General features: G+C 40.3%; 2 protein-coding genes, 1 non-coding gene and 4 pseudogenes across 6 annotated transcripts; 3 read left to right on the top strand and 4 right to left on the bottom strand.

Annotated features, from left to right (window-relative positions):
* Positions 1-510: 510 nt before the first annotated feature.
* Positions 511-7,447, top strand: Srsf7 (serine and arginine rich splicing factor 7). 4 transcript variants are annotated; one of them, XM_026410142.2, is made up of 8 exons: positions 513-674; positions 1,791-1,971; positions 2,564-2,740; positions 3,622-3,696; positions 3,778-3,879; positions 4,650-4,703; positions 5,164-5,199; positions 5,774-7,443. In XM_026410142.2, exons 1-8 carry the CDS (start codon positions 647-649, stop codon positions 5,826-5,828), a joined length of 708 nt encoding a protein of 235 aa, XP_026265927.1. In that variant the 5' UTR covers positions 513-646; the 3' UTR covers positions 5,829-7,443. The 4 variants fall into 4 exon arrangements, with proteins under 4 accessions (XP_026265929.1, XP_026265928.1, XP_026265927.1 ...); XM_026410141.2 differs by having other exon boundaries at positions 514-674; positions 3,778-3,888; positions 5,774-7,441; XM_026410144.2 differs by lacking the exon at positions 5,164-5,199 and having other exon boundaries at positions 511-674; positions 5,774-7,447.
* A 5,369-nt stretch (positions 7,448-12,816) lies between these two features.
* Trnai-aau (transfer RNA isoleucine (anticodon AAU)) lies at positions 12,817-12,888 on the top strand. The gene has a single exon. It is a non-coding gene; the product is annotated as a tRNA-Ile (tRNA).
* Positions 12,889-15,263: 2,375 nt separating this feature from the next.
* On the bottom strand, positions 15,264-15,494 carry LOC144249573 (small nuclear ribonucleoprotein G pseudogene; annotated as a pseudogene).
* A 4,360-nt stretch (positions 15,495-19,854) lies between these two features.
* LOC144249742 (galactose mutarotase-like) lies at positions 19,855-62,226 on the bottom strand. Its single transcript, XM_077791912.1, has 7 exons — positions 61,990-62,226; positions 54,550-54,704; positions 50,007-50,213; positions 44,233-44,314; positions 23,903-24,044; positions 22,247-22,421; positions 19,855-20,850 (listed from the first exon to the last, which is right to left on the bottom strand). Exons 1-7 carry the CDS (start codon positions 62,177-62,179, stop codon positions 20,773-20,775), a joined length of 1,029 nt encoding a protein of 342 aa, XP_077648038.1. The 5' UTR covers positions 62,180-62,226; the 3' UTR covers positions 19,855-20,772.
* An 8,926-nt stretch (positions 62,227-71,152) lies between these two features.
* On the bottom strand, positions 71,153-72,223 carry LOC144249621 (Fanconi anemia core complex-associated protein 24 pseudogene; annotated as a pseudogene).
* Positions 72,224-87,238: 15,015 nt separating this feature from the next.
* Positions 87,239-88,119, top strand: LOC113178119 (nucleoporin NUP35 pseudogene; annotated as a pseudogene).
* Positions 88,120-112,377: 24,258 nt separating this feature from the next.
* LOC113178120 (ganglioside GM2 activator pseudogene) lies at positions 112,378-113,572 on the bottom strand (annotated as a pseudogene).
* Between the last annotated feature and the right edge of the window lie 8,324 nt (positions 113,573-121,896).

Below are 121,896 nucleotides of genomic sequence, written 5' to 3'. Positions count from 1 at the left end.
AGACCATTACGAAGAATGGCGGGGTTCGCGGAGTTCTCACCCTGGGCACTCTCTCGATTACCTCTGATGAGCCCCAAAGATCTCTGAGTAGCAGACTAGGTCAGGCTCCCCAAAAGAAAGGCGGCGATAACTGCAACCTCAGCGGTTAAAGTGTACAGCCTATAGGCGGGTCTAAAGCACCTGTGCTAAAGATTACTATCGCTGAGGATTCCTAGACTGGAAAATGAAAAGGGGTAGGGGGTAAAGGGTAGGGGGAAGGGAAGGAAGAGCCCGGGGGTTCAGAGAAAGGGGGAGGGGAAGGGAGGGGATGGAGCGGCAAGCCGCGGGGAAGACTACAGGTTTACAGGCGGGAATCGTGATGTTCCCATGGAAACGTATCCCTCCGCCCGTGACCAGCGCCTTGGCCTCTTCAGTTCCCTCCGCGCCGCTTGTCGGCTGTTTCCGCCCAGCTCCTTTGTGCCGCGCAGAACGTTGAGATGACGCATGCGCAAAACTCCCAGCCGCCGCATATATAAGCGCGAAGCCGGGCTCTTCTTCGTAGTGCCGCCGGGACCGTTGGCGAGTGTGTGTGTGTGTGTGGCAGCTTCCGTACTACTCGAGCCCCGGGCGCTGCGAGCTAAAGAGCAGAGCACGCGGGCCGGTCAACATGTCGCGCTACGGGCGGTATGGAGGAGGTAAGAGCTTAGGGCCTAGTAAAGAAGAGTGCTGTGCATATAGTGAATATTATGAGGCCGTGGGGTTGGTGCGGCGGTTGGGAGACGGTTATTCCGCGTGCGTAATGGCGGCTTCTGCGCACGCCAAACGAAGCCGGAGGCAGCGGGGGCGGGGTGTTGAATGGAAATGGGAAATAAGAGGGTGGGTGTCTGAGCCCGGTCCCCAGTTCTTGGGCATTTTTGTCGACCACGCGGGCCTGAAGTCGGGTCCGGGGTCACGATTTTCCCTTTGCCCTTCTTGGAGCTGCCCGTCCGCCCCCTCCCCCCCTCGGCGGCGGCTGCCATTTTGCGCACATTGACGACCGTGGTGGCGCATTTCCTTAGCGCTTTCCCGCCACTCGAGCCGACAGATCTGGTTGCTGTGGTAAAGTGAGGGATGGATTTGGGACTGAATGGAACTGGCAGCTACAAGCTGCGCATTCTTGTCCAACAATTGTTGAGTTGAGGGATGGTATTTGCAACCAACGGTGGTTTTTTTTTTTTGGGGGGGGGCGGCTTTTTGGAGAGCTGTTTATGACACTGGGGCAGGGAGTTGGAGACTTGGGCAAGCCAGCGCCTAGGCCGGTTGTTGTGAGGACGAGAGCGGGCGCAGCCCTACTCTAGAGGCCCGCCCGACGCCGCTGCCTCGGGCCCGCGCGCTCCTAACGCGCCCGCGGCTGCCGGGACTCGGGGGGCGGGGCCGGGCCGGGCCCGCCCCAATCAGGGTATCTTACTTCGCATCTTTGCTGTTTTGGAGGTTTTTTTCCTTATTATAATACTGAAAACTTTGTTATAAGTCTAGCTTCTTGGGTGTTTATGGACTTCAGTGATTTTAAGACTAAATTCGACCCTAGAAAAAGCATTAGATATGTTTTGTACAAGTCGGGTGCGATGGTGTCTAGTCTTGGCTACCTGGGAAGGAATGAGGCGGGAAGATTGCTTGAGCCCGGGAGTTGGGAGACCTGATTAGGCAAAGTAGCCAGAGTCTGTCTCAAAACAGTGTCTTAAGGATGTCCTGTTTAGGCAGAGAATTCAGTCACATTGAGCCAAACTTTGCTAATGTACGTTGTTATGTTGCATTTTTTTTTTTTTAAACAGAAACCAAGGTATACGTTGGTAACCTGGGAACTGGTGCTGGCAAAGGAGAGTTAGAAAGGGCTTTCAGTTATTATGGTCCCTTAAGAACAGTATGGATTGCAAGAAATCCCCCAGGATTTGCCTTTGTGGAATTTGAAGATCCTAGAGATGCAGAAGATGCTGTGCGAGGACTGGATGGGAAGTAAGTGAGATGTTCGTTATGAAACACTTATTAAAATGTTTTGTAGGTTAGAGATCTTGTGTGCTAAGTTTTGTGTTCTACAGTCTGGAGACCTACCTTAAATACCTGATCTTGATATTTATTCAAGACAATGAGGATTAAATCTGTTTTGCCCTATCATCTCAAATGTGGAACATCTATTATAAAAACAAGCAACAAATACACCATTTATGGTAATTTTGAAATAATATTTGAATAATGTTTGTAGAATTGAGAACTTCAGACTTAATAGGGGTAAAGAGGGTAGTAAGGGTGGAGTTGAAGAACTAGTAAAGAGCCAAAGCCTGTGAGGGGAAGGAGTGGTTAAAGAGAGTTATAAATTGGGGGTTAATTTGTAATCCCATCTACTTGAAAGGCTGAGACAGGAGGATCCCCAGTTCCAAATTGGCCTTGGCAATTTTAGTGAGACCTGATTATTCAAAAAATTAAAAGGTTTGGGATGTAACTGGGTGGTAGAGTGCTTGCCTAGGTTATGCGGGTTCCTGGGTTAAATCCCTAGTATTTGGGGGGGTGTCACTTTTTTTTAACTTTAGAATTTTGTTACTTTTAACAGGGTGATTTGTGGTTCCCGAGTGAGGGTTGAACTATCAACAGGCATGCCCCGGAGATCTCGTTTTGATAGACCACCTGCCAGACGTCCCTTTGATCCCAATGATAGATGTTATGAGTGTGGCGAAAAGGGACATTATGCTTATGATTGTCATCGCTATAGCCGTCGAAGAAGAAGCAGGTATTTAGTTAATAAAGGAATGGTTGGTATTCTAGTTAATTAATCAAAGTAATTCTTTTATTAGCAAGGCAGAAACTAGTGTTTTTCTATAAACTTGAATGTTAATTGTACAGGTGTATTTTACAATTTTTGTTTAATTAAAAATGTTAATATATTAATAATCAACCTGGTCAAAACCTTTCAGGTTTCTTCGTTTGAGTCAGTCGCCTTGATTCAGAATGTCACGAGCCTTATGATATCATGCTGAGGCGCCTTGCAAATCCGACAATTAAGATCCTCCTAGACCTTGAGGTGATCAGCATAAGAGGCCAGATCCCCTCGAGTCATCTACACCTAGCTTCACCTTATTCTTTAAAGGGCAGAAAATTTGAGACGGTGATCGCCGTAACAGTAAATTTGGCTTACAATTGGGGCCCCCCTCCGCTTTAGAAAGAGGAACACCAGATTGACCACATTCCCAACTAGAAAAATCTTCTTGCGTCAATCAAGCCTCACCTGGCTCTTTTGGCTGTCAGTTTGATCGTCGTTAGATTGAAGAAAACATCTAGATGCAGCGATCGGCTATAGATACTTCTAGATCGTCTAGATCTACTAGACCTACTAGACCATGGGCCAAAGAGGGTCGACCTGCAAACTTGCAAGGTTTATTTTAAATACACATTACAGTGTTTTATATTATGTAATTCTAAGTTGTAATTCAGCTTTTAACAGTCTTTTTTTAGGTAGTAAAAAAAAAAAAAAACCAACAACTAGGCCCAGAGTTTATTTCCAAATGAGACACTAAATTTAAATAGTTTTGAGATTTGATTTCAGCAGAGGCACAAAAACACTAAAAACGAGTTATCGTCTAATATTTTGTATTTTTCTAACTTGAAAAATAGGTCACGATCTAGATCACATTCTCGATCCAGAGGAAGGAGGTACTCTCGCTCACGTAGCAGGAGCAGGGGACGGAGGTGAGAAATCTTCAGTAATTCGTCTTCACAGGGGGGGCGGAGGCTTTTTTGAGATGGACTTTAGTTTCTTTTAATTTTTAGGTCAAGATCAGCATCTCCTCGACGATCAAGATCTGTATCTCTTCGTAGATCAAGATCAGCTTCACTCAGAAGATCTAGGTCTGGTTCTATAAAAGGATCGAGGTATTTCCAGTATGTAACACTTTTTTCCTCCTTATTTGTAGTTGGATTGTCACATCTTGACCACAGCAGCACAGTGGTGGAGTGTCTTAAGGACAAAATTCAAATGAATTGCTTCAGAATGTTTGAGATTTAAAAGTTGAATTTTTATGATTTCTAACGTGGACATTAGTTTTACAAGTAAAGATTTTAAGGCTTGTTAAGAGGCCATAGTGGACTAGGCATAGTGATTCATTCCTGTAATTCCAGTGACTTATGAATCTAAGGCTGGAGGATGACAAGTCTGAAGCTGACAGTTTTAACACATTTAAGAGAAGTGAAAAATCAAGTTGGGAACCATATATTTCCTTAGTAAGCAAGTCTTAAAAGATGGAACTTATACAACTCTAGAAAATGTTAACACTATAGATGATGAAGCAGTTGTTCAGAATGCCACTCAGTTACTTGCTGTTGAATAGAATAAACCCTTTAAAAGTAGAAATTACAAATCCTGTGGTCTATTTGAAAAAAATGGACTATTAATCTCTAGATAGTTTATCTAATTTATTGCAGGATCTCGATATTTGAGATGCATATATCAGCCCAGTGTAGTTGGTGTAACTTGCTTATGATTTAAGAAAAAAGCCTTACTCGTTTGTCCAACTTTAGATTGACACAAGGCAAGATTTTGCATTTTGATCAGTTTTAGGTCCTTTGTTCCTAACCTATCTAATTCAGTGCTCAAAAAAGGAATGCCTATGGACTAACGTATTTTCATTTTTCTTTTATTAAAGATCCCGGTCAAGATCAAGATCTAGATCTAGGTCTCTTTCACGACCAAGAAGCAGGTAAGGTACAAGTGTGATCAAATGCTCTTCCAGTTATATGGCACCAATATCCAAAGAGTTCAAAGTGTTTTTCATTGTTGAAAAATTTGAATGTCAACTCCTAAGTGGAAATACAAAACCTTTTTAAGCCAAATGAGAACTTCATTTATACATGGCCTATTGCAGGCTTCTTAGAGGAGGGAATGTGAAGTGCTAGAAATTTGTGATTTGTTGGGGTTGAGAGGCCTTTGCTAGAACTGTTAGGGGCATTGGAGAAGCATCCTGAAATAAGTGTTTTTTAAGATAGTATGTGGAAAAGATGAATTGTGACAATACAGCAGTTCACTTTAATTAAAAAAAAATTATAGTCTGACATTTTTTAAGCTCAGGACAGTGTGGGGGTTTGTTTTGTGGTATTGTGGTTAAAAAGGAAGGGATTGGTTAGTACTTTTTCTTAATAGAGTTTCTCGTGTTTTGACAGCCGATCAAAGTCCAGATCTCCATCTCCAAAAAGAAGGTAAGCTAAATAATCTTTTGTTGCGAAGTCTTAACCAATCAAGTGTGGCCTCTGCAGAATTTGTCTGCTTTGTCTAATTAGCAATCTTTGAGCTCTTTGGAGAATTGGTGCTATATAGATTAGGTATTATGTTTCTGAGATGATTGCTTTTCCTTTGTTTTTTTACTTTTAAGTCCTATGAATCCTTAGTTGTAGAAATTTCATGCTAAGCAGCTTGATTTTTTTCCCTACATTCTACCTGTGGACAATAGGTAGAAATGAAGTGAGGAAAACTGTAAATGGTTGAAATCTAGCAACTAAATTATTTTGTCTCTTGGTCCTTAAGGAGCCAGAGAACTACAAATGGTTGTTCTATTTAATGTAACCTTGGAATTTTGGCAAGGTTATTAAAAAAGCCTAATACTAATGGGTGGGGAGGATAAGTATATAAATTTAATGTAAGTTTAGATCTTTGCTTTAGTAGGAATACATTGTACCCTAGGATTTATTGAAGTATTTTCCCTGACTGTACATTAGAAAAAGTATAATTCAGTAGACACTAATTGATTCCCAAACCTAATGTGTTTCTTTTTAGTCGTTCCCCATCAGGAAGTCCACGCAGAAGTGCAAGTCCTGAAAGAATGGACTGAAGTTTTCAAGTTCACCCTTTAGGGAAAAGTTATTTTGTTTACATTATTATAAGGGATTTGTGATGTCTGTAAAATGTAACCTAGGAAGGATATTTCAACCATCTAATCAAAATGGATCTGGATTAATACTCTGTAAATTCACAGCAGTAAGATAATATAAGTTTTTGTTGAATGTATTAACATCTTATGGTCTGAACATGGGTTTTTATTTGGCACATTTAAATAAAATGTTTCTAAATAGATTTTTGATTCGTGTTCAATATTAACACTTCTCAATTTGGTAACCATCAGGAGTCAAACTTGATAACTATTAAATATTCATACAGAGTTACATTCAAAGTTTAATGGTGTTAAAAGTCTTGAACATCATTAACTGTTCTATACATAACACTTTGTCAGCATCTTAAGGGACTTTGAAAAATTCTATTTTACCCTTGTATCTGGGTAAGATGATCTTGAGTCCCCTGTAATAGTATGAGTTTATCATGACAGATCCCTCAATTTAACTTATTGAAGTTGGTGTTAAGAGACATCAAACTAATGATCTCAATCTGTCAATCTAGAGGGACCACTGATTGACCTATAAATGAGCATGACAGGAACTAAGCAAAGCTTTTTGAGTAAATGTGATATAAGATGTAAGGAGAAACTGATTTCTGGAGGCTGTTTTAGCTTATTGATGTTTCCAGGCAATTGGGTGGGATGGTTTCTATTCAGTGTTCTTTGTTTTCAAACATTAGTTAACTGATTTTATACCAAAAAAAAAAAAAATGCATGTATGAGAAATTGTCTGGATTTGGAATAAAATGTAAACCAGCTTTGCAAAATTTTCCAGCCTAGATACTCTTCTGTATTCCTTCAAATGGATCGCCTTATTTTGTTCAAAGACCTATTATGTCTAAGCTAGGTTTCACAATTCCCAACAATCAACATTATTTTGCCAAGCTGGTGCAAAGTAATTAATGATGTCAATCAGCAATGTTAATGAGACTTCAGCAGTTTTGTAAATCCCACGTATTTAGTAGCAACATTTCATGTAGCTTAAGTTTTTTTGGTAGTATATGGTAGACCTTAGAATGTTACAGCCAGTAGGTTCTTATTCAGACTTTAACTATATTAAGTATAATGGGACAATGGTTATTTTTGAGAGTTTTCTGGACAAACTTTTACCAGGTATTTTCTAACCTTGGTGTAAAAAAGGAAAAAGTGCTGGTGGCACAGGAATCTGTCCTTGTCTGTTTTCTTAAGGCTTTTCTACAAAGTCATTGGATGATAATGCAATTTGGGAATACTGATCTGCCTCAAATTTATTTGGTGGTCTGAGTGATCACTAGTATATTGGAAGTTTATTTGGGTTCTTTGTTTTGGAATTTTGACAACTGAGCATTATATGGTTGGCATAAAGCTGTGTAATTGGCAGGCTTATTTGTTGCACTGGTTAGCTTTAATTGTTCTGTATTATATAAAGATAAGTTTACTCAACAATAAATCTGCAGAGATTGAACAAATAATCCTGATACTCAGTTTTTGGAAGTGTGAGCCCTGAGCTAAAAGGTAGGAATCATTAAAATTATAGCTTTTTTGAATGGGAAAATAATGGCATCCCAGAAGTTAGTGTTGAAAGGATATGGGTATGAAGGAAGGGTAGAAGTCCTGCTACTCTCAGAAGTGAATACTGACCCTAGTCCAACAGCTTTACTCGTTGACAACTTTGTACCTACTGTTGAGTAGTGTATGATGTCATAATGATAAAGTTTCATGACAGTTTCATGGAGTTAATGTCCTGAATATTTCATATGTAGGAAAAAAGCTCCAGTAGACAGTTTGAAAGCCTATTATTGTGATGTCTAGAACAAATATTCATTAAAATATTTTCATTTCTAACTTATTTAAAAAGTTAAAGCTGATTAGAATTGTCATTTAGTCCCAGCAACAAAACTCTATTACTCCATCTCACTAAAGAAAAAGTGGGCTCAGATTTGTAATTTAGTTAGGTTTTTTTTTTTTCCTACCTAGGTAGGAAGTAGGAAAAGATTGAATCTTTACCTGTGAATTGAAAAGTTTTTTTCTTCAATATGTGAAACACTAAAGACAATCACATGGAAAAATCAGAAAAAATACAAGTAATCCTATAGTCCTACCCATTTTGGTACCATTGTTAATGGCCATATCTTGAAAAGATGTGGCCTTTTTTTTGTGTGTGCACTGGGGATTGAACCCAGGACTTCGTGCATGCAAAGCAAGCACTCTACCAATTGAGCTATATTCCCAGCCCCTCAACCTCTTTTGTTTCATGTCTGATGATTTTTGGTTTTCCAATTGCCAGACCTGTTTTTCATTTCCTGTCATTTTTGACTACGGGATACAAGGTTTTGTGAGCTACCTTAACCAGTTTCAGATACATAGACCGCTCAACAGTTGTATTCCTATGTAACAAGTAGACATTTTCATGACAGCATAGTGTACTTTGACTTTTTTCTCATTTAATATTTTGGAGATCTTGTAAAAATCACTTTCATTTTTTTTTATGTTGCATTTACTTGTTTAGTTGATGGTATTGTGTAGTAAACTTTTTAAATACCTCTTCAATGTGTCCTTGGGATGCAGAAGTGAACAAGTATATATATATTTTAGTTATCAGCGGACACAACATCTTTGTATGTGGTGCTGAGGATTGAACCTGGGCCGCACGCATGCCAGGCGAATGCACTACCGCTTGAGCCACATCCCCAGCCATGTGAACAAGTATATTAAAATGGAGCTTAAGTTCTGGAGAGTTATTTAATAAAAGAGGACTTTGTTGCTAATTTGTGAAGGATGGTCTAAGTGACATTTGAGCAAGTGAAGGGGGTGTGTGTAACAACTTTTAACTCTTGGAGAAACTCTTCTCCAGTCAGGGGAACACAGTAGGTGCAGAGGCCCTAAAGTAGTTTGAATTGTTAGAGAGCAAAGGTCCCAGAAGGAAAGGGGTAGGTGATGCAGGATATGGATCAATCTACAATCCATATCACCTCACACCTGTAAATTTCCCCCAGTATCAACTTTTGGATTGGTACAATTGTTAGAACTGGTGAACCTAAATTGATTTGACATTGTCACCTAAAGTCCATAGTTTTACCTTAGGGCTCTTGAGGGTTGAACTTTCCATGGGTTCAGAAAATACGTAATAACTTGTCTACCATGTGGCATCACACACAGTTTCACTGCTGGAGTACTCTTGTTTTTTGTTTGATTTTGTTTGTTTTTTCCCCTCCCACACTGCTGATTAAACTCAGGCACTCCACCACTGAACTATGTCCCCATCCCTCCATCCCTTTATATTTTTTGAGACAGGTTTCATGAAGTTGCCCTGACTGGCCTTGAACTTGCCATCCTGCCTGAGCTTCCCAAGTTACTGGGATTACAGGTGTCTGCTACTGTACCTGGCTTGTTTTGCCTTTTTATTCTTCCCTCCCCCATCAATTCCTGGCAACCACTTTTTTGACCATCTATTTTGCTTTTTCCAGATTGTCATAATAGTTGGAATCATATGTTACCTTTTCAGATTGACTGATTTAACCTTCTAATAGGCATGTTTCCTCCTTTTGGAGGTTGAATTACACTTTGGTAGTTCCGCAGTTCCACTTAACCTAATAAAAGAAAGTCTTGGTTGCTTCCAAGTTTGGGTAATTACGAATAAAGCTGTTGTGTGAGGTTTTTATGTGACCATAAGTTTAACTCCTTCCTTTGTGTAAATGCCAAGGAGCAAAATTATGTGAAATACATTTAGTTGTCTTTCAGGTAGGCTGCATGAATGAGTTTGGGTTGCTCCACATCCTTATGAGCATTATTAAACGTTTGTCAGTGTTAGGGAGTTTGGCCATTCTAATGTATGTATGGTGGTTTGGGTTTTATCTTGCATTTTTCTGGTCAGCAGCATGTGATGGTGGAGCATCTTTTTAAAAATTATTTATTGGTTGTAGTTGGACACAGTACCTTTATTTACTTACATGGGGCTGAGGATCAAACCCAGGGCCTCACATGTGCTAGGTGAGTGCTCTAATGCTGAGCCACAACCCCAGCCCTGGAGCATCTTTTCATGTACTTAGCTACCATCATCCTTGTCGAAGGATCTGTTAAGGGTCTTTAGCCCTAATTTTAATAGGGTTGTCTTTTTTTCCCATGGAGGGTATCTGAGAGGATTAACAGGAACTTAACTGTTGGTGAATATGAGGGTTGTTTCTAATTACTGTTACCACAGTGAACTGAATAACTTGCATAGTACACCACTGCACAGGTGAACATGTCTAGGATAATTCCTAGAAATGGCATTGCTGGGTCAAATTATATTTTGGATGGGTATTGTTAGTTTGCCCTGGTGGCAGGGTATAGAAATGCCCGTTTTCCTGTACTATTTTTGCCGATATGGTGGGCTATCAAGCCTTTTGGTTTTGGTTTGGAATGTGGTGTACACCTGTAATCCTAGTGATTTAGAAGCTGAGGCAGGGGGATTGCAGTTTTTAAGACCAGCCTTAGCAATTTTGCAAGACCTTGTCACAAAAAGTAAATAAAGTGCTGAGGATATAGCTCAGTTGGTAGACTGCTTGCCTTGCATGTGCAAAGTCATGGGTTTAATCCCCAGCACCACTAAATGAATGAATGAACGAATGAATGAACAAATAAACATTAAAAAGAAGTGGGGATGTAACTCAGTGATAAGAGTACTTGTGCTCAAACCTCAGTTCTGCAAAAAAAACAGGACAAAACAATCTTTTTTTTTTTTTGGTGCTGGGAGTTGAACCCAGAGCCTTGTGCATGTGACACAAGCCTTCAACCAACTGAGCTATATTCCCAGCCCCAACCATCTTGATTTTTTAAAAAAATCTTGTGTTAAAAAAATAGTATCTTGGGCCTGGTGTTGTGGCTCAGTGGTAGAGTGATCACCTAGCTCATGTGAGGCGCTGGGTTTGATCCTTAGCACCACATAAAATTAAGGTATTTTGTTCAACTACAACTAAAAAAAAAAAAAAAAAAAATGACGTCTTGATAGTTTTTTTTGTTTGTTTGTTTTGTTTGGTAAAATACGTGTTTTCCCCCTTCTGGAAAATTTCCATGTGTTTGCAAGTCTGATTTTTAGTTTCCTTGCTCTCAATATACTGGAACTTTACCTACAGTGGGACTCCTTTATTTGTAATTTAATTGTGTGTTCACTTCTGTATTTATACCATCACAAAACATTGTGACAGCAGGAACCAGAATGCTAAGAACTTAGAACCTTAAGTATTTGATGAATGAAAATGTTAATGGATGAATTAATTCTGACTTTATTAAGCCAAGTATATAAAACTGGAACCTCTTCTGTAAGACTGAGGCACATTTTCCTTTTTGGTGCCTATGTGACTCCTGTTTAAAGTGTCCAACTCTGCTACTTTATCACAGTTTTTCTCTCATTTGGATTAACTGAGTTCTGCTCAGAATGAGTGTGGAAAATTCCTCTGAAGAAAGTTATTTCTAGAAAGGGTACAGCCTCAGTTGGCACCAAGAGTTGGTGAACTGCCAAGTTCGGTGGCATATGCCTGTAATCCCAGAAGCTCAGGAGGCTGAGGCAGGAGGATCGAGTTCAAAGCCAGCCTCAGCAAAAGTGAGTGCTAAAGAACTCAGACCCTGTCTCCAAATAATACAAAATAGGGCTGGGGATGTGGCTCAGTGGTCGGAGTGCCCCTGAGTTCAATCCCTGGTACCAAAAAAAAAAAAAAAAAGTGGGTGAACTCAGGTGAGCTAGCTTGGTGTGAAGTCAGATTGTTGGACCAGCAGCTTCTATTTATTCATGACTACCAGTTACCTAAGACTATATCCTTTGTGCTTGTGTTTTTCTTTATCAACTAAGGTTTGAGGGTGTCTGGATTTTTATTTTTGGTTGTAAAATTGCTTTAAGGAATCCAGATTTACCAGGTGCAGTGGCCCATGACTTAAATCCTAGTGGTTTGGGAGGTTGAAGCAGGAGGATTGCAAATTTAAGGCCAGCCTCAGCCACATAGTGCAACCCTGTCTCAAAAAATAAAAAAGACTGGGAATATATAGCTCGGTACTGAAAGAAAGAAAAAAAAAATTCAGATTCTAGAAAAAATGATAAGGTTTCAGGACATTTTTTTTAAAAGAATTTTTTAATATTTATTTTTTAGTTTTCGGCAGACACAACATCTTTATTTGTATGTGGTGCTGAGGATTGAACCCAGGTGCGCATGGCATGCCAGGAGAGCTCGATACCGCTTGAGCCACGTCCCCAGCCCTCAGGATATATATATTTTTTAAATCTATAAAGAAAATATATACAGCAGAAGTAAAGGTAGATGGGCAGTTTATCTTAGCCTGTCAGGGGCACCATCACCAGAGTTCTTGGGAACCTATTTATAGAATGCACTGCTTCCTTTAATAATATGGATGTGTTGGGCTTTAATGTTTATAATTTTTTTTTTAGACCAGTGTGATTATCATGAGATTGACATTTAGTCTTCCATTTCCTGCTGAAGTCTCCTAATACCCTTCTGAAACCCTTGGAATCTGAGTGATGAGAATGTTTTTGGGTTTTTTTTTTTGAACCAGGGATTAAACCCAGGGTTGCTTAACCACTGAGCCACATCCCCAATACTTTTTATTTTTTATTTTGAGACAGTTTCTGATTTGCTTAGGACCTTGCTGAGTTGCTAAGGCTGGCTTTGAACTTGTGATCCTCTTGCCTCAGCCTCCCAAGCACAACACCTAGCTATAAGGGTGCTTTTTGTATGCCAATGAGATGACAGATGGCTGGTGACCTCTAGAAAGCTTTGGGATGGGTCTGGTCACTGGAAAGACCAACACTTGGAGTGGTGGAACTTTCAGCTCCACTTTCCAACCTCCAGGGAGGGGAGAAAGGGCAAAGGTTACATTGATCATCAGTAACCATTGGTTTTAATCAATCATGCCTATGTAATGAAGCCTCCATTAAAAAAAAAAAAATCCAAAGGGGACTGGAGGTGTAGCTCAGTGGTAGAGTGCTTGCCTAATATGTGCAAGGTCCTGGGTTCAATTCCCAGCATTGCCAAAAAAAAAAAAAAAAAATGTCCAACAGGATCAAACTTGTGGTTAGCTGAATGCATGGTGGTGCCTTAAGTGGTGAACCTAGAAAGGGTCCCTTCCCACATGCCTTGCCTTATGCATTTGTGTTCTTTGTTCATTTGTGTTCTTTGTGATATCTTTTGTAATAAATGGTGTTTTCCTGTTTTTTTTTTTTTTTCCTGAGTCATTCTAGCAATTTAATGGAACTAAGGAAGGGAGTTCTGCATACCCAAACTAGCAGACCCCAATAGCCAGTCTGCTAGTTTCAGTGGATGTCTGAAGTAGAGGGAGCATTTATGTGGGACTGAGCCCTCAATTTCTGGGATTTGACACTATCTCTAGGCAGATACTGTCAGAATTGAATTGAGTAAGGGGATACTGGGTGCCTGCTGCAGGATTACTTTGTTGATGGTGCATTAGAAGTGTTAAGTGATTTTTTTAAAAGTTTATTCTGATTTGTTATACATGACAGCAGAATGCATTTCAATTCAAAGTACACATATAGAGCACAATTTTTCATGTCTCTGGTTGTATACAAGATAGAGTCACACCATTCGTGTCTTCTGTTAAGTGGTGTTTTGAGTTGAGAGAAAAAATTTCCCCCGTCTTATAATCAGGGATAAGCAAATTATGGCCTGTAGGCGAGATTTGGCCTGCTACTGTTTACATTTAGCTAAGGAGAGATGGGTTTTACATTTTTAAATAGCCAATCAAAAGTATATTTCATGACATGAAGATTATGTGAAATTCATATTGTAGAATCATTAAAATTTTATTGGAACATAGATGTGATTGTTTACCTATGTCCAAGACTTTGTGCTTCAGTGGGCAGAGTTGAGTAATTATGACAGACAAGCAAGTCCAAATAGCCTAAAGAATTTACTCTCATTTTTATTTTACAGAAAATATTTGTCAATTCCTGGTTTCGATGTTAGGCTTCAGCCTTACAGTATTGAAAGTTATTATCACTGAAGATCTTGGGTGCCAAGATTATTGGTAGGCTTTCCTCTAGGGCCTTACCAAGACATACTAATGGTCTGGGAAGACTTGTTTTCTCCATAACTCATTCCTTGAGGAAGTGATTTGTAACAATTCTGTCTTAACACATTTATGCACTTAACATAATATTGACAAAAGAGGGAGTTTTCACTCTAGGGATTCTCATTCCTAGTGACTTTTTTTTGTGTGTGTGTGTGGTGCTGGGGATCAAACCCAGGACTTTGTGCATGTGAGGCAAGCACCCTATCAACTGAGCTATCTGCAGCCCCCCCTAGTGACATTCTGATGAAATCAAAATCATGGTGAAGCCTGGTATTAATCTTAAAAACTCCTCACGATTCTAATGTGCAACTAGGATTGAAAACCACTGCTGTACGATGCTAGTTCACTGTTGTGAACTGTCTGTTATTGGGCAGATTAGCCTAGTTTATCACTACTTATAAAAAGGAAGTTAGAACATGTGATTCAAGGGGAGAGTGTGTCCTTCTCTTAAGTTTCCCTGGTCTTTATGCTGGGTGAAAGGGGCATAAACTGCATTTTTATTAGTACCAGTAGAGGTCACTGTGCTCAAAGAAATACTGATCTAAAAAATAAATTCTATTCAAGAATTGTGAAGCAATATTTAACAGAACTACTAAGTTATGCCCAGTAGTAAAGTAATTCCAGGCATAGCCTGTGTGTACAATTGTTGCTTCAAAAGATCTGAAGGTTCTATTATTAGGACATACATAAGGTTATAACAGTCTTATCTTGCTAATATGTTGATCCTTTGATCATTATGAAGCATAATTTTAAAGCTACCTAATGTTATCAATACAGGAATGGATAAATGATAACCCATACAGTGAAAAAAAGGATGAGGTCAAATAATACATACAATATCCTGCTTTTGTAAAACCAAAACTATACATATAATACATATAAACAACAGTGAGCTCTGGGAAATAAAATATGTGGGAATGGAGAATATTTAACTTTTAATGATTGGTACAGTTTGAATTGCCAAAGACAAAACTCTTCCTTTTGCAATTGAAAAAATTTAAGGCACTAAAATGAGGATGGCTGGAAGTCACTATCTTCTTGAAAAAAAAAAAAAAGAATCAAATTTACAGAAAAGTTGCATGAATAGCTCCAAAATAGCACCAAATATTCCCATACACCGTTCAAAGGTCCCATTGAAATTTTGCCACTTGTCTCAGTAATGCACTTCCTAGCAAAAGGATCCAACCTGGGCTGGGAATGTAGATCAGTGATAGAGCATTTGCTTAACATGTACAAGGCCTTGGGTTTCATCCCCAGTGACCTGATTTTTACATCATATAAACAGGCCCTTTGAGAGAGGAGATGCATTTCTGAAAGTCATTATACTTGTTCCAAGGCTTCTAACATGCTGATAATGTTTATTTCCTCAAATTAGACTATTTAGGTATTATTTGGTTGCCCACTAGTTGCCATTTCCACACATTCATCTGTCATAAGATTCATAAAGGGATCAAAGCCCTGCAAAATTCCTTAGACATGTCTGCCACTGTTTAATTTCCATAACCTCTTGTCCACAAATGTTTTCAGCTCAGGAGGGAGACCTTTGCTCATGGCATCTTCATGGTAGGCTCAGATGCTTTGAAATGGAATTGTCCTGTAGTTTTTTATGTCGTACTTTTTGTAAACTACCAGTCTTTATTTTATTTGGCATATGCTACTGAGTTATTCTGCCAGCTATCCATTATTTTTTTTTAAATATTGATTTTTTTTTTAGTTGTAGTTGGACACAATACCTTCATTTTTATGTGGTGATGAGGATCTAACCCAGGGCCTCCCATGTGCTAGGTAAGCACTCTACCACTGAGCCACAACGTCAGCCCATTATCCAGTATTTATTGACACTAAACTTCATCTTTCAAGGTTGGATTGTCATTGGTCACTGAATGGTCACAGTAGCTCAACCTATATGGTATGGCATTTTAGTCTTTACAGTAATGTTTGTGGAATTACTTAAATATTCTTTTTCTTTTTTTCCCCTAATTGCCAATTAGGTTTCAATGAACAGCCTTGTCTGAATTTCTTTACACATTTATGCTAGTATTTTTACAAAACATTTCTAATGTGGAATAGTTAGATCATGAATTTTAAAGTTTGTCAGTACTGATGGATTCTGCTAAATTTCCTTCCAAAAAAGTTGTATTTATGTTTCTACCAATTGTGATGGAGAGGAATCTCCATTTATCAACACTGTATATTATGAATCTTAGATTTTTTTTCCTGTGTGATAGGAAAAATTGGGGAGTTTCTTTCTTTTTAAAATATTGTGCCAGTAGAACATGCACTGAGTTTCTTATTTATGTTTGGTGCTGGGGATTAAATGTAGGGCCTTGCACATGCTAGGTAAGCACTTTGCCACCAAGCCACATCCCCAATCCTTGCACTGGGTTTCTTATCAAAGGATTTGGAGATGTGTTTTAGATCTACTACTTTCTAGCAGTATGCCTTTCTCCAGCTAATAACTTCTTCACAAGGACTTTACCACCTATCTTACAGGGAAGTAAGGATCAGATGAAAGAATCCATTCAAACACTTCCACAGCCATTCCAATGAAGTGAGAATGAACAATTAGTAGAGGAGAATCCTGGCAAAGTGCTAACAGAATTTAATTGTCCAGAGGTTGTAGGAGTTCTAGAGTGATCTAATTAGGCCTCCATACCTGTTCAAATCCAGCCAGGAAGAGAAATAGAACAAAGCTCCAGGCTCCCAGCATTGGTTATTCAGTGCTCTGGCCAGTTTGAGCATTTGTTGTCCACCCTTTCAATACCCTTCATCATAGTCATAGGGAGGGCCTGGGCCTGAGGAGAAAAGAACTTGACAAGTGGCCCAGCTTGACATCCTGCCCTACAGATATATGTTCATCTCACAAAGTCTAATCCCTTTGTCTCATAGGTGACAAAACAGGCCAAGTAAAATTAGTAGTACCAAAGATAGTGCTCAGTGCTCCCAGCTCTGTCATGGTGCAATTTTTTAAAAAATTTAATTTGTTGTATATGACAGCAGAGTGCAATTCAATTCATATTACACAAAAAGCATGTTTTTTCATGTCTCTGATTGTACACAAAATAGAATCACACCATTCGTGTTTTCATACATGTACTTAGGGGGTAATGATGTCCATCTCATTCCACCATCTTTTCTATCCCCATGCCACTTCCATTCTTCTCCCTCCCCTTTGCCCTATCTAAAGTTCATCTATTCCTCCCATGCTCCCCATCCCGTGCCATCTCCATTATGAATCGGTATCCTTATATCAGAGAAGACATTTTGGCGTATGGTTTTTTGGGATTGGCTTACTTCACTTAGCATTCATTATATTCTCCAACTCCATCCTTTTACCTGCAAATGCCATGATTTTATTCTCTCTTAAGGCTGAGTAATATTCCATTGTGTATATTTACCACATTTTCCCTATCCATTCATCTACTGAAGGGCATCTAGGTTGGATCCACAATTTAGCTATTGTGAATTGTGCTGCTATAAACATTGATGTGGCTGTGTCCCTGTAATGTGCTGTCTTTTAAGTCCTTTAGGTATAAATCTAGGAGTGGGATAGCTGGGTCAAATGGTGGTTCCATTCCCAGTTTTCCAAGGAATCTCCATAATGTTTTTTAGACTGGTTGCACCAATTTGCAGTCCCACCAGCAATGTAAAAGTGTGCCCTTTCCCCCACATCCTTACCAACACTTATTGTTCTTTGTATTCTTAATAGCTGCCATTCTGACTGGAGTGAGTAGTTTTAATTTGCATTGCTCTAATTGCTAGAGATGTTGAACATTTTTTCATATATTTGTTGATTGATTGTATATCATCTTCTGAGAAGTGTCTGTCCAGTTCCTTGGCCCATTTATTGATTGGGTTATTTGGTTTTTTTGGTGTTAAAATTTAAAAAAAATATTTTTTAGTTATACATGGACAAAATGTATAACTAAGGCAAGCACTCTGCCCCTGAGCCCCAGTCCCAGCCGAAGATTTAAAAAATATATACATATATGTGTATATATATATATATTTAAATATATATCTATATTTTAAGTTGTTGATAGAAATTTATTTATTTATTTATTTATTCATTCTATGTGGTGCTGAGAATCGAACCTAGTGCCTCATGCATGTCAGGCAGTGCACTACCGCTGAGCCCCAACCCCAGCCCCATGGTGTTAACATTTTGGAGTTCTTTATATATCCTAAAGATTAGTGCTCTACCTGATGTGCATGTGGTAAAAACTTGCTCCCATTCTGTAGGCATTCTATTCACTACATTCATTGTTTCTTTTGCTGAGAAGAAAATTCTGAGTTCCATTTCATCCCATTTATTGATTCTTGGTTTTAATTCTTAAGCTATAGGAGTCTTATTAAGGAAGTCAGGGCCTAATCCAACATGATGGAGATTTGGGCCTATGTTTTCTTTTATTAGGTGTAGGGTCTTTGGTTTAATTCCTAGGTCGTTGTTCCCCTTGAGTTTTGTGCATGGTGAGAGATAGGGGCTTAATTTCATTTTGTTGCATATGGATTTTCAGTTTTCCCAGCACCATTTGTTGAAGAGGCTATCTTTTCTCCACTATATTTTTGGTGCTTTTGTTTAATATAAGATAATGTATTTACGTAGGTTTGTTTCTGTGTCCTCTATTCTGTACCATTGGTCTACACATTTATCTTGGTGCCAATACGATGCCATTTTTGCTACTTTAGCTCTATAGTATAGTTTAAGGTCTGGTATAGCGATACCACCTTCTTCACTCTTCTTGATAAGGATTGCTTTAGCTATTCTGGTCCTTTAAGTTTTCCAGATGAATTTCGTGACTGCATTTTCCATGAGGAATGTCATTGGGATTTTGATTGAAATTGCATTAAATTTGCATAGTGCTTTTGTTAGTATGGTCATTTTGACAATATTAATTCTGCCTATCCAAGAACAAGGGAGATCTTTCCATCTTCTAAGGTCTTCTTTAATTTCTTTCTTTAGCATCTGTACTTTTCATTGTACAAGTCTTTCATTAAGTTGATTCCCAAGTATTTTATTTTTCTTTGAGGCTATTATAAATGGGGTAGTTTTCCTCGTTTCTTTTTCAGAGGATTGGTCACTGATATACAGAAATGCCTTTGATTTATGGGTGTTGATTTTATATCCTGTTACTTTGCTGAATTCATTTATTAGTTCTAAAAGTTTTCTGGTGGAATTTTGGGTCTTCTATGTATGTATAGAATCATATTGTCGGCAAATAGTGCTAATTTGAGTTCTTTTCCTATCCATATCCCTTTAATTTCTGTCTTATTGCTCTGGCTAGAGTTTTAAGAACTATGTTAAATAGAAGTGGTGAAAGAGGGCATCCCTGTCTTGTTCCAGTTTTTAGAGGGAATGCTTTCAATTTTCATGGTGCAATTTTACATTACACATTTATTAGTCTCTCTCGTGAAAGAACACAGTGCCTCACACATTCAAGGCAAGCACTTTGCCCCTGAGCCCCAGCCCTAGCCCCAGCCCCAGCCCCAGCCAAAGTTTTCAAAAAAATATATACATGTATATGTATATATATATTTTAAGTATATATATATATATATTTGAGTTGTTGATAGACCTTTATTTATTTATGTATGTATTTATTTATTAATATGTGGTGCTGAGAATCGAATCTAGTGCCTCATGCATGTCAGGCATCATGAATGCTTTAAAAGACCTAGCATACAGAGTAGGTATTCAGAACATCCATGCTGAAATGAATTTAAAAATTGTATCTTTTATTTATTATTGGTTTCAGAGAAAGAGAAGGTATGGAAAGCTCAATAGTTTGCCAGCTTTCTCTGGGAAAATGCTGGGGCGCCTATTGGAGAACATAGAATCCAGAACACACACCATATACTTGTTCCATTCCCCAAAGTCCATGCCTGACAAAGAAGAATGAAACAACTGGAGTCTTCTGGGGATGACTTTATTTCAACTGATTGTAGTAAACAATAGTATAAAATATATTTCTTTAAAAAGCACCAGCCTACACCCGTCATTAATGATTGGATTATTCAGGAAAAGAATCTCCAGCCTCATCTACATAAACACAACACTGCTTCCAGTATAAATGTTAACTCCAAAGGCAGGGAGTCTAAATGATGGATTCTTTATGGGTATTTGAATGGCTTCTTACAAAAGGGAATCTCAGAAGAAAGGCTGGCTCCTAACAGAGCAGGGACCAGATCCCTTTTTAACCCTTCAGTGATTCCTGGAATGCTCTGGCAGACTGGGATAGGTAAAGAAGGGGACTTTAATTTGCATGACCTAAACTTAAGTCCTACTTAAACTTTTTACTAGCTTGCGGTGGGTCACTCAACCTCTGCGCCTCAGCTCCCTCACTTGTCAATTACCTGCTACAGAGGCTCCATCTGCTGGCATGGTGAACCAGCTCATATGACCTTGGAAAACTGTAGAGTGCTACCCAAGAGTAAAGCAATTTGATGTAAAGGAGGAGGAGGAGACAGAAAAGCAATGAGAGCAACATCACAGAAACAAAGATGAGAGATGGAACCTACAACAGTGTATAAGAGTCCCTGGACACCTCTTCTGGGCTAAGTTCAGGCCTTAGATGATGACATTGATGGTTGGGTTCACTTGCCCTTTGAACTGCACAGAGAATAAAGCTTGGCATTAGACATGGTCCAGAGCCAGTCACTGGAAAAAGAAATCAATATTCAGACCAATTATTGTGACAGCTACCATTTGTATGATTTAGGACGTGATCACTTTTAAATCCTCTAAATCTTCACCTTGTCTCTGGACAGGAGACAGGCTGCTGAGGGGGCCCAGGCCTGGGCATGGACTAGGATGTATCTTCACACTTCCTCAAGCCACAGAAAACTTGAACCAGGTGGTATGGTTGTACTCCTCCCCAGGACTCAGCAGCACAGGAGGGAAGTGGGGCTGTGAAGGGAAGACAACACAGTTACACCTCACTAGCCAGGGTCGTGCAATTTGCCATTCAGGGTGTGCTTCTAGACCAGGGCTCAGTGGGTCAGTGCCAGTGTGGAAACAGTAGTATTGGTTTGCGATGAGATAAAGAACCATTCTGAACCAGAATGAAAATCTAAATCACCAAGCACAATTTTTCAAAGCAAGACTTTCTTGCTGGAGGAAGTAGTTGGTTTATGTTATGGTTTGGATGTAACGTGTTCCCCAAAGCTCATGTGTGACAATGCAAGAAGGTTCAGAGGAGAAGTGATTGGGTTGTGAGAGTCTTAATCCAATCATTAAATTAATCCTCTGATAAGAATTAACTGAGTGGCAACTGAAGTGGTAGGGTGTGGCTGGAGGAGGTGGGAATTGGGGATATGGCTTTGGGGTGGTATATATTTGTATTTGGCAAGTGGAGCTCTTTCTCTCTGCTTCCTGATCTGCCAACACTCTTCCACCATGATATCCTACCTCACCTTGAGCCAAGGAATGGAGCCTGATGTCTATGGATTGAGGCCTCTGAAACCATGAGACCCTAAATAAACTTTTCCTCCTCTACAGTTGTTCTGGTCTGATTCTTTTAGTCACAGCAACAACAACAACAACAAAAAGCTGACTAAAACAGTTTATAGCCAGGCAGGGTGGCACATGCCTGTAATCCCAGTGGCACGGGAGGCTGAAACAGGAGATCATGAGTTCAAAGCCAGCCCCTGCAACTTAGCGAGGCCCTAAACTACTCAGTGAGATGCTATCTCTAAGTAAACTACAAAAAAGGGTTGGGATGTGGCTTAGTATTTAAGCGCCCCTAATATGGGATGTGGCTTAGTTTTTAAGCGCCCCTGAGCTCAATCCCTGATAACAACAACAAAAAAAGTTTATATTCTGATGCAAGGTGAGAGCTCCTTATTATAGGCTGGCACTTTGAGGAGAATTGCTTCAAATGATAAATAATAAAGTTATAAAGAATCTAATAGGATGAAAAGTAGGCTCTGCTTAAAAGTGTGGTTGCAGAACGTGTGGTTATTGACAAAGAAACATTATAGGGGCTGGGGTTGTGGCTCAGTGGCAGAGCACTCACCTTGCACATATGAGGCACTGGGTTCAATCCTCAGCACCACATAAAAATAAAGAGATCATGTCTACTACTAAAAAATATTTAATGAAAAAAGAAACATTATACTGAATAAAGGTAAAAAGTTTAAGCTTTTTAAAAACATGTAAATGCCACATCAGCAGCTTTGCTTTGGGTTTTCTGTTTGGAATGACAGAGAAGAAAACAAACATGGACTTTTGAATCATGCAGCTTGATTTGAGGGCTGTGACCTTGGACTCAATACCACTCTATCAAGGCAGCCTGGGGCTTTACCTGGTTGACTGCATCAGGCCAATTCTGGGTCTCAAGACAGAAGCCAGAGTGCTTAGGATAGATGGCTCCATTCTTGCCCTTCAGCGTGCCATTCAGGAAGTTGCCCGTGTAAAACTGGACACCAGGCTGGGTGGTGTATACTTCTAGTACCCTCCCGCTTCCAGCATGATACACCCTGGGGATAAAGACAAGCCACATGTGAGTCCAGAGCAGAAAAGCAGACAGGGAGGGGTAGAAATGGAATCCTCTTTGAGACAGGAATCAGACCCAGCCACAGAGAGGGGCAAGATGTATGGAGGAGAGAGAGGTAGGAAGGAAGAATATGATGGAAATTCTTACAGCCTCCTAGGTGGGGCATGAGAAGGTGGTTTCAAGGATCCTCCATGGCAACTTTTCACTCTGATCTTGGCTTCTTTGGGGAATGGCAAAACGGATTGACCCCAGCCAGCTGAGGTAGGGTGGAAAGAGAGGAACCAGGCTGGAAAGAAGCAGTAGGGGCTCCAGAAGGGGCCAAACCTAGGACCTCATGCATGTTGGACAAGTGCTCTCCCACTGAACCATATCCCCAGCACATAAGGCTGAGATTCTTTTTCACGCAATCAGGCTCTCTGCTTGGCCTGGAGAGACAACCAGCCATGTCTTTTATAAAAGAGAAGAGACGTTTTTATGAATTAAACTATTCCCTTCCCAGGGGCTGGAGCAGGCTGGTTTTAGGTCTCTTCTGTAACAGTTTTGTTAGGGGCTGTGGGTTTCTTCTGATAAACTGTGTCCTTTATAAACAACAACCAGGCCTCTATAGGGGTGAGCTCCTTTCTGGTTCTATACTTGCTGTTGATGGATTAGAGATAAAAGCTTGAGTCTTAAGGCACAATACATGCATGAAATAGTTAAGACATCCACACAACATGCTGTCAAACAAGAGGCTCAGGGAAACATGTTTGGGAAAAAGGGGGGCAAGATTTGAATCAAGAGGGAGAAGGCAGGGGGTTCTTTGGGTGGGGGCAGTGAGGAGAGACATACCCAGGAAGAAGGTGGTTCAAACAGAACACAGGGGGCCTTGGTGCTTGGGCTTGGAGGTGGAGAAGATTTGTATAGTTCTTTCTGTCTGTATTATAGAATTTGAATCATTTTCTCTGCTTTCTTTAAAATCCATTGATTCTACAAACTTGTATTGATTATTGCCAGTGAAATGGTACAAGGAACTGGGAATTCAGTGAGAAGGAAAGAGCATGCACACAGGCATCGTAGCAGATTGGAGACTGAGGTGGTAAGAGCTGTGAGAGAAGGGGAGCCTCCAAGTATACACAGGGGTGGGCAGGACATGAGTCACAGATGATCAAGTACAAAGGGCTCTGGAAGGTCAAGGAAGGTAATGGGGACTTCAATCGGGAAGCTTTAGGGCTTCTAACAGAAAATGGGCCTTAAAGAACAGGCAGAGAAGGGGAGAGATGAGATGCCCCCCAAGTAGGGGATACAGGGATGATGGCAGGCCAGGGAGGATGAATTCACCAAATTCATGGGAGCTTTGAAAAGATGGGGATGTGGTGTTTGGTCCTCTGTCATGTTGTAAATGCTATCAATATGGTCAGGCAAAAGGCTCCTCAAAGAATTGGTGTCTCTTCTTCCCTCAGAGACAGGAAGTGAAAAGGACCTGACCTTGCACAGAAATGCTTTTCTTTAGAGTTCTTCAGACAGAAATTATGGTCAAAACCACCGAGGCGGAACTCTTGCAGGTGTTTTCCAAGCTGCACTGGCTTTCTTAGGTCGAATGCAGTCCCTTGCACTGGAGCAACATCTCCTGGTAGAAAGAGAACAAAGGTGATTAATGCTCAGATCAAGCCTTATATACAGCACCCAAAAGACCCACTGGCTCTACCCTCTCAGGCTCCATTTCAATTCGTAAAGGAGACGAAAGCCCAGATCCCAAGGAGAATGAATTATTAGATTTCCTTGATTAGAATATGCTATTGATTATAAAACGCAATAGATACAATATTCAGAGTCATTCAAGTATGAAATATACAAGAAATAAGGAAACATGTTAATTTCCATGAAAGGTTAAGTTACGTAAAGGTGATGGCTGTGTTAACCTTTCACCTAATCACCTCATTGATTCTCTTTTTTCTTCCTTCTCTCTTTTCTCTTTCTTTCCTTTTTCTTTTCCCTTTCCTTCCTTTTTGTGTGGTACTAGAGATTGAATACAGGGCTAGCAAGCACTGTACCACTGAGTTACACCTCCAGATGATGTTTCTTTACTGCTAAAATATCTCCAGTCTCCTAACCAAGCATTAGCACCTGGCAGGGCAGACCAAACACTAAAAAAAATCCTGCAATAGTGATTTTCAAACCATTTGGGGCCATTATTGGTTAAAGGGACATTGGCAATTACCTTGTCCAAATCACCTCCCTGATCAGACTATAGACTGTTGTTCAGTAAGTGTTGAGGCTGGCTTTGAACTTAAGATTCTCCTGCCTCAGCCTCTGGAGCCACTGAGATTATGGGCATGCATCACTACGCCTGGTACTCTAGCCATTCTTGAAGAGGAGAAAAGAAAGGGGCTCCATTTCTGATCCTTAAACAATGATATAGTTTAGTCCTTTTTAAAATTTTATTGTCCCAGACTTGTATTATATACATTAAAGGTAAGTACAGACATTAGGTGATTGACATAATCTTTTGGGGTGAGGAATACTTTTTCCTTTCATGTGTTTAGATGGGGATACTTTAGGAACTTGGTGCCTACTATATTTAGGAGAAAGATTTAGCATGCAAAGTGAGGAAGGCCTAGAAAAATCAGGAGCTTGTACCTTAATCTTAGAAGGCCTAGAAAAATCAGGAGCTTGTACCTTACTCTTTACTTAATTATGTAAGTAAAATTAGACTTAGCTTTTGATTCTGTTTTTGAAGATTCCTAATTACTGTGAGGAAACACTAATCTTTGAGCAAAAGAAGACATACTTCAACTCAGAGATGCAACCTTTCTGGTGTGTGATGATTGGAGTCTTGCAGTTCACAGCTTTGGGAGTGCTCAGGGTACCAAGCACCTGAGTGAGACACTGAGGCTCAGATGATACACCGTAGCATATGGGTGTCCACTATTCAACCAAGGGAATTTGGGAAACATATAAAATAATCTTTTCTATCACAATCAGCTTCAGGAAAAAAATTAAGGAATATAGAATTATTGGGGAAACGTAAAAAGCATCTATTTCCTTGCCTAGATTCTTCTTTTACAAATATTTTTTTGAATAAGTAATATTTACATGTGTGATCAACTTAAATGGTGACAAATGTAAAAGATACAAACATAAAATATTATATAATGAAAGAATTCTCATCTTTATTTCCCACGTATCCCACAACTTCCACAGAAGCAATTACTGTTACTATTTTTTTATACACCCTTCCAGAAAACAAGATATACAAACAAGATATTCAAAACAAGGGGATGGGGTTGTAGTCAGTGGTAGAGTGCATGCCTAGCATGTGTGAAGCACTGGGTTAGATTCTCAGCACCACATATTAATAAATGAATAAAATAAAGGTCCATCAATGATTGAAAAAGAAAAAAAAAAAGATATCCAAAACAAGATATTTTAGTGTACACAGACACACACACACACACTCACACACCTGGTAGCCCATTTCCACCTTGATCTTTTAATTCAATATATTTTAGAGGTTGTTTCTAAAGTTATTATGATTATTTTATATCTATTTTATTAGATAACTATGCACCTATATTTTTCTCTATTTTTGCTATCATAATTTGTCTACTTAATATTTCTTTTCAGGGGCCATAACTGCAAATTTGATTTTCCTAGAAAAGTATCTATTTCATCTATATTACTCTGATACTTATTCATAAAGAGTTTAGCATAGTAATAATTTATGCTTCTTTTAATCTCATATGTAGTAATTTTCCTATATTCATTTCTTGTTTTGTGTATTGAATCGGTTAGCTAATACTTTATCAATTTTTTAAAAAATATTTTTTTTTCAGTTATACATGGGCACAATACCTTTATTTTGTTTATTTATTTTTATATGGTGCTGAGGATTGAACTCAGTGCCTCACATATGCGAGGCAAGCGCTCCGTCACTGAGCCACAACCCCAGCCCAATTTTCTTTTTGTTAGTGGTGCTGGGAATCAAAACCACAGCCTTTCCCATGCCCTGGATTTGATCCCCAGCACTGCAATACATACATACATACATGTATACATACACACTATTCTGACTTTCATTTGCCTGGTTTACTTTCATGTTTTATTTTCAGCCTTCACTTGGTTTGTATACAGCATTTTATTGGGTTTTGTTTGGGGATTCAATCCATGATCCTGTTTAATAGGGACATTTAGTGGAATTAACACAACATACATTTGTTCTAAGTGTTCTTAGTTTTGTCTTACTGTATAGTATGCTTCCTTATGTATAGTTTATGATTTCCAGTTGTTGCTTTAAAATCTTGTTATGTGGTCTGTGTTTACTTGTATCTGTGTTTCTGATAATTTAGAAGGTTTTTATTTTTGTTTTGTAGTTTCAACTGTACACTGTCTATCAGTGGCTTCAGTATAATGCACCTAATCTTTTTTGTTAGAATCTGCTCTGGCTTCTCCTTCCTCCCCTTTTCTCCTCTTTGCTACCTTGGCTAGGTGTCAGACACTGAACTGAAGGTATTCGAATGAAGGCCACTTGTTTCCCAGTAGATGGCGCTAGAGACACGAGAGAAAGACCCAACTGAGTTGTCTGTCCTCTGAACTCTGATCAGTTCTGGGAGATGGGGTTCTCTTTTTGGATCTCTAAGGCCAAAGGCCAAATCCTATATGGCAGTGATCCACATCGGTGCTTTTGTCCTATAAAGTGTTCGACTAGCCACCTTCCAGATTGACAAAAGGCAACAATGACTGTGAAACAATTAGATTTGGAGAAGGGAACAGCTATTCTCATGGGCTTAGGAGATTTGAATTTTACCTACCCATGTTTTGAGTAGTAACTTATGTTAGGCTTTATTCCCTAACCTTATATAGTGTTCATAACATCTGATTCTTCTTAAAGCCATACTCAGTCAAGATCTCACCCTTGAGACTGACCTAGTGTGGCTGCCCCAGGTCAGTTATATTGCTTATGAATATCTCCCTTTCAGGTATGACTATAAATAGAAGGCTGTAAGGAACAAAGAAAATCATGGAATTTTCATGAAGGAAGACACAGGGGATATTTGCCCATGTTAAATCTATCAATCACTGTTTGCCTCAGCTTCTCCCCCTTAAAACAAAGCTGCTATTACTGGCTACCTTTCACATTACAAGGAAATATTTGATAAATATTGTTCTTGCACATCTTCAGGAAAGTAGCATAAATAAATAAACGATACAGCTGACACTAGGATTCCTGTATGTATACACATGGATGTATAATCAATGTGATCCTGCAATCTGTACACGTGGAAAAATGAGAATTCATACCCTATTTGAATCAAATGTATGATATGTCAAGATCATTGTATTGTCTTGAGCAACTATTAATAAATAAATAAATAAATAAATAAATAAATAAATAAACGAGCCAGATGTCAGGTAACATATATATTATACAGCAGAGGCTAGAGAGGGCAAGACCTAAAACTTTAGAGAATGCGGCCAGGGTTGTGGCTCAGTGGTAGAGTGCTTGCTTAGCATGCATGAGACACTGGATTCAAATCCCAGATTCACCATGTCTTTGGGCCCTTTATCATAACTAGAGTGTCCTTTCTGTGTCCCTACCCATATTCTGGCAGAGTCCAATTGTTCACTTAGGGGTAGTCTATAACAGCATCTCCTCAGTGAAGGATTCTAACCTCCATGGTCAGAACTAATCCTTTTTTGTATTTTGTTCCCATCAGACTTACAATACACTTTCCCAAACATCTATCACATTGTGGTAAAATGATAGGATTAGAGCAAGCTCTGTCTATAAGGAGCCTGAATTCCTAAAGGGCAGGCATTCTGGGCTGTTTAACTTTGTCTCCTCTGGGCATGAAGCAGAGCCTTTCCTTGATTGAAAAACTGATAAATGAATGATTCAGAGGAAGAAAAAACAGGCAATTATGAAGTGGTAACATTCTGTGACAAAGTCAGAATGAAAGATCTAGAAAGGCCCTTGGGAATTGCCTCATCCTGAGTCTTCACTCTGCAGATGAAGAGGCTGAGACCCCAGGCAGCAAAAGGGACTTGCCAGAGGTCACACATCTCCAGCACAGGGAAGCCTCCAGGCCTTTCTACCCCACAGTATCTGCCTTGTGACACCCCCTTCTATCTCTAAGCCCCTAAGCACTCTTGATTTTTCTAAGATATTGGAAATGGATGTGCAGTTCTTCTAACTTTTTGGTTAATCTGCATATGTGAGTTTGTGCTTTGTGCTAAGAATAGAAAGAGATGTCAAAATAGCTCTCTGAGCAAGGCTGAGTGTACAGAAAAGGAGGCGGAAATGGAAAGGGTGCCCTCAGAGAGGATGTCACATCGTTAGACTCTAGTTTGGAAACCACTAGAAAGCCAGGATGTTGGCCAAGAGGCATTGTGTTCTCAGGAGGACTTCTTATCTTTCTGAAGGTGGCTGGTGTGGAAGGTCTGAGCAGCAAAGCCTGGCAGATAGTAGGCCCTGGCCCAAAGATGTCGGGGTACAGCGCGGCGGTGGGGAGGGCTGAAGGCAGCATTTCTGCTTCCTTGTTTTAGGGAGAGTCTGATTGCAGGCAGCAGTAAGGACCCACTGGAGGCTATTTTCATGGCAGGTGGGTGTTGGGGTTGGGTTTGTGAGGAGAACTCGAGGGATGGGGCAAGAACGCTGAGCATATGCAAAAGGGTGGTTCTGTGATGGATTCCTGATCCAGGCTGGGTGCGGGGAGGGAAGTGAGGTCACGAAGGGGTGAGGGACAGTGAAAGGGGTGGAAGGATCAAAGGACGATAGGGTCTTCTGGCATTGAAGAGTTACTGGAGTTGAAAGATACCTAACATAGTGACCATGGAGGGCTGCATGCAATGAGAGGTGATGACAAATCAAAGGTCTGGCCCTAGGACCACAGACGGGGTGAGTCGACGAGCAGGATGGAGGACAAGCTGGTTGGAAGACAGGATCTCAGGAGGCTGAGAAGTCAGGGTGTCACCTTATGGTTAATGAAGTGATTAAAATTATGACAAGAAATGAGAGGAAGTGATGGGGCAGGGGCATCTATAGGTCACTTCAATGAAGAGAGTTCACTTGAATGACACTCTGGTGACTACAGCTGCCTCATTTTTGCAAAAAAGAGGAAGTGGCTCTGATCAGGACTTTCTAAGGGTAACCATTTGTGGTTTTTTTTTTTTTTTTTTTAAGAGAGAGAGAGAAATTTTTAATATTTATTTTTTAGTTTTCGGCGGACACAACATCTTTGTTGGTATGTGGTGCTGAGGATCGAACCCGGGCCACACGCCTGCCAGGCGAGCGCGCTACCGCTTGAGCCACATCCCCAGGCCAACATTTGTGTTGTTGAGTTAAAATGACCTCTACTCAAAGCGAAAGAAAAACTCAGTGCTTTCCTGAAACCCATCTGCCTTGATTCTTATCTCTAATCCCATATAAGGGATTCAGACACACATTCTATTATGAGGAATTTGGCCCCTTTTTCCATGACTGCTTGTGGCAGATTGCATTTTTTTGAAAAGAGCCACACCAGTCTATATCCCATCCCATGTGCAGGCACTCCTTACAATTGCGATCCCAGCCCTCCTTCACTGAGAGATGGTCTTTCCTCTCTTGTAAAGTGATGGTTAGAAATTGCCTCAACAGAGGGGCTGGGGATGTGGCTCAAGTGGTAGTGTGCTCGCCTGGCATGAGTGCGGCCTGGGTTCCATCCTCAGCACCACATACAAACAAAGATGTTGTGTCCGCCTAAAACTAAAAAATAAATATTAAAAAAAGAGAGAGAATTCCTTTATTTAAAAAAAAAGAAAAGAAATTGCCTCAACAGAATGTGGCACAAGTGATTTCTGAAAAGAGATTTTAGAACACAAAGTGGTGTCAGCCCTCTTTCAAAGACATTCGCCCTTGGAGTCCAGACAACATGTGTGGCTGGCTGTTCTGGCTGAAAGTCCCAACTTGGCCCTCAACCAACAGCCAACGCCAGCTGCCAAACATGAGAGTGAAGGAGTGAGTCTTCTTAGGATTCCAGTCCCTGTTCTAAATGAAGTTTCTAAATGAAGTGTTAGAGTAGTTTCGTGATCACCTCTTATTACTGAAGTAACAATCCTGACGGGAAGCAAATCTCTCCCCTCCTCCCCTTTCACATGGTCAGAAAGGCCTTTAAGCAATTGTGCTTTAAAAACCCTACTCCTTGTGATTACTTTTGGATGGGAAAAAACAAAGACAAATTTGTTAATCCATCAGTTTTTTTAGTATCTTCTACGTCTAGGGTTCAGCTTAGGTCAGGAAGCCTGGAATCTGATTTAAAATAAAAACTTATAGGAGAATGTGACAAATGCAGTGAGAGAGGGACGTATAGCAGAACCAGAGGAAAATGTCTCGAGGTGTCAAACCATGGCATAAGAAGAATAGCCAATGCACCTGAGATGTTTTGCCTGAAGAAAAGATGCAGGAATGACGTGACAGCCGCCTCTAGGCTCTCAAGCCTCTTCTGCAGGGATCCAAGGACCAGTTCCCAGAATGAGGCCACTGGGATCTGCTCTAGGTAGATGGATTTCATCTTAATATTAGAAAAGCCTTCCTCCATGCTGACCCGTGATGGACCACGAACATCCTGTCCCAGAGGCACCCAAGTGTCTGTGGAACCCAGAGGTCTGCAGTTCAGATACTGGAAAGATGGGTGGTAGCTACCAACTACCACATTCCAGGAATGTAGTCTGTTGGCTCAGGTGACAAAAATAATAAAGCAGGCTGTTCCCTGTGGGGGACTCTGTGATATTTTGGCTATTTCTCTTCTCTCTCTTTTTAAAAATAAAAATTTCAGCTTCTCTTATTTAAGGAGACTACTGGCTGTCAGCAGCTCATTGCAGAATGACTTACTGAGCTACCACGGAGCTAACCCCCAACTCTTTTTGTATTTTATCTTGAGACATAGCCATGCTAAATTGCCCAGAATGGCCTTGAACTTGTGATTCTCCTACCTCAGCCTCTCCAGTATCGAGTAGCTGGGAGTCCACGGGGTGTGTCACCACACCTGATTTATAGATCAGCTTTTGAGAGAGCTTCTGAGAGAGCCCAGAGTGTGAAGTAGTGGAGGGAGGAGGGGAATTAATACCTTAATTTACTACTAATTCCCCTCCTCCCTCCAAGGAGGCAGGATAGAAGGCATGGTTGGGGAAAGGAGCAAAAGGGGAGAAACAGGTGCTAAAATGGGAATGCCAACAAAGGTCTCTTAAGGCTAGTTGGAGCTTTTTAGAGCCTATTTATAGCTACTCCGAGTGGGAACTGAAGTTCACCAGTACTTGCATCACCTGGGTGCTTGTCAGAAACAAGAACCCCAGGGCTCCACTAGAGAGCAAGGAGGCGAAATCTGCATTTTAACAAGTTCCCCAGGAGATTGGTGTGCACATCAAAACTGAAGAGCACCAATATGGAGGTCATCCAAGGGAGACCCAGGCTCAGATGGGCTGCTATGTTCCTCTCTGAAAAAGAAGAGTGGGCAGGAACACTGGGACAACAGGAAGAGCCAGGCGCTGGAGTCTGGTCTCCATGGGGACGGCCCAGCTGTGCTTCCAGCCCAGCTGCTCCAATTATGTCTGTCTCTTTATCTAGTCAGGTTCAGAACAGTCAGTCGGATTTGCATAAAGAAGCCCGCAGTAATGGGGCTCGTGGGCACAGGTACTCATCTGACATCTAATTAAGCCATCTTGGTAAATCATCTCTAGAATGCCAGTTATTATTTTAGGAAACAACATCAAGAGAATGATAATTAAAAGTAGCACTCTGGATGGGAATTTTTACTTCATTCCAGGGGTTGGCAAGTAAAGCACCTTGGGATTTTTTTTTTTGTAAAGATAACATTTCTATAAATTTTCATAGTCCACACAACCTCAAAGCTTGTCTGCAGTATTTCCCCCCTTTCCTCTGCCGCTCTTTGAGTTTTGTGGCTTTATTCTACTACTGTTTTTTTTTTCTTTCTTTCTTTCCACTGAGCACTTTCTGATTTTATTTTAACTTGCAGTGGGGGAAGGTATTGTTTCTGGATATGACACGATATCCAAAGCGTAAACTGCTAAACGGAACCACAGGTTATTCATTTTCAGGCAAAAAGGCCACTTTTACACTTCACAGTTAGACCCACGTAAGGCATTTTTGTGACAGTATTTTTTCCACCATATTTCCTCTTTAGATGGCATCGGAAATTTGCCATCCACTAAGAGGTTCACCCTTCTGTTGCCAACATCTGTGGCCTCCTGGCCTTCATGCTTCATTCCTCCCAGGTCTGCTCCTCTTGGAGACTGTCAGGTCCCTGGTGTCATTCCCCTGCCACATGTCCTTCTGTCTCTCACCCCCTTCACTACCTTCTAAGGGTGCACTGTCTATGACCTGAGCCACAGGTAGTGGCACTCACTGATCAGCCTTACACCCTGACTCTTGCCCTTCCTATTTCCCTGATTCGCCTTCTCAGTTCTGACTCCGTGCTGCTGAGAGACACTGCAGAAAACTCTCAGAATCACTAACAGAAGCCATCACAAATCCATGGTCTCAGTTTTTAAGTGGATTCTCGGCCCACTCAACCATTCTGCTTGCCCTCTGTCCTTAAAGGAAACCTCTTAACTTGCATCTGCATCCCCATACAGGGAAGCACTCTCTTTTCTTCCTGTCCTAGCTACCTGAGAGCAGGTTCAACACCAATCCCTCCCATTAACTCAGGTCCCGGGTTCAGGTACAAGCACATGAACCACAATACCTGGGCCCAGGCCTCGGTGTTGGAGGAAGTTGTCTGAGTTGGGAACCTCTCACTGGTCTGTATCCTCTCTCTCCTCACTTTCTGTCATTGCTCAAACTGTCCCCGTCCAGCTTCTGCCCTGACCACACTGTCACATGGGGTCAGACTACAATCACAAACTTCTCCCAGGCCTCCTGGGACTTGACCTTCCTAGAGTCTTGACAGTGTTGGCCACTCCAAGTCTCCTACACACCTTGCTCTTAGCTCGATGACCGGCAGCCCCTCACCATCTCCCTCAGCAGTACCTTTACTGGGGGCTCCCTTGCACCTTAAATATTGGAAGTGGTTTCCTAGGGTTCCCCTGGGCTTGGTCCTTAGATTGCTGCTTTCCTGGATCGACATTTCCTTTTGGGAAAGCCACGTGGCTCAATCTACAAAGTGCACTCTGCCCATTTGTATCTCCAGCTCTCTTTTCTCTCCTACCGTCATATTCACCTGTCCCGCCGCCGGCTGTATGTCACCACCTGGGTGCCCCATGGCTTCCTTAACCTTCCGTGTTCTTGAGGCCAAATCCACGGCTCTCCCAGCACCTCTCCCCAGCCTGCCCACCGACCTGATGCCACCTCCTCTTCTTCCTTCTCCATTTACCACTTGATTTCTTTATCTCTCTTGAGCAGGGGCTGCCCTAGAAACCAGCAGTGATCAGATAGCTTCCCTCCTTCCTCATCTACAACATTCAACTCAGATCTGATTTTTACCTCCTGAATTTTATAACAAGCCCCCCCCCTCCACTTACACCATGTTTCCGTCCTCCCCAGTTCATGCTTGAACTATGAACACAACCTCTTATCTGTCTGCAGTCCAGCACCCCCAACAGCTGCTGGAGTGGTATTTCTAAAAGGCCAGTCCTGCCAAGTCAGTCCCCTGGCTCAAACCCTTCAAAGACCTCCATGATCTAAAGACAAAGTCCAGGTTCCTTAGCAAGACACAGGCCAATGGAGACCACCCTCTGCAGGGCTGAGCAAGCGAGGCGCAGGGGCAAATGTTAAGGAGACAAATGCTCTCAGGTGCCGACCTTGAAAAGGGGTGCCGACCTTGAAAAGGGTTGCCACCTTAAATTCTGTACCCTAGTGCCTGCACTGCCCTACTGCCTCTCTAACATTCTGGCTTCACAGTCCACCCCCTTCCACATTCCAGGCTTTGGTGCTTTCAGTCTCCTTGCTGCAGTATCTTCACAGACACTAAGAAGCTTCTCACAACTCAGTGATCTTGAGAGAGCCTCCTCCTAACCTCACCTCTATGCCTCCCAAGCCCTGTGGGCATAGAGGTGTATCTCTACTACAGATCTGACCACCTAGATCCTGCTGCTCCCTGGAAGCTTCTCCAGGGCAGGGAGAGTGTTCCATTTTCTTTTTAGGTGTGTCCAGTGCTTCAGGCAGCATGTAAGAGTCAGCAGGTATCCTGTCAATGTTATCTGAACTGGAAAAGTCTGCTCCGGAACTCCCTTGAGGCAGATCCATCATCCAAGGCCCCCAGCTACCACTCGGCCCCTTCAGAACGGGGTGACCTCTGAGGATTGTGATGCACTAGGAGTGAACCAGAGCAAGCACTTGTCCAGAGCTGGGGTAAGGAAGGGGTAAATGTTAAATCAGTTCTCCAGGATGGTGGTCAGAACACTAGCAAATAATTCCCCTCCTGACAAATTCATTCGATGTGAGCCTGCAATTTTCACAGGAATTCTAACAGCCTGGACAAGTGCTAATTTCTGAGCTTTCCTTCTGCCAGATCGCCACCAGGCTGGTTCATGTTTGCCAATCTTGTAGCAGTGATATGTTCTCTAACAGGGGACATGAGTAGCTTTGGGAGTTATTCTAGGGGTTCATAAAACTGTTCTTGGGACCATTTTATGAGAAGAACTCAGTAATGTACCCCCTTGGAGAGTATCATCATTACCAGGAGAGAGATGTGGAGTTTCTACACCAAACCTCTTTGAATACTATTTAGGAGGGACCTGTCAGAGAATAAGCAGCTTTGAATAAAATCCAATGTCACAGTTTAATCTTTTTAGGGTGAATCAAGCACTCTTGTAGCCTAAAATTTGGATGAGGACAGGACCTGTACTATACATATGGCTGTATATTTTTTACTCAGGCAAAACTTACTCAGTTTTTTCAGTATTTCTTCCCCAGGGCTGGCACAGTACCGGCACACAGTAGGTACTGTGACATCCTGTAGGTACAGACTGGAAAATGAAGTAGTGGGGGGAAGATTGGAGCTGGAAGGGCTTGTCCCCAGAACTGCAGAGCTGAGGGTGACAACCAGAACATGTCACCTGCAGAGTGGCCCTGGTGTGCCTGCTTGCCCTACACCCCACATACTGATGTCCAAACCAATGGCTGGTGGACATGTGGAGGCCATTTCATGAACCGAATCAAGTAGAAACAGAAAAGCTGGCCTCTAACTCCAAACTGAGAACTGTCACTCCTCTTGGTGGGACTTGGGGAAGCTGCTTTTCTTGGTGTGCCGTTCTCCTCTAGCTAGCCTTCTAGTTCCCTTCAGGAAATTCAGTGATGATGAATCAGCAAATGAAACAAAACACCAAATCCACCCTGAAACTCCCCCAAAGGAAAACACTACTGTTCTTCTCGAAAAAGATGACGCTTTATATACGCTAATGCATAGTATATATAAAGCAGCCATAGACTGTCATTACCTGATAGGAAAAAGGACAAGAAAACCCCTGTGCAGACCAAGATGATGTGGCCAACTCACACAGGGTTTTCCATAGAACTTAGGAGTGCCTGGGCACCCTGTTTCTTGGAGAGCTACTAGGGGCTGAACCCGGGGCCACATGCATGCTAGGTAAGTGCTCTGCCGCTGAGCCCTCCTCCTCTCCCCTCCTGGGTCCCTAAAGCTCTTTCATCATCTTTCCAAACACACACAGGGGCCTGGTCAGGGGCCTGGTTACAGGTTCCATGTGGTCTTTTGAGTCATTGTTAGAAATGGACAGGATCTAAAGTCCAACTCATGCGATTCCCATCTAATCAAATTTTACAGATTCCGTTGATAAGGCCAAAGAGTTTTTATGAATAATTAGAGGACATGGCTGGTAGAGAACAGAACTAAAAATCGTACCTGGTTTTCTGAATCCCAGATCTCACACCATATCGCATTAATATATTGTATTTAAAACAACTGCAAAGGAGGAGGAAGAGTGGAGCGAGTAGTCATGAGGGGAGGAAGCAGTAGCTGTTTCTAAGATATGTAGATTTGCTTGCTCTTGGTTTCATTTTTGTGTTTAGCATAGATTAGTTTTCCAACTTCAAAAGTGACCAAGCCCAAAGCTCTCCTCTTTGGATCTGCATCTAAATCCTGATAGATCATCCAAGGAAAACTCGTAGAGGGGCAGGGGGGAAGCTTGGGCATGTGATGAGTGCTAAATGGCTTATGTCATCATAAACCAAGCACAAGGGCTGGGGATGTAGCTCAGTGGTAAAGTGCTTGTCTCTAATGCAGGAGGCCCTGACAAAACAACATCCCTAGACAAGAACCTATTGTTTCCAGACTGGGTTACAGCTCAGCATTAAAGCACTTGCCTAGCACAGGTGAGGCCTGGGGTTCTGATCCTCAGCATCACATAAAAAGAAAAACAAATAAATAAAACAAAGATCAAATTCTTAAAAACAAAACAAAACTATTGTTTCCAGTAAGTGTGGGAAAGATTTCCAAGGAGAAGGTATGAGTCTTGAAGGACAAGTGGGGGTTGATGCAGTAAAGAAGGGGATAATTGGGGCTGGGGCTGGGGCTCAGTGGCTGAGCGCTGGCTTCACATGTGTGAGGCACCAGGTTAGATCCTCAGCACCACATGCAAAAATAAATAAAACAAAGATATTAAAAAAAAAAGAAGGGGATAATTGTGGTCCCTCTAGGATGGGGGTTGGGGGGTTGTGGTGAGAAATGGCCTGGAGAAGCAGCTGGGGTCTGGCCTGAAAAATCATCTAAAAGGTTCTAAGCTGCTGATTATCAGAGTCAGATTTGCATTTTAGATAGATATCTTTAGGAACCAGATGGAAGATAGATCTTGAGATTTTTTTTTTCAGTTAGAGAGTGATCATTTAGATTCTTTCATTCATTTATTCATCCAAATTTATGAAGCCCACTGATCTAGACAAGAAAAGATCTCATCAACCAAGATGGTGTCAATGGAGGTGGAATCATATAATCAATAAGACATACCGAGGCGACATTTGAGAAATACGTAGGAGTTAAAAATCAGCAGGACCTGATGACTAATGATGTGGAGGAAGGTAAAAAGGAAAGAGAAGCATATCCATGGATGGTTGAAATGAACACTGTGTCCAATATTTTAGGATTATATAATATCGAAAGGAATTGTCTGTCAGGAGCCCACATGCTAATGCACGAAGATCAAAACAATCTTCATCTGCAGCATCTTTGAAACAGGAGAATACTTTGGAGTTTGTTATTTCTCCAGGGTAGAGACATAGACCTGCTCTAGGGAAGTAATTATATCATCGACCAAATTCTAGGCGGAACCGAGAGAGGCTGAAATAAAATAGAAAATTCTTGCTGGGTCTGTCTCCACAGACTCACGGTAAGCCTTTCCTACCAGAATTCTAATTTTGTTAAAATGGGGTTGCTTTCCTGTAATTTTAGAGTGAGCTTTGAAAAATGGAGAGCAGCAAGAATAGAGGTGAATACAGATGGGTTGGGGGACAGAGTGGATTGGGCAAATTTTTATAAAAATACAAGGTATCTTCTCTTAAAAAAAAAAAAAAGAGCAAGAGAAGATTTTACTAATGTTACTGTAAGAGGCCAAAGACCTGATCAAAGCATTTTTTTTGTTGTTGTTGTTTTGGGTACCAGGAATTGAACCCAGGGGTGCTTAACCACTGAGCCACATCCCTAGTACTTTTTTATTTTTTTTATTTTGAGCCAGGGTCTCACAAAGATAGTTAGGACCTTGCTGAATCACTGAGGCTGGCCTCATCCTCCTGCCTTAACCTCCTAAGTTGCTGGAATTATAGGCATTTTTGCTTTTTTGATCCTCATCTATAAATAAAGAGCAGCAAGATTAAACAAAAAGTGATATGATTTAAAGAGGCAGGTGTGGTGGTGCACGCCTCAAAAAAAAAATCTTTTTTTTTAACACTGCACTGTGTTATATACGTGGCTACATCTTGCTGGGCATATTGCCCAGCTTGCCTGTTGTTCTCACCATTCTGTAAGGTGAAAGGGTAAAAAGTAATATTTACAAACCTGGGAACAAATTAATCCCTGGAGAAATCTGGATTGATTTTTCTCACCTGTTCACTTTGGTTTCTGCTCGTTGCCACAGGGCGAGGCATGAGAATCATGTCCTGAGTGGAATGCCTGCCATGTGGCTCAGAGACCTGGCACTGGGTGTTCTCTGTCCTGACCATCCATTGTACATCTGTCTTTCTAGTAAACGGCTTCTAGGAGTTTCACTTCTGGGAACCCATAGGGAGAGCCCTGATTACAAGAAACACAACAAACACACTGAAGTGGACCTGAGATGCCCCAGTGGGAGCCTGTCCTCATGCTGTGGCCCTTGTGCTGCACAGGAGCAAATGCTTTAGAGCAGCAATGCTTTTGTGTTTCGTTAAATAGCTAAAAACAACGGCTCTGAAGAAGTAAAGCTGAACTGAAATTGAGCAGCAAGCTTTGCTCCTGGTCTAGGGTTAAAATGAGTTCTCGGCCTTGGAGAGGCCTTCAGCTGGTACTGCTCTGGGTCATATCTGAGGCACCTGTGAGCAAGGACCACGTGTTCACTGCAGACCCCAAAGTGCCAGGAATGGCATCCAGAGAAGTAGCTTTAGAAGGTGATGAATTTCATTCAAAATATTTTTTGTTCTTATTTTGATCCCTTCCCGCAGCCTCAGTATGAAGGATTGAAGCCTCCAGGGCTGACAAGATGGCAGGAGCCTCCGGTGGGGAAACAGGGGCGACTCTGAATTACTTGGCTGAGTCCCTTTGAAGGCTGCAGATACCTCTACCCTTGTGGAGGCTTTTCCATGGGGCTTGGGAAAAAGGGTAGCTTTTTAATTTAGGAGAGTAGAATAAGGAGAGAAGGAAGAAGCCACTCATTGTCTGCTACCTTGTCCCTTTCCTTTCTGTGTGATGACACTCAATTAGTAAGCAGGTAACAAACAAAAGGAAGAATAGACTTCACCCCTCCTCAAAAACAGCAGCAGGAGGCTAGTCCCCTTTTACTGAATACCCTGGCTACGGTATTATACTTAATTGTAAAATACAAGAAGCTACGTTCTTATGATGATGGGTTTTCCCATCACCTGAAAAATCATGTACTGAGCGCCTCAGTGTACTAACCAGGGTAAAATCTTCTTCTGAGTTTAGATCTGCATCAGCATCTCCCACAAGACTAGCAGCTCAGGTTACACCTTTTATGAAGGGCAACCAAAAATAAAGAGTTAAAACATAAGTATAAATTAATAGCCACAAAAGGGAAAGGATGGTGTGTGTGTGTGTGTGTGTGTGTGTGTATGGGGGGGCTATTAAAACATTTTTGTGTGAAGCACAATCTTAGGAGGACCCCCAGAGGACTTGCAAATACTCAGTAGGATCAAATCAGATGAGTCTATAGACATTGTTATTTGTCAGATTACATCACACTAAATTCAAGAAATGTAGATGATCTGATGATTAAAACATTGCCCCCAGCTTCCCTCACATCCACCACAAATGCTTCTGCATGTGCCACTTTTTCAGATTTGGTTGTTACCTGTTAAAGAGTTCTTGGTGCTCAGCCTCTTTTCTGCTATAATGATAATAAGACTTTTCTCTCCAGGAGTTCTGGGCAAAATTAATGAGAATTTTTATGGCCCAGGAAGAGAGAAAAACAAACATCCAAGTAAGGATCTGGGATGCAGAGCAGAGGATTAAGAGAGTGAGCAAAATAACCGATTTCTGAATAAGAGCCACTCATATGCAAGAAGACCAAAGTGGTTAATGATTTTTTTTACTGCTGACTTCTAAGGGCTTCACCACAACAGATCAGCAGCCCCAGGAAAGCCAGGGAGAGCAGAGGGTCTGAAGTGAACTTGTTACCCAGTGTCCCTGCTGGGCAAATAAGTCCCCCAGTAAGTGAATTCTCCAGATAGCTGAAGGCTATCTTGTAACTGGTAAAGCTTTTTTTTTTTACTATGTTTGTGAATTGTCTATCAAATGATTTTCCTGTCATCTTCAACAGAAATGACACACACACACACACACACACACACACACACCACATACTTAAGAAAGTAAACTTTCAATATGATCATAGTAAGATTCTGCAGATAAGAAAACCAAGAACCAGCAAGACCAGGGATGCATTGCCAAACACAGTTGGTTGCAGCTCTGGGGCTACTGAGGGGCACAGAGAAGAGTTTTGAGCTTCCATTTACCTGCCTTGGAGTTGTTCTTTTTCTGATTCCCTCCTTGTCGGGCTGACAAAGCCAGACACTTAAACTCATGCTTTTAACTTCAGGAAAATTCTTCCCTCCCCCTCTCTCCCTTTTTAAAATAAAATGCAAACCAACTTGTGTGGTTTGTTCTCTTTGCAGCAAACTAGAAATAAGTTGAACAGAAGGAAAAACAGGGAACAATTGCGAGAGAAGCTGTGACGTTTCTTGTACAAAGGTGACAAAAGAAATGAGAATTGACAACTATTAAAAGTTTTGGTTTTTGTTTTTTTGCTTATTTCTCATTTCTTGACTATATGGTGGTCTTGGGTATCTATAGAGTCAAGAAATTAATTTATTTTCTTTCTTTCCTTTCCTACCCTTCCTCATCATCCCAAATCTTTTTTTTTTTTTTAAATACTGGGGATTGAACCTAGGCCCTGGCTTAAGTTAGGTAAGGGTTCCACCTCTGAGCTACCTCCTCAGCCCTTTCAGTTTTTATTTTATTTTTTTAATTTTAAGACAGGGTTTTACTAAACTGCGCCGACTGGCCTCAAACTTACAATCTTCCTGCTACAGCCTTCCAAGTAGCTGGTAAATATAGACGTGCACCACCACACCTGACCCAAACCTTCTTGACATTTAACATGGGAGTATGGTTTTGGGGTGTTTGTTTGTTTTGCTGTGCTGAGGATTAGATTTAGAGTCTTGTGCATGCTAGGCAAGGATTGTATCACTGAGCTATGGCCCTAGCCCAAGAGCCCAAGTTCTAATGTCAGACTACTTGGTGTGAATCTCAGTTTTCCACCCTTTGTTAACTGGGTGATTCTCTGTATTAGTCCAGTTTCTTATTGTTATAACAAAATACCCTGAGACTTTGTACTTACAAAGAAAAGAGGATTATTTAGTTCAGTTTGGGAGGCTCAAAGTCCAAGATCAGGGGGCCCCATCTGTTTGGCCTCTGCTGAGGGCCTCCTTGGCTATCTCACAACATGGCAGAGAAGCAGGCAGGAAACTGGCTGCATGCAGAAGAGGCCAGTTGGATGAGGCAACTTCCCTATACAACAATTCTCTTTCAGGGGAACAAACTCATTCTGAGAGACTGCTATTTGTCCCTTCTGAGGATGGTGTCCTATGACCTCATTATCTTGCATGAGGCCCCACCTCCTATACCCTGCCTTCTGGGGACCAAACCTTTAGCACATGAGCCTTTGGGGAACACAGTCAAACCATAACCTAACCATATCTCACTGAGTTATTTAAATTCCTTGTTCAACAGTTTACACATCTGTTAAATAAGAAAATGAACATAATCCACCCAACAGGATTATAGTAGGAATTATTTATAGTGTTCCTTTGAAATACTAGCTATTAATGTCATAAACCTTCATCTCATCTCACAAGTTATTATCTCAATTCAACAAAACTACAATCTCTACATCGCTAGATACTGCACGTGGATCCAGAAGTCTTAATGGAGTGTGGCTGGTCTAACAGGTTCCTAAGTGCATCACAAGAAAGTGGCCTTGTGTGTTCAGTCCACGTCTGGCTGAATACCAGGAAGTTTGACAGTGCATTTGGTCCCACCTTTCAGTCTGTTCCGTGTAGGTTGACCTTGAATCCCAGGCCAGCCTGGGGTCACCATGGGCCAACCTCGGCACTTCAGCAGATCTGATGTGGTCTACCTAACCTATGCCATGCTGAGAGTGGTGCAGCCTGGTGCTTCAGAAGCAGCACTTCCCTGGGAGAGGCCTGCTATTTCCTGAACTTCCCAGATCTACTCCTCTTTATCCAGAATACCTTTCTTTCCTCACTGCCTAGCAAACTCTCACTTGACCTTCCAGATTGTGTTTAACTCTCCCAGGAGCACAGGGAAGGCAGTTCTGGTTTTTGTTTTTGTTTTGATCCCTGGGGTTCAATCCTAGGGCCTCTACCCCTGAGCCACACACCCCAGCCCTGGAAAGGCATTTTTGAATGCCCAAATGATGGACAGGCCCTTTGTAGTGATTTCAGAATTAGTAAATTGCACGTGGGCACAAGAGTGCATGCCTGTAATCCCAGTGGCTTGGGAGGCTAAGGCAGGAGGATTGTAGATTCAAAGTGAGCCTTAGCACAACTCAAAATAAAAAAATAAAAAGGACTGGGATCCTAATTAGAATATGTTATATCAATGTATGTATGATATGTCAAAATATACTCATTGTCATGTATACCTAAGAAGAGAAAAAAAGGACTGGGGATGTAGCTCAGTGATACAGTGCCCCTGGGTTCAATCCCCCCAACTCAAAAAAAAAAAAAAAAAAAGAATTAAACCACTTGCTCAGGTTTTTTGGTCAATGTTAAGAGTCAGATGAAATCTGGGCTCCTAGAGATTTTGTTCTCAACTGAAAATGGGCTAGATGTGAATTCTTTCATCACTGAGGTGCCAAGTAGCAGTTACCACCCATTTTTGAAGGCTATTCCAAAGGAATCTTATAATTTTCGTTTGAGTATTATGGGGCAAGCAGACATAACATGTAGAACTGGTGAACATATGGACAGGTAGCAAAGAATTATAATTTTTCATGAGCTCTGAAGTTACTGCAACTTATTTGCTATCATGATAGAACTCTAATGGACTGTAAGGCTCAACTGTAGCCCCCACAAAGATCTTTTAAAACCCTGGCCGATAATCTTTACATAGCATGAATTGTGCATTTTTGCACTTTTCATATGATCAAAACAACAGGATAGAGCATAAGAAGATTTTATAAATATAGACAAATAAACATGCACTTATTTCAAAACCTGCATTTATAAGCTACTTAGTTTACTTTCTTCCTTATCAGTCCATTATAGCAGTCAGGTTATTTTTTTCCTTATAATTGACGATATACAGTTGTAATGCAATAATTCTGCATCCAGGACAAAATGAGACAACTTTACTGGGGAATCAAATGGATCAAATTGTGCATAATAAAATCTCACTATTATGTATAATTATAATGCACCAATTTTTTTTTAAAAAAGATTGGCCAGCTTACTCATGCTCATCTATTGAGTCATTTAAATATCAAAAGATGACACATATTACCAAGACAAACATAAAGGCCTTTAAACCCTGTCTTGGAGCAGGAAAACACTCAAAACTGTGATGACAAAAATTTTAACTCATCTATCTCAATTTCTCATTATTATTCCAATTAGTTTTATGGTCACTGTATTTATGGAAGTTTCTCACTGCTGCTGTTAACTCAAGTCACTGTTGAGTATACAGGCTCACATGTTTATCTTTTTCCTTATAAAAATGTTAAACTAGCAGCCACAAATACAACTTCTTTGTTTTAAAGAGGCTAAACTAAAACAAAAGTCCTTGCCTGGTGTAGGGCAGGTATTCTGTAAACTTGAAGTACTTTCTTACACTGATTGTTTTTAACTTAAATTTTGAAAGAATTTTAATTCACAGAAATGTGGTAAAAATAGTACATCGAGGGAAGCCTATCGTGCATAAACATGATGCAAATATCAAAAACTAAGAAATTAACACTGGAATAAGTTTATTAACTGAACGATAGGATTTGTTAGGATTTTACCAGTTTCTCTACTAATGTCCTGTCTTGGTCTCAGAATCTAATCTGTGACACTATGTTACATAAAAATGTTTAAATTCACTAACCTGTAGGAAGCATGTTTTCATTCAAAGACAAGTAAGCATCAGCTTCTATGGTGATTTCATGGTCATATATATTTGGGGACCCCTGGGAGGGAAAAGGAAAAAGAAAAAAAAAAAGACTTACTGTTTAGTCTTTTACATATTTACCAAGACAAACATAAAAGCCATATTTGCTTTGTAACATTTCTTGTAAAAATGTTTTCAGGCATTGACAAAAACTTTAGAAATCCAGTTGACCAATGATACTGAGTAAGCAGGATCATCTAGTGTAGGTAGACTGGGGCCTCCAAACAACCACCAACACATGTGAAAGAAGCTTTCAACGTGTGACCCCAGCATGCATTTTCTTTTCTAAGTGGAATGCGAAGGTGAGAAGTCAGGGAGACCACAGTGGCTAGGAAGCCTTTTGGTTCCCGCTTTTTAATGGAGGGGTTTCTGCTACTCTGTCAGATAGCAGGCACAGGGAGGAGAAAGGATCACTCACCCAGAACGCAAGTCCTGAGTGGTCAAGGCACTGCCTCCAGGCCCACTAGAGGGGGACACTAGTCACCCCTCTCCCAGCTCCCATCTAGAGGCTCCACTCCCTGCCACATGACAGAAGCCCAAAAATCAAAATTCTGTTGCCTTTTTGAGAGAGTCAAAGGCTAGTACAGGCCAGGCAAGGTGGTGCACACCTGTAATCCCAGCTACTCCAGAGTCTGAGGCAGGAGAATCATAAATTTAAGACCAGCCTGAGCAACTTCTGAGAACCTGTCTCCAAATAAAAAAAAAAATAATAAATAAATAATAAAAATGGCTGCAGAAGTAGCTCAGGGTGCAAGGCCCTGGGTTTGATCCCTAGTACTGCAAAAAAAAAAAAAAAAAAAAAAAGGCTAGTACAGGAAACCTGAGTCAGTGGTCAAAAGGCTTGGAATCTAGTTTCCACTCACTAGGGAAATCATATAATCTCTGGAATACTCTTCTCTCTCTCTCTCTCTCTCTCTCTCTCTCTCTCTGTAAAATTGGGATTATGATGATCCCACTTTTTCTAGGATTTTTGTGAGACACAGTTTAGTAAGGGCTACTTGCAAATCGGGAAATAAATTTATACATGTATGTTTTTAATGCAAAGGATTATTTTTATTATCCATAGTAACATATTTTAAAGCTTCACAACACAAGATGGGAAAGAGGAACCAAGAGAGGGCTTTTGCTTAGTGAAGCTCAACAATCAGCCTTCCCACCCTCTCCACCACAACAAACAATTATCTGCCCCAAAATGTCAGTGGCTGAGAAACCCTGAGCAAAGCTAAACTGAAGCTGCTGCTGAGCTGCAGAGAGATAAGCAGAGGGGCAGAGGGGCTGAGGGCTGCAGGCTGACGGGATGCAGATTCTATGGAGAGAAAGATTCAGGCCACACAATCAAATGGAGTCATTTTAAGGCAAAAGAACAAGATTTAGGGACCATGAGATTCCATGTTGAAATGTGGCAAAAACTGGCTTAATGACACTGCTAGAAGGTTCTGCTGCTGCAGAACTGATATCCCCTGGGAGAGAAAATGGGTTTGTGCTGGGCTGGGGTAGGAGGAAATGGGGACAATATGAGGACAGAGAGCTCTCTGCTGCTCATGCTTCCTCTCTTAGCCACTTTTTGGGTTCCTGGTCTGACTTGAGAAGGCAGGTCCAAAATGGGAAGTGGCATGTACCCAGGTCCAGTGTAGCTCAAGACATCAGGGTGTCTCTCCTGGACAGAGGCTCCTCCCTACTGCCGTGCTCTTTTACCAGGGTGGTGCTGGCACCCAGGAGGCCTTTGGGACTAAAGGGAAGGAAGATGAGAAAGGGAATTTAGAACTATTTCCCCAGCTCTATTTGTTCAATGCTCAGTTCAACAGGAGGGTTTTATTTTGCTTCGTTTTTCAGTGCTGGGGTTTGAAACCAGGGCCTTGCATATGCCAAACAAGCACTCTACCACTGAGCTACCCCCAGCCCTAACTTGGAAGGTTTTATTCAGTCCAGGCAGCAGCAAGGAAGGTTGAGTACAAAGCCATGAGGGTATTAGATTGACATCGACAGCCCACATAGAGGACTGAAGAGTCCCAGGAAAGGACAGCCAGACCAAAAGAACACCTCCATCCTTTCTTTGCATATATGAGGCTTGAGAGACACAACCTCTCCTACACCATCCAGTGAGCAAAGCCTGCAGGAGATGACTCCTGGCCTAGCATTTATCAGGTCTTCACTCAATTTCCACAGGTGCCTGCCTCCTTCCATTCTTTTTTTTTTTAAAGATAAATGCTCACTTATAACCAGGATGCTATTCTGATTTCTATGAGCATAGATGAGTTGTACATGTTCTAGAACCTTCCATAAATAGAATCCTATGGTAGATATTCTTTTGTGTCTCATAAGGTTTTTGAGATCACTCATGTTATTGGATCAGTAATTTGGTCCTTTTTATTGTTGATAATATTCTACTCTACCATTATGTCACCATTTGTTTACTCATTCTTCTGATGGGTAGATGGACTTGTGGATTGTTTATAGTGTTTCACTATCATGAACAAGGCTGCTTAGGAGTTTCCTTTTCTCTTTTTCTTTTTTGTTTTGTTGTTTTTAAAGCAATGAGCAGGAGGAAATGAATTAACAAAAAAAAGTCACATTGCAAAAAAATGGATGAGTCTGACTTTATAGGAAGAGGCTGGGAGGATCAGGAAAAGAACGCTTACTGTGCTCCCAGTGGCCTCTGGGTCACCAAGTAGCACTAATATCCCTTCCTTAAAGAGAAGCATGATTCAGTTCACTTCTGGCCTGGAAAACTCCAATGATCTGCTCTGGTGGAATATTACTGTTAGACCCATTTCCGTTCAAGGTTGATGAACACTTGGCAAGAAATGTTGACAAACAAACAGATCTTGAGATCCATCTCTGAGTTCAGTGTTTTGGTGAACTTTGCTCGATTAATACCAGTTTGTAACATTAGCCATTTACAAAGCCCATCACAACTTGCATAGAGATTTTAAAACCTTTTCTGTTCATTGCCACAGTTTCTGCCTTAATTCACCTTTTAATGTGCCTAGCAGGAGTAACAGACACTGTTGACTACTGCCCAGAAGTCATAGAGCCTTTCCCTTCACCTGTACCCTCCCTTTCTCCTGGGAGAAACTTGACTTGTTGATTTATTCTATGTTAAGTCATAGATTCAGGCAAGGAACCTTTTCCCGAGCCCTAGAGGCCAAATTTTGGTTGGTCTAGATCAATCATGGCAGTCTCAGATTCCCGTTGGCAGAGAATGAGTCACACTTTTGGCCAATGAAATGTGAGTCTTCCAGGAGCTTCTAGAAAAGGTTGTACTTGTTCTTAGAAAAGAAACATTAGAGATATGAAAAAGGTAAACATCCTCTTTTGTCTCTGGGGGTGACTGTATGAGGAGGTGACTCCTGGAGCTGTAACAACCACCCTGTGACTGAGGGGGAAAACCTGAAGACAAAAACCAAAACACTGGGTTGGGGTTGTGGCTCAGTGGTACAGCGCTTGCCTGGCATGTGTGAAGCATTGGGTTCGATTCTCAGCACCACATATAAGTAAATAAAGGTCCAACAACAACTAAAAAAAAAAAAAAAAAAAGCCAAGACACTGAGGAAGTAGAACGGAAAAATGGAAGAACTTGGTTCCTTGATGACGTTATCTACCTAGTCGTACCAGAACCACAGCTATTGCTTTTCATCTCAAATTCCACTAGGCCTGCTTTCAGAGGACTTTAGGTTAAGTTTCAAACAGTTCTCACATCCTACCTCTCAGACCCCCCAACACACAAACTAGAAGTAGCAAGCCAATGCTTGGGCCCCAAAATAGAAAAAAATACCATTTGTTAGATTTAGAAAACAAAAAAAGTGAACAGATGTAACATGAGCTGGCTACTTTGTTCATTTATTATTTTTGTGCTAGGTGCTAGGAATTGAACCCAGAGCCTGTGCATGCTAGGCAAGTGCTCTACCAGTGAACCACATCCCGGCTAATTACTTTAAATATCATGTTTTGAAGTATTTCCCTGGAGAGGGCTTGACATATGATAATGCTTCCCAGGATAGGGCAAGGGATGTTCTGAATATGCAGCGGCTCTTGACCCCAGGCCTGGTGACCATCCATTCCTACCCAAGTGCCCCCAAAGGCTGGTGCCCTTAATGCTGAAGCTGGTGGTTGTAGATTTCAGCTGCACTTACTAAGACAGTCTAAGAAGAGAGATTTATATTGACTGCTCTTCTGGATGGGGTCTGATCTAGGAAAGTATTCATCCTCTGCAAAGAGATTCAGAAATATCTGTCACTCCAAGTCCCTGCAGGATTAGAAAGGTGACAAATGCAAAGAGCCTTAGTAAACCTTAAATTCCCATTTTATCTCTTTTACTGGAAGAACACTGGCAGATGGAATACTTCATGTGTAATTTCTCTTTCTATTTCTGAATCAATTCATTTAGATCATTCCCAAGGTTATAAAATAATATGTCCTAAGCCTATCAAAATTCAGAAAACAGAAAAATCATCACAATTTACTCTCTACCTAAAACAATATAGTGTGTTTTGTTTTGTTTTGCTTTTCTTTCTCTATTTCTGCCCTTTCTGAACCCATTTTAAAAAGAAGATGCTCTTACGAATGGGTGTTTTTGTTTTGTTTTTAGCTTTTGGTTTAGTTTTCAGATTTCAGGAAGGATGATGGATGTTCTGGAGATAAGATCAAACAAGGGAAGAGCCATATTTCTTACTTTTAAAGGGAAAACTTTGGAAATTTTATCAGAACCAATTACCTCTGTTGTTTAAGAAAATTATCCACTCTTCCCCCCTAAAAATCAGCAGCAAATTCCTAAAAATTGGGGAGGGCAAAAATGTAAGCTAATACTTGTTGGCTGTACATAGGTTTGAAGGAAATCATGCCCACATGATTCAAGTTGAGTGGACCATGATTTCTTCAGATAATGAAGAAGTAACAGATTCTACAGAGTTGGGCTCAGCCTGTTTTCTGCCTCCTGTGATAGCCTCCTCAATAAGCTGAAGTATTCCCTTTTGAAGGGAATGAGGTGCTTTAGAGGGGATCCCTCAAGGGCACTGTCAGAGGCTCTCTACCACCTATAGGGAGACAATTTAAGAGTCCTCCTCCTGGGGCTTATCCCTGTGCTGGGTTGATTTCAATGTCTTTACTGACAACTTTATAAAGTGCTTCTGACAGGGGCTGATAAATAATAGGTAGCTATTATTACGAAATTAAGAACATGCCTCTTATTCTAAAAAAAAAAAAAAAAAAAAAACAAAAACACAAAAACCTCTAGATCTTCTAAATCCAGGTCTAATGCTCTTTCTACTGTCCTGTGCAGGGCATGACTGGCCACCAGAATCCCTGGAAGGAGCTGGTGGGCTGCACAGTGGGAGTACACAAATATTAAAGGAGATGGTTTAAGTATAATTCGGAGGATTATATCTGCTTCCTTAAATGGAAGTAACTGGAGGGAGATGTAGGAGTACAATAATACTCAAGCAGATGTGAGCACATGCTGCAATCCGATGAGAGAAGTTCTTGAAATAGCCACGGGAACAGATACCCTTCTTGACAGTACAATGTATTCATTCCATCTTCTTCCTCTATGACTTCCATTTATTGAACACCTACTAGGAGCCAGATGCTCTCCTGGGCTCTTTTCATCATTGTCAGGACAGAGTAAGTCCACACTGGGTTGGTCTCTCCAGTCACAGTCCCTGGTTATTCCACGAAGCAAGTTACAGCAGGAGAGAAGGAGCGAGTTCACTTACCTGGCCGGCCAGGTTGAAGTAAGCATGGTTGGTCAGACTGACTGGTGTGGTCTGACTGGCTTGTGCTCTGTAGTTGACCACGAGCTCCCCGCCATCCAGGGTGTATGTCACCCAGACTTTTAACTCTCCAGGGAAGCCTTCCTCACCAGCTGGACTGACTCTGAAGAATTGGACGCCATTTGAGAGCACCTGAGGGGTCCAGAGGACCTAGAAAAAAGTGTTTTCAAAGCTGCTTATTTGCTTCAATCCCAAGTTAAATGCCACATTTCAATATTTAAGGATAACTGATTCCAGAAAGGGAGTTCATCAATCATCAAGGCTTGGATTAGTAGCCGGGATTTGAACTCATCTAAATCTCTGATTTGTACAGAAAAGAGGCATTTTTTTTTTCCTGTTTACCTACTCCCATTCCTTATACACTTTTTTTTTTTTTGTGTGGGGGGGGAGGGATTATCAGGGATTGAACTCAGGAGCACTTGATCACTAAGCCACATCCCCACCTTATTTTTCATATTTTTTATTTAGACACAGAATCTCACTGAGTTGCTTAGCACCTCACTTTTGCTGAGGCTGGCTTTTAACTCACAGTTCTCCTGCCTCAGCCTCCAGAGCCACTGGGATCACAGGCATGTGCCACCTTGCTTGGCTCCATTCCTTATACTCTTTCCTCTTAACCTTACATGTATGTATCTACAATATTTTCCTCTTTGAATTTTTCTTGGATATATATTTATTTTAATCTTGGTGCTCCATTCTGGTGTTGTGTAGCAATACCTTTTTATAGTACTAAAAAATAACCTTAATAAATCAACCCCTTTCTCTGGTGTACTGTATACAAATATTAATGAAAAACACCGCAAGTTTCTCTTATTCCCTGGACAGAGTTTATAACAAATTGGGCACTTGTTCCATTAGGATCATTCTCAGCCCACAAGTCAGGAGTCATGGTTTTGGAGCCAGATCTGTTCCTAGTTCACTGTGTAAATTTGGGCATCTATCACTTCCATAAAATTAAGGAGCTAGAAAAATTACCTTGAAGCTTTTCTCTGTGTTCTAGCAAATACAATTCTAAGAATGGCAAGAAAAATATGAAGAGAAAAAAATGGAATCTTGAATTAACATAGAGGTTCCTCTTCACTTTGCCTGAAAGGCCCCAAGATCACACTTTCAGGGAAGAGAAAACCAGCATTTATCAAGTGTTCGTTATGAAGAAAGGCACCTAGCCAGAAACTTTTCAGACGTTATCTCATCTGTCTACTTCAAGTAGTGCCATCATTCTCATTGAGTGAGCACACACTGAGGCTCAGGAAGGGTAAACTGCTGGCCCCAGGTCATGCAGCTGGTAAGTGATAGTGGATTGGACCCAGCCCAAGCCTGTTCCCTTATGTTACAATAGCAGCATGAGTTGACCAGAGTCCTCGTCCTTTAGGGAGCTCTGGGATCACTACTAGTAAAGAGCTTATTGCACACATGAGACCTCCAATCTGTGGAGTATTCACCAGTCACTGATGCCTTACACAAATCACCTTACAAGGTGAACTAAATGACTGTCCCTGTAGGTCAAAACTGTTGAACACTGGCAATCTCTTATAGTTCCAACTAATATTATCCCCACTTTACAGATGAACAAATTAAGTTCAATGGCATTAACCTGCCTGTTTCTCCCCATACATTCCGGAGGTGTAGAATAGAACCCTTTAATACAGCATAGTTTAAAAAGAAAAAATATTGTTTAAAATCATACATGTAATTAGTGACAGAGCTAGGATTCCAACTCAGGTCTGGCTACCTACATGATTTCACATCTTAGTTTCAGTGAACAGCTTTATTCAAATCTCCATTTTCAACAGAAGAGTCAAACTCTCACTCCAAACAGTTAAAAGGTCATAACCTTCTGCATCAGAGGAATGGCCTGCAGCCCAGGCTCTGCCCACTCACTCTGGCCTGGGTCTGGCTCTCACAGGTGTTCTGCCTGCCAGGAAGGGGAGCCCAGCAGGGATGGAGGTCTCTACCTTCATCCACAATGAGAGCAGCTGGCGTTGACACAAATTCACTGAGCTCAGTAAAAATTTAATTTATATCCTAATTATCTCTCAGAAATATTGAACTTTCAAGACTTAAAATAGAAAGACTGTTATAAGTGTAATTAAAAAATAAAAGAAGAATTCCCCAAATGGAAAATTGTAGGAATTAAATATCTGAAATAAAATGTTCTTACCTTGCTACCCAGATTTTCCTCTTTAGGGAAAGGAAAGAATGGAAAGATTTTGGTGTAAACAAATATTTTCAGTTATGTGTAATTCCCATTCATGGAAGAATTTCTCTGACCTTATAGTTTCTAACTCTCCAGAAACTCTAAATCTGCAGACTTTCTTATACTATTTCAAATCCTGTCAGGTTATTTAATTTTCATCTTTTAAAGAATTGTGCTTAAATGCACAGAAAAACACATCCCCCCAACCTAAACTATTCATTCAGTAATTGTTGAAATCCAATACACTTGAAATAAAGTCCATCTGATACTGCTAACGATACCTATCTAAAAACTTACCGCTGAGAAACTTTCAGTGGCTCCATAAGTATTCTCAGCTTTTCCCCACCCATCTCGGGGCCCCAGTATTGCCATTCTGTCTAATACCCACAGATTGAATGAAATGTTACCTGTTCTTCAAAAGCTGTCCCACCTCCATAACTATTCATTTGATCATGTTCAGCTCTTCTAGTATAATGTTAGCATCTATGTTGTGGTGCCTGTGGAAGCTCAGCTGTTAATAGTTATGTAAGGGTCCATCTGCCTCATTATACTGTGAACCTCAGGAATCCCCAGCCTGTTATGCTCCGTGGTTCACAAAAGGGGCCCACTGCACGGGTTTGGGCTATGGTTTGAATGTGTCTTCCAAAAGTTCATGTGTTTAAAACATAATTCCCAAACTCATGCTAATGGTATTTGGAGATGCAGCCTTTGGCAGGTAGTTAGGATTAGAGGAGGTCATGAGAGAGGTAACCTCTGATGGCATCAATGGTTTTGCTGGAAAAGGAAGAAAGACCCAAACTGGTACAGTTGCTCATTCTTGCCATGAGATGCCCTCTTCCATGTTAAGACACAGCAAGAAGGCCCTCACTAGAGGCTAGCACCATACTCTTGGACTCCCCAGTTTCCAGAACTGTGAGGGGGGAAAAAAACCTTTGTCTTTATACATGACCCAGTCTATGTATTTAGTCATAGCAACAGAAAATGGAGTAAAACAGATATGCATTCTTACTACTCTTCTGTGTTAATAAAGGGAATACATATGAAGCAACACTGCAGAAAATACCACAGTGGAACAGAAGGAGAAGAGCAAGGTGCTGTTTTGAGGGTCCTCTCAAGATCCCTGTAGGAACCCGGCCCAGCTTCTTCTAGAAGGGTTTACTCACGGACCTGGCATGTTCTAGAGGATCTCTGCCCTCTGCTCTTGGGCACAGCAGATGCTACTCGGGAGAGCCTTTTGCTCTCCCTAGTGTGAGGAGTCCCTCACTGAAGAAAGGGAAGCCAACGGGATAGTCTGGTTCTTGGCTACAGAGAGGAAGCTGGAGGGAGAGGGGAAAACCTAGAGCAACCAACTTCCTTCAGCAGGAGAAGTGGAGGCCAGAGGCAGAAAAAAGGAAATCATGGCCTTTAGTTACCACACTTCTTACTTCCTATCTTCTCTATCTCCTCTCTAGCAAACAACCTGGGTGGTATAAATTAAAGGAGAGCTCTCTGAAATTTTTTCCCTCAGAGACTAAGATGAGACTGGAGGACTCTGAAGCAGGAGGCCAGGAACTCTGATCTCAGGGAGCAGCTTGATCCCTTTGCTTTCCAAGGATTGGAGTTTTTATTTAGGGGATGGAGTTTTTATATAGAAAGGGGGATCTGGAGGAACCTAAGGTAATTTTAAGGCACAAAGCACTTCAGTGTTAGGGCATTTCCGGGCGTGGTGCCACACTGCACAGGAAGGGTGCAAACAGGAGGAACAGGGAGGAGTATTGGATTGGGGGTCCCCACAGTGGCCATGGAGGACACCAGCAGCTCTTGTATAGCGATGAGGGCTTGGAGCCTGGCAGACCTGGCTGTCCCCTTTAGGAATCATGTGCCTTTCACAATCTCAGATTTCTCATTTGAGTGATGATACAGGTCTCTTGGAAAGGTCAGAGACGACGTATGTGAAGGCCTATGCAGTAGAGGGTAGGTAGGTACTTATCATTCACCCACATTTCTTCAACCTGATTCCCTGATCCCAACACTAGGAGAAAGTTGTTCCACATCCTTCCTAAGTCAGGGGTCATGGTCCTTTCACTCAAGGATCCCTGCTTGTGACAGTCAGATGAACTAGAGAAGGACGGATCCTGGATGTGGCCATTTGCATCTGCTCCCCCAAACCCTGGGAACAGCCTTTTTCCTGGATTGCTTTACCATGCACATGTCCCAGGGCCTAGGATTCTGCTTGGCAATAGAAGACATGCTTGTGGGTACTCTGGGAAGTGGACCAAGAAAGGACTCTGCCACATGCCCTGGACTCACCTTGTCAAACCCTTTGAGTCCTCCATGCAGACTGTTGGGCCCATAGTTAATGGCTAGATGATACTCCTTCCCATCCAACTTGAATGTTCCTTTGCCAATTTGGTTGGCCACCCTTCCAATCACCGATCCAAAGTAGGGCAGGTTTTGGATGTACCCTGAAAGGACAAGGATGACAGTGTTTTTTAAAACTTGAAACAGAAGAGGTGTCTTACACTGCTGCCTGTCACTTTCTTCTTGAGGAAGCCACAACTACCTACAAGTTGGCCATATCAAAGTCTTCATGAAAGCACAGAAAAATGGTATTTTTTCACACCTGACATTTTCCTGTTCCAGAAGTAATACATATCCATTACAAAAAGTTTTAAAGAATTTTATAACACACAAAGAAGAAATTTAAATCCTCCTTAATCTTATCACTCGAGAGAGAACCACTATTAATATTGTTATATATATCCTTCTGTCTTTCAGTGTAGTGTACATATGCATTTGCTTCTTTTTATAAACTGGGATCTTAGTGGGAATGTTGCTTTATAATCTGCTATTTTCTGAGCCAATCATTTTCTTAACTAAAAATTAGACTTTTGTGTAGTCTATCTAATTCTTCTTTCTCTTTTCATGTTTTTGTAAAATCATATAATTAGTACATATAAATATCTTTAATGAGAGTTAAATAATACCCAAGGACATAGAGTAGGATTGCCAGAGGAAATACAGGATGCCTAGGTAAATTTGAATTTCAAATAAAAAATGAATAATCATTTAACAGTATTTAAGTATGTTCATAGTATTAGTATGGATGAGACAGTATAAGTTGTTTACCTGAAATTTAAATCAGACTTCTTATATTTTCATTTGCTAAATCTGGCAAACTTCATAGTGTAAAATATTTTAAAAGCCTTTCTTCACTTCTCTTCCTTCCTAATCATTGTTAACAGTTGGGAATGTACAGTTTTTTCAAAAATTGAATTAACTACATATAAGCATACATGCAAGAAAACAAACACATGTATATTCTATACAGATATAACTGAGTTATACGTATTGTTCTGTAACTTTTCATTTATCAAATATCTTAAGGTTTCTCCCTGTTACTACCTGTATACCATATTCCTTTTGATTGCTACAGGGCATATTGATGAGAATCAAATGTTGCTGGGCTTTTTTTTTTTTTTTTTGGTGGTAGGGGTTATAAAAAGCAAAGCACCATTGTTGTAGTTAAAACTCTGAACAAGGGCATATTCCAGTAAAAGTACTTAAAGTACTCTTCTTAAAGTTTACTATTCTTACAGTTTTTTTGAGTTATTCTGTGGTTTTCCACGGAAGAGATTAAGATTTGGAGACAGTTTGTTTTTACATTTTTACCAAAATTCCTTTCTATTCTATTTCTCACTCAGATGCACTCTGGATTCCATTCTCCTTCCCTGGGGTACTCTGTATCCTCCATGTCTAGTTAGGATTAGCAAAGAATGCAATTCAAACATAAGACCTCTTTTTCCACACCTGGAGGGGCTCTCGGATACAGACCCTGAATCAGCCAGTGGCTGGTCACTGTTCCCATTACGCAACTGGCTAGGCACAAGTTAATCATTCTCTTCCAGGTCCTGGTTCCTTCCTCATTAATCCATGGTGCCTCAGAATCTTGTAAATGAACTATTATAACAGCAGACACTTAGTCCTTTCTAAGTCCCAGACACTTTCTCAGGGCTCTACATTTAATTCATTTCATCCTCAGAATATTTCTCTTAAGTAGATACTATTATTGCCCCAGTTTACTGATGTGGAAACTGAGGACAGAAAAGTTTAGTAACTTGCTTTAAAACACTAGTTAGCAGAGGAATCAAGACTTGAATCCAAGTAGTCTGGCTCCTAATACATACTCTTAAGCATTGCCTACCAGTGGTCCCTTCCCCCCAACAAAGTACCAAAGTATATAAATGCTCAATTCCTCATATAAGATGGGTAGTTTTTGCATAAAACCTATGCACATCCTCTTTCTTTCTTCTTTCCTCAGTACTGGGGATTGAGTTATATCCTCAACCCCTTTATTATTTTTATTTTGAGACAAGGTCTCTATAATTTCCAGAGGCTGGCCTAGAACTTGCAATTCTCCTGCCTCAGCCTCCTGAATATCTTGGATTACAGGTGGGTGCTACTACACCCAGCTCCCTCCACATACTTTAAATCATCTGTAGGTTATGTATAATCCCTAATACAATGCAAGTGCCATATAAATAGTTTTTGTACTTTATTATTATTTAGGGAATGACAAGAAAAAAAGGGCTAAACACATTTAGTACTATTGCAGTTTTCCCCCAAATATTTTTGATCTGTGGTTGGTTGAATTCACTGATGCAAATCCATAGATACAGAGGGCCAACTGTATTTAGCAAGCACCAGGCATCCTGGTTGGCCCATCTAACCACCATCTCTAGGCACTGGTGGGGTTCATTGTTCCGTCAGTTCCCACCTTCTCCCCCCTTCCACTTTCTGAAGCTGTAGCTTTCAAACCCCTTAACAGTGGTTAAACAAAAGGAGTCCCAAAAGGCAAACAACCTCTTCTTGGTTTTGTTTCATCTTCTCTTTAGATAGAAAAGGGGATAATCCCTCTCCTGCCCACCATCAGGGGTCATGGCTGACACCTCTATAACAAAAGACAGGTTGACAAGAGAAAAGCACATTTGATTATAGTTTCACGTGACGCAGGAACCTTCAGATTGAAGACTCAGAGATCCAGGGTGAACTAAGCATTTTTATTCTTAGGAGAGATGATGCACGAACAGCCATTTAGAAATAGAACTGGACAAAAAGGGTATAATCATGGCAGATCCTGCAAGGCCTGTCTGCCCAGATTCTTCTTGGCCTGTCTGAACAGCAATCCTTCCTCCAGCTACGAGCCAAGACCCTTTCTAGAACAGGGGTCCTAGGACCTACAATTGAACAAGAGGTCAGAGAATTTTTTTTATGGCTGACTCTTAGAGAGAAAGTGAATGTGTGTGTGTCGGGGGGGGGGGTAGAGTAATATTTCTGGCTTTTATCTTGACTTTGGGGAAAAGGGGGTTCTAGTTTTTATGACCTGTCTTGGGGAAGAGTAATCCTAGCTTCTATGGCTTGCCTCAGGAGAGAATGAGGAGTGACAGACAGGAGGGCAAGAGAAGGCCAGAGGGAAACTTTGCTTTGAGGTTGCTTCTGCAGACATCAATTTGGGATGTCTGAGCCCAATAAAGTTTTAAAATGTAAAGAAAAGCAGATTGTCTAAACCAACAAACAAACATACAACAACTGGCTGTGGCCATGTTTAGTCCGATCTCAATTTTTTCCACAAGTGTACCCAGAGCCCCCATCCTCCACCAGAGGTATACTAGGCTTTGGAGACAATCTGACAGTGAAGCTCCTGCCACACCGGCTGGCAAGATTCCCTCAGAAGCCACGACTCCTGGCAACAGTCCATCAGCCTGTGGAGATGAGAAGTACCTGCCAGTTCCTTGGTTTAGATTAATAGTTTTTAAGAATTAATCCATTAGGGCACTAAGGTTGTGGCTCAGCAGTAGAGTGCTCATCTATGCAGGTAGGGGGCCCTGGGTTCTATCCTCATTACCACATAAAAATAAAGTAAAGGTATTGTGTCCAACTACAACTAAAAAATAAATACTAAAAAAAAAAAAAAAAAGAATTGATCCATGAGGACGGAGAAACCACTTGTCCAAGCTGTCTCTGAAAAAACCTTAATAGAACAAATAGATTTCATACTATTTTCAAATGTAATTAAGCATTTGTATCAAATCAGTCTTATAGGAAAATGAAATAACCCAAATTCTGAATAAGGAATGACTAAAAAGTTATTTTGCATTGCAGAAAATTCTGTTTTAAGTGAAAAGTTCAAAGTTCCTAGGTCAAGCCACGAATACTGATTTAATCAAATCAGCTGCTGACATGGGAGAAAGAGGATTGGGAAAGTCTGCTCCTTTTCCGGGACAAGGCACTGGCCAGAAAAAAATCAATAATTGCTTAAGCATGGTATATGGCCCTTTCGACTCCTGTGACCTCCCAAGATCCCCAACTATGACACCCGCCTCAAAAAGCCCAAACCTTCACCAGAGTGCTCTAAAGTCTGAAATTAATTAATCACTACTCTCCCTCAAAACAGCCCAGCATGGTGGTGCAAAACCTATAATCCCAGCTGCTCAGAAGGCTGAGTCAGGAGTATTGCAAATTCAAGGCCAGTCTGGGCAACATAGAAAAACCCATCTAAAAAAAAAGTACATCTATATCCATATCTATATACATACATATATATATCATATAAATATATATGCATTTAATTATATATGCATACATATATAATATGTAATATAGAATATATTACATATTATAACCTCATTACTATAAATATTATTTATTTATAATGTTATAAATATTAGTATAATAATATGTTTAATAACATAATACTGTATAGTATATAATTTAATTATTATATATACATATATTAAATATATGCACATATGCATATGTATTTAATTAATTTTTTAAAACTCCAAACAACATTTATTACTTAAATGACTGTCTTTTGGTCAGATGAGGAAAAAACTGAACCTTAAGTATCCAGGGTCCTTTCTTAAGGACAACCACTGTGGTTACTTTTCTTTTAGGGATGCTCTACCACTAAACTAAATTGAAACCCATTTTTACTTTTTACTTTGAGACAGGGTCTCACTGAATTCCCTAGGCTGTCCGTGAACTTGAGATCCTCTTGCCTTAGCCTCCCATGTAGCTGAAATTATAAGGATGCATCACTACGTTGAGGTTAGTAGTTTCCTAATATGGGTTTTAATAAATTAGAATTAACCAAAATAGTAGCAGAGAGCCATTTCTTACTTTCTGATTGAGGCAATATGCTTCCTATTATGACATATGTGAAGTCTTATCTTTGGCAATACTAAAAGACAAGGCCTTATAAAAGGAAACTAGGGTCTACTTATGGTAACCTTGAAGATGGCTGAACGTATCAGAAAGTGTAATTTAATATACTGAGGGTGTTTTCCCTTTACATTGTCTTTTGAAAATAGTTTTCTTTCCTTTTAAAATAATTAAATTATCTAAATTATAGCACAGGAATGAAAATGTCCATCTTGGACCAGCACCAAGAAGAATATTTGAAATGCTTTGATTTAAATTGGCATTCTGTGAAGCTGTGGTGCCTTCTGCTGAGAAAATGCCACTGAACATTCTCAACATATGTTGGTACTAGGGAGGGCAATAAAATACCGGCTAGATCACTATAATCTAGGGGAGCTAACGTGCTTTCTTCCTTTTAAGAACATTTGAGAACATTTGGGAAGGATTCTTTCACCGAGACTCCCACAAGGTTTACAGTCTCACACAGGATTATGTGAATGTCTTTGCACTTCCACACCTATCAAGAAACTGGTGCTTCCTGGGTGTCATGTCTTCCGGAAGCTTGTCATCACAGCTCACATTCCATATGAATTCCAAAGATCATTGTGCTTTTAGATTCACGTGACTCTTAGAACTAAAAATTGCAGGAAATAAGAGAGGTGTGCATATGTCTGCAGGGGGTGGACAGTACCTTTCTGAATGGTGATAAGGGATGGTGCCCACATCTTTTTATCCCCATTTTTTTTCCGTGGATCAGGAATTCCAGGTTGAATATCCAATTCTCCTTTGACTCCCCTGAACAATTTTGCATGAGTCAAGTAAACTCTTTGAGTTGCATGTGGTGGGCAAACTGTGATCCCAGCTACCTGGGAGGCTGAGACATGAGGATTTGGAGTTTGAAGCTGGCTTGGACAATTTAAGGAGATCCTATCTCAAAATTAAAATAAAAAGGGTCAGAGATATAGCTCAGTGGTATAGCTCTTGCCTAGAATGTGTGAGGCCTAGTACTGAAACAAACAAACAAAAAACAGATGCAATCTTTTGTGGTTCTATCTGCAGCCTATAGCAGAGACAAGTGACTCCGCAAAGTGATTATAGAGAATCCTCTTTGGTCACTTGCCTGCCCTCTTGCCTTCTAATTCTGAAGATATGTGGAAGGGAATTGACGCTGATCTTTCTCACATCCCTGTGCCTTCCTACAGTCAGCCTCCTGTACCAGCCTCCTCACTTAAGTTGCTGCTAAAGAAGCATTTTTGTTTGTTTATTTGAGGTTCTGGGGATCTAACCCAGGCCTCACATGTGCTGGGCAAGTGCCATAATGACTCATGGCAGCAATAGATGGCTGTTTGGTAGTAACTGGGGGGAAATGAAAGAAAGGAATCTCATGGATTTTATGGGTAAGTTGTTTATCTATGTGGCTTACCAGCAAATATTCTCATAACAGGCTTTGAAAGAAGCCATAAGAACTGTAGGTGGGACACAAGTAAAAAAATTTTTTAAAGATAAGAAATGGTATGCAAAACTCACAGAAGGCATTACTGTTTTTTTCCTAGGTCATACCTAAAAGATCATATAAAGAAAACTGTGGGGGCTCCAAGGCTAGTGAAGACAAGCAGAGGTGATCAACAGGACCTTCAGCAATATTCTTACAATGCAGAATTTGTCCACACCCAACAGCCAGCAGAGTTTATTAATTCTCAGTTTCCCTTCGCCAATTTCATTTCAGACCTCATTTTCTGTTTGGTTACACTGCAGTGCCAAGAGATAGAACCATGTACCCATTCTCTTGCTGCAATCCTACTGCAGTTGTAATTATACATTTATGGAGTTATTTGGGTTAAAAACCATCTCCTTAGCAAAACAAGCTCTGTGAAGGGGGTGGGCGTGGGGGTTTGTCTGTGTTGTCGAATGTGTTACCAGAGTTTTAAAATGCATGAATTAACACATGATCCTAATTGCCCATAGGCCCCAAAGGGAGAAAGTCCATCTAGTTAGAGGTGATCTTCTCCCTTTCAGTCAGTACATGCTTATTGAGCGGCAAGCAGGGTGGGCTGGGCTGGGCATCATAACCAAAACAGCCAAGCTCTCTACTGAGCCTACACTCAGCTTACGTTATGGAGCATTTCTGGGACAATCAGTCTTCAAAGAGAATCTGATGAAGAGTAAGTAGTAGACGCAAGTCTGTGATTTTCCTTCTTCTGAAAAGAGCAGAACCAGAAGAAGAAGGAGCCACGCCCCCCTGTTGCCAGCAGTTCAAAGTTTGCTGCAGGATTGCTGGAGTTTGGTCTTACTTTTTGCGCTGAGGCAAAGCCTGAATGGATAACCAGCAGCCAAGAAACCAAGTCCTTTAGCTACTCGACTTGGAATCATTCTGGGTTTTCATCTTTCCCCGCTAAGCTCCGGATCGCCACACTGCCCTGTTAGCCAACCCACGCACTCCCCAGTTAGATCGTCCCAAGGGACTTTGACCTCAGTCCCTCGCTCACAGGCGGCGTGCGTGAAGGGTGGTCCTGATCATCCCCTCGGCCCGGGATTGGTGGAACCCACCTTCCAACTCGGCAAAGCCAAGAACCACGTCGGAGGCTTTCCCCTGTCTGTCTTTGACCTCCAGAGCGGTGATGGTGCAGCCCCAGGAAATGATGTCCACTTTCATCAGGTCTGATTGCAGCTGGAACTTCTCCACCGTCCCTCCTCCGGAGGGCAGCTCTCCAAACACTGTTCTGGTCACTGAAACCATGGTGAAAGTTCGGGGCGAGCAGCTACTCTGTGCTCTTAGAACTCCAGCAGCTGAATTTAGGGGCTTATTGCAGGAGGGGCGGGGCTCCGCTCAAGCTCCGCCCCTTTCTTGCCTGGATTTAGCCAGTGACCACTCTGGCCAAGAATATCCTCTGGAGCTTTTCCATATCCCCCCTTTGCCTGTGGTGACAGAAAGGCAAGCCAAGCATTTACTGACCCTGGCTGCACTGTATGTTGGGAATGGTCGTCTTTGGGAGGTGAAATTGCATTTTGGAGCCTGTAGTCTTTCAAAACCCAAATCTTGAGTTCGCTGTGTCCCATCCCCTTCTCCTGCACACTTTTTCATCGTGCAATGATCTGGTAATTATTGTTGATGGCTGATTGTCAGACAAAGTACTGGAAAATATAGAGAGCAGACTTAGGGACAAAGAGGTAGATCTTGGGGACAATTCTGGTTAACACTTTGATGCAGAACAAAGAGTACAGAGGTAATTTAGAGAGGGTAGATCATTGCAGGCTTCTTAGCACACTGATTGAAGATCTGCCCTTTTTGTAGCACAGGATGAAGCCCTAGACATGGTCCTGATGGAGTCACTGCTGAGGATCCTCCTCAGACTGCTGGCAGGCATTAGCAACCTAGACATGGTCTGGTAGAGGGGTTAGGCCCTTCTTTGGAGGTGATCAGAGATAGCTTCAGACTTTCTTTTCTTCAAGGAGGAGCCATGGGTAGATACCCATTTTGTTTCTGAAGTCCAAAGTTCCTTTAGGAAAGGATTAAGGAAACATGTCATTATTGTAGTCCCTATAAAGGTCAAGTACTGTACCTTTGTTGTCTCCTTTGCAAGTAGGATGAAGTCCTTAAGTATATACAGATGAGAGAGGAAAGACACTGAGGTCATTGAATTCTTTTCTTGCTTTAGTGGGCCTCATAATTAAAGGCAGATTCCTAGGCCCACTCCTGCAATTTCTGATTCTGGGAACCTAGAACAAGATTCAGGAATTCTCATTTTTTCCCAACCCTCCGGTTATGCTAATGCAGATTATCTGGGTCCAGACTTGAAATATTGCTTTAAGGTCTGATAACTAACTCAGATATTTTCTGCCAAATTAGGCTCTGATGGCAGAGGACTAAACCCTAAAGGACTATGAGATGAAATATAGGCATGTCTGTATTTCTTTGCTAAATGTAGCAACTCCAGAAGAGTGTTGGCCCTGGAAAGGAGGGGGATACTAGGAGCCTAGAGACATGTTTTATTCAATCCCTCTGCATACCTATCCCTTTTGCTTCACCCTGCATTTGACCTGGTTCCTGGGTGCTTCAGACAGTGTCCAACTACACTGTGGTGAGTGCAGAAATCATCTGTGATCAGGAAATCAGGGGAACTAGGATCATGTTCCTGTAATCAGATGCTAATAAAACATAATAACTGTCTCACATCCTTTTCTGCCTGTGTAGCTCAAAGGAGTATTTAGCATTCTTGCTGCAAAGTCTCAATTCTTCATCACTAAACAAGAATTCTAATAGCAAAGGAAAAAAAAGAAAAAAGACTTTTCAACAGGCTTCAGTCAAGCACAACCTATAATAACAAGAAGACCCACCAAACATGTCAAATTACAGACCCTATCACACTCATACAATATCTCAATGCATAGTGAGAAATATACTCATCATATTGGTACTATCTCCCCTTGTCCCCCAAGATCCATGTGGAAGGGCTAAGGTGGAACACATAATAGGTTAGCACTACAGTTGTAATCTACCATTTTTATGGTGAGTGGTAAGAAAGCCTGTTCTTTGTCTAGTGAAAGATATTATCTCATACCTCATGGCTGCTCATTGCAAACAGAACCCTGATAAATGGCTGACTGAAGAGTGGTCAAAATTTTTCTTTTTTTTGGTATATCCAAAAAGTTGTTCAGGGATATCCAGGACGCTGGCAGATCAACTCTCTCCGCAGGTGGTCCAAGACTGGTATGGCAGCTCTGCTTAATGTCATCTGGGATGTCATTTAAGTTCCTTCTAACTTGTTGTATGGCCATCCATAGAATATAATCTGAAGTACATTTGGTTAACAAAGTGTACCTCCATGTCTACAGTCATAGCAGCAGAATGGAAAGAGAGGACACTGGGAGAAGGAATGTTGGAGAAAGGGCCTGACCCCTCCTTAAGGATACATCCTGAGAGTTCCATACATCATTCCCCCTCATACTTGTTGGCCAGAACTTGTTAAAATAATCATTTTAAACTGCAGAGTAAGGTTGAAAATGTATAACCTTTATTTTAGGCATTCTATTAATATAGTATGAAGGAGAAAACTGGGGAATAAGCAGTACTCTGCTGCACTCTATCAAAAGTTGAGAGTATTTAAATACATGTTTTCTTGGAAACTTGGAGGATTGACATTCCTTCTATCCTTCATACATAATGAGAACCTGTGACAGATGATGATTCACTTCTGCATGTTGGGCTAGAGACCTGGAGAATCAAAGAGGGAAAGCCTGAAAGAACCTAGATAGAGTCATTATGCCTAGAAGGTAGTAGTACAGTGTGGGAACCACTTTGGTGATGAGCCTGTCAACAGAAAAATCCAAGCCACATGAGATTTGTCCCCAACCTTCACAGAATTGGATACCATGAAGGACATGGAAAACCCAAGGTGGTCAGCCTAGAACTTGGCTGTCTATGTCTTGGAAGGAGAGATTGAGCCTGAAATGGAGGAAGGGCTTTCAAGGAGTCATCTCTCACCCAGCATAGGTACAGTAAGGAATTTCCTTATCCAGAGTGACTGGGAGCAACCTGGGATACCACCCAAGTATTATGTAGCTGAGGTCTTCAGGGATGAACTTGTAGCTGGCAGGTGCTTTCCACTAGTTCATGGGAGTTCTGTAGTATAGCTTTCTAGTCCCAGGGAAACTTTTCCCTGGAAAACATAAAACTTTGCTCAAAATAGAAGCACTTGACTGGCTAATCCCACTTGAACTTCTACAGAACATTGGGCCTCAGTTATATCCCTTGATTTTGTGCCATCTTCTACCAAGTTAACCACATCCCTCTCCCTGCAGGGAGGTGAGACAATCATTCAATCCACTTCTATAGTCTGGATTTTATGTGTCTCCCAAATGTTCATGTGGTAAAGGTTTGGTCCCCGGTGAGGTACTATTGGGAGATAGTGGAACTTTTAAGAGGTGGGGCCTAGTGGGAGGTCTTCAGGTCACTGAGGGTATACCCTTGAAGGGATATGCAGGGGCCTTGCTCCTTCCTCTGTTTCTTCATAAACTGTAATTAAAAACCCAGTTAGCTATAAGCAATCTCTTCTTGCACAAGAAGCAGTCCCTGAACCTTAAAATAAATCCCCATGGGCATTGGCATATTTTAATAATTTTAACATATGAAAGTGTTATAATTGGCTTGTTGGAGTGCTTCTGGTTGCAAGTAACTGGGATACCTGTTCACAACAGCAAGTAGCAGTAGGTTAACAAAAGAGTTCTATTTTCTTACATAATGGGACAAAGTTTTATGTGATAGGAAATCCAGAAGTCCAGCACTGCCACAGTAGGAAATCCCAAAGTCCAGCATTGGTGCAATTATTGAGAAATGCTCATAAGGACCAGGGCTCTTTCAGTCTTTCTGCTTTGCCCTTCTGAACTTTATGGCTTTTATCCTCATACTTGTCACCTCATGTCACCAATTGGTTGTTGCATTTCTAGGCCTTACATCGGTTTTCTAGGCAAGAAGAAGGGGGAGAGGCAATAGGGGAAAGAGGAACAGAAGGGTCCTGTGGATGTATCTAATCTTCTTCATCCACAAAGGGATACCTAGGCACAGGGCAGTATTGGATTAGATTAATCATTAGGCAAATAGCAAAGAAGGACTTTGATCGGACATGGGGAAAGAGAATGATAGAATATTCTAGATTAAAAAACTCAAAGTCTCTCCTTGGTTTCCTGCCTAAATGCTTCAGCTAACAGACTGCTCAAATCCAAGAGACCTCTGTTCTTTATGGCACTCTTCTCCTTTTAAATCTCTCCTTCATAATAGACTTTAAAAACATCTTTGTTGAGATATAATTTACATACCATAAAATCTGCCCATGTAAAGTGTACAATTCAAAGGTTTTAATGTATTTAACGAGGCAGTTACTTAGTAGCATCAAACAACTAGAACCAAAGGCTTCCCAGTCCAAGGCCTCATCAGAGGTTTGAGAAGCTGTGGAGGGGGGAAAATCCTGCCAGGTAATACCAAAAAAGAAAACTGTGCCTAAACAGAAGTAAGGGAACATCAAAACGAGCTGGTTTGGGGGACTGAGTTAACATACCACTTAAAGTGGAGATTTTACCCTGAGAATTAGAGATTTTGATTGTCATTCATTTGGTTTCAATCACAAACTACTGTTTTCTTTACATTTAGCTATATTTTTTCTCTTTTGCTGTAACAGAAAGACACATTGTACCTGTTTCCCATTAAAAATAATCTATGATCAGGTATGGTGATGGTGCCTATAACCTCAGCTACTTCAGAGGCTGAGGCAGGAGGATTGAAAGTTGGAGGCCAGCCTTGGCAACTTAGTAAGTCCCTGTCTCAAATAAAATGAAATAAAATAAAATAGGGGCTGGAAATATAACTCAGTTGGTAGAGTGCTTGCCTCACATGCACAAAACCCTGGGTTCAATCCTCAGCACCACACACACACACACACACACACACACACACAAATGTTGGGGGTGTAGTTCAGTGGTGAAGCACACCTGGGCTCAATCCTCAGTACCATAAATAAATAAAACAAACATCAGAGACACAATTGGCCTTTCTGCGTATCTGTCTTCTACTGTGTTCCTACCTTTCCCCCAAAAGAACCAGATTCATGCCTTTGGTTCGTGCCTGTCCTCCGACATGTTTTTGTAATTTTGACACAAATTCATATAATGCCTAAACAAAATTGTTTGTGTGCATATTTTTAACTTTTCAAAATGAGGAAAATACTGCTGCTTTGCCTCTTTGGGTTAAACAGAGGAACAGCTACTTAAGTGTCATCTGTGGCACCTGGTTCAGGAATCAAGATGACAGCAAGGCTCATGTGATTGTATAGGCAAATCATAGTTATTCAGTGCTGCAATGTCAGTTACACAAATAAAGCACATTGTTTGGACTTATTGTTAATACCTTGGTAGGCCATTTTCAAATGTAGTTAAGCATTCTAGATGTGATTTGGAGTGAAAAATCTTTGCCTTTGTATGTTGAAATTCTATCCCTACGTTGAAGTGCAAACACAAATTTATTTATACAAGAAGAATATGTTATAATTAACTACTATTGTGAAAGCTGTGGATTTTATGTGTACAATTAATAAAAATCTTAATTGTTAAATTAGTAAATAGATGGACAGTTAATACAAATATTAAGAGCGCATTAGCCAAATGTCTTGTTTGATATAAGGAGAGTAGCTAAGAACAGAGTAGGGAGGAAGAGCATGAGAAGAAGATTAACATTAAACAGGGATGAGAGGTGGGAGGGAAAGGGAGAGAGAAGGGAAATTGCATGGAAATGGAAGGAGACCCTCAGGGTTATACAAAATTACATACAAGAGGAAGTGAGGGGAAAGGGAAAAAAAAACAAGGGGGAGAAAAGAATTACAGTAGAAGGGGTAGAGAGAGAAGAGGGGAGGGGAGGGGAGGGGAGGGGGGATAGTAGAGGATAGGAAAGGCAGCAGAATACAACAGACACTAGTATGGCAGTATGTACATCAGTGATATGTAACCGATGTGATTCTGCAATCTATATACGGGGTAAAAATGGGAGTTCATAACCCATTTGAATCAAAATGTGAAATATGATATATCAAGAACTATGTAATGTTTTGAACAACCAACAATAAAAATTAAAAAAGGAGGTCATTAGCTAGACAATTTAAGGGAGAACAGTTGATTTTTATCAAGTCGATAAATTCTTATAAAATAACAATACAACTTAGAATAATAGATGTTAGATTATATCACATTTTAGATCATTGTATAATTGTGGGTACCTGCATCCAAAGCAAATAATCTTGAAGAGCTCTGTTTCCCATCTTTTTTATTGATGTATTATAATTATACATAATAGTGGGATTCAGTGTCATGTATTCGCACATGCATGTATATGACCATATGATTTGGTCAATATTGTTCCCTAGTATTTCCCCTTTCCATCCTGCCTCCCTTCCCCTGACCCTTTTCCTCTACTCTTCTGATCTTCCTTCAATTGTGATAAGGTCCCTTTCCCTCTTCTTTTCTCTTTTTTTCTGTTAGCTTTCACATAAATGGGAAAACATACCATCCTTGACTTTCTGAATTTAGTTTATTTTCCTTAACCATAATATGCTTTCAAGTCTCATTCTAATTTTCAGTTTTTATATTCCACCTCTATCATGAATTATTCAAGGAAATTTATTACTTGAGAATCTTTTTCTTTTTCAATGAGCAATTAATTTTTTGATTGTTGGAATTTTATTAAGTGCAGACCAATTATACAGAACAATGGGGTTTGTTGTGGCATGTTGTACATGCACATCACAGTTTGGCCATTTCTGCTCTCATATTCCCCTCCCCTCCATCCCCTTCTTCCCTAATAGTCTCTCTGCTACTCTTTTTCCTCCCTAGATTTCACATAAAATGAGAGAAAACGTGATATTTTTCTCTTTTGAGTCTGACTTGTTTCGCTTAACAAAAGGATCTTGGGATTCTGTCCATATTCATGCAAATGGCATGTTTTCATTCTTCTTTTTCCCTGAATAATACTCCACTGTGTATGAATACCAACTTTTCCTTATCTATTCATCTATTGATGGGACCTAACATGAAGGAATCCTTTCCTTTTTATGAGGATAATTAAATTTAAAGTAGAATGTCAATTTTCCTTCTTAAAACTTAAACAAGGAAAAACTCCAAAATCATATACACCTATCTAAAATAAATTACTTTTTGATTCAAACATAATAAAGATATATGACGAAGAAGAAATAGGGAAAAACTAGATGACCCACAAGTAAGTTCCTTCTCTGCAGACCTCAGTTGCAAGTGAATGTTAATTTAGTAACACACGGGGGCAGATGGTGTCTGCAAAAGCAAAATAGTCACCTGATAACTGCTCAAGAAATGGTCCTGGTTTTGGGAACGGGACCCCCAGACCAGGGACAGGGTGGTTGGAGGAGGAGCTAGCGGGATGGGGGAGCGCCCCACCCTGACTACACCTAGACAGGGACCTCGCCCTGCTGCAGCTCGGGACACAGGTGATCTGGAGAGACTGCAACCCACCACCTCCAGCCTCATCTTCTCCATGCGACCCGGTTGCCCACTTTGTCGCCTCCACCCAGGGCCCGCCCATTTCACTGCTTGGCAAGTTGGGGCTACGCTCCCAGCCCCTGCCTTCCCCGCCAGCAGTGCTGCCCCCAACACTGCTAGGCTGGGCATCTGGCCATCGCCTCGACAGACGCGTCTCTGCTGATCCCACGGACCTTCCAAGGACCTAGGAGAGGCTAGAAGAGGTCAGTGATGAACTTTTCTAGAGAAACAGCATCACGAAGTCCGCAGTTCAAACAAGGCCGATCCCAGACCACGCTTCTGTTGGAAATAGTAGGGACAGTTTTGTACTGAGCAGAAGTGGAAGGGTCAGCAAAATCTCAGGGGTCATAAGCCACACCCACTGCCTTTCACTAGCAGCAAGCAGAACCCTAACAGCCGATTCTACTGAGTTTGAATCTAGAACCTTATATCTTCTATTCTGGGACCTAAAGTAAAGATGTGCTTTTGGGAGCATTTCAAGAAGACAGCAAAAGTTTGGAGACAAGAATATATGATTTGAGTAGTATAGTAACATAATTTGTCTTTTTATATGGAATTTTTTTTTTAAAGAGAGAGTGAGAGAGGAGAGAGAGAGAGAGGGAGAGAGAATTTTTAATATTTATTTTTTAGTTCTCGGCGGACACAACATCTTTCTTTGTATGTGGTGCTGAGGATCGAACCCGGGCTGCACGCATGCCAGGCGAGCGCGCTACCGCTTGAGCCACATCCCCAGCCCTATATGGAATTTTAATTGTTTCTCACTAATGATATGGAAACTGATACGAAACTCTAGGACGAAAAATATGTTTATAGTATAAGTGTTTGATGGAATTCATACAACAGTTTGATGTATTTAAAACTGTCTCTTGGCATGTATAACTAAAAGTACTGTAGTGTTGTATGTACTCAGACTGCCCAAATGTAGTGTTCAACAAGCTCTGAACAACTGTACAGCCAGCCGTTTATTCTTTGCTGTTGTCATTGTGCACCAGGTGATTTACACTGCCAGTGCAGGAATTTGGGGACCAGATCTGAGACCAAGAAGAAGGAAGAGGTTTATGATACACAGTGCTTAATTGTGAGTCAGTTTCCTTTAGATGGATATATCCACCACCTGACAGATACATGACAGATACAGGTCAGGGTCACTCATAAAAATCTGCCCCAACTGGCTTTTTACTGCGAGTCCCTGACTCTTAGGAAGATTCAGACTGTTTTTTTCCTATCTTTGTAGAATGACGGCATTGCCACCTGAGAATCACTTAAATGTCGGAACAGTGAAGCTGCACAACCATCCGGCCTACCTCAGCTTTCACTAAATGTTGTAAAATACTTTATTTTCTTAAGTATTTTTTTTTGAGGGGGGAGGGGAAGGGGAAGGTGTTTTGTTTTGTTTTCTTCCAGGGATTGAACCCAGGGAACCTTGACCACTAAGCCACATTCCCAGACCTTTTTTAAATTTTGAGACAACATCTTGCTACATTGCTGACACTGGCTTTGAACTTGTGATCCTCCTGCCTCAGCCTCCCCAGCCACTGGGTTTAGAGGTGTGTGCCACTGCACCTCGATTTCTTCTTCTTCTTCTTTTAAAATATGAAAACCAGATCCTGTAGTTTGTGGTCAAAAGGAAAAACCATAGTAGATGTAAGGGCAGCGGTCACCTGGACTGGGTGAAGAAGGTGTGGATTAGCTGTGCTACCACTTGACCTACTGCTGGCTCAAGCTCTTGAACAGACGCATTGCTCAGTTGCTGGATACTTGGAAACTTCTGAAGCAGACGGGAAGCTCTAACTTTTCCAACTTCTGAGATCTGCTGCACAGTTTGAAGGAGATCTGGGTCAGGGAGCAGAGCCAGTTTCCTCCTGAGGAAAGGGTTCTTTGGATTGCTCTTGTTCTAACTGAACAATGCGGCAGGATGCTTCCATCTGGTTGGCCACTGGAAGAAACATCATCCCAAGGTCCAGCACAGTAAACTTTTGTATAGCTGGGAAGTACTGTTCATTTATCTGTGTTTTTACAACTACTACAATCCCTTGAAACTTACCAGAATTTCTAACTTGAACAAGTCTTTTTCTGTAGCCATTTTCTGCCACCAAATCAGCTTCAGTGACAAAGAATGCAGGATTTTCTGGACAGATAAAAATCTACAGGTGTCAGGCCATCCTCAAAAAGGAGATTGATTTTCCCTTGCATCCCCTGTACCAGCTGAGATCTGTGCCACTTTTCATTAGCTACAACATACCCAAAAGGTATGTGCAGAGGGGCCTATGCCTTCAGGGAGCCCTGTGCCTTTTCCATCAGTGATCTGGACCTAAAGAGGGACATGCAAAATGACACCTAGGCAGGCTCTCCTGCACAGGGCCCCACATTCCACTCTGAAGCCAAGGGATCTTGTCTGCAGAGTGTTCTCTAAAAGTCTTAAGAACCCAAGAGATTTTTGTCCTCATGGCTGTGTCCCTCATTTTCAGCACCGCCTGGCCCCTGGTGGCCCAGCTCCACCTGTGCTATAGCTGCTCACTCCAGTCTAGGGCTAGGACCTAGCTGGCAGGGACCCTACTTCTGCCCTAGTCACCATTCATTCTTTGGTGGAGTTAAATACAACTTTGGTGATGTCTTATATGTATTTCTAATTTTTATTGTTACAAATGGCTCCACTATTGAATCAATAAATTAGTGAATTGATTACTTGATTAATTAATTTGAAACAGGATCTTACTGTGTGACCCATGATTACTTTGCACTTGTGATCTTCCTGCCGCAGCTTCTGAAGAGCTGGGAATACAGTCCTGAGCCAGCACATCCAGCTGGACCTAAACATTTAGACAACAGTTTGATCTTTTGTTAGTCTGTCTCAGTGTGGAACAACCTTCAGTTTTCACTACCTCCAATCTTCTAAGATAGAATTTATGTAAAATGTCCCTCAGTTATTTTTCTGGTATGTTTCACCATGAGCAGACATTATGTTTGGGGAGAAAAGCCTCCCAGAAGAGATTCAGCACTTTTTTTTCATTGCATCCTCTCTTGTGACCTATAATTTTGATTTCCCCCTTTTTGATGATGTTAACATTGATCAGTGGAGGTGGTATCTGCTGGGTTTCTCTTTTGAAATGTTGATCCTTCGCTTTCTAATTCTTGAGTGTTTTGTGGAGAGACAATTGGAGACTATATAGCTATCTGCTTTCCTCATCGAAATTTCCATTTCTTTATTCATCATATTAGTATGGATCCGTGGTTGATTTCACTTAGTGGATGATAATTTTGTATTATTATTTCTGGAAAATTGTATTTCTCTTTGGAAGCTTTTATTTTAATAACTTCAGGATAAAGAAAATCTGTAGGAATCGCATACATAATTTCTCGGATACCTGTCTGTAGTTGTGAATATTTTACTATATTTTCTTAATCCTGTCTGCCTTCCCCATTTCTCAGAGTAATATCAATGTAGATAAATAAATAACTAAATGCTTTCTCCCTGAATCTCTTGTGAGTAGTAGACAGGATGACATTGTACTCCTCAACACTTGTATTTCCTAAAATCAAGGAATGATGATAGCTTAATGTTGACAACCAAGAAATAAAAAATTGGTTCACTCTTAAAAACAAATCAGCAAATTATAAAAAAGAAATAATCTTTTATGCATTATGCCATAAATACCACTAAAATTAATAATGAACTAGCAATCAATAATATTTTAAATATAATTTCAGGTTTGTTCTTGTATCTCAGAAGCCATTCTTTCCCTCAGCTGAATATTGACTTTAACTTATTGAATCTTTTGCCAAAATATATATTTGGTACAGTTCTATTAGTGCTACATAATTGAAATAGTCATCTTCAATCCAATTCTTTGCTTGAATTTTTATTTGTGAGATTGGCTCATGTTGTTAAGTTTAGTTTCTCTGGTGGTGTGTAGTTCAGCATGGATCCTATATACAATCCATTGATCCCTTTTCCTGTTGATGGAAATATGGTTGATTTTAAAAATTTTACAGTATAATGCTAAGTGAAGTTAGCCAATCCCCCAAAATCAAATGCTTTCTCTGATATAAGGAGGCTGACTCATAGTGGGATAGGGAGGGGGAGCATGGGAGGAATAAATGAATTCTAGATAGGGCAGAGGGGTGGGAGGGAAAAGGAGGGGGCAGGGGATTAGCAAGGATGGTGGAATGTGATAGACATCATTATCCAAAGTACATGTATGAAGACAGGAATTGATGTCAACATACTTCATATACAACCAGAGATATGAAAAATTGTGCTGTATATATGTAATAAGAATTGTAATGCATTCTGCTGTCATTTACTTTTTAAAAAATCAATTAAAAACATTTTACAGTTATAATGTTGCTATATACATTTGTACTTCATGTTGTGAGTGCTTCTCTAACATTTCTACTTGGAGTGGAAGTGACATGCTGGTTCAAACAATGCTATTTTTTCTTATTATGCTTTGCCTGCAAAAGCTTATCAATTTTTATGAACTCAAAAGTTTGCCTTTCAACTGATGATTCCCAAATCTATAACTCCAGTTTTGTCCTGTCTCCCACACATCTGACTTCTTTCTCCCTCTGCTGTGTAAATATTATACGAAGGAAAACTGTGAATATGCCACTACCACTGCACACTTATCTTGTCCAAGAAGGAGATAAATGATTATTTGATTCCTGAAACATCTTATATAATGCCTACATATGGGTATTATGATCCCCATTTTACAGTTGAGAAACAGAAAAAGAGGTCACTCAACTAGAAGGTGGCAGAGCCAGAACTTAAAGCCAGTTATCCTGGCTCCCCAGTTTAGGGTCTTACCCCATTATTCTGATTATTTTTATGCTGTTCTAATAAAAATAAAAGAGTCAGAGCATGTTCTAGTTCTTTGGCTATTATATGCTCTGCTGTTTATCTTCTTTCTTGTATCTTTGTCTACATGTAAGATTATTTTCTTAAGATCCTTGCATATTTTCATTTATAATATCAAAGTTTGGAAAATAAGAATGTTGACACTATTGATCTGTCAATAGATGAAAGAATAAAGAAAACATGGTATATACACACAATGGAGTATTATTCAGTCTAAAGTGAAATGATGTGCTTTGTGCAAATAGATGGATTTAAGACAGCATGTTACTGAAATAAGGCAGACATGGGAGAACAAGTACTGCATGTTCTCTCAGATGTGGAAGCTAAAATAAGTTGACCTGAAAGTACAATAATGATTGGGAAGAGGAGAAAGGGGTGGAAAAGGGTAGGAGGACAGTTTATTTATTTATTGTGTGTGTGTGTGTGTGTGTGTGTGTTATTTAGGATGGAGCCCTGGGCCTTGCTCATGTTAGGCAAGTGCTCTACCACTGTCCAAGCTACATCCCCAACTCTGGGTGGTTGGATTTGATCAGTGTGTGCTATATGCACATATGGAAGTATCACTTTAAACTCCATTAATATGTACAATCAATACAGGTTGATTAAAAGGAAAGTAACACTATTTGAGTGATCCTCTGGAAGGAAGAATCCCTGCATGCTATTTGCTAAAGACCTATTTCATGGTCAAATAGTCTCCAAGCCCTGATTGTAATGTCAGAAAGGAGATGAAGACAATCAAACTGGTCCCACCATCATGAGCACATCTATAAAATGGTATGAATGAAGTGTGGTGTCAGGAGGAAAGTGTGGAGTGCATGTAATAATGTTTGTGTAATCATGCTGCTGTTGACTACCTCCTTACCTACAGACTGAACAGATAGTGGTGAATCTAGGAGATAAATTTTTTCTTTCTTCTTTTTTTTTTTGTGTATGTATATGGCTTGGGACCTGTTTAAGAGCAATTTGATGCAGTGGTTGCCATGGTAAATGCTTTTCCTAAGAACTAAGTAATTGTTTGAAATTGTTATAATTTACCATTATTTAGTTTCAGAGTGATTTGAATGCTTTCACTTTCCCCTCTCATTTAAACATTTTATCTTTATCAGAATTCCTTTTTTTATCTTTTCTTAGGGACAAAAAAAATACCTCATTAAGGATAATAGTGGAATTATATTCATTTTCTTCTAAAGAAAATCCTGGATGTGTTTTCTATTTTTTTTTGGCCTGTAAGACATAAGACATCTGACACTGGATTCACATTTTAGAATCTTTTAAACCAGGCAACAGACCTCACAGTCTTCAAGAGTTCAGGAAAAAAGGGCAATTGAACTGCTTACCATGGAGGAGGTATTTGTGAATGCTTATGATATAGATGTGTTCAATGACATCATAATGCAACCATCCATCACTCAAACTCTAAAAGACAAATTTATTTTTTCTGTATTTTATATTGGTACATTATAATTATTAATAATGGTGGGATTTGTTTTTACCTATTCATACATGCATACGATATAGTAATATAATTTATTCAATATCCTTCCCCAGTATATTTCCCCTTCCTCTCTTCTTCTCCCTCCCCCTTGTGCCTTTCCTCTACTCTACTGATTTCCCTTTGATTTTCATGAGATCTCACCTGCCCCCAATTTTTATTTTCCTTTTTCCTCACTAACTTCCACATATGAGAGAAAACATATGACGCTTGACTTTCTGAATTTGGCTTATTTCACTTAATGTAATGTTCTCAAGTTCTACGCATTTTCCTTCAAATGACCTAATGTTATTTATCTTTATGGCTGAATAAAATATCATTGTGTGGGGCTGGGGTATAGCTCAGAGCACTTGCCTAGCATGTGTGAGGCACTAGGTTTGATCCTCAGCACCACATAAAAAAATAATAAATAAAATAAAGGCATGCTGTCTGTCCATCTACAACTATTAAAAATTTTTTTTAAAAAATGTCATTGTGTATAATGCCATGTTTTCCTTTAATCCATTAATCCTTTAAAGGATATCTAGGCTGGTTCCGTGATTTGGTATTGTGAATTGTGCAGCTATAAATTTAGATATGCATATATTACTATAGTATGCTGACTTAAATTCTAAAAGAAAAAATTTAGGTACAGTTTTACAGCACAGGTGAGTTCTTTAGCTGTGGTGGCAGCATCGATTACCCTGAGTTCTGAGGCTTATGCTATTATTGACTCAGGGATCCCAAGATAGTGAAGTATCCTCCCGAAGAAAAGGACTCAAAACTAACACCAAGAACTTAAGTGGATACAAACAGGATTGAGAAACATCAAGGAGGAAAATTTTTGTTGAAACTATATACTCAAAAAAATATCTAACCCAGCTAAGCCAAAAATGTTCAGGGATATTTTAATCACATGGCCAGATATTTCCCATGTATTCTTTTAGGATAATCTTTGCTTTTGTCCCTCAAAAATCTGGTTATTTTCTAAAGTGATATTATATGTTCTTTTTTTTTTTTCCAAACACCCTTCTTTTCTAGGATGCACAACAGTCTACCCATTACCTCGACACCCATTGGTCTCTCTTTCCTGTTTTTTTTTTCCCTCTCTCCTCTTCCCTTCTTAATTTTGTCTTCCACCTGCCCTCTCTTTATCCCTCCATTTCTTTCTTCCTCCATTATTAGTTTTAGACCATCCCAAGGAAATCATCAAAGGTAGAAATATTCAAAATTCTTTTCCTGGAGCATTTTGAGGTTCTGGGACTGACCTTGAGTATGTGGCACATGTGACTGGCCTGGGTTTTGTGGGCTAGAGATCCTAATAAGGGGCTCCCACCAGCTTCTCACAGTCTCTAAAATATCAGGAGTTATGTTCATGTTGGTTTTCAGAAATCAGAATATTCCTTGGAAAGGTAAATCATCAAAATGATGACTTATTAGATAATTTTCCATGTTTGACATCTGGCAGGAAATAAGAGTTTTAAAAATTATGACGCAGATAAGTTAGAAAGGATACTGGGAGATCTGATGGCAGAAGGCAAGGAACTTCCCTGCACTTTGGCCTAGATGAGCCCCTACCATAATTAAGGGCAGTCTTTATGTACCCTCCCTCTCCCAATCCCAGAATTTTTTAAACCTTCCTTTCTATTCTTCCTTCTTTCCTTCTTCCTAATGTATAAAGCTCAAAAGGTTTTGGTCTGTAAAAAAATAATAAAGAATTGACAAATGAGGGGAAAGTCACTTACACCACGTAGGAAATTTCCCCTAACAGAATTTTTTCAGTAAAATTTTCCTTTCGTGAGTCTTTATGTTAGGGGAAAAAAATGCCCTTTGGAAACTAGTTGAATTACCCTATTTAAAAAAAAAATCTAACTAAACATTACTAAACTGTGGTTTCACTAAACAATGAAGTTTCCTAAAATGATATTATGTCTCACTAGCAGTGGCACCCGCTTAAACAAACTCTCCATGAATTGTCCTGCATTGCTTGAAGGTTCAGGGCAAAACTCCTGCCAAATTTTGTAAGATAACAATCAAATACAGAATGACCTTGATAGATCCTTTTCTTATTTTAGCAAAACCACATTCTGCTTTGAGAAAGGTCAAACTCAGGGCAAAGCTACAGCTGGCTTCTTTATTGGTCTTTTACAAGCTTTTCACCTGATAAAGGATGTAATGAGGTCAAAGGGGAAATTGTTTTATCTTGAGATTTCACAATTTCATCTTAAAGTACCTAATCCTTTGGGCCAATTATTTCTATTACTTTGTTACTGATCAGTTGATGTTAAATTTAAAAAAAATTTTTTTTTTTTTTGCCTTACTGGGGATTGAAGTCAGTGGTGCTGAGACCAGGCAAAAAGACAGTCAGTGTAGACAATGAATGATTGGGTCAAGAAGATGGGTCAAGGAAATAGAATGCTAATACTTCTAGAGCACATCCCCCTCCTCTTCACCTGTTGTCAAGGTCCTCTATCTCCAGGGAATTGTTCCTCCCAAGACAGGGTTGCCAAAGAGTACCCTCTTCCTGCCTTTCTGGGCAGATATGGAAAATAGGGAGTGGTACCCCCTGAACGTTTGGTCATGTAGGCAGGAGAGGAGGGGACAGGAGAAGAAAGGAAACCTGACGTCTGTAAAAGGGGCAGGACACTCCCCACACTCTCAGGGCACCAGCTCTGGACCCCCTCCTCTCCAGAGGAGTTCCCGTTCTCTCTATTCTATGCTTTAAATAAACCTTTTTGCTCTTGCCTCTGCATTTCTTGGGGGGGCTCTCTGGGATTGTCCTGGAGGCCTGGAGGTAAGCTCCCCTATACCGCGCATCTTTCTGAGGTGCACCTTTCTGCCACTTTCTTTTCTTTCTGGAGGACAATAATGGGCATCTGTTGGCTAATTAAGTGCAGTTCATGCAAGCTGCCATTCTACAAAACTAGGGTGACAGAGTTCATGTTCTAGGTGGCTACCAATCCCTGCCCTGCATGTCAGGCATGTTGAGTTTTGCCAAAGCCATTTCTCACTATCCAATCCAGGCTTGGAGCATATCTGTCCTGACACAGTGTCTCTAATGCTGGTCTGCATTTGGATGCAAGGAGATGGACAAAGGGTTGGAACAACTTCGAGATTCTGGCCTGGGCCACTCTCCAATGAATCGTAAAGATTTCTCCCTGGACCTCTTCTCCGACTGCCCTTATGGGTGGTCGATCAAGTGGCCCTGAGCAAAAGCCCCCATGACATATACCTCTGCAGAAGCCAAACTACACTTTCCCGTGTTCATTTCTCCCCTCCACTCACTGATCAGACTCCAGCCATAGAGACATAAGGAAATGCCTAGGTTCCCTTTGTTTGCATATTAAGCCTTTACAAGACAGAAGGGATTCTCATAGCTGTTTCCATGCTCCTGTGTGCTCCTCAAGCTTCTTTGAATGCAAAAAGGGAGATTTAAGCCCTCAGCCTTCTGAACATTCCTTTGGCCCACAGAGAGCATGAACTCTTTTTCTCTTTTTCCAGCCTTTTCCCCCGAGTGTTTTGTTGTTGCCAAACATGGTCTTCATACAAACTCTCTGATAGAGAATCATGGCCATCAGAGGAAATATGAATTTTAATATGCTCAGTCTGTTCTGTAAAAAGGAAGGAAATAATCTGAGGCTTCTATGTGCAGGCCTAAGGTCTTCCTTGTTTAAAAAACTCAAATTGTGCCAAACATGTAAATTAAATTCAACTATGCGCCTCCATTCTAAGTGAGGCCAAATTCTACACCCCCCAAAAAAGTTCATTAACACAGACAGATCAAGATTCATTACAAAAAGGGGTCCCATGTTCTCCCAGGGATTACAAATCACACGGTATGGATGGATAATCTGAGTTTTGCATCATTTTCATGGCCACCCATGAAAAAGCCCACGGGTTATGACCACACACTGGTGATGTAGCAGTTAAATCCAGAGTTCATCCATGGAAGGAGGGATGGAAACTGGTGGCCAATAGAGGGTCCGGCACTGGGGAGACATCCTCTAGCCAAAGAGACAGTTCCTTGGTGCAGGCACTTATGGATTCTGTTCAGGGAGCCTCGTCCTCAAAAGTATTGATGGGAGATTATGTCTCTTAATTTTCTGCATCCAAACCTGGTCTGATTACCAACTGGGTAATGGAAAAATAATGATTAAAATGCCCTACACATGAGGTTCTGCTCAAAACAAGCAGCTTCCCTTACTTAGCTTCTGCCAGATTTCTATCTCTCCAAGGCTTGCAATTGAAAAGTAAATTGTAGAGGCTTACAAAGCTTGCAAGATTTCCAAGTCTTGCAGAGGACCAGTTTGAGCCAAAGGAAAGAAAGGAATCACTTTTAAAAGTCACTGTGGGACCTAAATAGTTGGCTATTTTACCTGCTCTCCATTCTACCACCTACTTTCTTAATACAGCACAGGGAGGGAAAATGGAATGGTCTCATAATACAAGTCTTCTTTACCTTGAAAATCTTTGCTTGAGGATTTCAGGACTCTTACATTCTTTGAATGCCTGAACTGATTCAAATCTGAGTGAACTCTGATCTAATAGAGATGTTCTGTATACTCCTTTTCTAGAGTAATTACATTTATATCATTTTTAGGACTCCTGTTTTTAAAAATTCTATATTTTTGAGCTCACAATTTTATGGTAAATTCATAATATATTAATTAACATATTTTCATCAGCTTATTTTATGTAATTATAGAGGATTTTTACACTGTCTTTGTTCAGAGGTCCACTTTTCAAGGGTTAGCTCTCAAATACATTGGAAAATCTCCTTTAAAAAAAAGTCCTAAGAGCTGTCGGTGGTGCACACCTGTAATCCCAGAAGCTTGGGAGGCTGAGGCAGGAGGACTGAGAGATCAAAGCCAGTCTCAGCAACGATGAGGCACTAAGGAACTCAATGAGACCCTGTCTCCATAAATAAAATACAAAATAGGGCTGAGGATATGGCTGAGTGCCCCTGAGTTTAATCCTCAGTAAACCTCCCCAACAACAACAAAAAAGTCCTAAGGACATAAACTTGGTGATGTTGGGAATAAATCTCATAGCCTTTGATTTTACTGACCACAATGGCAGACTTTACACCTAGCATTTCCAATTGTACAGGCCTGCCCTATATTTAAGTCATAATGTAAAAGTCTGATAAGCTCTATTTTAATTTCTAACAGGTTAAATCTAATAGAGGCTTTAATAAACATCTGTAGAATTTTCTCCTACCTGTGGAGATCTATTTACAAAAAGTTACAAGATGTTTGTTTCCTGTCCTTTTTTTGTATGTGTGCACACACGTGTATTGTTGTGTCTATATATGTGCTTGTGTCAATATATATTGAACACCGTATCAAAATTGACATAAATGAGCACTCATAAATCAAAATTTAAATAAGAAATGAATCCAAATAACTTTTAGTTCACATGCCTTAAAAAAGGTTCAATTTAAATTAGGTAAATAGATGAGAGTAAAGATGTCTTTAAAATTACTAACTCAAGTTCTTCTAGGTGGTCAGACAATTAACAGTGTTGGTTTCTATAAAATATCCAGACTATAATATCCATTGCTTCTAGGATTTTTCTTCAACAGGGAAGAGATGGCTAATATTGTTAACTGTATTTGTCTGATATCTTGGTTTTTGCAGTTAATAATGAGTAAATTAGATTTAACATAAATGCGATTATTCTTCATAAATGTGTTTGTTAAAGGAGACATCTGATTAATTTGCAAAGTAAAATGCTAAAACAACAACTGCTAAATATAAAGTCAAGTACTTTGACTTCTTAAATTCCATAAGGTAATATATTTAAACAGTATGTGTGTTTTCATAAATGGATAAATGTAAAAGGTTTAATATCATTTTCTGTGTTTTCACAAAGAAACAAGGTGGTTAAGAGTTAAGATTCTATCAGATGTAATTTTATATACTAAGAACACTGGGTTTTAATTAAAGTACCATAAACACAAGGTATTTCATCTTATTAAGGTGGAGTAATTTGTCTAAATTCAGAAATTTTATATAAGGAGTGTATCTGAAAATAAATTTAAAAAGGGGTCAACAGCTAAGAAAGAGATATAAGAAGTTTCTAGATATGTAAATATATTTTAGTATGGAACATAGAAGGAAAAGGAAATGTTTCTGGATAAGAATGTCTTTGTATGGTAAAGCAAAAAGTTGTAGAATGTCTAAGTTGCAAAGGGTTTGTGGAGGGTAAATCTCAAAAAGTTTGTGTGTAACTAAGTTGGATATACATAATTAATACAACCAATTAAAGTTATTTAAAGCTTTAAAGCTTTTTCCTAAGGTCAAATATTTCCTAAAGTACTGATATAAACCAAAGTTTGATCCTCTGTTTTCAAGTAGCTTAATCTGCTTTTATCTATCAAGATAATTTCTTGTATCTGTTAAATTTATCATTTAGAGAAACTAGTCTTAAAGTAATTAGGATTTGTATGACTGGTTAAACAACAACTGTTATTTTAGAGTATAAAACTATAGATTCTAAATTTTTCTTTAAAAGCTAAACTTGGTTAATATAAGAACATCAGTGTAATTGGCTTCTTTGTATACTAAATATATCTTTGTCTACTAAATGTATTCATGTCTTCCAAGTATGCAAATCTTCAAAACATAAGATTTAGAAGAATATATTACCAAGCTGGTGTTCTTCAAACTGAAGTTTGAAGTAAAGATTTGGGGTTATAAAAATTATGTTTCTTAGTTCATAACTATTATACAAACTCAATGTTTTTGCTCTCATTAATTTTATTTTGTATTTTCCTTATAAATGTTAGAACCATTGTCTGTTATTATATTGCAAAAGTATAACTTTTTTTTTAAATTGTAGTTTTAGATGGACAGAATGCCTTTATTTTATTTATTTTTAAGTAGTGCTAAGGATTGAACCCCAGTGCCTCACACATGCTAGGCAAGTGCTCTGCTATTGAGCTATAGCCCCAGCTCAAAAAGTGTAACTTCTAATATAACAACCTGAGTTACTTTGAAACAATAGGACATCACCTATAGGAAAGACAGGATATAAGGTTAACTTCCAGTACTAATATTGATTCCCAATTAAATGAAAGGGGAAATAACTACAAAGTTATAGACATTAAAGGTAATCCCAGTACTCTTGGTTTAAAACTGGTTTGCTGGATGTTTAAAACCAAGATTTAGAGGCTAAAGGAAGTAAAAGAGCCAAGAAGAAAATAGCCAATATTTGGCTCTTGCCCTCTGAGTCAGCTTGGACTCAGGGAACAAGGGGACTTCTCTAAGTACTTTGTAACTCTGGGTCACATGATCTCCTGGATCAGGAGAATCAAAGAGACCCTGGAGAACAGAAAGCTGACCAGTGCACATGCTGCAAAGAGGAGGGTCCTTGGAGAAGGAAGTGTTCCTGATGTTTTCAGGGGAAGCCATGTGGTCAACAAGACCCTGACCTATCCTGGAAGATGGCACTAGAGGAGCCAAGAGGCTGCTGCTCACAAGTTCCCAAGAGTGCCCCCTGAGGAAATTCAGCTGACTCTTAACAATAGATAGGAACAAGGTCAATTTGACCAGCTTGGTCTTAAACACCCTGCAAAATAAGTTACAGCCGAAGAACAGCCATATATGGGCATTTAAAAGGAAAGACAAGGGCTGGGGATGTGGCTCAAGCGGTAGCGCGCTCGCCTGGCATCCGTGCAGCCCAGGTTCGACCCCCAGCATCACATACAAACAAAGATGTTGTGTCCGCCGAGAACTAAAAAATAAATATTAAGAATTCTCTCTCTCTCTCTTAAAAAAAAAAGGGAAAGACAATACTTCTTTTAATGTAACTTAAGATATTTACTTGTGGGCTGGGGATGTGGCTCAAGCGGTAGCGTGGTAGCCTGGCATGCGTGCGGCCCGGGTTCGATCCTCAGCACCACATACCAACAAAGATGTTGTGTCCGCCGAGAACTAAGAAATAAATATTAAAAATTCTCTCTCTCTCTCTCTCTCTCTCTCTCTCTCTCTCTCTCTCTCTCCTCTCTCACTCTCTCTTTAAAAAAAAAAAAAGATATTTACTTGTGTCAGCCCCACCAAGAGTAAGTAGATTAGAGGCTACAAAAGAGGGATTCCTAGACAGGAGTGCCTAATAACTATCAAGAAACTATCAGAGTCAACAGCTTTTTAAAATCAATTTAGGGCCTACAAATATTCCTAACCTCCTATATAGACAGACTTGATCTATTTGCTAGCCCTAAGTGACAGTAAATACAGGGATCTTTACTAAACACAGAAGATATGCCAATAAAAATGTATTATACAAAAATCAGATGACATTAGATATCTTACCTACATCTTATAGGGCATCTGTGACATTATTAAGACTGTATTGTGTTTTCATTCCTGACAACTCTGAGAATGTAACTAATATCCTTAATATCCCCAAATAGGTCATTTCCTCACTAGCCTTGTCATGGGAACAATTTTTTAGCTCTTACACCTCCTGGTAAAAATTCCTGGTTTCTATCCTCATCACGATATTCATTGACATGTCCCAGACTCTTTGTCATTTATTTTGTATTAAATGCATTCCAATACTCATGTCTTTTTGTTTCTCTTGTAGAAGCACCCACCTCTTAGATGACTTTACAGCTTGTTCTTTCCAAACCAGACTTTCACCACAGACCCCTCAACTGACCCACCCACAGCATTTCTAAAAGGGAAACCCAAACTGCTTGCCCCACATGGCCCCCTCTCATCCTGAAGCAGCCAAAGTGGTTATTACTCATTTCCTCTTAGAGCAGTAAGAGTTCCCTTAATCAGAGAGGGGATTGTGACCAGGGCAAAAGACATATTATTTTGTATTATTTGCTGGGGATGTGGCTCAGTGGCCAAGTGGCCTTGAGTTCAATCCCTGTACACCCCCCAAAAAAGTATAGATAGTGAAGTATTGGATCAGGAAGATGGGGGTTGATTCAAAAGGAAACAGAATACCTAATACCTCCAGAACACTTCCTCCTCCTCCTCACCTGTTGCCAAGGTCACCTGCCTCCAGGGAATTGTTCTTCCCATCAAGAAGCTTTTAATGAGTGCCCATTTCTGCCTTTCTAGTCAGATATGGAAAATACAGAGATATCCCCTGTGTGGCTCTCTTCCTCTCTCTCTCTCTCTCTCTCTCTCTCTCTCTCTCTCTCTCTCTCTCTTCTATTCTTTAATAAAACTTTTTGCTCTTGATCCTGCATTTTTTGGGTGTTCAAGAGCAATCTTCAATACTGAGGGAACAGGACCCTATCCTGATTTTCAAGACCAGCTTCAATACTCTGTTACTGAGCTACATCCCCAGCACTTTTTATTTATTTATTTATTTTATGAAACAGGGTCTTGTTGGATTTGAAATCCTTCTGATTTAACTAGGATTACTGGTGAGCCACTGTGTCCAGTTGCTAAATCTTATTAATTTGAAAAGTTATTGGTTATTCTGAGATTACATTTGAAATTTTTTTTTTTTTTTTACAACTTGCAGACTTATGCTTCCTTTGTAGATTCCAGAAGCCTATGTATCCTTGCCTCACTTACTTCCTGATCTTTACCACACTTCACCTTTTCAATGGAACACCTTTCCTGGAAGTGTAGAATTTCTACTGTATTTCCTTCCTCAGAGTTATTGGTCACAACATTGGGCCAGATTTTCCCAAGGCAAAAGTCTTTAATTTTTTTTTATTACACAAGTTAGATATCAGTTTCAAAAACCCTTGCATTGGGCAGTGAAGATGTAGGAGGAAAGACAGGGAGTTGGCAGATTAAACTGCATTCAGTTTAGTCTTCAGAAAAGGAATAGCAATGTACAGGGCTTCTTGCTTGGGATGTGGTAGCTTCATTTTTAAGACACAGACTTAAGTTGTTCAAACCACAGCACTAAATCAAGCTTGCGAATACTCCATATTAACCAGACAAAATTTAAGGAACCTGCCTTCCCAGACTTTAGCAAGAAACTAAAAGCTGGATTGTTGCCAGATAAAGCAGTGAGGTATGGGAAATGGAGACCAAACAAGCAAACCCACAGCAGGAGTTGGGAGACTTGAACTGTCATCCAGCCAGGATTAATAGTTTTTAATTAATTTTTTAACTACTAAGTTGATGTAAACTTTAAAAAAAATACATGTTTACTTCCTAGTTAAACTTCCTCTTGTTTGCACTTGTTTATTCATGACTTTTTCAACCATTTTTTGAAAACATTATTAATTACTGAATCAACTTTTGTGAATTAAATATAATATTGAAACTTAACTCTATACTACTTATGCATTTCCAACTTGTTTTTGAACATGTGTTTAGAAATAACTCAGAGTACCTTTCAAATTAAAAATATAGGAGTTTCCATCATTTTTTTAAATTGGGAAAGTCCCTGTCATGAGTGCAATCTATGTCACTAACATAGACTAAACAGGTTTGTGTCTTTCCACAATGTCAACTTATTGAATAACAATAAATTCATGGGCTACACCACTTTCATCAGTGGCAGTTCCCTAAATATTTGTGAGTCACCTGGTCGTCATAAGCCAGGCAACTACAAGTTCTTTTATTCCAATCTTAATTTCTAATATCTATAACACATCACAAATCATACTTTACACAATGATATATATAAGTTGCAGGAAGGCTTAGAAAGGGTTGAGGCAACCACAGGAATTCAGGAGTCTGACCTGAGAGCAAAGGCAGAGCGATTATGAATGCAAAGAGTAACTGTAGGTGGTCAGATAAGATTAAGAACCATTTGAAAAACTTGTCCAGGGCACAGAGCTGTCAAAATCAAGGAACTTACTCTAGGCCAAGATCTGGACTGATTGCAGCCTCAAGTGTATCTGCTTGGGATGGCAGTTTTTTGTGGCTTATGCTGCAGAAATTGCACTCTGCTGAAGCTCAAGGACAGAGATTTGAAAGTTCATTGTGGTGATTTTCCTGGGCAGAGCTCATGGGAAGTAACCAGGTGATAAGGTTAGGGTACCACCATGTACCATGTTGGGGTGCTTCTCCTTTTATAGACCTGGAGTGAGGGGGTTGCTTCATTCAATGGTCTAGTGTGTTCGATAAGTGCATAGGTCTGGTTTTTCCAGTCTGAGTTGGATATGCCCATGTATTCATGTGCTTCTGATTAATTTGATAAATTCACAGGTAGTCATTTTTATTAGCATGATTAATTTATCAGTTTGTGCCTTATGTTTGTACCAGGCAGATGGTGTTTTTTACTTGTACAAGCAAGTTGTAGAGTCACCCCACCTCAGCACCTAGACTCAAAATAGAGTGGGTTATGGCAAACTACTGCTTTATACACTGGAGTAACACAGGTTTATGCGCAGCCTAAAAACTGCTGCTCTATACATCATGAAGGAACTGAGCAGGGCACAGCCTGCTCTCCAAATCCCAGGATGTTTAGTAGTGGCCGTGATGGTAGCATTTATCATGGAATCCCAGGTTCCATGGAGCTGAACCAATGGTACTGGGTTCACCAGTGTCTCCAAAGTCAGGAGTTGACTCCCAGTTCTTATCTAGAATTGTAATGGGGGATTTGCCATGTCCAGTGACTCCACAACCTCCATCATTTAGTAGCTTTCAGCAGGAGTAATGGAAATGAGATTGCCTTTACTTGCATGTGGTTCATCACCATGACCAGTTGTACCAGCTCATAAAGAGTGGAATTCTACTAGTTAGAAGTACCTATGATGACATTTCCTTCCCAGGGCTCATACCAACACCTTGAAATTCAAGAAGACAGCCAGACATTTCAGTAATGCAGAATAATCTGGTTGGAGTTACAAAAACTACTTCTGGAACAGGGAAAAGTATATTTAATCCATCGAATATTGATCATTCACAAAAGATGACATTAACTCCTGACAAGTTGGATTCTATTTATACTCCAGAAGATTCCCTGACTTCAGAGACAACCTGGATGACATTCAGGTGACTGTGTTTTGGTTTCCTCAAGTATCTGCTTTCTATATATTATTACAATTTGTATAATATGGAACTATCTTAAAACATGTGATGTCTAGAATAGGAAATTGGATGTATATTTGTTACCAATCTAAACTGCAGGTTCAGAAAGCTTTAGGCAAAGATGGGAGAAACTCTGGAAAATCTGTCATGATTGATGCAAAATGATGAATAAATAAAAGTGTTACAGAAAATAGGGATAGATGTGCTTTGTCATCTCCGTCTCTAGCCTTTGTATCACCCATCAAAACTTTAGGCACACCACTACAACCAGAAGTAGCCCCAGGATTTCTACCATGAAACCTCTTGCTACAGTATTTAGTAATTTCTGATGAACATCCAAAAAGATGAAAGTCATATCCAAAGTAGTGAAGTACATATTTGGCTGGTGGTATAGTAAGATCTAAGAACTCAACTACCAAGGAGAAGGTTGGTACATTAAAACAGAATTATCAGTGAACTGCTGGTTCTCCTGGATTAGTTGTATAACCACTCTTGGCATCACTGACTTCATGCTTCATTTAAGTTTTCCTTCAAAAATACATCTTATTTGTAGCTTGCACTGTAAACGATACTTGTGATACATTTTGAAGAAATCTAAAAAAATTCCTGTAAGTAGAATTTTGTCCTTTCCATGTAAGTTTAAGCATAAAAAAACTGAGCATTGATTACTATAAATTAAATAATTGAATTGGGGGGGCTTTGTTATCATCATGAGAAGGTGGATGAATTCTATGAAGAGGAACTCCAGCTGCTTCTGCCAAGACACAAAGATTAGAATTAGTAATTTGAATTACAGTCTTAATTTGGAGAGTATTTAGTAGTTTAATTTTCTTTGTATATTATCTCCTTGTGAATTGTCATCTTTCAGTATTTTAAAACCAAAATATTATTTTAAAAATTGACTAAAGTTTCTTGATAAGACTTGTCAATCATGTTCTCAAAAAGTATGAAGACATTATTCAAACAAAATTGTGTATATAGAATATTATAAAGCTTAATGACCAATAATAAACTTAACAGCTCTATATTCCCCACTTAGCTTAAGACATAGTACATCATGATACTTTTGAAGATGCCTGTGTGCATATCTCCAATCTTGTCCTTTCCAACAATGGGATTACCAAAGTCTTGAATTTCATTTTTTTGCTTTTCTTTATAGCTTGACCATATACATATGTATCCCTAAACGATATATTGCTTGATATTTCCCATCTTCAACTTTTGTGTAAATGTAACCATACTGTGTATGCTTCTATGACTGGTTGCAACTTGTGTTTCATTAATAGTACATTGTCTTAAACATTATAATTTTATAATAAGTCTTAGTATTTAGTAGAGTAAATATCTGTACTGTGACTGCAGATATTTCTTAGCTATACTTGACACTTTGCTCTTCCATATAAACACTAGAAGAAACCTGTAAGGTTCAATGAAAAAACCTGACAGGATAGTGATTCAGAATTGCACTGAATCTATAAATAAGCTTAAGAGAACTGACATACCTATGATGCTGTATTTATGAAAAGATATCTTTCCATTTGTATTTGTGGTAGACAGTAAGACTCCCTAAAGACATCTGTGGGCACATTGTGTTCCAACTAAACTATCCAGGTGGGATAATCACAAAGTTCTTATAAGAGGGAGGACAAGACGGTCAAAGTCAGAAAGGAGTTGTGACAAAAGAAGTAGGGGTTAGAGTGAGGCACTTGAAAGATGGAGGGAGGAGCCAGGAGCCAAGAAATGCAGGCATCCTGACGAATCTGGAAAAATCAGTGGAAAAGATTCTCCTCTTGAGCTTGTGGAAGGAATGCAGCTATGTCAACTTCATTTTAACCCACAGGACCATTTCAGACTCTGACCTCCACAACAATACAATGATAAACTTGTATTGTTTGAAAACACTGAGTTTGGGCTGGGGATATGGCCCTGTGGTAGAGAGTGCTTGCCTAGCATGTGCAAGGCCCTGGGTTCCCATCCCCAGAACTGCAACAAATAAACCAGTTATTAAGTTTGTAGTAATTTGTTATAGCAGAAATAGGAAACACAGTACCATATTGTTTTACATATAGTTATTACAAAATGCTTTACTAGATTATGTCTAGATACCTATAGTTGTAATTGCTATTTAAATGGTATTTTAAAAATAAAATATATTATTTATCACACTTTATGGAAATGCTGTTAGTATCTATGAATTGATTTTTGTTCCCAAAAACTTGCCAAATTTTTATTTATTCTAGTTACGGATGATCTGTAGTCTATCATCTATCATGTCTGAGGAACAACAGTTTAATTTCTATTTTTACAATTCTTCTTTCTTATCTTCTTGGGTTGAATATACCCCTAGAACAATATTTGATAGATATGATACCAGTGAGGGTATCATTTTTCATTTCTGATTTTAGTAGAGATAATTTTAATATATCACCTAGAGGGTTTTTGTTTATGGTGTGTGTGTGTGTGTGTGTGTGTGTGTATGTGTGTGTGTGTATGTGTGTGGCAGTGCTGGGGATTGAACCCAGGGTCTTATGCATGCCAGGCATGTACACAGAGCCAAAACTCCTGCCCGGGAGCATTTTCTTTGAAGATAACTTTTTTTCTCTTTGTGCTGCATTCTGAACAATATCTGAACTGTGGTTTTCTAGTTTACTGTTTTTCTTTTGATCTATTTTTAATGTGTTAACTAGTCTACACAGTTTTTAATTTCAATCATTAAAATATTTAATAAACTCATTAATACTTAAATTTTAGTTGTTAAATCTGCTTTGTTACTTTATATATTCTCTGTTCATATTTTCAATGGTAAATATCTTTTATATACTTATAAATCTATAATTTATGATTTCACTATCAAAAGTTTTTGCAGTCTGGTTTTGCTGATTCTTGTTTCTGATGTCTCTTGCATAACGTAGTTCATTTCTTCATTCATGTGTTTTATGATTTTTGGTTGTGAGGTTGGGTTCCTTGGAACACTGTGGGAATTCTTTAAGCTTGTTTTTTTTAAAAATATTTTTTTAGTTGTAGATGGACACAATACCTTTATTTTATTTGTTTTATTTCTTTAATGAGGTGCCAGGGATCAAACCCAGTGCATGCTAGGTAAGCGCTCTACCACTGAGCCACAACCCTGCCCCCTAATCCTGGTTTTAAAGTGTGCCCTATCACAGGAATTTCTTTGTACCTGCCCTGTGCTTGGGGGCATTGACAATCTAGGATCACTTAAGCTAAATTTTCAGATTGAGAGGTTTCAGGCCACATAAGCAGTGTGAATGTCCAGGATCATGTGCCAGTACATCATTGGTGTTCAAGATTTCTCAGAGCCGAAATAGATACAGATCTTTCCACATGACTCTGCTGGGTGATTTTTTTCCCTTATATCATCCATTAGTGGGTCATCTTTAGAACATTCTAACTTCATGTGGGGATCTCTGCCATGTTTTTTTTTCTTTTTTGCATTGGATATTGAGTGGAGGGTCTCAAGCAAGTTGCCATACCCCAAGTCCTAGAGGTCTCTGCTTTGATCCTTTACCTTTCGAAAGACTCAGGCTTTTCTCCTGTGGCTCTCATGATTTAGATTTATTGAAGATTAAGCCCTGGATCAGCAGGGATCAGCAGATACCCTTAGGGCAAACACTCAGTTACCTGTTACCTCTGTAGATGCTTCTCTCCCTTTCCCTAGGGCACTTGCCTTATATTCTAGCCAGACCAAACAAAGAACACTTTGTTTGCTTGTTTTTAAAAAATATATTATCCAGCATTTTTAAGTGGGTCTTTACCAGAGAGGTACCCTATACAGTTAGGCCATTGTATAACAGTGAAAGTCCTTGGTCAGTGTTTGAATTTTCACCTAAAATCTCAATGACTTAAATTGTGTTTAAGTTAGGAAATATTTAAGATAGATAAATAGTGTATAGAATATAGCACAGTGAATCTCCACCAAGCTTAATAAATAAAACATCACAACTGCACTGTTTTCCGTGATCTTAACAATGTGGAAATCCTACAGGTGTTCAATTTCTTTTTGTTTTCCTTCTTCTTCTTTTTTTTTTTTTTAAAGAATAATATGGTGGTTAAGAACCCTGGCTTTGCAGAAAAACCCAGATTCTAGCTCAATCTTAAGCTCTGGAGTCCACAACCTATAGGAATCTGCCCTGACAGCAGGACTCCTTCACTGAGAACTTCCTCCAAGAATGTGCCTACAGTCATGCTTCTGGTGTAGTGTGCCTGACTGGATGTGTTTGGTTAGATTAGAAGAGGAAACAACATTAATCAGATTCTGTCTCTAATATTTGGAAATGTGACTACTTGGGTTTAGAACAAGTAAAGGCTATGACACAACTATGTTTGGCCATGCACCTATGGAGAAGCAGAGTGTGTGCTTGGAACACAGGAAAAAAATGAAATAGAAGAAATTGTACAGAGAAAGAGGCAAGAGAATGAGAGAGAGAGAGAGAGAGAGAGAGAGAGAGAGAGAGAGAGAGAGAGATTAACTTTTAACCACAAAAGCACCCTCACACACTTGAATTGTGGGCACTCACAGTGACACCCATGGATTTCCATTTCCTGATTCTAATCCTTCTTGATGCTTGGTGTTCCTTTCTGACCCATGGGTTTCTTGTAATGTGCTAAAATTCCCTTTTCCTATTAGAGTTGGAGTTTAATTTAGCTCAAGTGGTTTTCTGTTGTTTGCATTGTAAGAAAATCTGATTCTAACAATCAATTTATTAGAATGTAACTTTAGGCAAGTTATTTAATCTCCTAGCCTCACTGCCCTCATTGGTACAACAGGACAGCAAGAAAACCTACTTGCTAAGGTTACTGTACGAACTATATGAGTTAACAAACGTAAACAGTTTAATAGATTGCTTGGCATGTAGTATGTTCTCAAACTTAAATGTTACTGTTATTATTACTAATTTTTTCCAGTCAGGCTGCCACTAAGCTAAGTACAGGACTATAGTATCCACAGCCCCGTTGAGCTATGGCAGTGGGACAGGTTGCTGAGACCAAAGAAGAAATGAGGAGATGAAATTCGAGACACAAGCTTTATTGAAAAATGCTTCCAAGAAGGTCTAGTGGTGACAGGATGGACAAGTAGCACCTCTGTTTCTCACATTACCTCTAGTGCTTTGCCAGAAAGAAGCACTTCTGTCCCTCATGATGCTGTGGCAACTGGCAGGATGAGCACTTATCCTTTCTGCAGTGGGTTGCTCAATAGCAGTTACTGCAGAGTGGGAAGTTCTATTAGCTGTATTATAGAGGCAGTGATAACATTAGATTAGTTCACATTGTCCTGTTGTATGATCAGCTAGGATCTTGGTGTGCATGCAAAACAGCAGTTTTCCACAGGTAACACTAACTTGCCCCCCCCCAAGTTTGGTCATTTCCAATGTCAATAACTACAATGGTTCTCCCACACCTGGAGGCTAATGAATAAAGAGCACCAGTAAGGCCTATTTCAAATGTAAAAAACCTTGAGTTAATGTACTAAATTGTTCAGAAGGTTGTTTTCTTAATGCCTGCTGGAATGCTACAGGATTTTCTTTAGCCGTCATTGTTGGAGTTCCTGCCTTCATCCCAGTGCAGGTGAGGATGAGTGTGGAGGGATTTCCAGTGTTGCTGAGAACCAGATGAGATTTCGGATCATCATAGCTGTTGCTGTTTCTGCTACTACAGCTTAAGCTAGCTGCCTGCAGAACTTACCTGGACTGTGAACTTACCTGGACTGTGATTTAATTACCTGGACTGTGAACTTACCTGGACTGTGATTTAATTACCTGGACTGTGAACTTACCTAGACTGTGATTTAATTAATCTATTGAGCTTTGAACTTACCTGGACTGTGATTTACCTGGACTGTGATGTAATCTATTGAGACAACAAATTGTAATGGTGCCAGGGTATCTTTTCTGATGGTGTCATCTGTGGTACAATTTTTCCAAGTGCTTCTTACTTGGAGCCGTCAATTGGCTTGGTATCATGGCATTTTGTATCCTCCCCTTCTGCTTATAGCATATTACTTATGGTTTTTGTGTAAAAACCACTATGGTCGTTATCCACAAGTATGGCTAAGTGTGTTGGGCCGGTAGTCAAAGACGGGTAAGATCCAATTACAATGGTACCAACCTAAGACAGGAGGCTGACTATTTGAGGTCAGACCATCCAATGACGGGTAAGGACCATATGTAGTACTGGACAACCTAAAACAGGCACAGTCCCTAAGCCACATACTTGTTGTAAACAAAAGGGGGGAGATGATGAGGGCCACAGACAAGTCAAGATGGCGCCTGGCACTTTGCTAGGAGGGGTGGTTTGAGAAGTAATGCCAACGAGCCATTAAGATGATGGAGATTCCTTATTGACTGACTGCTGTATCTAGATGATAATTAAGTTAAGCTGTGTATGATTATTAAGATGATGAGGATTCCTTAATGACTGATTGCTGTAACTGGATGATGCTAAATGGAGGTCAAGCTGTGTATTCAGTTAGGTATAGATACCTCTGCTGTCCTACAATAAAGCGGCTCCCAATGTTTCAATCTTCACAAGTTGCTTGTTACCTCCCGGTTATTTTGCACAGCCAGACTACGGCATTAATTTTTAAGACTGACTCATACTAAAGTTTCTTGGAAACTCCAGGTGCTTTGGCAAGGAGTGTTGCTGAAGGGATTTTTCTTTTTCTGTAGCATAACTGGGAGGTTAACCAGCCTTATTATTGGGGAACCTAAAATATCATAGTCTAAAGGTCTTTTTTCCTGGGAAATGTTTGGTTTCTCCAGAGAGGAATCTCTCATTGATTGGGTGGGAAGGGCATAGATGTATGCTTGGTTACTGGGATTCTGGGAGCAGGAAAACAACAGGCCTCAAACCCCCATGGTTCAGTATATCTAAAAAGAACAACAACAAAACCCTCTATGGTTCAGCATATAGTCAGCATGTCATCTCTGTGACTTGTCTTTGGTTTCTCTGTGGCTCAGTATTGAAGTCCAGAGTCTAGTCAGAGTCTAATTTAGTCAGAATATGTATGAATCCCCCTTCTGTGGAGCAGTGAGCCAAGAAGGGAATACTTATCCGGCTGCTTAAGAGTTGGAGAGAGCGCTTGGGACTGGAGGTCCAACCATTTTCCACTCTGAGTCCTCCAATCCCATTAATTTTGGAGTCATGCTTCATGTCTACCTTTTGCAATTCTTGCTTCCTGTAGAAGTTCAGAGATGGAGTCTATTATTTAGAGGGAAAAAAAGCAATCTAGGTTAGTTTTTAGAAGGAAACTGAGTTAAATTAGAAAATTTAGGGCCAAATGAACATGTCTTCCAGAAATTTTGGTAAGAGAGACACACAAGAAATGGGTAGGAACTGCAAGACGTCCATGGACATGTGAACACAGAGCAAAGGGAGCAAGAATACAGTGGGAAATCAACTTGGTGTGGTTTAAATTTCATTCAAGTCACGTTGAGTTGGTTTGCGCCCTTCTAGTGGTTCTGGCAATGGAACACCCTCTTGATGATAATGACAAGACCACATGCAAATGAAGTAAGCAACAATTAGGGGCAAAATGATTGGTAGTCAAGGTAACTGAACCTTGGGGGACTATCCAGAAAGGAGTTCTGGAAGTGATTCTGAGCGCAGAAAAATAGTAATATCATGGGGAAAAGAATTTCAGTGAAATTCTTCTGTGAAAAAGATAATTTAGACCCAGCTGGCTTGAGAGTGATTGTAGGCACCTCCTACCTGTTTTCTGTCTCCCTAACTTCGGGACAAAGTTAACAAAGGTAATAAGTCAAGTGCTTGCATATTCTTACTGTCTTATCAGTTGTTTCAAAGCTGCCTGGAAGAAACCTCAGGAACCCAGAAAATGATGAGCTCGGTAAATTGTTATATATTGGAACAATTAAGCCTACTGCTTCTGAGTGGATGGTAGAAGAAAAACATAAATGGCAAAAAAGAAAAATAAAAGGTGACATCAGTGTGGCGGTGACTTCAGACATAGCTGGACCAAAGGTCTCAAGTAATAGCATTAAGTATGTTTGCCTTTTCCCCAGCCTGATAACCACTTCTGTCCCATATTCCTAGCTTGGCACACCCATAAAGACTACGGTCTTTCCCAATAGCTTTAACAAACAAGAACTTCTGAGGGTAATTCTGATAATGTTCTGCTTGATCACATACATATCTCTGAAGTAATCAATGAAGCCAGGAAATGGGGAACTCTGGTCGGTTCGCTTGGGTCACTTGCCCACTCTTGTGATGATTGCCTTGTGTCCCTTGTGGAGATTTCAGCCTCATTTGATACATGGGGATTGGGTTCCTCATGGGAGAGAAGAGTTATATCTTAAGCAATGTAGGGATCAGACTGTTAAAAAAATGAGAGTTATCTGTTGTAGGCTCATTTACCATGGATGGACTAGAATCCTGCCTTTGTGTGCTGGCCAGCATGGTTCCTGACAGAGAATAACACATCATTCAATACAAAACAATTTTAACTTTCAGAATCAACACAGAACCATTTGTTCTTTGCAGTGGTAAGTAAATTTCTTGGAGTAATGATCATGGTACCTGCAGAAGTGGTGTTATCACAGGCTTACTCTTTAGACTTCATGAATACCAGCTTGAAAATCTGATAGCTGTGGGGCTGGGGTGTAGCTCAGCGGCAAAGTGCTTGCCTAGCATGTGCAAGGCCCTAGGTTTGACCCTCAGAACCACAAAAGAAAAAACAAATCTGGGAGATGTGAAGGCCTTGGTTAATGGTAAAGGATGTCCCTGTTGGCTGCAGTGCCCAGCCTACACTGTGCTAGCGTTCGTCTTAATGCCCTTCAATATGAGAACATTTTAGTACAGCTTATTGGAACTTTCCATCCACCAGAAAAGAATTGGCTGGTGACTGATTATGTAATTATACCTAATTAATACATGAGAAAATAGGGATTTGTTTTATACTTAACATTTTAGTCAACTTTTCTGAAATATTTTTTCCATAGTTTTATTAGTGCACTACGGTTGGGCATAATGGTGGGGTTAGTTATTACATATTCATACAGGTATGCAACATACACTTAGGTCAATGTCATTCCCCAGTATTTCTCTTTTCCTTTTCCTCCTTCCTCTTCCTGGTCTCTTTACCTCACTTTACTGATCTCCCTCCAGCTCTCTGAAATATTTATTTGATCAAGTAGTGACATCTATGATAGATAAATCTGGGAATTGGTGGAGTGTGTTTTATAAATCAGATGTGATCTGAATGTTCCCCTAACTAGTCAACCCATCAGAACCAAAAGGTCACATTAACAATGAATGTTTACCTCAGAGACTTTAATAATGTCCCTTCACCAAATCTTCACCTGGTCACCTGGGAATTGTGATTAGTTTTTTTGCATGCTCTTAGAATAAGTCTGCTACTGTTCTGTGGTGGTCAGGTGTCCAGGTGGGAGTCCCCTGTTCCAACCATGTTTGATGCAGGCACTGACACTGTAATTTCTGACTGCGTAATTTCTGCTTTGCTTTTCCGTCTTGCACAGCTCTTGCTGTACTTGCTTTGCTCTGCCCATACAGAAATGAAGTTAATGCCCCCAGCCCTCTCCATCCTTAACTACCTGGGCCTCAAAAGAGCACTGTCTGCAAGAAGTTTGACAACATAAGCATGAAAGAGTTTCTTCAACTTTTAACTGCTTTTCTCCAAGACTTAATGGGTCCATAGAACAAAACTAGTTTCGGTTAGCATAGAGATGGAAGGGTAATAGGCCAGGTCTTCCAGCCATGAGCTAGGTATGCCATTAACATGGAGCAAACATGTTTGTGTCTTTCCACATGTCATAATTTATTGAATAACAATAAATTCACAGTCTATACCTCTTTTATTGGTTGCATTTCACTGTACCTGATCAGGTGGGTCACTTGATAACCAAAAGCCCAGTTTAATCTTAACTACTAATATCTAAACACTCAAGTCACACATCACATTTTATACAAATATGTGGAGTGGGTGGGGAAGAAAGGGAGAGAGAGATAACAGAAAGGCTAAGAAAGGATTAGGGTAGTTGCAGGGGCTCAGGAGCCTGAACTGAGAGCAAAAACAGAGAATAGACACCAAATGCAGGGTCACTGCAGGTGGTCAGATAAGATGAAGAACTTGTTCAGAGTACAGAGCTGTCAAAGCACAGAACTTATTCTAGGCCAGGGTCTGGACTCTCAGGAGTTTTAGAATGTCACTTTGAGATGTCAGATTGGAGTGGGCTGGTGTGTGGTCGACATGGGTGGAGAAACATGAAGCCAGAGGACAGAAAATCAGAGGTTCATTGTTGCAGTGATTTTCCCGGGCAGGCTTGTGACAAGTGACCAGGTAACAGAATCAGTGCACCTCTGTGTCTAGTCTCAGGGTGCTCCTCCTTTTATGGGTCTCAGATGAGGGAGTGGCTTCATTTGGTGGTCTGGTGTGTTTGATAAGTTCATGGGCCTGGGTTTTCTGTTATGAGATGGATATGCCACACATTCATGTGCTTCTGATTAATTCCATAAGTTCACAGGTGGTCATTTTTATTAGCACAATTAATTTATCAGTTTGTGCCTTGTGGTTTTGCCAGGCAGGTGGTGGTTCTTTACTTGGACAAGGTGAACAGTCAATCTACCCTAGCACTTGCACTCAAATGGAGTATCTTATGGAAAACTCCTGCTTTATAATCTGGAACAACTCAGGGCTAGGTGCAGTCTGAAAACTACTGTTCTTTACATCATGGAGTAACTCCGTGCAGGGCACAGCCTGCTCCCCACACTTCCTCTCCACTGTCTCTAGATTCCTGCTCATAATCTTCTCCCTTTTCCTTTCCTCCTTAGTCCACAAATTCCTAATGCCTCTAGGCATAACTCTTCAAGTCAAGCATCAAACAGCTCTGTCCTTGTTTATTGATTCAAATATGTGCCCCAGAACAGAAGACAGTGTGTGTCAACCATTCACATGCGCCCCTCTGCCAAGGTTCAGCCCCACCGGGTCACTTACTTCTCAGAATAACATTATTCAGACTTGCAAAACAAGTTCACCTTTTTGGATGGAGCAAGGAACATAAAGGTTATGTCAACAATGGTTTTATACTTTCCCATTCCAACAATGTTAGAGTAGCCTGCATTCTCTTTTTTTTCCTATGTTACATACTTCTATTACTCAGCACATGTTCATAATTGAGGTTCTGATTCTTGTACTCACATCCATTAGAGAAGAGAATGAACACTGTGTTCTGGAAATATTAAATGCTGTAATCCTTAATACTTTTTTTTTTAAAAAATAGAATTGGGACTTGTCAAATGTTTTAAGTAACTTTCTCATTGATGCCAAACATACATTTAGCTTACTCAAATCTAGTGTTGGTTATCAGTGATGAAATAAATTATGAATTCATTTTCTTGCATAAAATTTCCTTCAGATTTGATGATAATTCTGAATTTGGGCAGGCTCCAAGAAGCATTCAGCAGAATGGGAATCATGTCCAATACTAATGAGTCACTCTGTTCTTCTTTCTCTGAATCACATACCAGTTTTTGGTTTTATGGTTTTTAAAAAATGATTTCACAATCATCTAAATAAAATTCGATGATATTATAGTGGGAAGATAAAAATCATTTTTAATAATGAAAACATGTAGCAATCTTTAAAGATTAAAACTCCTCAGAAGAGTTCATGAATCATAACAGTACTCAGGTTTTATTTTAACTCACCTAATATTACTATTGCAAAAAATAGGAGTCTTCTTAAAAGTTTCAATAATTTTATCGTCTTAGCTAAAATGTTCTTTTAAATTTTTCCTAATTTCCTTCCAGCCCTGTCCATACACACATGCATTTTACATAAATGAAGTGGAAGTGTGGAAACATTTGTGACTGATACTACTGGGTGTAGGTGGTGCTACTGGAAACTAGGGGGTAGAGTTCAAAGGCTGTTAAACATTCTACATTGTACAGCTCTTAGCAAAAGATTATCTGGTACAAAATGTCAGTGGTGCCATAACCCTTATATAAATACACACACACACACACACACACTCAGACACACACAAATGTTTTTGTGTTATTAAAAATTATTATTTATTACAAGATTCTTATAATTATTCCTTAGTACATCTAATCTAGTTGATAATTTAATGATTCCTCTACCTTTCAGATCATAGATGATGTTATGCTTATGGTTTCAACAACAGTCTGGATTAAACAAATTCTTCTAAGTAAAATTACTTTGACAAAGTTTTTTATTATTTGTATGGTTCTTATAGTTGGTGTACCACAGGCCTTATAAACACTAACTTTGGCAAAACACATCAATTATAAACAGTTTATCAGAATTAAAGTCTGCCTGTGATTATAGTTTCTAATGCTATAATTTTCTAAGTGAAAAATATGGTGCTGGGGATGGATTATAGCTATTGATTTTTATTGATTATGATGATATTATACTGGACATTGAACCCCGTGGCATTGTACCACTGATCTATATCCACTGTACCACTGATCTATATCTTTTTTATTTTGAGACAGGGTCTAAGTTGCCCAGGTTGGCCTCAAATTTGGGATCCTCCCTGTTGGGAGTCTCCCTGAGAACTCCCCGGGGGCCTTTCAGACATGGCAGCAGGCAAATTGCCAGTGGGTGGCTAGAACTCCCAGCCTTTCAGATAAGGAGCCCCTAATGCAACATGGCGGCAGGCAAATTGCCAGTGGGTGGATAACAAGTTGTTTTGAAAACCTTCCAATTGGTCCTTCTGTCTTCCGCACTCCTGAACAGTTCGTGATCCCCATGAATCTTAGGCCAGGTGGACGTGCTTGCACCATAGGTGATGACCTGACCTTTACTATGATTGGCCCCGGGGGCTTCCTGGTTTAAGATAACGGACTCTCACTTTCTATATAAGCTAACACCAGCTTGCAGTAAAGTGCTTTATCTTTGTCACTGCTGTCTGAGGACAAACCTTGGCCTTTCAGTCCTGCCTTAGCCTCCTGAGTAGCTAGGATTACACAGCTGGCCAGTTTTAGCTTTTTGAATAGATAGTGTGATTTCAGGCACAGGAAGGACATATCTTTACCCCTCATTTGTGTTACCCATGCTGTTTGAAATGTCATGTAACCCTGAGGGGGAGAAGATGTAACAATTGCCTTAGCCTTCTTTAATATAAGAGCACCTTGTGTCAGTCCCCACCTCAGGGTCAGGTTGAAAATGTGTATTATGTTTGTTGAAAGGAAAGAGAGGAGTAGGAGTAGAAAAACACACAGTGACTAACAGAATGTATTGACTTCACTGGGGCAGATGACAACGTAAGAAACTTTGTGTTCCCCCAAAATCACTACACTGAAATTGATTGTTATAGTTTTAATTATACCTAATGATCGAAAGACTATTACTTTTGCTATCAGACTCTGCTAGAAATGTCTGCTAGGGGTGGTAAAATAACAAGAGTCTGGGGGCACAGGGTCTGGCTCTTTCATTCAGGATGAAAAAGCTACTCTTTTTTAAAAAAATTTTTTACCCATAAGTCTATTTAATTAATGCTTAAATTCTCTACATGTTATGTGTAAAAAAGTCATATTCAGATACACATGCACGATGAGAGGAGTGGGTGGGATTTGTTCTAATGAAAAAGAACAAATTTGTTCTAGCTTCTTTAGCTAGAAGCACTGGTTGTTTTACTTAACAGGGATTCAAAGATATTAATAAACCAATGGATTAGACAATGAATTTTTAATAATTAGGGAATATGTGTGTATGGTACAGAAATGGAAAATATGAGACTATATAGAAGCCAAGCTGTGGTTTCCCAGCAATCCAGATCCACTCCCTGGAGGCTTACCATAGAAATGTTACCTGCACACTAGAAACGGTCATAACCAAGAGATCTCAAAATAAGTTGTACAGGCAAAGCAGAAGTTTGTCTCTATTATGTAACATCTGGGTGTGTGTGGTCTAGGTGGGGTGTGGTCACATTTCATAGAAAGCATCCTGGTACCTGGCCATGCCTTACAGCATTGTGCATGGTAAAAGCTATTTCAGCACACATCAGTACTCCAGCTTGTAGAAAGGAGAAAGAGAATGTGAAGAGCAAGTGTATTGTTTTTCAAACAACTTAAGCAAATGCACCATCTTTTCTACTCACACTCTATTAGCCACACATACCTGCAAGGGAGGTAGGGAAATGTAGTCTCTAGATGGGTGGCTTTATGACTAGCTGAGATTCCATGATTTAGCAGAATGGGGGGTCAGATTTTATAGGTGTAGAAGGCTAAGAATGAGAATCAATTATTTCATAAGGTATAAATTATGTTAACTGGATTATCAGTCATTGAATCTGTCTCCAAACTGAACTATGATGCCTGGCATATCACAACTAGATCCCTCTAAAATGTCAGAAAGTAAATAAAGTCAACAGCTATTTATGGAAACCTGGTGCTTCATTTCATTTCTAGAGCTCTTGTCTTCTTTAACTCAATTCTGTTCTGATTTATATTTGAATCTTTAAGATGGAGGCTGGACAATCTGGAGCCAGTAGGCAAGCTTCCCTCTTCGCTACAATACCAGGTACAGACAGAGTTGTGAAGTAGGTGAAATTTGTCTTTGGCAATCTCTGCTTTCTTCCTCCTTCTTACCTCTTCTGAGGGCTTCCTTCTTTTCCTTCTCTGAAAGTAGCCTTGCAGTGCCTTTACCTTTCAGAGCCCCACTCTAAAGTATACGTAGGAGTTCCCTCCATGTGGCTACAGAACTCTCTCACTTAGTGTCCCCTAAGCTGGTCAATGGGGCTGGGAAGCATGAGGCAGAGAAGGGATTTGAGGAGGAGTTGAAATGTGTGTAACTCAAATCTGAATAGGTAGAACTGTTGCCCTATCTAGTTTGAAAGGTCCAGATTTTGTCTTACTATCTGGTGCAGGAGCAACAACAAAAGTTCTATGTCTAAACTGCAAATGTACAAGGTATTCATGCAGAAACATTTGCAAACATTTTGTAAGATTTCCTTCTTTGCTGCAGAAAAGTTGCAACTATGGAAACAGTCAAGTAGTTTAACTTTGTCCTCCCTTTGGTCGTTCTGGTGTCATTGGCAGAACAGCTGAAGCCATCTTAGAGACTCTGCTTTCAAGCTGAGATTAAACTCACTCTTAACAGTAGATAGGAACAAGGTCAATTGGACTAGCTTGGTCTTAAACACCTCGAAAAACAAGTTACAATAGAATATGTGATCTACTTAAACCAAACACTCAAGTTTCTTTAGGTGAACACAGAGGATAAGGAGGATTCATTCAACAGCCATTTCATTCTTCTCCAACTACTTTCCTGCACGATAGAGATTCATAAGCCAAAATTGTACCCCCTCCAGACTCTTGCAGCTCTCCATTATGTAAATACTTAGGTTCCAACTATAAGAGTCTATGTATAGTCTGGAAGGCTATTTCTTCTGATAGGCATGTGAAAGGGTGTTTTTGTTCTGTAACACTGGTATCAGAGATCCCAGTGTTCTTACCAGCTTTGTGAATACAAGGAAGCAAGGATGGTACATCCATGTTGTCTGTGCAGATGTACAATGTGATTCTGGAGCTGGCCTTGGAAGTGGCAGCTTCTGGACCATGGTGGCTTCCAGGCTATGGCTATGGCGTTATAGTGCTGTAGCTGTTGGCTTATCCATGAGGAAGAATTCAGCTCTGCTGGTTCTAGTTCTGAGGCATGGTTTTGAGAGTCACTCCATCAACATTTTCAATTCTTCTTTAAGTGCTTTAATTCTTGCTTAAACCAACTGGGGTGGTTCTTTGCAACTAAACTTCTACTGATATTGTCTATTCTGTTTTCAGAACTACTCATATATTCATTGATATTTTAGCAAATATTTGTTGATTGAAGGCCTTCTATTAAGAGGTGATGAGGTACATTTTTTCCCAGAGGCATAAAACAATAATTGTAGTTCACATGAATTATAAGTTATTTAAAAATAGATATATGCAAATAGGGCAGAAAAACTGAGTTCCAATTCCAATATCATCATCAGATGCTAGAGTCTGTAAAGAAGTCAGGATGGCACCTGGCATTTTGCCAGGGTGAGTGGTGAGTGGTTTGTGAGGTGGCGCCAGTGAGCCATTAAGTGTAGAGATTTCTTATTGGTTGACTGCTGTATCTAGTTTATGTTAATTAAGATAAGCTGTGTGGAATGTATATATACCCCTCCTGTCCTACAACAAACGGCTCCCACTCCTGCTGCAGCAACCTTCACAAGTTCCTTGACATCCCCCCCCCCCCCCCCCCCCCCCCCCCCCCCGGTTATTTTGCTGCAGCCGGACTGTGGCAGATGGTGGCCTGGGACACTCAGGGGTAATTGACGAAAAAAAGCTGCCCGTCCCTAGATAGGACGGGAGCAAATCTGCTGGTCCCTAGACAGATAGGGCGAGAGGAAAAATGGCCATTTTGAGAAAATGGAGAAGATTGATACAGTATGTTTGTGTCTTGTTTTGTCTTGAAATGTTGTATTGTCTTTGTGAAGAAAATATGGAAGGGGTGAGAAGTAAATTGATAAGGGAAAGAGGCACCCCAGTGGAACCAAGAATAGTTAGGGCATGTGTTGATAAGAGCCCAGGAACTCCCGGGGAGCGGGACACCACGCCACTTCGAGAGCCCAGATCCAAACCTGACCCAGAGGCACAGTCTCGCAGGCTCTTGCCCTCTGTGCCCAGTGGCAGTTTGAGTCCGGAACACTCCCCGGACTCTCTCCAGGGCCATCTGGGCCTGCCCGGACACTCCAGCTGGCAGAAGACACTACCGGCGTCCCTGATGTTTGGTCATTTTCAATGCCAATAACTAAGCTACAATGGTTCTCCCACACCTGGAAGCTAATGAGTAATGAGCACTATTAAGGCTTATTTCAAATGTAAAAAACCTTGAGATAATGTACTAAATTGTTCAGAAGGTTGTTTTCTTAATGTCTGCTGGAATACTACAGGATTTTCTTTAGCATCATTGCCTGTGTTCCTGCCTTTGTCCCAGTGCCAGTGAGGAGGAGGATGGAAGAATTTCCAGTGTTGCTGAGAACCGGACGAGACTTTGGATCAGGCTAGCTGCCTGCAGAACTTACCTGGACTGTGATTTAAGCTAGCTGCCTGCAGAATTTACCTGGACTGTGATTTACCTGGACTGTGAGTTAATATTGAGACACTGCTTTACCTGGACTGAGACAACAAACTGTAATCTACTACAAATTGTAACTCGGTATCTTTGCTAAGGTGTCATTGCTGGTATAATTTTTCCAAGGGCTCCTTGCATGGAGCCATCAATTGGCTTTGTATTGTGGCATTTTGTATCCTCCCCTTCTGCTTGTAGCAGATTATTTATGGTGTTTGTGTAAAAACCACTATGGTCGTTATTTAAATTAAACAAAAGGGGGAAATGTTAGAGTCTGTAAACAAGACAGGATGGCGCCTGGCATTTTGCCAGAGGGAGTGGTTTGTGAAGTAACGCCAGCGAGCCATTAAGTGAGGAGATTCCTTATTGGTTGACTGCTGTATCTAGTTTATGTTAATACCATTAAGTGTGGAGATTCCTTATTGGTTGACTGCTGTATATAGTTTATGTTAATTAAGATAAGCTCTGTGGAATGTATAAATACCCCTCCGGTCCTACAATAAACGGCTCCCACTCCTGCTGTATCAATGTAAACAAGTTGTTTGTCATCCCCCGGTTATTTTGCTGCAGCCAGACTGTGGCAATCAGAGATAGTTTATATGATTTTACTAGTTATAGTGAAAAGTAGAAGAGAATTTATGAAACAAAAAAATTAGTCCCTTTAAGCTTTATCTGCCAAATGGAGATAGTAAGAACCTGCCCTGTCTACTGTCTACCCTATATGGTATCTGTGAGAATCAAGCAAGATAATACATGTGACACTGTTTTGTACATAGAAAAGACTACACAATTCTGATTATTTATAATTAGTAATAGTAACTATCCCACAAAGTTTTTGACACCAAGTGGTTATTATAGCATCTTTATCTTTAAATTTATGTGTTATTTTATGGTAGCATCTTTCAAGAAAACAATTTTTGTTTGCCTAATTCCTCAGTTCAGTGTAAATACTGAGTTTCTTATAATGCTGTGATTAAAGTTAAGTCAAAGAGTAACCTACTTGCTTTGTAAAGGAATTTTGATAATATCCACAGTAGGAAATCTTTTGTTAAAATATTTCTATCATATTTATTACAATGGGTTGAATTAAAATTTAAATCATATACATATAAAGTACACAAAAGGAGACATATCTGTTTAGTTATTTGAAAAATGGAATTATATTTTTAAAATAATATCATTTAAATTAAGGTGAGGAGTAAATCAAATTGGCTTCTCAATGAGGAAGAGTTCAGCTCTTCTGGTTCTAGTTCTGAGGCTTGGTTTTGAGAGTTACTCCAACAACATTTTCAATTCTTTAAGTGCTTTAATTCTTGCTTAAACCAACTGGGGTGGTTCTTTGCAACTAAGACACCTGCAGAGACATAATTTGCTAAGTTTACAACCTTTATTTCTTTTGGAGCCAGATAAAAAGAAAGTTAATTTAGATTAACAAACATCTAGTCAGCACCTAGTGTGTACCAAGCAATGTTCTAGGTGCTGAAGATACAAAGATGAAGGAGCTACACCATTCCCTGTGCTATAGACCAGTTTAACCCTGTCCATTGTGGACACCACTTATATATGTGACTCTTGATCATTAGTGTGATCCAGACACCGAACTGGAAATTTTATTTAAATTTCATTCCTTTAAATAACCACATGATTGGTGACCACTATATTGTACAGCATAGGTCAAGGTCAAACCAATAGCTGACTTGTGGCTAGTAAAGAGAAGCTGCACAAGTAATGTGCTTTTGTCCAGTTTTTAAGTAAAAATGGCCTATTGATTTTCTGGTTTTAGGGGTGAGGATGAAGAAAGTTTTGCACTGGTTTGGGAAAGTAAACAGGAACAAGGAAAATAATTATAGAATTTTTAAAAATATGATCTGTGTCATTCAAATGTCCCCTGACATTCAGAATGCAAAAGCATTGCCCAGATAGGAAAGGGTCCAAAGCTGAGATCTACACAACCTAGGTTATGTGCTATATTTAGCATCTTTTGTCTTTTATGTTATAGTAGTCTCAGGATCAAAGACTAGGAAAGAGGAATAAGTTTTAAATCAATTTATTTTTTAAAATCAAAAGTACTATCAATTCACATGAGTCAGGGAGAGAGAAGTGAAAACAATTTAAATATCATTTCTAAGACTAAGACTAAGGGTAACATAAGAATTTATCTTCAACAAATGGTGCTGGGAAAACTGGAAATCCATATGCAACAAAATGAAACTGAATCCCTTTCTCTCGCCAAGCACAAAAGTTAACTCAAAATGGATCAAGGAGCTTGATATCAAATCAGAGACAAGGCATCTGATAGAAGAAAAAGTTGGCTACGACCTACATGCTGTGGGGTCGGGCTCCAAATTCCTCAATAGGACACCCATAGCACAAGAGTTAACATCTAGAATTAACAAATGGGACTTACTCAAACTAAAAAGTTTTTTCTCAGCAAAAGAAACAATAAGAGAGGTAAATAGGGAGCCTACATCATGGGAACAAATCTTTACTCCTCACACTTCAGATAGAGCCCTAATATCCAGAATATATAAAGAACTCAGAAAATTAGACAATAAGATAACAAATAACCCAATCAACAAATGGGCCAAGGACTTGAATAGACACTTCTCAGAGGAGGACATACAATCAATCAATAAGTACATGAAAAAATGCTCACCATCTCTAGCAGTCAGAGAAATGCAAATCAAAACCACCCTAAGATACCATCTCACTCCAGTAAGATTGGCAGCCATTATGAAGTCAAACAATAATAAGTGCTGACGAGGTTGTGGGGAAAAGGGTACACTTGTACATTGTTGGTGGGACTGCAAATTGGTGCAGCCAATTTGGAAAGCAGTATGGAGATTTCTTGGAAAGCTGGGAATGGAACCACCATTTGACCCAGCTATTCCCCTTCTCGGTCTATTCCCCAAAGACCTAAAAAGAGCATGCTACAGGGACACTGCTACATCCATGTTCATAGCAGCACAATTCACAATAGCAAGACTGTGGAACCAACCTAGATGCCCTTCAATAGACGAATGGATAAAAAAAATGTGGCATTTATACACAATGGAGTATTACTCTGCATTAAAAAATGACAAAATCATAGAATTTGGTGGGAAATGTATGGCATTAGAGCAGATTATGCTAAGCGAAGCTAGCCAAGCCCTAAAAAACAAATGCCAAATGTCTTCTTTGATATAAGGAGAGTAACTAAGAACAGACTAGGGAAGAAGAGCACGAGAAGAAGACCAACATTAAACAAGGATGAGAGGTGGGAGGGAAAGGGAGAGAGAAGGGAAATTGCATGGAAATGGAAGGAGACCCTCAGGGTTATACAAAATTACATACAAGAGGAAGTGAGGGGAAAGGGAAAAACAATACAAGGGGGAGAAATGAATTACAATAGTGGGGGTAGAGAGAGAAGAGGGGAGGGGAGGGGAGGGGAGGGGGGATAGTAGAGGATAGGAAAGGCAGCAGAATACAACAGACATGAGTATATCAATATGTAAAGCAATGGAAGTGTAACTGATGTGATTCTGCAAGCTGTATACGGGGTAAAATGGGAGTTCATAACCCGCTTGAATCAAAATGTGAAATATGATATATCAAGAACTATGTAATGTTTTGAACAACCAACAATAAAAAAAAAAGAACATCTTTCCTGAAGAATCACGTGATCATTCCTTCCCAGGTGCCTGCCACAATAGCTCTAGGTTTATAACATCACACTATATCATAAAAAAAAAAAAGAATTTATCTTATCTGTTAAGAAATATATCTGTTACTATCTGGTTTATGAGCACTGCTAAGAACAATCCATTTTATATTTTTAGATATTTTATAACTTTTTAAAAAATAGGCCAAATGTTGTGAAGGTTGGGGCCCCAAAACAAGATGTATATGCAGCTCTCAAAGGTTATGCAGTTGTGGTTACACTTGACTACACTGCTGAGTTAATAGTGCTCAAGGCACTTCCTGCGGGGTGCATCCTCCTGGAACTGTGGTTTTTCACCATAACTTTAACCAAAGGTGGGTTGAATAGAAGGGGCAACAGAACCACAGTACTCTTTGAGAAATGGACCACTGTGCTTTTTCTTGGTGATTTCTGTTGAACAATGAAAGTGGTATCATCAGAAATAATGCACTCTGGATTTCACAAAAATTCATAGAAATAATTGGTTTCTGAATAGCTGAATTTCATGTTAAACATGTGGCCTTAATCATAGCACACCTCTGTGGCTCCGATCCTTTAGAAATGTGGCTCACAGTAAGGTGTAAAGGTTTTATTTGACTTTTACAGAAATTAAGGCAGGAAAAGTGTTGTACATTCAGTAAAATAGTAGCATATTGGGGCTGGGAATATAGCTCAGTTAGTAGAGTGCTTGCCTTGTATGCACAAAGCCCTGAGTTCAATCCCCAGCACTCCGCGCCCCCCCCCCCCGCCATAGCAGCAATATTAGAAATTGAGTTTTGGTATGAAAACCTCCAATTTGCATCTCAAATAATATATCTATCAGAAAATGGTGACACTTTCACTTAATTTCTGGGTCTTTTTTACAGAAATTAAATTTAAAAATACTAAACCAGTATATTATAGTTTTAATATCCTATAGAAGTGAATTGAATTTCCTTATACAAATAAAAATGGTAAAAAACTATAATCTAGTCACCACTAGATTATAGTTTTGCCGCGGGTCCGCAATGGTTGCAGGGAGGCTCGCGGTGGACGTTGCGCTGCCAGGACCCAGGCTGACGGAGAATTCTGGAGGAGCTGGGAGCTAGGCACTGCCGGGCCGCGGATGGCTTTTGACGAACAGGTCTTCTAGCCAATTGGAAGCCAGGTCGACTATCTCTCCTGCCAATAAGGAGCGGGACCGGTTGGGGGGCGTTTTCCGCGGGCTGCGGATGAATTCGATCCTACGCGACTGCAGTGAGGGAGAGGCGGAGGCCTGGCTGGGACAGCGGGGGGCGGATTAGGGGTGGAGGGAAGACCGGAGGCCATCGTCGCGTTCCCAGCCTTAGATTCGCTCCCCGGGGCTGGGAGCGGAGACCGAGTAGAAGGGACAGGCCGAATGTTGGCTCGGTAATGAAGGGGAGCTGAAGAGGCGCTGCCCGCGGCGGGGACTGGCCGGCGGTATCTGAGGCCCGCACCCCAGCGCCACCCCCACCGCTTTCCCGCTGGTCCCTCCGGCCGCCGCCATGTCCTCCTCCTCCTCCTCCCCCAGGGAGACGTACGAGGAGGACCGGGAGTACGAGAGCCAGGCCAAGCGCCTCAAGACCGAGGAGGGGGAGATCGACTACTCGGCCGAGGAAGGAAAGAACCGCCGCGAAACGACGCCCCGGGGCGGGGGTGATGGCGGCCGGAGCTTCTCGCAGCGGGTAACAAAGCGCGGCCCCGCGTACTGCTTGCCCGGCGGCTCCCGAGGAATCAGGGCTGGGCGGCTGGGCTCCGGCCGGGCCTCGCTCGCGCGGCGTTTTCCTTTTCTGCTGCGCGGACGCGGCGGACCGGCGCCGGGCCCTCTTGGGACTCGTGTTATTGCCTTTACCGGTTTCCCGCATCCCGAGCTCGGGCCGGCCGGGAGTCACCTGCCCGGCTCTGAACTCCTGGAGGGTCGCCGGGTGGGGGACGTCGCTTCCGCTGCGGGGGGCTTTGGAGCGTGACTTGCTCTTTGTTGGTTGAAACTCTGGCGTGGGCCGCCTCTGGGACCTCTGCTCCCTGGGGCGCCTCTGGCCGCAGCATCTCCGCGCCGGGCACCTTCACTGTAGGGCTCTCATCACATCGGTCCTGAGGAGAGAGCTACTAAGTGACAAATTACGCCTTCATGCTTAAAGCTTACTTCCCCTGAAGGTTTCATTAAGACATTTTTTTACCTTTGCAGGCCTGGCGTGCATACTTGACTACCCAGTTTGGTGATGATGGCTCAGTATAGCTCGGTTACAAAAATATGTTGGCAGGTGTTAAGTAATCTTACAATCTTGTTAAGTAATTTTAAGTTTTTCATTAGTGATTTACTCCAAATTTGTCTTTGATGGGGGAAATGTTGGCTAGAAGCAGAAGGAAATGTGCAAACCATTTTATTATCTGTAGCAAGTACTCTGCTTCAGTTGAATGGAGACTTTATTAAGGAAACAAAAGCGAAGCAAACGTTTCTGCCCTTTTTTGGTGCACATATAGTGTATTAATGACTTAGGTGTTCTTCGAACATTTAGTATGTTTCAATTGTGACTAACTCCAAACTTTAAATGGAACTTACAAAGTTGTCCATTAAAGTCATTTTAGTACATTAAAGTGATTTTATCCTTATCCTCTGTAAGAGGCAAATTGGAAGTCTTTTAAAGCTTTTTTCCTTGGAGCTTGTGTACAAAAAATTCTGGTCAGCAGTCTCCAGTGTTCTCAAACACGGAAATGTGACAGATATGATTGCACCACTTTTTATTCATTTTTTTTTTGCAAGTTAAAAAAGATTTATTGCCAATTCAGGCTTCAAATAAGCCTGGCATGTGGGGCTGTCCATGGTTCAGAAAGCTATCACAGCACAACAGGGTAGTGGACAAATCCAGGCAGCCTGACCTAAAATCCACCTTCTCTTCATCAGATCTCTGCTGCACAAGGCAGCTGCTGGAGTGGCCAATTCTTCAGCATCAGTCCCTCATCTGAAGGAGCTCCAATGCTGGAGCAGGTAGCCTCAAGACCCATGCAGGTCACTGCTGAGAGGCCACCTAGACCTCTTCCAGCACTGGCAGATCTCCTTGGGGCCAGCCACTATGGATTTGGCCCTATGGAGGGAGAAATGGTGCTAGTAGAGTTATCTTGACAGTCTTATCTTGGAGGTTGCAAACTGGCCAGCCATGGGCCAGATTTCCCCAGACAAGTACATTTGGCCCCTTTAGCCCCAACAGTGTATAAAAAAGAATAAGTAGTTGCCAATACATAAAAATTGTAAAATTTCATATTTAAAAATCTGCATTTTTGGCCTCTCTAGGGGGAAAAAATGTGACTATCTGGCATTTCTAGACCCAGAACATTTTTATATGGCACTCATTGGCTAGAATGCAATTGCTCTTTATGGACTGAAGTACATCCTCCATTATATCATATCTCCAACTGCAGACTGGAGCTCAGCTGCCTTGTATCAGTGCAGTTATTTATTTATTTAGTATAGTATGAGGAGTGCTTATTGTATCCATGGCATGTATTATCTTTATCCAAAGGTCACACCTGGAAGCAGCATGTTTCTAGTGCTCCTTCTTGCTCACGGATGTTTCTTGCTTGGCCCTGAAGCCACCAGAATTGGTGACTGATTGTAAACAACTATAGCATTCCTAAAATAACTCCTGCAAGGAAACCTCAACCACATACACCCTGCCTCTCCAGGATACACTGCCCCAGTGTCAGGCAAACCTATAAAAGAATGCAAAATTAATTACAGAAGTTAATGGAGGAACAGATGGAGATCAACTACTTCAGCCCCTTTACTATAGGAGGGGCTTGGAGTAGGATGAAAAATGTTAATACCCTGAACTCTGCTTTTCAGTTAGTGACAAAAAGAAAGAGAAAGTTAAAAAGGTACTTCTGGAGGCCAAGATTGGGTCAGTCTGAACTTAAAGTCCCCAAACATGTTGATTTCCTTTTGTTGGAAATAAAAGAAGCTCTTAGAAAGTTATCTGGATGGGGAGGAGAATGATGTGGCTAGCCCATAGACATCCTGGGCTCTTGGGAACTACCACACTCACCCTCCCTTAGTTCAGAGTTGCTTGTCCCAGCTTGAAATGTAAGTGGCACATAAGGATATTCAGTGAGGGCAGCGGAATCATCATAAAAAAGGGCTTTAAGACAGCAGAGAGTCAGAACTGGCCCTTGGCAAACAAGACAAGGAAGACAAAGGCCTTCCTTCTATCCCTTTATTCTGCTGTGGCTGCTGCCACTTTATTTGCCCTTTAGAGATGCAAAGATCTTGACACAGCCCAGACACTTCCCACCACTGCTCAGGATGCTCTCGATGCGGTAGTTCCCGGTTGCTGAGCCAGCTGGGAAGCTCCAGGTCAGGCACTGTGAAATCACTCTTGGGCAGCAAGTAGGTGCCTTCCTTGAAGGGATAGTGACAGGGAAGTCCATAGGTGTGCAGGGGCTCTGGGCAGGGCTCCCCAGGGGGAATTACAGTGTTAAGCACATCACAGAAGTCTCCATAGGTACAGCTGCCAGGCTGCTCCACACATGGAATCTTGACCCAGAAGTCAGCCACTTCCTTCTCCACCGTTAATTCTACCTTCTGAGGCAAAGTGAGGGGGACACTGGTCTTGCCCTCGACACTGTCACATTCCCAGGAATGACAGTGGGGTCAGGTTCCAACATCAGATTTTTGATCACAGCAGGGTCCTTCCCTTCATCACAGTTATCCCAGGAAAAGCTACCAAGCTGGGGGGGAGGGGGGAGCGGTTTAGGACTGTGCGCCCCCGGGCAGCAGGGCCCATAAGAAGCAAGCCCAGGAAGATCAGGAGCAGAGTACGCATCAAGGGATGCATTGCAAAGGGTGGATCCGTGCGGAGTTAACTCTGCACCACATTTTAAAAAGGAACGTTTTCTTCCTCTGAGAACATTTCCTTAGCTTTTTTCTTTTTCTTTCTTTTTTTTTTTTTTTTTTATTTTGCACCTAACTATTTGAAATATTCAGAGTATAACTTTGTAGTGTGAAAAAAGGAAATTCTTCTCAGGAAGTTTTTGTTCAAAATTAACTCGTGTGAAAGTTGGAAATAGGAATGTTGTAAGGGATATTTAGGTATATTTAATCACTATATCTCTTTTGCCAAAAGTCTTGGTTGGGTTTTTGTGCAGCACCATAAAATGTCTTTAAGTGTCTTGGAATACACTTAAGTCAGTTTATAAAAATTTGTTTTTGAAAACATAAAGTGTTAAGCGAATAATATTAAATTGGGTGGAGCAGTGGAAATAGCACTGAGCTAGGACTTGAGGAAGGTCAGGACTCTTAGCATACAATTTATGTGACCTTGAAGAAGTTAATTACTGCTCTGGGTTTTCTTAGTCTGAAACTAATGAAAGTTGAACTACATGCCTTCCTCACCTGAAGCCTTAGATAAGTAATGAACTTAATGCAGATTTTAAATTACCCAGGCAGAAACTAACATATGTAGACTGAGTTATAAATTCTAGTTTTTGTTAATCGCACTGCTGTTAAATTTCTTAGGAAAGGTTGAGTTGCTTTCGTTTTACTTTAGAACTAATTCTGTACTGTGGAATATAATGAGGCTTATTTCTCCTGTTTTTAAACATTGTTTTCCCCTGTGAGGTTTTTTTTTTTTTTTTTTTTTTTTTTAACACCATTCTAGCTATGGAAACTTATAAAGTAGGCATTCCTTGGATAGAAGTTCACTAGCTAGTGCTTCATCTTGCAAAAATATGGTAATTCATCTTATTGAAGAGAGTTTGGCCCAACCTTGGTGGTCCCTTCAGCTTATAGAAGAAATACCTTGGTCAAACTGTTAAAATAAATGCATATTAGATATGTTCATGGACAATCTTTTCAACTCTAGTTGGAAGTTTGTAAAATACAAAGACTTGAAAGATTTACATTGTTTGGCTGTTCATAATTCAGTTTCTGTGAGTGTTTAAATAGTATGTTAACAAAATTTAAAGAGGAAAGTAAATATTTAAGAAAGACTTGAAGATGAATTGATCTTTGTAAATTGATATTTGAAGGTGTATAAGAGTAAGTATTTTAAGTACAAGAAATAAAACACCTTTCAAATTTGAATCTTTGGTACTTATTTTTTATACAGCAAAAACTCCCAAGGTTTTAAATTCACAAGCTTGATTATGGAGGTTCATGCCATTTATTGCAGTTATTTTATTCTTGTGGAGTTGCCTAAGTCTGGTTGAGCACAAATCACGCGAGCCACTCAAGCAGGAACAAACTTTATTTTCCGAACTCCGAGAACACCACCTACTCGGCCCTCCTAGGCACACCAACACAACAACCGGAACTCCCTCCACTGGAACTTCACCAACCAACGTGAACTCCCCAGGAATCCCAGCGAGAACTCCAAAGTATCGGTGCCCTGAGGCGGCCAGCAGGGGTCTATATACAATTGAATACACAACTTGTTTCAATCCAGCATCATCTTAATGGCTCACCTCTCAACCATTATTTCTGGCAAAATGCCAGGGGCCATTCCGACTCGGCTGTGGCTCTCAACGTGGAGTAAATAGTGTTCTTAAATTTAGCAGACATGAACTTCAAGATCATATGAATACTCTTTTGGTATCCTCTTAATTTTATAAAATTAAAGCATTAATAATATTTGCTTAATGCTTGACCTCCAAATGTTAGGGCTTCCCGTGGAAAAGCCAGTTGAATAAATTGGGATGGTGTTAATTTATTTTGGAGACTGTTTTTCAGTCATTCAGTTCTGCTAATTAACCAGCAGAGATTGAGTGATTTGTTTGCTGATGAGGTAAAAATTTAAGTTTCTCAACTTTTAATGAATCAGCTTTCAAGTAAAATGCTAAGATAAAATGATAGCTCCTAGGATTTCTAAATAAAGGATTGTACATTACATAAAGAATCCAGTTTGAATTCATGATATACAACAACACTTGCATAATGTATATTACAGAAATGATAGGACTATTATGATGGCTGGCTCATTGGACGAATATGGAATGGAAGACAGGATAAGATCATTTAGTTGGCTTAACTGCCATAGAAGTTTCGAAAATAGCAAACATGGCAAGTTATGTTCTCTTTTGGGGGACTGGGATACTTAAGAATGTGTACCCCCTGAAGGTAAATGCTATAACTTGAAGGTGTGTAGCAATAGTGTCCATTATTTCCTCTAGTTGCTATAGTAGAGTGAGGGTTTTTAGGGCTAGTTTTGGGAAAGAGTTGAAAAGTAGGTTTTACTATCTTTTGGCTTTAACAAATGACTATCTCTTCATGTTAGTATGTCTAGTGAAAAGAGCAGAGGGTGGGAGTGTGGCTCAGAATTAGCGTGTGAGATTAGCATATTCAAAGCCTTAGGTTCAATCCCCAACATTGGAAAAAAAGAAAAAGTGCTAATAGAGCCAGTTAGCATAACCAAGGTGGGTTATCTTCCCTCTGTTGCCAACAAGCTTTTTAACTTAACCTGAGACTAGGTGGTCTGTATTTTTAATCCATTAAAAACTAGTAATTGAATCAAGAGTTCAAAGCCAGCCTTAGCAACGGGTGAGGCGCTAAGGAACTCAGTGAGACCCTGTTTCTAAATAAAATATTAAAAAAAGGCTAGGGATGTGGCTCAGTAGCTGAGTGTCCCAGGGTTCCATCCCTGGTACTCCCCCCAAAAAAACTGTGGAGGAGGTGATGTCATGAAATTAGAGGGGAGACCAGTAGAGGAAAGGAATCAGGCGGAGGGAAAGGACAGGTACCAGGGAATGAAATTGATCAAATTATGTTATGTGCATGTACAAGTATGGAATAATGGATCCCATTATTGTGTATAATCATAATGTACCAATAAAAAATTGATTTAAAAAATTTAATAAATAAATGAATCCTATTCATACTTCAAGGACTAACTGAAAGACACATTCCCCCTGAAGCCTCTCAGGTCACCAACTCACCAAGATCTCTCTTTTCTGTTAATTTTCCCTTTCCTAATCTGCCACCACTCTTTTAACTTTCTCCATAACATCCATGCCCCTCAAGTTTACTTGACTTGACCTTTTAGATGTCTGTCCAGATTACCGTGCTTTTTTTTTTTTTTTATTCCAACACATAGCATGATTCAGAGAGCACCGCAGATTCTCAAACACATACTGTTTGAGTTCCTAAGTATGAATGATGGACAGTCTTCTTTAAAACAAAAAACAAAACAAAACAAAACCTTCAGTGGGACTTCGTCATATCTGCATTACATGTTCTCAGAAACAAATGTTCCAGCCTTCACAGGGCACTTCTGCTTATATGGGGAAAACAACAAAACTGAACATAGAAAAAATTCATAATTTCACCATCTAGAGTCAACCAGTGTTTAAAATTTAGGATAGATTTTTCCAAACTTTTAAATGGAGAGATTATAGATGGATAGACAGATATTTTTATAGGAGCTCCATTGAGAGAGAATTCATATGCTTTACAATTGGACGGCCATATGGAAAAGAAAAAATTAGATCCATTCCTCACACTAAACATGCTAATTTCGAATGAATCGAAGATATAAATGTAAAAATAACACCATACAAATAATAAGAAAAAGTGAAATATTTTATAACCTAAGAGAAGCAAAATCATTCCTAACTATAACTAATAAAGTAATAAAATACTAATAAATTTGACCCCATGGTAATATAAAAACACCCAAGTAAAATCAAAAGTCAGACAAAATATGGGAGAGAGAATTGTAAATTGTATCACAGACAAAGGCTAAAAAGAATTTCTCAGAAGAAAAGCTGCAATAATCCAATAGAAAAATATATGAAGAAGCATTTCACAGAAAAAGAAAAGCAAATGATAATAATTTCACCACTGCTTGCATTAAAGGGTCTCAAATTTAAAGCAGGCTGAGAAACCATTTCTTATCTTTTGCGTAAGCAAAAATGCAAAAGCTTGACAATATACTCTGTTGGCAAGACTCTGGGAAACAGTCATTCTCCTAAATTGCCAATGAGATTTCAAAACATGGTACAATTTCTGTGGAGGAGGATTTTGTAATGTCTAGCAAAACTACATGTGCCTTTTCCCTTTGATCCAACACCCACAGTTCTAGGAGTTTAACCCAAATTTAGCTACCAGAATTGTGAAATGACATGTGCTCAAGGTCGTTCTCTGCCGCACTATCTGTAATAGCAAAGACTGGAAACAAATTTTCACCAGTAGGGGACTGACTGAATAAATAATAGAGAATACACACAATGAATTGCTGTGCACCTATAAAAAGAATAAGAATGGTCCCCAGAGTAGACTGATAGCATGCTGTACTCTTCTGGCATATTCCTCACTATCTTTATTAGAAAGGAAGGAGGAATATGAGAATGTATACATATAAACAACCAGAGGGTAAAACTAATTTTTTTTTAAAATTAGATCTATGATGAGGAAGAGGTTGACAACTGAATGGAGAAGGAGAGAGATATGGAAGTTAAATTTCTTATATCTTTTTTATAGCTTTTACTTTCGGCCATGTGAATATTTTAGAGTACAGGAAAATCAAAATCGTATTTACAAAAGGCAGCCCCCTTCAATAAAAATCAAATCGAAACAAACGAAGCTAACACTATATCAAATTGATTTCATAATCACAGTGAGAAGAATAATTTCAAGTGACTTTAAAATATAGTATTTCAACTGAACACCCCTAGTGGGATAGAGCCTAGGGACAAAAAGAAGCACAAAGAACTCTAAAGCCATTTTTATTAGTCTTCTTAGTTATTCAATGGGACAAGTGACCTAGTTTTTTCAACAAATAAAATGTACAAAAATTAAAATGAAGTGATTCTTTTATGGCTTAGAAAAGACCTAAACCAAAGGCAACTGTAAAAAGAGTTTTGAAATAATAAAGAAAATTGAATTCCGGTATTAGCAGATTATCAAGAAATTAGTAATTTTGAGTATGATTTGATTGAGTTATACTATTTAAAGTTTATTTTATATTGTGGTTATGATTTACTATGATGATTTATTTTATTGGATATTACAGTTACATTTTGTTTTGACCTTTTCTCACTTAGAGTCAGGTTTCTCCCTCTATGTTTATTATGTATCTACTGATTGATTTTAAAATTTATTTTTAATTTTTAAGTAAGTCATTAAGCATGGTTCCCTGGCATCTAGCAACAGAAGCTAAGTTGTGACTTTAAGAACCCCTACAGATATTTCTAGGGCCAGGACACTAAGCCTGATATGGCACACCTAAGTCTGAGTTTCCCAGAAAGTGCAAGTGAAGAATTGAAGCCTTAGAGATAATGACCTTTGTAACAAATATTCTGCTTGATCAAGTGGGTTGAAATGGAACAACTTTCTTGGCATTTAAAAAACCACTGGAGGCCAACAGCGTGGGTTCTAGAGATTTAATTCCAGGTCTAACACTTCTTATCCTAAGGCCCTGGCCAGTTACTTAACCTCCCTATGCCTCATTTTCCCTGTTTGCAAAAAAGAATACGAACACCTACCACATAGGACTGTTATGAGTCTAAGTTAAAAACATGCAAAGTGCTTAGAACAGTGACCTGTACATATGAAACACAAAGTTATTAAATACAATAACTCTTGGGTTTTAGCATCTAATTTTAGAATAAATTTGTGAGCCATGTATATTGCTTTTTTTAGTTTTCCAAGAGAAATAAAGTTTATTGGGAGTCATTTAGAATTATTTTTGCACCTTCAAACCATTAACATGTTAATGAGGAATAACAAAGCAAAAGATCCTGGTTTCCAGTGTTCTTTCTGCAATGATGCGCCCTCTTCTGGGAGACTCTAGATGGTGACCACTGGGATCTGAAAAGGTGAAGAGGGCAGGCTGTCCTAAGGGGAGACCAGGCCAGGTGCCAAATGGCCTCAAGACACCTCCTCCCTTGGGCCAGGCTAGGCACCCTTCTTTGCCTTTTTACTTACGGGAGGTAACCATTTGCCAAGGGCACACTCATCAAATTGAAGTTGCCATCATTTTTACCTCCCCTGCAGGACAGCGCTTGTTGGGAGTGGAGCTAATCCCCAATCACAGTGCCTGGCACCCAGCAGTGTTTGATAACTGAACTAGTGCACCCCATGAAAGGCCAGTAGTTCCACTTAGGCACATATATCAAAAAGAATTGAAAGAAGTATTCTGAACAGATGTTTGCACATTCCTCCTCCTCATAGCAGCACTAGTCATAAGTAGAGATGGAAGCAACCCTGTTGTCCATCAACAGGTGAATGGATAAGCCAAATGCAATATATCCACACAGTCAACTATTGTTCTGCTTATGGCTTAAGAAGGAAATTCTGACACATTCTACCTCAAGGATGAACTTTGAGGACATTAACATTATGCCAAGTGAAATAAGCCAATCACTAAAGGGCAAATACTACCTAAAACTAAAAGCAAAATGGTGTTTGCTGGGAGGTGAGAGGAAGGAGAAATGAGAAATTGTTTCATGGATCCATCTTCCACACCCCTCAGGAGCCCCATACTGGACCTTCTCTCCTGATAGTATATCCCTTCCCTCACCATCTCCCTCCCATCCTCTTCTCCCTGCCCCTCACCCCAAGGGCAGGGCAACAGGTCAGAGGGCTAAGCAAACAACCCTTTTGAACACCGCTCCCTTCTTGCAAACACTTTTGTCTTAAATTCCCTGAGATCTCTCACCCCATTCTTTGGATTCAAGAATCTAAATTTCCCCTCTGTGGAAACCAGTCCACCCTTCCTTGTCAATCCTCTATACCAGCTGCTGACTGGAGGGAAAGGCTTGGATTGGTATCCTGGGGCCAGTTCACTGACTCCCTCTAAAAGGAGAGAGGCTGACTCTACCATCTGGGGATTTACTGATGGCTCTCTGAATTGACAGACCATGGGTCCTCACCTTTAAATCCTCACTGAAACTAGTCCTATTGTTACTAGCAGGTGTCAGAGGAGAGATCACTTTCAATTTTCAATAATAGGGAATTGGAAAATTTGGTGAGGGGCAGCAGGGATATTTGAACTGACCCTCAAAGAGTAGGTCAGATTTGACCAAGTAAAGATTAATGGTCATGGGAGGGGGAGGGGGAAGTAGAGGCAAAGGTCCAGAGTCAAGAAGTGGCAGGCCTGTAGGTAATGCTATTGAGCTGCATCAGAAGTGCCTGAAGGAGAATCCTAGGGATGAGGTGGGAACGTGCTCAAATATGCCCAGGGTTCTGTTTCACATTGCATTTGGCTCAGTCTGAGCTCAGTCTGTCCCATGATAATTTGAGGAGGATGATGACAGCTGTGCAGCCATTCTCAAGCCTGGTGTTTGAGTTAGCACAGGCAGATTAAGCTGAGAGCCCTAAAATTCACTGCAGTTGGCAAGGCGCTGTTTGGAATAGCTGTCCATCTAGAAAGTAGAGTGCATTTGTGTAATAAAATTAGTAAAATTCTTCTGCAACTGACCACATTATCCCTTGGGCTTTGTGCAGATATGCCAGCTGCTTCTCCAGGCATTCTGAGCAGTCCAGAGGATCAGTCCAGCCTCCCTGGAATTCCCATGACTGCATAGTACAGTCACAGCAAAGGGAGGTCTACATCAAGAAACAGGAAGCAGTAGTTTTAGCTCTGGTCATTCACTTTCCATGTGACACTGGATAAGTTACTTAGTCCCTGAACCTCAAATTCATCAGAAAAAAATGGGTGAATACTATCTGCCCCTGATATAGATTCAAATCAGAAAAGTAATGTGCATGAACATGCAATGAAACATCAGGTGGCACACACACAAAAGGAATAGTGACAATGATATGTGCCGCAGTCCGGCTGCAGCAAAATAACCAGGGGGTGACAAACAACTTGTGTACATTGATACAGCAGGAGTGGGAGCCCAGGGGGCGACAAACAACTTGTGTACATTGATACAGCAGGAGTGGGAGCCGTTTATTGTTGGACAGGAGGGGTATATATACATTCCAAACAGCTTATCTTAATTAACATAAACTAGATACAGCAGTCAACCAATAAGGAATCTGCACACTTAATGGATCGCTGGCGCCACCTCACAAACCACTCCCCCTGGCAAAATGTCTGGCGCCATCCCAACTTGTTTACAGACCCTAACAGACATGTACCTTTCTTTGCTGACGGCAGCATTTGTACTCCTTTTAAGACCCAATAGCAAAAGGAAGCAGAAAGCATTTATGTTCCCAGGAGGACAGAGGCTATGAATGATGCGATAAATAACATCATTGGCTTAAAATAAATATCAGTGTCACAAAAACACAGCTTCCAAACCCCAGATGTTTTGGGTCTGTCCTTTCTGTTCCACTTCTCTGCTCTTCATTTCTATGGTATCTATCACCAT

The sequence above is a fragment of the Urocitellus parryii genome, chromosome 12 (assembly GCF_045843805.1).
Source record: "Urocitellus parryii isolate mUroPar1 chromosome 12, mUroPar1.hap1, whole genome shotgun sequence".
NCBI classification, from domain to species: Eukaryota; Metazoa; Chordata; class Mammalia; order Rodentia; family Sciuridae; genus Urocitellus; species Urocitellus parryii.
Note: the sequence above shows the minus strand (reverse complement) of the source record. Positions and strands in the feature narration are given on the sequence as shown.

Excerpts from the sequence above, each read along its gene's own strand:
- Srsf7 (XM_026410141.2), top strand. The coding sequence starts at position 647 with ATGTCGCGCTACGGGCGGTATGGAGGAG. Across the intron at positions 4,704-5,163 it reads CTTTCACGACCAAGAAGCAG|CCGATCAAAGTCCAGATCTC; the intron begins GTAAGGTACAAG and ends GTGTTTTGACAG. Across the intron at positions 5,200-5,773 it reads TCTCCATCTCCAAAAAGAAG|TCGTTCCCCATCAGGAAGTC; the intron begins GTAAGCTAAATA and ends GTTTCTTTTTAG.
- LOC144249742 (XM_077791912.1), bottom strand. The coding sequence starts at position 62,179 with ATGGTTTCAGTGACCAGAACAGTGTTTGGAGAGCTGCCCTCCGGAGGA. Across the intron at positions 50,214-54,549 it reads GACTCAAAGGGTTTGACAAG|GTCCTCTGGACCCCTCAGGT; the intron begins GTGAGTCCAGGG and ends ACTTTTTTCTAG. Across the intron at positions 24,045-44,232 it reads TGAAAACATGCTTCCTACAG|GAGATGTTGCTCCAGTGCAA; the intron begins GTTAGTGAATTT and ends TCTTTCTACCAG.